This window comes from Eleginops maclovinus, chromosome 15 (genome assembly GCF_036324505.1).
Source record: "Eleginops maclovinus isolate JMC-PN-2008 ecotype Puerto Natales chromosome 15, JC_Emac_rtc_rv5, whole genome shotgun sequence".
NCBI lineage: Eukaryota > Metazoa > Chordata > Actinopteri > Perciformes > Eleginopidae > Eleginops > Eleginops maclovinus.
In genome coordinates, this window is record NC_086363.1 from 6,420,267 (window position 1) to 6,525,347 (window position 105,081).

Sequence of the window (105,081 nt, forward strand, 5' to 3'; positions counted from 1 at the left end):
GAAAAATGTTTGATTTTGAAGCTCAACATGCTTTTGGTGCATTTGGCAATGGATTAGTGACGCACTCATGAAAAGTGTTTCCCAAGAAGACTGTAAGAAGTCAGGAGTACCATGTTCTGAGAACAGTAAGTGCTACATGTGTAAGGTCGCCAATAAAGGTCATATTGTGAAGTCCAGCTTAGTTGGGGACAGCTGTAGGGAGGCACTCTGCTGAGAGATATGCAGTTCACTGAGCAGGACACACACACACAAATACACTCACATACACAAGCACTGTGTCCCGCAGTCACTGCATCCCCAACCAGACACGAAAACACACACACACACACACACACACACACACACACACACACACACACACACACACACACACACACACACACACACACACACATGCGCTAACATCTTTGTAGCTTAAAATGAAAACACGCAACCAGGTTTATTTTCATATCCAGGCACGCACACAAACACATGCAGTATCGTATACAAACACACACACCCTGGGCTGTTTATGAGTGCAGAGCAGAGGTCAGAGGTCAGGAGCTCCAGCCACATGTGATCTCCATTATCACACTACATGACACAACTGGGTCCAAAGGGGACCTGGACCTCACAGAGCTGAAATATGCCTGTGTTGAAGCTGTCAGGGATCAGGAGAAGTGTTAAGTTATATAATTATCCTTACTACAGGGGAGGAATTCTAGTGTTACTTTAAAGGTGTTGCAGCATCACCATCTTGTGGATGCTTTTATACTCTATTATTTGATACTTTATACCAAACTAACTGATCTTAGATGATGTGTGAATATACCGGTAGAATATATTTTACATATTGTACAAATATCTGTCATTAAGAAAGCAATGGATACATTTGTTTTAATATCAAAATGCCAAATATTATTTAAAAATGTAATATTTTTTTTAACTTATGTGCCTGCAAACCAGTGGGGGAAAGTGTTCAGATACAATACTTTAATGCTCTATTACCAGTGAAGGTCCATTACGCAAAAATACATTTGACTTCTAGTCCTATTTAAATGATGGTTGGTTATTTAGGAGAAAACGTATTAACCTTTTGGCACAGAGTTTGATAAGACGATAGATACCATTCTAGTTGAGCTATGCTAACTGGCTTCAACTTTAGCCTTAGCATTTGTTACATTTAACTGTCAATGGGAAACCAGTCAAAAACGCTTTTTACTGTAAACATTGAAGACATGTTGAAGATTTATGTGGTTAATTCTGTAAATTCATACAGTCAAGATGTAAACATCAGAGTTATCTTAGATTGTGGTATTTTCTTGACAAACTCTGAATGTCATGGCAGTGTAATACACGTCTCTACCACTAGAGGATGGCAGCAGCGCTCATTCATTTCACAGTACGTTTTTAAAGGAGTTCCTCAACAGCTGTTTGAGTGTTTGTTCAAGCCAACGCTAAGAAGACGTAACTAACACATTTAAGCAGCGTTTAAACCTATGTATCTTTAATGAGTTTATATATGTTTTTTTCATTTATTAAAGCTCTTTTCTACAAGCAGCCAGTCATCAGCTTTCCCAGTGAACAGAACTCGCTGGAAAATGACACTTGAGCCAAAGCGGCGGTCTGCTGTGCTCGGCCCTGCTTTCTTTGATCACACCCACAGCCTCCAACTCGCTCTTAGATCAATCACATGTTGCTTTGTTAACTTGGAAGACGTCAAGAAACAAGGCGGTGCTCCACTTGAGGAAAGAGGGGTCATATCCTACACAGCAGCATTACCTCCACCAGGGTGAAGCTCTGCCCGCCACACTGCCGTCTCTGCTGCTGGAAATCACTGGCAGGAGTTTGCAGCTCTCAGCAGCATGGAGGTAACCAAAGGAGAGGACCTCTCCGCCGAGCAGGCTGCATCTTTGTTTGGGGCACCAGAGCTGGAGAGTCAAGGGAGCCACAATGAACGGGGAAAGAAGAGGAATTACCACTGTAAAGTTATTACTGGGGTATGTTAAAAATAGTTCATTCCTACCTGCCTACCACCATATCTGACTAACTCTTCTCTTACTCTACACCTACAATTTAGGTCACAAAAATGTATCTACAAAATAGAATTGTGTTCATAGTAACCGTAAAGCTGGATTGATAAACCAAAGTGCCAAGCATTTTTCTTTCCAGCTGAGGATTTGCTGCTTTTGTTGGGATATTCGATTCTAAACTGCATACTTTGGGTTTTGGACTTTTGGTCAGACAAAATAAGACATTTGAACACCTCACTGGTCTTGATTGGAAGCTTTTCCATATATTTTTGACATTTCATAGGGATTGCTCAATGAATGGTTAATGTAAGGAGCAGATTCATTGATAATCAAAGTCAGTTGCAACTGATGTGACTGTATCTGACTTTATCATAAGGTTCAGTCAATAATTGTGAGGAAATTAAAACACACAGACGCCAGGTCTATATTCGCATTGTTTACTCTGTGTCATTAACCCACAGCTGTCAAACATGAAAGACTGTCAGTGCTGCCAGTGCAATGTGCAAACCAAATGTTTACACTCCAGTGCAAAAAGACAGTGGCCAGGAAAATCCCTGCAGGTGCAATCAGTTGGCTATTTAGCAGAACCAGACGTTAAAGTCCACAGGTCTGACTGTGATCCAAAAGAGGAAATCATTTTAGTCAGAGATCGCAATGCAAGGAACTTTTTCAGATATTCGAAATGTTAATTAACTATTTGAATTGTTAACTTATTTATTAATTGCTTTATTGTTTAGTTTATAAAAGGTCACGACAATGAAAAATGGCGTTCTATATTTTAGAGCACAAGGCTTTAGCCTCAAGCAGCTTTTTGTGCAAGCATCAGTTCAAACCCCCCAAATATTCCATTTTATATCATCCAAGACCAATACTATACCACCTTTATTTATCTTCTAGCCAGGAAGGGAATCTGCTTGGACATTAGTCTGGCTATTTTGTTTGTCTTACCCAAAATTGTATTCCTGTCACAGAGGAAAGCCTCAGAAACAACAGCAGCCTATTTTGTCCACAGCTCCTTAAGGCATTGAGACAAACCACATAAACTATACAGAGAAACTAAATCTGGAATACATTTGGGGATTTACTTGAAGACTAAACCATAATTGAAGGAATTGCAGAGAAAAAGTCACTTTATGTTACTGCCTTTTATGTAGCTTTGGACTGGAAAAAAATGCTTTTAGTCTAAAATAATAACATGCATTAATAATATTAATGCATGTTATTATTTTACCCTAAAGGCATTTTTTTCTGGAACTAGGGACAAAGCCCAACGACAGGAAAATCAGCTTGTTATCAGAGAAAGGAGGGTTGAGGTTGGCTGCCAGCCATCTACCAGTGCTGCTAGTAATAGGGCAGAGGTGGTGGAGAACGATAGTGTGGCCCGAAAGAGGCACATTGCCAAGCAGCGAAAACGGGCCCTTGAAAGGCTTGTCCAGGCCAAAAGGATGAAAAAATGAAAATAATATTATGTTGATATGTTGCCAAATTTGGCCAATGGGATTTACTGTTGACCTGTCCTGAATGCTTTTCACATTCAAAATGTTTTTAACTGACCAGTTTATGGGTCAATAAATGTGCCATTGTTACCATAAGAAAATGTTGTCTTTTCCCTTTATTTTCTTATGGGAGTAGATAGAATCGGAGGATGAAACCCTCTTTATTTGTCACATGCATGCACACAGCAGAGCACACACAGTGAAATTAGTCCTCTGCATTTAACCCATCCTAGTACTAGGAGCAGTGGGCAGCTATCGTGCAGCGCCCGGGGAGTACACCAGAATGCTTAATTTACATGTTAAAATAGCAAAATTTGGCTGGGGGGGGAATGCCCCCAGACCCCCCTACAACAGTTTAGTTTGTGACCTTTTTCAGCCCTTCTGAGTTTGCAGGTATGTAATATAAAAGGTCATATTTTAAGTGTATTGCTGTATGCTGCTTTATAATCTACCTCATCACTGAAATATAACCTGTACAGTCAATAATCATATGACAGTAAACACACCTTTCAAGCGTTTTACTAGCAAAGCAGCTAAACCCACAAGCACTAGTTTTTTTTAACTGCAGTCTGCCTGGTTTAACTGAATACACATGTGGTTAAGTCTAGACAATAATACTCCGTCCTGTCATACATGCGCCTCTGTACAGCTGTAGGTAATTGTGATATTGTTACTCTGGAGTGTCATTTAAGGTCTTTTAACAGGATGATTGCTACATCTTGGACTAAAGTTTTCAGACTTATAGTGGCATTTGTTATACTTTTGTCCTCATTTGGACTTGTTTGTGCTGGTGCACTTTCATTATGACTCCCTAAAGATTTTCAGGTCCTTTTCTGTGTCAAGTGAGGGTATTTGAGTGTTTCTGTGTCAGCCAAGTTTGTTTCCACCAGACAGACTGTTTACTTTTACAGCCCACAGAGACCACGTCTTTCCCAAAGTCTAATCCTCTCTTTCGCCCTCTCCGTTCACCTATAGCTGGAGAAAAATAAGTGCACATACCCAGACATGGTAGCATATTTTCATACCCGTCTAGGAATTCTTGAGTTTGTTAATCACACGAAATGGATTACTCGTGGGTGATGATTCCCACAATCCTGCTTTTACTGCGCACCACTACAGCTTTTAGAATGATTTAATAAAAGGGCATGAGTGCAGCATGAAAATATATTATATAGTGTTGATTTAGGTTTTTATTTGTCTCACAAGTACACATATTGGATTTAAATGTAAAACATCCTCTTACAATTGAACTTCTCTTCCATTTATGATTTATATTTAGCTTTATTTTATGTATTTGTTGAAAAACAGAACAGATAAAGTTTGTCTGCTTTGGAAAAACTGTGATTTATATTCCCCACCCTTCACATTTTACAGCCTTTTCAAGTGTAAACAGATCTATTTTGAAACAGGTGATAAGATAAGGAAAAATGCACTTTATTACTGTAAATACACTTAACTTAAGATAAGATTTAAATGTTATTACCCCTGTGAGAAAGAAGGATTATTGCAGCAGAAAAAGATTAATGCAATAGTTTATTTGTTTGCCTGGTAACTTCATAGCTTTGTGAAAAGTCAAATAAGAGAACGGCAATGTCACATGATGCAGCAACATCTAATGTTCAAGCAGTAGCTCCGAACCCAACTCTGGCCCCTAGATAAATCTGAAGGGTCACAAGATGGTTAAAGGGATACAGACTCAAACCAAGTACATGTTGTTAATCTATTGTATTGACATATTTTTCATTTTAAGATATCACTACACAAGCTAACTCGTGTAATGCACTGAGTTTCAGTACAGGATGTTTAAAACAGGCACGATACTTCTGTTAAAAACTTGCTTTTAATTAATTAAACAACTACGACTACAGGCCTGTCGGGGGAGTTGCAAGGGCTCCAAAATAAGCAGCGTTGATAAGACTGGTGTATATCAACCATCTAAATGTACCATCTTAATAAACAGGTTTACACTGCTTTGAAACGCCCCTCTAATTAAAAACCCCTCTCCCCCAGTGAGTTTCCAACCCTGGGCAGATATGATCCGAGCGGCTGATAAAAAAGCAGCTTTGCCTTCTCCCTCCTTTTGACTTTTCAATTACAGACGGCCAAGACCAACATTTGGACAGTTGGAGATGGTGTATGAGGGAGGGCGGAGGTTATTGAGTTACACTGGGCAGGGTTAAATAAATAAATAACAGCCATACCTTCCCTCGGCACTGCAAGACCTTTAACCCATGTTGTATAAAGATTGAAGACCCTCAAAGAAAAACTAATACAGCTATAAATGAATCAAAGAATGGACAAATAAACTAATGATAAGACTAAAAGTTTACAGCTTCAGTGGTGCTTTGAGCTAAATGCTAACGTCAGCAGGCTAAGTTGCTCACAATGCCAATGCTAACATGTGGATGCTTAGCATGCTAGCATTTGCGTATTACAGCCTTCTAAAAAGCAACAAAACAATGATTAGAATCACATTAGTTTTTTGGTATTTTGTCAAAAATCAAATATTAGACTTGATGATTGATTTTGAGGAAAAAATAAATCCAATGAAGATCAAAATCTAGCACAGGGAAACATTAATATCTCACTTAAATCCGATGGCAAGCTGTTCAATAGTTGTTTATACATTTAGCGTGAAGACCAAATTGTCTGGCTTATTGTGTCACGAGAGGGAGACACAGCAGGAGTCATCCTCTAGAGAAAACTAATGTCAGTATACACATTTCACAGCAGCCTGTGCAATAGTGGTGGACCCAACAAGCAACATTCCCATTTGTAGAGCCAACACTGCTCGTGTGGACAACAAATCACTTTCTGTTTTTGTTTATGATTCCTCACAGTGGCTGATTTATGGCTTTCCCCAAGGGGCCAGAAATTGGTTAAAGTGTGTTTATATAATGGTCACAAGGCATGCAGCTGACACTAAAGCGTGTCTACGAGACCTAGGCTTTTAACCAGGGCAATTCTAGCCACAGTATTATTCAAAATATCATGTGTTGTTTTCATTTGCATTGAGTTTAATTTTAACAGGCACCAGGTAAAATGGTGGTCAGTCCTCGCTGTAAAAATAGCAAATTATGTGAAGAACATTGTTGATCACTATACGGACTGTTTGACTGTGTGGTGTTTTACCTCTTTTACCTTCCACTCACCAAAACCAGGAGGAGGTCAATATAAATATCCTCCGCCATGTTTGTTTTCATGTGATTTATGAACTGTAATCTCAAGAATGGTCAACAAAACATGCTGACATTTGTTCTCTGTAATTAAGGTTCTGGCGCTGTGCTTACTGGTGGTCATCCTGGCGGTGGCGTTGTCTCTGAGGAAGAGCAGTGATGCCAAAGGTAGGCGATGATAACCGTTTCTCCATCTAGAGTTAAACACTGGCATGTTTTTGAATGTGGTTTCAGCAGAATCTAAGTTGAGGAACTGAAGCCATTGAGGTTTCAAAAAACATGCAAGGGTTGAGCAAATGTGCTTACAAGTTAGGAAATGCATTCACTACATTTAGACCAAACATGCTTTGGTTATAAATACTAATCATAAAGAGAGCCTTTCTTTATTTTAAAACAAATACAAAAGACATTGCACCTTTTTTAAATGGAAATTAGATAACATTAAGTCACTGAATGTGATGCCTCCTGTATTATTTTAAAGGCATTTTGACCAGTATTATGTCGCATTTTGGTGTGCCTAATCCTCAGTTATCCTCAGATCTGTTGACTTAAAAGTCTGTTGTTGTGGTTGCACAATCTGCCACAGACAGAGAAAGAATTTCCTGAATTACAAACAAAGCGAAATACAACTGGTTCTGATTAGGGGACCACCTAAAACCTAAAAGCTACACAAATGGCTTTTAATTGGAAAAATTTGTGTTCTTTTTCCAGGAAATGGGAAACACACAGTTGAACCAATGCGAATGCAAAAAATGCTCTACAATTTCAGACCAAAATCTCAGATCTGCTATACTTTCTCTCACATGTAAATATCCCTGATGTTGTATTGTATTTTGTGAATGAGCTTACTCTGAACCATGGGCTCTACAACGCAGAGAGCGAATGAACATACGTTGGCTGCAACATGAGAGGCAAACAGACAGAAATAACGTCAAGTGTCAGGTTATATTTTGGAGCACTTCTCCCATTAAGGCTAGTGAAAACACATACCACTCCTCGTCAACAACTGTGTGTACCTAATGTAGAGCCTGCTATCTGTTGGTCCCTCAGAAACTAACCTGGGAGTATTTAGAGCAGCGTTGAATGAGGCTCAGGTTACTCACTAGCCAGAGACAGAGAGGTGAAAGGTAGCTAACTCCTGAGAATGCATGATTTGTTCACAGGATATGTTTCTGTCAGGGTGGTGGGATCCAAGCTTTTTGCCTGCTGTTTCAAAACACGTCGTAAACACACATTTAAGTGAGACAGGAATGTGCACTCGAGGTTGGCATGTTTTCTGCAGCTATAGATTCCCTCTGGTTAGACGTAGGCAGAGGCGTCAGTATGCTCTTTGTAGAAAACCACCGTGCCAAAACACTCCTCTTCCATTTCAGGGCAGCCGTGGTGACTGTGGGTAACTGTCCCAAGCCCTGGGCGGGGTGCTCTTTCTGCTGTGGCATTTTCTTTTAACTTATATTTCCCACCCAGCTTACATGAAAGCCATATGGGAAGAATAAATCTCCACACTCACTTGACTCTTTTATTTTTACATACATGCAGCTTTGTTGGATCCTTTACAACCTCCGTAACTCTGCTTGGCTAAGGCCTTTGGAAACAGATTGAAAGAAATAAAAATAACCCAGGACTCCACTTCTTCTCAGAATTTAACGGGATGTTCTATGAAGTGCTGGGAGCTGGGTTTTCCCGTAGATTACAGACCGCAGCAACTTGTCTTCTGTGACAGAGCATCCACGTTTTCGGGCCAAACCACAGTGCTGGCCTCGAGAGGCGGTGAGGAGGGGCTTTCTCACCGACATGCTAAGACTCCTTTGTCATGTGTCCAGTCAGCAGCAGCACACTTGACAGATTGTTTCGGGAGGACAGTTGCCTGAAAGGTGAATAAGTTGGCCAACAGTTGTTACTGCTTAATGTCTCCTTGTCTGTGGGAATGGCCTTCAGCAAGTTAGATTGTTTCCAAACGCTCTGGAGCAAACAATAGAGGATATATTGCATTTGTCCTAGGTTTGTTTTACAAGGGCTTGACAAATATACTTGAGGATTTACATTACTTAAATCACATTTTATTGCGAAACCAAAATGAGACACACTCTTTCTGGCCTTGTATGTACTGTATGTGACTCTTATTTTGTCCTTACCTAAGGCTCAGGATTTTCCTCTAGAGTCATCACATGTTGTTTACCTAGCTGTAGACTTAACTGTAGCTGTACACAACCCACATCTACCTCATCAAAGTTGTTTGATTATAAAGAGAATTTAGGTAAATATATAATTTAGAAAGGAAGGAAGGAAGGAGGGTCCGGCCGATTGTCGAACCTCAGATTGAAGAGGAACAATGCGGTTTTCGTCCTGGTCGTGGAACGATGGACCAGCTTTTCACTCTCGCAAGGATCCTGGAGGGGGCCTGGGAGTACGCTCATCCGGTCTACATGTGCTTTGTGGATTTGGAGAAGGCGTATCACCGGGTTCCCAGGGAGATACTGTGGGAGGTGCTGCGGGAGTATGGGGTGAGGGGCTCTCTACTCAGGGCCATCCAATCTCTGTACTCTCAAAGCGAGAGCTGTGTCCGGGTCCTCGTTAGCACGTCGGACCGATTTCCGGTGAGGGTTGGCCTCCGCCACGGCTGCGCTTTGTCACCAATCCTGTTTGTGATATTCATGGACAGGATTTCTAGGCGTAGTCGTGGGTGAGGGGGTCTGCAGTTCGTTGGGCTAAGGATTGCACCACTGCTTTTTGCAGATGATGTGGTCCTAATGGCTTCATCGGTCTGTGACCTTCAGCACTCACTGGATCGGTTCGCGGCCGAGCGTGAAGCGGTTGGGATGAGCATCAGCACCTCCGAATCTGAGGCCATGGTTCTCAGCAGGAAACCGATGGACTGTCCACTCCACGTAGGGAATGAAGCCTTACCCCAAGTGAAGGAGTTCAAGTATCTCGGGGTCTTGTTCTCGAGTGAGGGAACAATGGAGCGTGAGATGGGCCGGAGAATCGGAGCAGCGGGAACGGTACTGCAGTCGCTTTACTGCACCGTTGTGACGAAAAGAGAGCTGAGCCAGAAGGCAAAGCTCTCTAGTCTACCGGGCCATCTTCGTTCCTACCCTCACCTATGGTCATGAAGGATGGGTCATGACCGAAAGAACGAGATCGCGGATACAAGCGGCCGAAATGGGATTTCTCCGCAGGGTGGCTGGCATCTCCCTTAGGGATAAGGTGAGAAGTTCAGTCATCCGGGAGGGACTCGGAGTAGAACCGCTGCTCCTTCGCGTTGAAAGGAGCCAGTTGAGGTGGTTCGGGCACCTAGTGAGGATGCCACCTGGGCGCCTCCCTAGGGAGGTGTTCCAGGCACGTCCAGCTGGGAAGAGGCCGAGGGGTAGACCTAGGACCAGGTGGAGGGATTATATCTCTTCGCTGGCCTGGAAGCGTCTTGGAATCCCCCAGTCAGAGCTGGTTGATGTGGCCAGGGAAAGGAAAGTTTGGGGCTCTCTGCTGGAGCTGTTATCTCCGCGACCCTGACGGAAAAAACGGGAGAAGATGGATGGATGGATATAATTTAGACCTCAACCACATCCTTTAGTGCTTTAAACAACGTCTTTGCCGGTTAAAATCCAAACGCCCACCTCTTGCTATTGTATTGATCCGCTAGCTACTTACACTAGCTAATGGTCAGGTGTGGTTTTATATGACGGATGCTTAATCCCATTGAAATGGATGAACACATGTTGAGACACCCAAGAGAGAGATTTTTATCTATACCAATATTAAACTTGTAAAGTTTTCCTTTAAACTTCTTCAGTCTTCTTTGGTGATGCAGATCTCTCATTTTGAGGTCCATACAGAGAATAAATATTTCCCTTCCGAGTTGATGAAGAGGTTATTGAAGAGTACATTGGATTTCTATTTGTCATATGGTTAGAAACAAACTCCAAATACGTTGCTATGTTTGCTTGATGTGTAAATATGCACTATAGTGTGGATCACTTTGTGTCGTTTGTCCCCGAAGTGTGAACTTTTAATTAATGCAGGGTTTTAAACATGTACATTTTGTGGTTGCATGAATTCTCTCAGATTCAGTCAGTCTATGGCTGAGATATCTATTGTATCATGAGCATTGGTTATTTGATTTGGTCAGGAGTTGAATGATCACATCTCTGTCGGAAATAGATTTTCTCTCTGTTTTGTTTCCATGAGAACAGAGTCCAGATGTTTTCTATCGTATGAAAACATTCCCTGTCCAGCACAATATCTGATTCGAAAATGCGATGATGGAGTGTTTGCTTTGTTCAGGGAGTCTGTGATGTTCTCATCAAAGCTTTTACGCAACATTTTCATGTGGTTCGCAAAGTCGTGCTCTCTGCTGGCTCCAAAAAACTTTGGACAGACTTAAAGAAGAACAGGAAGCATTACGATTCTTTCCGCCTTTTGGTCATCTCATGAATATGTGAATGTTACTCACATTGTTTCTTAATCCAATTTAATTTGACATCAAAGATCCTAAAAGCCATTTTCTCAATTAGCTTCTTTTGTTGACTGACGGGATGCTTCACGTAGACAGGATCTCTTGCCATATTTTTATTTCAAAAGGAGATGCTGTGCACAGTATTTGTCACAGTTGTGGTTTTCCCCCTCTGTGCTTCAGTTGCTTTTTATCTATCAACTGACATGTAGGGCTCTGACTTGTACCACACCCACACCATGGTGGATGAAGATGAGATGAAAACGAAACTGATTAAATTATTGAGAACTAAAAAGAAATGGGGCAAAGCCTGCGAGCTAGTTCAGGCAGTCAACCAATGATACATTCGCACATAATGCCCCTCGTCACACTTGCAACCGACCAAAGATAGTCTCCTAATCTGGCGCTCTATTTAAAGTGTTGGATCCGCCAACCTCTGCCTCGCTAATGCAGCTGCTGCTACTACTGCTGTTTCCACGCTGCTAATGTGTTCACCTCGCTGCTTCTGCTGCGTTCACGTTGGCGATGCTCGCCCAACCACCACCACCCCAGCTTCCTCCTGTAGGCTCGTGGGATAGTTATCTAATCATCATTCAATGTTCTGTTAATATGTTGAGTGATGAGGCCCGAGCCTAGACGCCAAACTCAAACTATATACTGTTTCTAATAAACATATTAATAAAACACGTGATTTGTCTGACTGAAATAAGATAAGATTTACGTTTATTAATCGCCGTGGGGAAATTCAAGCGTTTATGCAGCAACAGATAGAGATACGAAAAAAAGCAGAACAGATTCAAACAACGATATGAAATACAAAGTAAAAATATTAAAATGATATACAGAAAACGGTTTTAAAACAAACTGTTAGAGTAGAAAGTAAAATAAATGATGTCAGCATATATACATTTGGAGTCCATTTTGTTAAACAGAAAGGAAGTGCAAGTTATTGTGCAAAAGTGCAGCTTTATGTGCAGTCCGGGTTATTATTCATTGAGTCACATGGTTAACCCCTTTTTGTGCAGCCAGGCACCAAGGACTTTCCCAGGTGCTTAGTGCTGTGCCGAGGTGGATGAGTCTGTGGCTGAACGAAGGAAATAAGGAAGTTATCTTTCTTTAAAGAGGAACAACACACTTATTCTGATTTTGTTTTGACCTGCACACGTCACTATTATTCTTCTTGGCATGTGGAGTTAATGCAGAAGCACATATTATGGATCCTTTACAAGTGATGTTATATTGTCATGAATATTTAATGGTATACATATATATTGAAGATGTCCAACTACTTTCCAGGTGCTTAAAAAAGGGTTTCTTAGCACAGTTTTTGTTCAGTAGTTCATTATTCTTATTAACGGTATCTGTTCTTGTAATAAGTATTTTTGTTTTACTGTGTGTAGGACATTATTTAATGTATGCATCTTAAAACATGTGTTTATTTACTGACATCATTCCTTTTTTCCATCTGAAGGTGAGCTCTGGCTGCAGGCAGGAGATGTGGAAATCCAAGAGCCAAAGTGTCCCCCTGGGTAATACTAAACTCTTGTTCTGCTGCTGTAATGAGAGAACTGACGTGGATTTAAAAACAAAAGCTCAAATCTCAGATGGCCTAGTTTGAGTAACAGCGGCTCTTCCTCTCCTCTCTACAATATCTTTCTGCATGTTTTGGTGCTGAGAATGACGTTTCTCAGCTGTAACTCCAACAGTTTTCCTGAAGGGAGTTTATTGTTCTCTGTTGGCAGTTCTGAAGTGAAAAATTAACTGTTGCCGCAGAAAAATAGACAGGCTTTTCAGTCTCCGTCAGTTGCAGTTCTTTGTGTGCGTGTGTTAATAACCCAAACACACGATTCTTGGTTTTTATCATTGTGCTGAATTTGCGGAAAAGGTATCTGTCTCTATAGGAACTAATGCCTTTGAGTAATCAGGCGTGTGTTGATGAGTGGGGTTAGTGTGCATGCATGACTGTGTGGTCACGTGAGTGTGTTTCTACTTTGGAAAGGGAGTAACCCCAGACAGACAAAACTGTGTCTCCAAATGAAGCTATTTTCGTTTTGGAAATTTCTTTAAACAAATGAATGTTGTCTGTATGTCTGTTTCTGTTGGCAAACCACACTTTTGTTTTAATGAGCGGGTTTCGACTTTACACAGTAGGAGGAAGTGCTTCTGGAAAGTGCTGATTGCAAGGAAACAAATAGTCATTGGTTATGGAAAAGAAAATGGAAAAAGGCATAGCCAATTTCCTGATTAAAACTGAAAACAATGAAATCATCATTTTCAATTAATATTTAAATTCCATTGCTTAAGTTTATAATAATACTTCTTTTTTAAATTGTTTTTAAATGTAATCTTTTGTGGGTTTTTTTGTTCCAACTATTTATTTACTTTTTTTTATTACAACATTTATTCATAAATGCTATTGATAATTCCTTTTCTTTTTTGCTGGAGAGATTTTAGCCCTTGTAGACCATTAACATGCACAAAAGCCTGTATAACCAACTACAGGAAAACCAATGCAGCATAGAAAGGCCCCTTTAACTAAACTTTACTTTACTTTAAACTTTATTTTCCAAAAATACAATAAATGCTGTTTTTCCAGCATCAAGGAACAAAGTAGTACACACACCAACAGAAGTCGCTTAGTCGTTAATGTATCATCTGTTGGGTCACCTTTCTCTTCCTGCCCTGTGGTTTGGTCTTGGATCTTTCTCTTTTTTTCTCCTCTTGCTCAAAAGCTTCATTGTATTCGCTCCACACAGACCTACTGTACAGCAGTACTGCTGCACCGCTGCTGCCAAAAGATTTCCTTGTCTCCTGCTGAGTAATTATTCAATTTGCCCTTCATAAACCCGCTTAGCAATCTCACTTCCTCTCTGTCTTTCCACGCAGTTTCTCAAGGCCTCCTCTCATCCTGGTGTCCTTGGACGGGTTCAGGGCTGAGTACCTGAAAGATCACGGCAGCCACCTTCCTGTCATTAGCAAGTTACGTAAGTCACCATCGTGTTGACCGCACAGCGTTTCATGGTTTACTCTGCATTGTGTGACTGAATCCTTCTGTGCTGCAGGAAACAGCGGGACAACACCTCTCTACATGAGGCCTGTTTATCCCACAAAGACCTTCCCCAACCACTACAGCATTGTGACTGTGAGTCCATCCTGGTCAGCAGGCTGATTTATTGGACAGCTTGTTTTTGCAGTGGTGGAAGAAGAATTCATTAAAGTACTGAATTAAAACAAGTGGTGGATGAAGTATTTAGATCTTGTATTTGGAAAAAAGAATACTACAGTGTAGAAATATGCTGATACAAGTCAGAGCCCTACATGTCATACTCTAAGTAAAAGCACAAAGATATAAGCGTCAAAATATACATTTCATAGGATAAAAATACTCAAGTTAATCACAAGGGCCTTAAAATTGTACTTTAATAGGTACCTATATGTACCTTTATGTAGATTATTCCGTGTCTTTTCTAAACAGAAGCATGTTTAACAAAGAGAGTTATTTATTTTTTAGAAAAATGTCTCTTTTTAACTTATATATTTATATATTCTACATTAGATTGAAAGCTTGTAGTGTATATGGTGCTGCTGATTTAGAAAATGTTATGAATGTTATATCCTTGATTTTGAACCGTTATTTCAACAAAACCATCTAAGAAGTTTAGAGAAGTTTGGTATTCAAACTAACAACTCATAGATAAGAGATCCAGAGTGAACATTGTTTATTTGTGAAGGATCAGGGAACAATTTGGAAATCAATAGTAGATACACATTTAACCTAAAAAAACAAACAAGTGTTCCCGCTGAAAAAATGCATCGAAACGAATGTCCTAACTTACTTTGTTATCCCTGCTGTTGGTGCTCCACAGTTTAACTGAAATGTGGGTCTTCTTCTTGTAATATGAGAGCCAGTGTTTCTTCACAGAAGTATAGAGTTACCAGGGAGGCTTAATGGCTTACGTGCTTGTGGAGAGGAGCAACAGAAGAGCCGGGGGGGCATTCACCCCTTTTATTTACAGACCCTGTGATTAAAATAAACTGCTTTGGTGACCAGTAAATAAAAGTTAGAAAGAAAAAACATAAAACGTAATGAAATGATTATTACACATTATCTAAACAGCTCACTCTGTCTGTATGTTTCTACCTGCAGGGTCTTTACCCCGAGTCCCATGGGTTAGTGGACAACAAGATGTACGATGTGAACCTAAATGCTTCCTTCAGCTTGGGCACTGACGAGAAATTCAACCCAAAATGGTACCAAGGAGAGCCAGTAAGTGAATCTAAGCAACAATGATATTTTAGGACAGGGCAGGACAGCTCTGATCTTTTGTAACATCCTTCACACACCCAGGCACTATTGTTTTGTAACATGTGAAAGTGAACACACCCTAACTTTTGGGAAAGCCAGAAAAGGATCCAGCCCCTGTCATGAGCTTCTTGATATAATTACGTATTCTCCTCGACCTAAATGACTGCTTATTTAAGGATGTGAGTTGTGCTTGTCTGTGGTTCCTATTGAAATGGCAGGTCTCGTAAATCTCATTCCTTGACAGTGTGACAGGCGGCTCCTCGTGAAAATTCACCATGCAGCAGCTATATCACTTTCCAGGAGGGAAGGAGAAATAAATTAACGATGACTCCTGGAACAAATCATATTGTAATGGGCCAATTCATCTTAGTGCATCTGCCAAAAGATGCTTACAAGCCTGCTGCATAACTTACTAACACATTTCTACCAGCACACTGGTTTAAGAGGTATTGATTTTTAACATGAAGAACCTGCAATTAGATGTCCATCAGTCGTCTGGGCTGTGAGGGATAACACTTTCATCCTAATAGACTAAACCCTGCTGCTGTGATATTAATGAATGACGTACTGTTGGGGTCTAACACGGTCAAAATGTACCTAGATGACACTCATTTTGTCTCCTGTCCTTATCTCTCGTCTCCTTTCCTCTCCTTCCTCTTCATCCCTCCATCTCTTCTCATTTCCTTTCTTTAATCTCATCTTCTCTCCAAATGTAATCATTTTTCTGTCCTTTTATCTTCTCTGCTCTCCTTCTGCCTTTCCCTTCCATTCTCATTTCCTCTCTTCTAATTCTTCTTCATCTTTTTTATATCTCTACATTTCTTCTTCTCATCTCCTCCTATTTCATGTCCTGCTCTCCCTTCTTTCAACTCCTCCACCTTTTTTAATTTCCTTCTCTCCTGTGTTTTTTTTTATCTCCTTCCTTCTCTCCTAATTTCTCTCTCCTCTTTTTATGTACTTTCTTTTCTTCTTTTTTATACTTTATTCGTCTCCTTTCCTCTTTACTTTTTTCTTATTTCATTTCCTCGTCCTCCCAACAACTCCCCTTGCCTCCCTTCCCCTACCTCAGGTCTGGATCACTGCCATGCATCATAAATTAAAAGCAGGAACCTTCTTCTGGCCTGGCTCAGATGTAAAAATAAATGGCACCTATCCAAACTTGTTCAAGTCTTATGATAAGTAAGAATTACATCATATTCTTTTGAATTCATGACATTAATGTTATATTATGGGGTGTATAAATGACTCTTTACATTATTGTTCTTCACAGGAGCATTGCATTCGAGCAGAGGGTGTCAACACTTTTTGAATGGCTCAGTTTGCCTGAGGAGGAAAGGTATTAAATGCTATTTTGCATCATTAAAAACACAACGTTGTGGGTCCCACAGAACAACAGACTTACCTGTTGCCTTCATGATCTCAGGCCTGACTTCTACAGTTTGTACCTGGATGAGCCTGACTCGTCTGGACATCGATATGGACCAGGGAGCAGCGAGGTTAGTATGTCACTAAAAAGAAACCTTAAAATATGAGCTGGTTGTTGATTACCTCAAAGAAGAACAGACAGGACAAAACCAGCGCGAATCATGAGGAACTATGTTCTTGATAACAAAACTCTCCTAAATCTTGCAAAAAGGGACACAAACAAGCTCTGTGTGCTTTGCTGACGTCGAAAAGGTGACATTCAATACATGTGAAACCTCATGTGATGGTCTTGTTGCACATGTGAGGGAAGGATGGTGGAAAATCTCCACCAACTGAAGAAGACCACGACATTGGTTAAAACCTCTGAAAAAATGCTTGTTAAAGTATTTTCGCAGCAACAAATTATTGATTAGTCTAAAAGGAATCAGAAACTTGCCTTAAAATAGCTTTTTGAGCAGACAATCAATCAGATCCTATTGAATCATATGTTAAATATTGGGTTAAGAATTATGATTATTATCTAAAATGTAACCTTGTCAGTGGAAAAAACATGGAGCAAATGTTCCATTAGAGATGATTAACCAAACTGCGTTTAGTAAAGTCCATGTTATAAACCATGCCGACGTCACCATTTCCATCCATTATATTTGTTAATCAGTTCTTTGCTGAATCAAGTGGTTCTTGAAGTGTTTACAGTACAAGGTGGATTCACATGTTTCCTGACCATTGTTTTGTGTTACAGTGAAACATTAACTGAAGCTTTTCATGCGTCTTTCTCTCTAGGTTGTTCAGGCTTTGAAAAATGTTGACAGGATTGTGGGCCTGCTGATGGATGGCCTGACACAGAAAAACCTGCACCACTGTGCCAACATTATAATCCTATCAGACCACGGTGAGATAACTACACAGCCAGCGCATGACTGTGGTACAGCACTGTGTCATTTTACATAAACCGTACAATGTGATTCTGCGTTTAAGACAACTCAGAGGAAGTGGAGCGTTTTCGTCCTTTTTTTGGTTGTCTTTTTTTTGTCTTTCATCTGGTAAGTTTATCTGTAAGCGTTTGCTTAGAGATAAACTTGGTGCATCCTTCCTTAATCTGTAACTGTAACATAATTTTAGGGCCTTTGTGCAACTGAGCGGGACTTTAGAGGCTTAATGCCATCTGTTAATGTGTGACTTGGTCAAGGCACTAAAAATCCAGCTCCATTTTAGGAAGAAATCTGAAGAAAAACTAGTCTGTAATCTGGGAGAAAACTGGGAAAAACTCTCAGCAGTATGTTTTATGGCAGGAATGTTCCTTTACATCTGGAGAACATATGTTAGGTCTTGTAATTACGTATATTAAAGATCAATGTGTGGGAGTCAGTGTGGCTGCCCAGCTATCCTGATCAAAGACATTGTTTCAAAGAGGAGATCTTCCTCTCAGCTGAGCTAGTGGTTATTCTGCAGGAGGCCATCAAGGACCAGTAAAAAAAGATTGATTGTTGTTCACATGTCACACAAACATAAATCTTTCAATGTGTTCTGAATTTAAAGGGCTTTTAAACCGTGTAAATTACCAATAAAGTGCATTTCAAACACTATCAACCTCTGTGCCCATACAGGAGAAGAACATTTCAATGTTTTACAAAAACACACAGAGGTGGATTTTTTTTCTAATGGTTCACATATTTGACAAATTTCATGCAATCATATCCACATTCATCAAGTTCTTACAAACTCAAACACACATCTTCACATTTAATAAACAGTAACTGAGGACAGATTGATATTGCCCTCTTCTTTCAGGAATGGAGGAGGCTATGTGTGAAAAGGCAGCCTTTGTGTCGAACTACCAAGACAATGCAGATACATTTTCTGTCATCCAAGGCCCTGCTGCTCGGATCAGACCCACTCGCCTCCCAGAGACTTTCTTTTCCTGTGAGGACCTGCCTGTAACACCCTACTTCCCCTTGTTCCCAGTCGTGCAGCATCACTCAGTGTCACTTTGTTTGTACGTAGCGTTGTTGAGCTTGTCCTGTGTTTCTCTCCTCAGTCGACTATGAGGGCCTGATGAAGAACCTATCGGTATGCCAAGAATTCCAAATGGGACTTTTGTGTTGATAAGAAGAATGAAAGATTATCTGCTTGCTTGGTTTCACGTCAAACAACCCCATTCTCCCTGCGCTGCATGTTGACTCTCCTCTGTCTGTTCTGAAGTGCAGGACCGCTGACCAGCCAATGAGGCCGTTCCTCAAAGAGAACCTCCCCAAGAGGATGCACTTTGCCAACAACCAACGCATCGAGAGAGGACACCTCTATATGAAGCAGGGGTGGCAGGCTGCGCTGTAAGTCTCCCATCATGCCACTGTCTTTATGCTCTCCCTGTTAGAGGTCATTAAACTGTGTCCAGAATGAGAGTAAGATGCTTGAAAAAAGACAACTTATTCAACCAGTAGTGTTGAGGAGCAAACATCGTAAAGGCGTGGATAAACCCAACATTACATTAGCATTTAATCAGTAACTTATGACCACTCTGTCAGTCAAACTCCATAGTTTTTTAACACTTAGTTCAAGCTTCAATATTTAATCTTGAGCCTTATGATCTTTGACGTAAAAACGTGTTATATCATGACTTAAATTTCCCACAATTAGCACGTTGAGATCCATTTAAACCTAAACAGAGAAAGAACATCTGGTCGCAAAATCTCAACAATGTGTCATGCAACCTGAGTGTGTGATCAAACGCCTGGCAGGAGGCCATTTATAAAAGGGAGAGGGGAAAAAAAGCGTTAATATTGTCCAAGTTTTAAATGAAAGAGCAACACAAATCTCTCCAAACAAAACATGTATTTTCACCTACTCTCAAAACGATCTATTTAGTCTTAGATTATTTTGTTGGATGCAGACAGTTTGCCTTCATTACTTTTATACAACTGCATAACCGCAAACTTCACACTGCTGGCAAAAAAATAGCCAAAAGAGCTCAACCTTAAATCGTTAAACTGATCCAGCTTGTAATTTAAACAGTAAACGCACCCAAAAAAAAAAAGGATTGCTGCATGGAAAGAGTAAATCAAAATGACCCACTTTTGGGATTTCTCAAACTGTTGCAAAACGTCCTTATGCATTAAAGTGAGGTACATTCATTGAAATAAAGTAAAGTGAAACGCCATTGTTTATTTGAAACAAGTGATTATTTTGTGTTCAATGATTTGCATTGATTGGAGAATTGGAGCAGCGTTCTGCACTGCACATTTGATCTTGAAATATGATGATAATCACAAAGTTAGAAAACAAATTATAACCTGAAATGTCTTCCTTTCGTTTGATTACAGACTCAAATATTCTCAAATGTTGACCTCATGTGCCAGAGTGCCACATGTTTTCCGGTGATGACAGTTGTAATAGCCTTTCGGATAGAGAATAATTAAGATGCAGCGGAAGATACTAGAGATGTTTCGGTGATTGGTGTGACCCGTCTCACTGTGTGTGAGTTATAGTTAGGTAAAACCAAAGTGGATGTCTGGTGATAAATAAAAATGTTGCTTTTGGCCACACAGAAGTTGAAAAACTTAAAGTAATCTGTGTTAGCAGTCATTTATAATGAATAAGGCTTGATATGCTGGAGAGAAACTGTACTTCTTTGAAGAAAAGCAACCATGTAATCACAGAAAATTGCTTCAGGCTGGAGAATTTGAGCTTTAATGAAGTCGCAGTGGGCTGTAAATCGCTCTTAATGATATCGACTTGCTGTAAACTTGCCTGACCCTGGATTTGAGATTGAATGTTACATGAAAACACACATTGAGGTGTTTTAGCATGACTTCCACACTTTATTCCCCTCATTGTGGTTATTTGTGTCTTGACAGCAATCGCAAGGAGATGAAGTACTGCAGCGGTGGATTCCACGGCTCAGATAACCTTTTCACCAACATGCAGGTCAGAGGAAGGAAATATGTTAACACTAGATAAATCTTTAACATGGTATCCTGTTTAGGTTTCTTTTAAACAGGAAGTGTGGTAACTCATGGACACAATCAGATGAACAATTCAGGGATTTGATGACTGCTGAAAGCTTACGGGAAAAACCTGAAATATCATAATTTTCTCAACAATTAGTTTCTGCTTACTTTTGATTTAGATTAGAGAAAACAAATATCTTTCTTCATTAAATGTCTAATCAAAACTTTCTTCAGAACTGATTTTAATTTGTAATTAATTTATAAATGTGGGTGTGTAATTTTTATAATTTATCTTAAAAAAAAAGATTTAACATTTATTTTTTTATTTATCTATCTGTGAAGTGTCGTGAGTACCTTTTCAAAGCGCTCTATAAATAGATATTATCATCATTATTATTATTATTATTATTATTATTATTATTATTATTATTATTATCATAATTATTATTATTATTACTATTATTATTATTATTATTATCATAATTATTATTATTATCATTATCATTATTACTATCATTATTATCATTATTAATATTATTATCATTATTATTATTATTATTATCATAATTATTATTATTATTATCATAATTATTATTATTATCATTATTATTATTACTATTATTATTATTATTACTATTATTATTATTATTATTTTTATTATTATCATTATTATTATTATCATTATTATCATTATTATTATTATTATTATTATTATTATTATTATTACTATTATTATCATTATTATTATTATCATTATTATTATTATTATTACTATTATTACTATTATTACTATTGTCATAATTATTATTATTATTATTATTACTATTGTCATAATTATTATTATTATTATTATCATAATTATTATTATTATTACTATTATTACTATTGTCATAATTATTATTATTATTATTATTACTATTGTCATAATTATTATTATTATTATTATTACTATTATTATTATTATTATTATTATTACTATTATTATTATTATTATTATTATTACTATTATTATTATTATTATTTAATAAATTACAAAAGCTTTCAAAATAATATGTCTACCTAAAATATCTCATGCTGTACAAGAGGATGCAGCGCAAACATTTTCTGGATGCTTTAAAACTCAATTAGCTGCTGTTAAAACCAAACGAAGCCCTGAATATTTGGGTCTAAATGGAGGTTACAGCTCTGTATGTGATGTTTCATTTCTGCGTATCAAACGCAACAGTACTGAGCTCTAAAACTCTCAAACTTGGAAACGGAACGACACCATGTTGTGAAAAGTGGCTCCCCACCTACACATTCTGTGCCTCGTATTTAATTATGAAATGTTTTTGTGGCTGCCCTCGCCCATGCTAGTCACTACATCACATCTGTGTGTGTTTCCGGACGTGGTTTCAGCTGGACTATGACCTGAAGTAAAACATTAGCTTATAAAGCTGCTGACTTGTCTAAAAGAGATCAGTGATTTGTGAAAAGTCACATATTCCACAAATGTCTGCTGATGTAGCGGAGAATAAGGTCGACACAAAACAATGTCTTACCCAGAATTTAAATCCCTAACATTAATGTTTAAGGTTGTGTAAGGTCCTTTTACAGCCTCAGTCCATTTCAAATATTTACATAACGTTTGACTTATTTACTAAGAGTGCTTAAGTCAAGCTTCCCATTGCACAAAGGATTTTGTTTACTTAGATCCCTCTCTACTCTCATCTGTAACCACAAATAAATGCTTGATGCCATTATATTAATGTGTATCTACTTTATCCAGGCAATCTTCATTGGCTACGGTCCAGGATTCAAAGAACACACTGTTGTGCCCCCCTTTGAAAACATTGAGGTGTATAACCTTATGTGTGGTAAGTGTAGTGTGTTCAGCTCTCTTGTACTGCAGCTTTAGCATTACTTTATGATTTTGTTTTTGAAAGACTACTTTTCATTTCAGGCTCATTGAATTTCTTGACTAAAGTTGGGTAAACGTGACATTTTGAGGGCATGTTGAAATAACCGTAGAAAAAAGGGTCTTTATTTCCATTCTTCTTTTTTAAGAGGTATTATATTTAACTTGTTGGAAGTGCAGAAACCTTGCTCCTGTAGCTTCCATTTCTCTTAGTTTACTCTGCCCAGCAGGTCCATTGTAGAAGATGCAGTAACACAGTAAGACACAGTTCAGAGAGGAAACCAGAGGAAACAGGTGCACCTCTACTACATTTCAGAGAAAGAGGAACAGATAAACTGCACCTGTGTGTGAAAAAGACACTTAGATGTTTAAAACAGAAATGCATTGGGAAGGCCGTTGTATAGCTCAGCGGGTAGAGCAGCGGACCCAGAATCCGACTTGAGTCCCTTTGCCGTGCGTCTTCCCCTCTGTCTCCCCGTTTCTGAACTGCACTATATTAAAGGCACTGGTTGCCCAAATTCTTTAAAAAAAAGAAATGCAATGGCAAAACTATGTCTGCTCTCTACTGTAGTATAGGAACTATGGTACTTTGGGTCAAAAAGATCCGTTTACAAAAAATCCACATCATTTATCCAATCACAGATATATTTAACAGACAGTAAATGTTTAGTATTCACCTCTTTACTTCCAAGTTACGGTTGAAGCAATGTGTGTGGATTTGAAAATGATTCTTATGAGTATTCGTTTGGATAATAATCATAAATGTTTTGTTTATACGTTAGCATTCTTATCTTTCTGCTATTGCATACTCATGCTCATCGGCACTCTAGTTTTTATCTAAAGGGGTATACATAAATAAATACAGTGGTTTAAAATGTGTTACCCCTTATGTTACATCGTAGGGGTGTCCTTCTGTATGTGACCTCATTGTATAAGATGTGTTTACCTGTCAGTAATATTAGCTGAATTAATAAAATAACAGTTGTTAGAAAACATGTATTTTTTTTATAGCAGTACCCGTCTGACCCTGCTGGGTTACCTCCAGTGATACAGAGCTACAGTGTTTCTCTCTTCCTCCTCCAGATCTCCTCGATATTCGTCCCTCTCCAAACAACGGGACCCACGGCAGCCTGAACCACCTTCTGAAGCATCCCGTCTACCAGCCGGTGCACCCAGCGCAGCTCTCACATGATGACACCCCCTGTGAGGCCAGTGACCCCGTCCCCACTGATGACCTCCAGTGCTCCTGTGCATCCCAGAACAAGGTGGCGGTACGTGATAACAATAGAGTAAATATATAAGGTGCTAGGAAGTTAGCCTTGTTCTCTTGGTAATTGTCTTGATTTAATAAACACAAGCATACTAACAAGACTTTATTTTTAGGAGAAGGAGTTTAACAGAAATCTCATGGCAATTAGTTCCAGTGAGTATCATTTTATTTTCCTTTGCATTGTTATGCTCTTGAAGGGAAACATGACGCAACTTGTATACATCTTGGCTTTTAGGTGATAAAGCCAGCTTACGCCGCCTCCACCATCCCTTTGGCGTCCCCAGTGTCATCCAATTAGACGCCAGCTTTTGTGTCCTCCACCAGTCCAGCTACCTCAGCGGATACAGCAAAGACCGCCTCATGCCCCTATGGGTGTCCTACACCCTCAACCCTCTGGTGAGTCGCTGTTCGGAGCCGTCTTTCATCTCCAAACATAGCCCGTGCAGTTGAGTTGGCCCGGCTGTTTTTCCGCTGTGGATAGGGCACAGTAAGAGATCGTAAGAGATTGTTTAGTATCTTGAATCCCTTCTCCAAGCAGCTGTTACTCATCTTATGTGCTCATGTTGGCTCAAACTCTTCTTGTCTTTCTCATTATGTGGTTGAGGTTTAGTGTAAATCATGACTTCAGGCAGAGTGATGCATTCCCGGGAGAGTTTACACTGTTGTACTATTCTGTCTCAATGATGGAGCTGGTGAGGGTTTGTTTTCATCCAGCCGTTATCCAAATACAGTACAAGCTGAATATGGTTGTACTGTATCCTCTGTTCATGTTGCCCCGGAGAATAATGTAAAAGGTTTAGGTTTTCTTTAAAGGATTTGTTATAAGATACACTATTATAATCCACCTACAGAACACTTCCAATTCCACAGCTTGTCAAAGTCAGCAACTCCATATGAAGCTTATATTTAAACACACATGTCCTGTAAATAGCTATAAAAACCGGTACTTACATTATATATAGGAAGTAGGATTGTATTTCAAAGAAAAGAGCTGCATTTGTATGTAAATATTCATTTGTCACTGGATATTGATTAATTTACCATTGATTCATCAACAAGGTCCAGAAACTCCACACAGACACAGACTCTTATCCCCTCTACAGACACCGTGTTTCACATTAATGTACATTATGTGAGAAAGTCTTGCTCCTTTTTTATGAATTTTAGTGAAGCGTGCACATTCCTCTGTATATCTATTACATTTGTGTACAATGCTACCTTTTTTTGCCAAAACGGTTCATCTCTTAATTCAAAATGATTTGCATTGTACTTTTTATTTCAATATTTATGTTTCTTCACATAAATAACTAAAAACCTGTTTCTGATTGATATGCTTGTTTGTTGACCCATTTAAGCCATGCTAGCATTTGTGGCTTAGTGTTTGTTAAATCCGACCAAAAACTCTGCAAAAACTGTGCAATGCCCTCGCTGACACACTAAAACGGGCGGGGCAGAGTCACAGACAATGATCTTACACAACACTCAGAATCACACTGACTGCTCCTCTCCCAGACCACAGTCCGACCCCTGAGCCTGGAGTTCGAGGACTGTGTTCGTGCTGACATACGAATCCCACCGGCCGTCAGCCAGCTGTGTTCGCGCTACAGAAACAACCCCACTCTGTCCTTCGGCCTGCTGCATCCCCCCAGTGAGTGTGTGTGTGTGTGTGGTTTAGGGGGTCATGAACACGGCGTCCCCAGCTAGGTGTTGAATTCAAGGCATGTGTCAGAGGAACCTTCTCATGTAAAAATGCACCCAGGCTTTTGGTTTGAAACAATGAAAAGACTCCCATCCCCCTCTTACTGAAACCCTGGAGATTCAGTGTATTTTAATCAAATCCAGGTTTCAGGTAGACGTACAAAAGGAGAGACAGACTGAAAGAGAGAAGTGAAATCTCCCAAACAGCTGTGCGAAAGTTGTACTCACTCAAATTGGACATATTATTTTCCCCATGACTCGAGTCAAAAGTGGTGCCAGGCTTTGGTGACGTTACAGCCGCAACAATAGGTTTATGTATGTTGCATATTTTAAGCATTTATTTTAACAATTAAGTTCACGCCATTTTTTTTAAAGCAGCCAAATGTTTGCTCCATGCATTTGGCATATTTACTACATAGATTTACAACAGAGAGATTTTGCATATTTGCTTTTAAAAAATGTCTTGAACTTAATTGTTACCATTTTTTTTGTAGATGAAAAAGATAATCCAAAACAATAAGGGCAGAATTATCAGTAATGCAAACAAAAGTTGGTTGCTTCCATAAGTTTAGACTTTACACAATCTTACCTCCTTCTTTAAACAGGATACACATCACACATGTTTTAAACCCAAACCCAATTTGCAAACACGTTCATTTCTCCTCACTTCTCATTTTCTCTATAGATCTGGATACCAACGGAACAGAGACAGACTCTCTGATCACGAGCAACATGGCACCAATGTTCCCTGCATTTAAAGGTGAGTCAGTCCTTAAAACATGTATCGACTCCCGGTTTGCTAGCTGCATGTAATTTCAGAATGTCAGAAAGGGTTCATTTGCACACTGAGTGAGAGCTATTGAGCTGAATGAGAGCTGAACAATTTAATTAAGCAGTGAACTGAAGAGACACTGGATCGCAACAAGTCCTCATATCACGCTCTGTTCTCTGTGTTAAACACTCCAGTTCTCTGAGAGCAGGTATTGTGGTTTGTCTGTTCTCAGAAGCCATTTTAATTGCTCAATATTGTCTCTATATTTTTCTCAAAACGGGCTATACTTTGGGTTCTTAAATACACATAACAGGAGTACAAAGATCTAACCGCTGTGATTATACAGGACTACTGTGCTTTCATTATGTGAAGCTCTTTCTGTAAAGCACAATTAAAGGTTTGGTAAGATTTTCCAGAGTTAATCCTCCTGCCTTACTACTGCAGACCCACAGTTTATCTCACAATAAGTTTCACTTTTGAGGTGGTCTAATTCAACATATTGTGCTCTTTAAAGACAGAAAACATGACTACACAGTCAGTCTTGTAAATGATACAAGAAATAACAGTGTCTTGATTGTTGTTGCTTAATTCTGCCTGACAGTAAGTCTTTGCCTGCCTTCACATTTCCACATTACAAAACTCCCTGTAAAATATGTGAAGCACTGATGGGTTGAAACTTGTTTCATTTTGTTGGGTGATTTAATACAATTAAAATCTCGGCTCTGGTCTGTTTCCACTGGGGCCACCCACACTATAATGGAAACTCTGGCTCACTAAGGTCCCATTGGAAGGAAAACCCCATCCCTGGTCTTTAGTTTGTGCATGCTAGAGGCTTTTATGTTAATCAGCTAGCAGATGCTGCTCCCTGCTGGCACATTGCTGTATATACTGTACACAGTCAAATGGTGAGTTAATTCACTTAAAGCTGAAGTAGAAATAAAAAAACTCACCATGCTTTATCCTGTTGAACGTGTTGTATATGGTTAACAAACACAATCTTATTCATTTGTGAACTTTAGAGGTTATGATTTAAGATTTTACTAATGAAGTTCAGTCAGACCACTCACGTGTTTCTGGATATGTTTATTAGAAGCAGCATATAGTTTGAATAGAGCGGCAAGTTGAGGACAATGTCTTTAGTTGGTTGTAAGAGGGACAAGGCAAGCCACGTGTAAATATATATGATTGGTGCCCCATTTTTCACTTTCTTTTAAAATCATTTACATTTAAAAAGGTTTTGGTGTGTCTTTTCCCTTATTGCAGGTGTGTGGACCCACATACATGAGGTTCTGCTTCGAAAGTATTCACAACAGCTGAACGGAGTCAACGTTATGAGTGGGCCGATATTTGATGCAGACTATGACGGAAACGTTGATCCACTCAAAGCAATCTCAGGGTGAGGATTAATTAAAACAAGCTTTCTATAGAGTGGTGCATCAGTTTCTTAAACCATGTGATCTCGTGTCTCTTCAGGAATGAGGCTCCCGTCCCGACACACTTCTTTGTGATCCTGACGAGCTGCAGGAACTCGACCTTCAGCCCTGGTGGCTGCAAGGGTCCTCTACGTGTCAAGTCTTTCATCCTGCCCCACAGACCTGACCACACGGAGAGCTGTGCTGTGAGTGACACCGCTCACACCTCTCCTACTCCTTTTTACACCTCACCTCTTTGGAAACATACTGAGAGGGTCTACAGTGGAAACAAAATGATCAAACACCTCTTTTCTCTGTTCCTCTCTTCTGCTTTCCCCCTCAGAGCGGGTCGGACTTGTCATGGGTGGAAGATTGGCTGCAGTTTCACACGGCGAGAGTCCGAGATATCGAGATGCTGGCCGGACTCAGCTTCTACCACGACAGGTTATCAGTGGAGGAGACGCTTCAGCTGAAAACATTGCTACAGACTGCTTAAAATCAGAGACTTAAAAGAAAGCTTTAATTTCCAAAGGAAGCCATAACGGTCTGCACAACAGGCCTCCGTCCACATGGACACAGTTAACGGGTGCATTCGTTTTCTGTGTTAAAACCAAATTGATCTGACATTAAGCTCCATCCAGGTTTTTTATGTCTGATTTCAAAAATGTAGCATAACTCCATGTGTGGAAACTGTATGTTTGTTTTTGAATAATGTTTTTATAAAATTGAACCAAAAAGCTCTGATCCAAAGACGCCGCCACATCTGCTGAGTGGCTCCAAAGTATTTCCTCAAATGGGAACAAAATAAAAGGGAAATGTTTATTGATGAAAGAAGAATTTATTTATGGAACACTTGCTTTTATTGGCAGGGGCACTTCAGGAAACACGAGACAATCTGGAAATAATTCTTGTCTGCTGCCACACATCTGGTTATACAGAAAACACCAAGAGAATTTAAGAAAGAAGTTTTAGTGTGTGTGTGTGTGTGTGTGTGTGTGTGTGTGTGTGTGTGTGTGTGTGTGTGTGTGTGTGTGTGTGTGTGTGTGTGTGTGTGTGTGTGTGTGTGTGTGTGTGTGTGTGTGTGTGTGTGTGTGTGTGTGTGTGTGTGTGTGTGTGTGTGTGTGTGTGTGTGTGTGTGTGTGTGTGTGTGTGTGTGTGTGTGTGTGTGTTTCAAGTTCCTCTTCGTGTAGCTTTCTATGTTTTTCTGTTCATGTTATCTCTTTGTTGCAATGATGTGTCTCTTTGAAGCAGTTGTGCATCTCGTCATGGTTGTTTTTGCATCTGTATACTTTACATCTCCCGATCATTTTTACTTTTTTAATCATTTACATTTTCTTTTTTTCCTGTAATTGTGCATCTCTTCATTGCCATTTTGCTTTTATTGACATTCTGCAGGTCAAGCATTACCTTCAGATTTGGCTGTTGGTTGAAAAACTTCAGCTGAACTCAGTATTTAGTAAACGCTGGAAATGAGAAGCTATCTGTCCCCTGTAATCCCAGTCAGTATTTAAATTTGTGTACTCAAAATCAGAATGAGAATTTACAGCAGTGCTTAACTGGCTGTAGCGTGGCCTTAAGAGTAATCGTGTGTGTGTGTGTGTGTGTGTGTGTGTGTGTGTGTGTGTGTGTGTGTGTGTGTGTGTGTGTGTGTGTGTGATATTATTTCCTGGGATCAACACATTTTCTGTTCAGTCTTATTTTTGCTCTTCCCAGTGAAGTTCAAGTCTGCAGGTATTTTGTGAAAAATAAGGAAACTTGAAATAGATTTTTCCCTCATCTGTTGCAGCTTTTCTTACTGTTTTCAGAAATTGCAACTACAGTCAAATACACAGTTTCATATAAAAACTCTTCTACACTGAATTCGTCACTTGTATTGTTTTTTTCTTGACACCTTGAGATCAGGGCCAGAGACATTGCATCACATCGGAAACAAGACCTGAGATACAACCAACCAGCAGTTTCTCAGTTAGCAGTTTACAAATTGCAACTACTGTATACAACTGATTTCACAAAGGAAGGAAACCGAGCCCTGTGTTTAAAACATGTTTTACTTCCTCAGGCTGACCACTATGCAGCAAGCCTGAAGGTAAGATGTTGCCGCTTTTTGCTCTGCAATGCTGTGACCTAGTTATCAGGACACAGACCTGAATGTGCTTTCATTTGAGGTTGTGCGATTTAAAGTCTAAAATGAAAAGTAGTAAAAAAAAAAAGAGCTGGTGTTGAGCAACTGTTTTGTAATCGAAGCTCACAATTGAGTCATCATAAAGCAGAAATGATTGAAAAGAAGTGATTGTATATATTCCTGTGAATCCTCTATACTGTAAGTGGAGGGCTCCTGTTCTCAGTGCAGTGAAGCAGTGTATTGTCTCCTGGCTGCATGCTGTGTATTGATATTATGCCTTCTTGAGTCACATTTGGACAAAGGAAAATATAAAATCTGAAAAGGAAACACAGAAATGTTCTATTTTGGTCACAAGTGCTTTTCCTTTTACCTTGAAACTTTGCTCTGCATATTGTTAGCAACCAGGCAATTTCGTGACTGTGAAGAGCTGCAGAAAAACAGTCGAAACCGCTACATGGTTTTGTAAATACTCATATTTCAACACCATGCAGTTTAATTCCTGTTAGGTATTTTAAAATACTTTAAGCAGGGTTTGTGTGACTTCTTCAGCTTTTGGAAGAAAGGACCTCAGTCTCTGTGTCAGAGCTTGTGGCGTGTGAGCGAGACCATGACAGAAGTTTTTATTTGGTATCTGCTTGTGGTGATGAGTCTTGCTGTGAGGGCTGCCAGCGCTGACTCGAAGTATGCAGCCGCTCACACAGGTCTTCCTGGAAGCTGCGCTCTTGTGGGAAACAGAACTGAGACCTCGTGAACGGTTTAGTCTTTCTCACGCCATTTTTTTTGGGTCCCAGTGTAACCAGTGAGGTGTCCCTTCCTCACCACCAAACCACCAACAGCCTGAATAATTAGGGTCCTTTTTATAGTAAAGGCGAGAGTGAAATGACTTTATAGACATGATGATGATTATCATACCATGAACTAAAAGCCTCCTGTCATAGTGAGAGCACTTGTTTCTTCAAATGAGGAATCAAATTACAGATGAGCATGGAGAAATGTCTGTTGCATCACAAACTTCAACTATCAGCCACAACATGCTTTCCTTTACATTTAAGTTCTTGTAGGGATTTAAAAAATAAGACTTATTGTGTTATTTTGTGAGCATCATAGGTGTTATCTGAGGTTAAGCTAACAAGGGCTGCAACGCTATAGTTTTCATCTCAATATTTCTCTAGATGAATCGTTTCATACTCACAAATACACAGATGAGCATGGAGAAATGTCTGTTGCATCACAAACTTCCTCTAGAAGATATTGCACGGATTTAACAAATAAGACTTAACGTGTTATTTTGATAAGCTTTCAACGTGTTTCTTAATCTTGCTACCTGTTTCCCTCTGCTTCCAGTCTTTATACTAAACTAAGCTAACTAAGGCTGCAACTAATAATACTTTTCATTATCAATTTACCTGTCGATTAGATGAATCCATTAACACTCACAAATTACAGCCATTACAGCAAAGCATGGAGAAATGTTTGCTGCATCACAACCTTCCCCTTGCAGAACATTTCCTATCTTGCCTCATTTATATTTACAACATGAGAGAATCCCTGTGGCCTGTGCACGTCAGCAGAGGACAGATACCAGCTGTGTGTCTGTGTGAGACGTGAGGCCTGATTACAGCCTACGCTGATGTTTTCTCCAGCTTCCTGGCAGCTCTGGACAGTAACAAGCACAGGCTCTTATCTCCCAACACAGGCTGGCATCAAGCTATTACTCTCTACTCACCAAGCTTCACTTGTCTACTATAGAGCAAAGTGGTTATGTTCTAGATTGAGATGTCTTTAAATGAGACCCTCTTAAGAGATGAATAATGAGCTTGAATAAATAATTTGAAATGTTATGTATTCCGTTTATTCATTATTTATAAAGAGCTAGATGATAATTGATACCATTTTTGAATTGAAGCTATCAATTGACATGTCCAAATTGTGGTAGCAAAACACACGAGTGTATTCCAAAAGGAATCAAACTCAACCTCTATTAAGCATTTAAGTCTGAATCAACATTATACAAACAACTTCCTCTAATCTTTATTAACAACAAGCTTTAGGTCAGGATTTATTGAAGTAACATTGTAATAAGTCTACTGGCCTGCAAAAAAAGAAAACTCTACAGACGCACGTCAATCATCAATAATGCAAAGGTTGGCATTTGGTTTGTTTTGCAGCTCTGACATCAGTGAAGCCTCACTGCTCTTCTTGCACTTGAGGGAGCTTTTGGTTTGTCAGTAGACAGGTTTAATAGATACAAGATAGTTCCTTAGATACCTTCTAATTATTATTGCCTCGCAACAGTGTTGGTGGTAAGTGTTTGAGATAGCTTTGTAACTCAGTTCCAGTGTAAAGAAAAAGCAAGTAGACAGCATTAACCACAGACCAAAAGCAAATTCATGGTGGTTTTAATGTGTGTAGGGAAATTACATTTACAGATCACGAGTTCAGATGTTCTCCAGAGTGCAGTGGGGTGATGCTTTTTAATGCTGATAGGAAGGGAAGATGAAGACATGAGCTGTCTAAAACAATGTAGGATTTGATGATTAAAATATTGCCCAGATGTAGTCGGTTGTTACATCAGATCCTGTGTGGTAGAAGTTACACTGGATGAGTAACCCTCTGCATCATCAGGTCGCACGCTTGTGCCCCGTCATGTTTCATGAAAAAGATGATATTAAAATAGGGTTGCCACAGTTAAATCATCCAACTGGAAACAACCCACTTCTTATATAGGAGGTCTATATATATATATATATCTGGCTCTGACGTTAGCACACCGTAGAGGTGACAATCAGGAAGATACTAGAATAACCTTTACTCACTCTCTTGTACTTTTTCAGCTGTGGTGGACTGAAGAGGAGGTCTGCATTCAGTAAAGGGGGAGGGTTCAAGAGACGAAGGGGAGGAGGAGACAGGAACAAAAACAAGCCAGTGAAGCAGAGAGAGACAGAGAGAAGGGGAGTAGTGATACAGATGATCACAGACTGCTGCTGTTTAAACATGGATCTAACTTTTCTTCAAACTCTGGAGAGAGAAAGAGTCCTGGAGGTTCTTCGGAGAGACAAACAGCTGCGTACCATTGAAGAAGACAGGATAAGGTGAGTCATCTTGTTGTGATAAAAGCTTCTTTATTTTATCCTCTAAATATCACATTTTAAACAGAGAAGATTTGTTAACATAAGTATTACATTTCTATGCCGACAAAATTGAAATCTTCTTTGTCAGCAGATTAAAGACATACTGTCCCTTCAAAAGGAACATTTGTATATCAATTACTGAATGAATTTATGAATTTTGCTGGAAAATTTGATTATCTGGATTTTCTGAAAATGTGATGACTCCAAAAATGTAAGTCTTGATGAATTGATCTAAATCATTGACGCGATCAACAGCAAAACTATTTCAACACGTCCGTTTAAAAACTATAACTCCTCCAGTATAATTCAAATATATGCTGACTACCTCATAAACACATGCATTGATATTGAAACCTATTTGAAACAAGAACAGTTGTTAGATTGTGCATTTCCTCCCCTTTTATTTACTGTTGTTGTCTTTAAGAATTCAACCTAACACCAGTTGAGTATAATTGATCATTTTGTGGGTGAAGTATTGATCCAAAGTTTGTGTGTCCCTCCATCTTCATCTCAGGAGGATGAAACATGACCTCCAGGAGCTTCGGAGGAGAGGTGCGAAAAGTTTCTCAAGGCAGTACGGTGAGCGGACCTGCGCTCGCTGCCAGAGGCCTCTGGGAAAGCTCTGGAACTCAGGTGCAGTCTGCCACGGCTGCAGCCACCGCATCTGCAGCAAGTGCCGCGTGGGCGTGGGAACGGCTGACTGGAAGTGCACGGTCTGCCACGCCTACAGGTGCAGTACACATGCTTTCTACAAATATTTGATTCAATGCTGCTCAAATCACAGCTCAAAATTACCTCCAGTTCACTTTGCTGTTTATGTGTTTAAAACTAAAATTAGATAATTGATGTCAACTCTTGGCCCCTTTGAGGTTTAAATTTCCTTTAAGGCATCTATAATCAAAAAGGCATTTTATTAAAATGCATCAAAGCACAATGTAAAAGGGGATTATCCTTAAGGATTTATGAAGCTTCATACTGAGTTTCAGCTTGTTGTTTAGCTTTCTGCCTGGCAACCTAAGTATTTCTTACGGCTCATAGCTTGTTTTTCTCCACACACAGCTGAGATATTTTTAGTTAATACAACTCTTCAATCCCACTGTACACTACCTGCTCATCTCAAAACAAACAGACATGGATAGATAGACTCTAGCTTGAGAACAAAGTGAAGCAAATAGGAGCTAAAGACCAAAAACTGAGCAAAAAGCGGGAATATTTAACTTCAATAGGCTTGACTCTAAACGAATGATGTTTGCAAACATTTCTTTATGTTAAATTAAATGTTATTATATGCCAGTCATGGTTTTACTTCTTCCACTGTGACAATTGGCCAGGTTATTTCAGGTTTATTATTCGTATCCCGCAAATATAACATATTTCTAAAAATAAACTCGTACCACATGTTTTTCTGAATCAATAAATCCAAATGAGGGCTAATAATGTGATTATTTTGTGTTCTTATTCCTCACAGAGATGTGAAGTTCAGGTCTGGAGAGTGGTTCTTAGAAGAGAGGGCAAAGAAATTTCCTTGCACCACAGGTTTGTTAACAATACGTGTTCAGAATGAGTTCCTACATGATTGATAAAATATAGATGATCCAGGTTTTTGAAGCTGTTTTCTTTTTGGGGTTTAAAAGTGACTGAAATATTAAACAACTACATGGTACTTAAATGCTATAAGAAGCAATATCATCATATTTATAACCTGAATAACACGCCCACATTTGTTTTTATGTCACTGTCCTCTTTTGAGAGTGTTTTTTTGATCATTCTTTACAGACAAATATGAGGTGGTTGGAGACAAACTATTAAAGACCTACAACGTGCTCAGGTAAGAGGAGTTTTAACATGTGTTTTCTTGAACATTATAATGAAAAACTTGAAAATAAAACACAGATAAACATGTTTTTTTGTTTTTTTACAGTCATATATCGGTAGTGCCTCCGACTCCTCCGCCCTACTTATTATCGGATTATGCATTTCTGAGCAGACCTGGGGTAAAATGCTGACATATTTCCATCAATATTCTTCATTTATAAAGTGTGTGTATGGACTGAGTGCCAATTAATGATGTGTTTTGATCTGCAGGATTTAAAAAACTCAAAACCTTTTACCAAATCTATGGAGGATCTAATGGTTTCCTTCACCAGTCATATTAAAAGTAAGTTTAAAAATGTCCTCTCATCAGTTTTATTGTCAACATTTATGAGCACTTTCAATTTCAAATATTTGCAGTGCACATGCGAACTTTGCAGAATTGGCAGCATCATTTCCTCTGGATTTTATCACCTATTAATCTGATGAGCTGAATGTACGCAACGATTGCCACAGAGGAAGTGTGCCTTAAATAATATGATGCAAAAACCACCCTGAGTTAATCAACTGCAGCAGAAGTTGCATGAAATAATGGACGACATATTGTGTTGTAAAACTTTTGTAATCTAGCATACAAACACTATTGCTCTACATATTTATTTTGTTGTGTTTCTGTGTAAGTTAACACTTTGTTCTCTCCTGAGATTTGAAGCATCTAACTTTTTGTTTCTCGATGCAGAGATTTCCACTTCTCAGAACGATGTGCGAGGAGACCTGCTGAGTGTTGACAATCGGAAAGGTTCCTGCTCCACATACAGCACCCAGAAGAGTCTCTCTGACACTGACATCAACAAATCTAGCAGGGTATGTCAGCTGCAACACGTCCACACATTCAGCTTTAGGGCCTTAAAGATACCAGTGCACCTTCACTGCCTTTTATAGGGGCTTTTAGGGGTTAGGCTTTTGTCCATGTAAATGTTCACAAATGCTAAAATCCCAAAGTTAAGAAGGAATAACTATATACTATTTTTAAATAAATTACCCTGCATCTCTTTCTAGCTCTTTAAAGGCCCCAGTCTTCCAAACCTGTTCAAGAAAAGCAAAGACAGCGACCAGGAGGGGTCCTCCACCGGGGCGGAGGAAGAAACTTCCTGTGGTTCTGAGTACTCCGGAGGAAAGAGAGTAAGTAGAAACTGATAATCAGAGAAAAAAAATCCCCAGTTACATCCTGTCATGACTGAAATGATTGTGATCATTTCAGCCCTTTAGCCCATATGAAAAATACTCTTATTTGCCTGCTCTCTACTCATGCTAATGGACATCAATAAGTACAACTAGACATATGTTTTAGGCTATATGTTGGTCATTTACATTATCCAAAATGTTTCTTTGAATGTTTATAACCTGAAGAAATTGGTCATTTTAATCAAGGTAACGTTTTATTTTGTACAAAAGCCAATTCCACCCAAACCCCCTCTGGACATTTTCAGTCAAGCTCCAACCAGAAAACACTGATTTGTTAACATACAACTTCTATATTCAGTGTTTCACTGCTTAACATCATGAAGTCCAGAGACCCCCAGTGGCAGAATACTACATGTTTGTATTTAAATGTTTTCAGGGCAGCACCTGCAGCAGCATCAGCACAGACTGCGGCCTCTTCGAGGGCGTCGGAGTTGCAGGAGAGCTGGAGTTGGCTCTGTCCTACAACAGCGACTTCTCCTGTCTGGAGATCACGGTCGGCTCCTGCAGAAATCTCTCCCACGGAGACTCCAAGAAGAAGTGCCACCCGTAAGGATAATAAATATCACTCTCTGAATATTTGTACTGTTCATGCAGAGGTGTTATTTAATGTGTGTTTATTCCTCAAAACCTCAGCATTTTTTAAATTGATTTGTCTAGGTACATCAAACTCTGCATGCTGCCTGGAAAGAGCAGCAAAATGAAGACGACCGTCAAGAAAAACATGACAAATCCGGTTTATAATGAAGTATTCAAGGTACAAACAAGATGTTGCCTCAGTTGTCTTGACAATAGATGTGCCATGTATCTCAAATTAAACAAAATTGGTCTGGTTCTTTGACAGTTTCCCATAGAGCGCCACCTGCTGCGTGGAAAGAGACTGCAGGCCTCTGTGTGGCATTCAGGGACCCTGAGAAGGAAAGTGTTTCTCGGTGAGGCTCTCTTCCCGCTGGATGGCTGGCGATTTGAGGACAAGAACTCCCAGAGCTTCAACTGGTACCCACTTTGTCCCAAGGTAAAACTGAAAGGCTCTGTGTTCAATATTAAAGGAAGAGTAAATCCACACATCTTTTTTATACACTTTTTTAGTTTTGTTTTTAGGATTAACTTCGATTTAGAAGTTTTGGTAGTAGGATTGGACTCATTTAGAGGCTTGCTAGCTGTATCCCTCTGTTTTCTGTTCTGACCTCTTTCCTTCTGACTGTAGCTTTTTATTTCCCATATAGACATCATAGTGAATTCTCATCAAGCTCTACAATAATTTGCACTAAAAATGAAATGTATAGGTATAAACTAATGCAGCAGTGGGGGGAAATATAATTAGAACTGCTTTAATAAAGCACACAATAAAGAAATAAATACATATATAACAATATGGTAACACTGAAGTCTGGTTGCATTATTGTATTTACCTTATCTATCTTTTTTGCACTATGTATGTTGAGTTGTTGGATCTGCTGTGCATATGACCAATAAAACCTTTGAACCTTTGAACAAATTACCGTTGAAAAGTAGCCGGCTAAACTTAATATGTTGGATTACTTTTTTACTTTTTCATTTGTCTGAGAAATTCCTTTTTTTTGAGGCTGCTTGTGGGTTTATTTTCCTTTCCTTGTGTTTCTTTGCATCAGGCTCAGAGTTCAGATGGAGGCGCTGTGGAGCAAGACGGAGGAGAAGCGATGCTCAGGGTCAAATTCACCTCCGCCGAGCAGGGCGACCTCATGCAGCTCAGCTCCTTTAAAAGTCGGCAAGAGAAAGACACACGTCGGCAGATAATATAACATGTGATCATAATTTCATCACAACATATCTGCATATCCACTTGATTTAAGCCTTAAACCTTGAGAAAGGATGATACTGCAGTTGTCGGTTTTGCACAACCTTTTTTTAACTTGTTGATATATTTATTAATTTATTGTTCTTTTTTTATTCCGTCCCTTTTTTTTCAAACCTCAGATTGCATTGTACATATTTTTGTATCGTTTGTGATAATGGTCTTAATAAATTAACTTGATTAAAGCTGAGTTGAGTTGACACCAGCAATGTCATTATTTATTTTATTCTAATGAAGCATTTTATTTTGTGTATTCATATTCTATTAGAATAATTAGTTATCATACACCCATTTATATATTAAAACAAATGAATTTGATCTCACATGAATACTACAGCTCATTATACATAATTGCTAATAAATATAATATGTATGTGCTTTAATTTGTTGAATCCAACAATTCAATACTTTTAACAAAGATAAAATAAGCTTTATAAATATAAGATCACATTTCAAGAATGACTTTACAGTACATTCATTAAAGCTGGTTTTGGAAGAAGTACTTGGGTAAAAGTAAAGCAATACTGCCCTGCAAAAGTACTCTGTTACAAGTAAAAGTACTACATTCAAGATTACATGTAAGTAAAAAAGTACTAACAGCAAAAGAACTTAAAGTATAGAAGTAAAATGTTGAAGTAAAAGTAACTTTTGGGTTTGGAGTTATTGGAGTATCATTATTGATTACCGCACATTTCGAATACTTCATAAACTTTGGAAAGGTTTAATCTAAAGATCGATCCAGCTTCAGATTCATGTAGTGAAGACAAAGGTATAAATTAGGATACAAATTGAACTTGTACTTGAGTAAAGTTTGTGTGTAAAATGATTTAGTTTAAGGCCCCAAGTTCCAGCACTAGAGGTCAGAAGAGCGTCTCTTTGGACTCCATGACGTCTTGCAGACTCAGAGTTTTTAATTCTGCGCCACATGGCAATGATCTAACTGTCCTTATCAAAGGTGCCAAACACCTTCCCTTTTATGCAAACACCGAGCGGAACACATGCGTCAGAGTGTAAATACCTCATTGTGGCCTTCATGTCTCTTTGTGCACGTGCGTGTGTGTGTGTGTGTCAGTGTGTGCAGGCCTGCGAGGTGTGTGGTGTGTGTTCTGGGGTGTGTGTTTATGACTGCTTTAAAGAGTGTAAGTGTTTAATAAGCATGAGGGTGTGTTTATATAGATATGTGTGTTTGTTTGTGTGTGTGTCTGAGGGGTGAGACCAAGAAGTAATAAAACTATTCTTAATTGCCATTAATTTTCCAAGACACTATATGGTGTGATCCCTCCTAAAGATTTGATTTTGTTTGTTTATTGTCTGTCAACATTACTTCAACATTTTGGGAAATACAATTATTCAACCCACCAAGTGAGCATGGATTTTATCATCTGATTATTGTCAAGTGTTTCCCAGAATATAACATATTCATTTATGATTAAAGGCACCACATAAACAAAAGTGTGCTAGAAGCTTCTTTGCTGCATTAAAGGCATCGTTCAAATTCAATTTCCTCAATTTCCTCCCTGGTCAGCTAATCCATGCCAATGAAATCACTGGAAAAGACACTGGGCTGATATTCCTGACTAATAAACTCTCACTTCACAGGAAGTGGTATGACTCTTTCCCTTTGTACAATGAAGCCTTTCTTGTCTGGGTCCATGTGAAAGAAAGTCTCTGGTTTCATTTGAAGAAGAAAAAGAAGAAGAAGAGCAGCGATGATGTCACCGAGCTGGGTTCTCTGTAAACCCGGTCACCATAGCAACAGTTGTCAGGACGCCAAACAGGTTGAGTGATGTCACTGTCCCTGTCACTCGGCAACGTCAGGCAAACAAGTCATTCAAAAACACACTCAGCACTTTAACAGTATCACTGTAAGACAGTCAACGTGTACATAGCTGACTGGAGCTGTGACCTGTGAACAACTCAGCAGTTAATGTGATGGTGAGAAGGATGAGATATAAGTACCTTCCTAAATTCGCATTTATTCCTCATAATTTGGAGGTTTTTTGCTATTGTAGGCCACATTCTTCCCCGGGCGCTGCACAATAGCTGCCCACTGCTCCTAGTACTAGGATGGGTTAAATGCAGAGGACCAATTTCACTGTGTGTGCTCTGCTGTGTGCATGTATGTGACAAATAAAGAGGGTTTCATCCTCCGATTCTATTAGTATTTAGAAAAAGGGCTTAAATAGCATTGCCAAAATGAAATGAGAGAAAATGTCATATTTCAGGTACGTATGTTCTCAAAAAAGTAGTTGAAATACAATTTAATTTATGAAAAGTCATACCATATGTAAAAAGTTATGGTCGGAAATAGCCATATTAGTGTAGTATGTCCCAAAACAAAGTTGGGGAATAGTGTCTAAAATTAGAAGACATAGTATAGTATGTCAAAAAAACATCATAGTAAAATCTGTCAGAATAAAAATGTAGAAAAATCTGTAAAAACCATCATAGTATAGTATCGGCTAGACAGGGATGTTTTGGTCAAACAGAGCACAAAGAAACGCTGATGTGTAATCATAGATTTTTCTTTATTGTCAATATGTTGAACACCTCATTATAAAATCCTGTTCATATACAAAGGCCAGCAGAGCTGAGTGTTTTCTTTACAGTAGAAGCTACTCTGGTTTAGAGAGGAGATGTTTCACTGTCTGCGTCTGTCCATTGTGACCTGCAAACCGAAAACTCTTTGTAACGTTCACCTCAACCCTCATTAGGTTTAACACTAAAATCACTAACGTTTGTGTGACTGAGCACCTTGGCTACAAAGTGAGGACCGAGACAGAAAGGCCACACGGGGGTAAAAGCACATGCTCATCTTTCACTAAACAGCGACATTACGCAGAACAGAGAAATAAAATATATTAAACCTAAAGGGTCCCAGTCCACTCAGCGCTCCGAGGATAGAGATGTTCCTCCGCATGCTGTGAACTGCACGGCTAATCAAAAGTACCTAGATAGATAGCATTCTCCTTTAGTGATTTAATGGCATGCAGATGGATCTTTCCTACAGTAAAAGATAATAATAATTTACAGTTAAATCTCTTTAATTTACTGATCCAAAGGAAAACGTATGGAACATAAGACTATTTTGGTCAATATATAAAACATAATAAATGTTTTCATTGTCATTAGTAGATAGCAAAAATATACAAACCAAGATGAAATACCCTTTTTAATGTCCCATATACAGTATAAATATCAAGCTAGGGATGATTTTAAACTACTGTATAGCAATATTAAACATAAATGGAAGTGTTCAAATATAAAGGAAAAGCCACATTTTCCTGCTTATACTTTCCCCCTTTCTGAGTGGTCGCTATCAACGACAAACTGCCCTTCTCTTCTAACACGACAAACATGAAAAAGAAGCGATTACATATTATATGTGCACATCATGAAATAAAAACAAATTTGGCTAGTCCCACTACTTCATCACACCGCTGGATTAAAACAATAATGATTTGGTCTGAAGTCGACTCAATTACGCACAATCAAAGACACGGATAGGTTCTGAGACTCTAAGAGGAGGAAAGGTTTTGGCACTAAGTTTTCTTCCGAGGATTTGCAAAGCTCTGCACACTCACAACAGGAGTGTGTCTCTCTGTTTATACTGCTCCAGGTTAGTCAATATGTGTTATATATGAGCGTGTTTTTGTGTGTGTCCATGGGCCGAGGCGTAGGGACCAATCAGAAAGGGCGAGGGGGCCGAGGGGATGTTTGTTTATAAGGCTTCGAACTCGTCGATCCTCTGCTTGGTGTTGCCCTGCCGGATCTGTCGCAGGGTCTTGTATTTGTCTCGGCCGGCCCGGACGTTCTCGCTGTGAAGAAGGTCGTTCGTGGTATTCTTGGACTCGTCACGCGCCTGAGCCAGCTCTGAGGTCAGGGCCTGAGGGGAGAGGAGGAGGAGAGGAGGCGTGAGAAAAGATAAAGAGAAAACCAACAACATATAATATTCAACCACATTTATGTGCAGTCTATTTCTGTAAAAAGGATCTGTTAATATACATTTTTACTGCTGTTATCTACCTTCAACCACTATTCTTTTATTTATAAATACTGCTGCTACTTACTTATCTACCTGAATATGTACTTCTGTAAATTGTAATCATTTGTATGCCTTTATCTAAGAGGGTATTATTTTTTTTGCTTTCTATCGAACAAATGAATAAAGGAATTCTGATTTTGATTACTCCGACTTTAAATCGCAGATTATCAGTTATTGAATGTAAAGAGGTACATTTACTCACAGTGTCGTACTTAAGAGCCTTTTGAGGTACTTATACTTCATCGTTTTCATTTTATGCTACTTCAAACTCCTACTCCACTACATTTTGAAAGCCAATGTTGTACTTCTAACTCCACTACATTTGTCTGACAGCTTTAGTTGCTTAAAAAATGTGGATGATTAGCTCAAATTAAATATAAATCAGCTAATAAATAAACATTGATGTATAATTATGGGTTACGATATCCAGCAGCAGCATATAAAGTCATTAAAAGTAGCTCCTCCCTGCGCTTTTACGCCTAACAAGTACTTTTACTCTTACTAACGATATTTTGATGTCGATACTCTTGTACGTTATGAGTAAGATTTGTCAACTCAGTACTTGTTTCAGCACATTTTGACTCCTGTTCATAGAGTTCCCTTTTTGATGGGGATCTACAATTTTACACTGCATTATCTTAATAAGAAATGACTAAAATAAAGAATGAGTTGTTGTCACATTACATGAAATAAATGTAATAAAGCCTCTGCATCTTGCAGGGCATCGACAGCGTTTCTTTACCTTCAGCTGTTTCTGGACGCGCTCGTTCTTCTCGGCCTCCGTCAGGCGGTCCTCCTCGTTGCGGTGGTCGTTGATGCCTTCAGTCTGCAGGTCGGCGCTGTTTGTGCTGGCGTTCTCCTCGCTGTCGCTGTTGTAGTCCATGTCAGTGTACATGGGGGGAGGTGGAGGCGGAGGGGGCGCCGTCATCACCATGTGCAGCTCCTCCCGGGTCTTTATCAGGTCGTCCTGCGCCTCCTGGGCCTGGAGAGGAGAATCAATAACACACAGAGAGAGTCAGTTTAAACTCTTAGTGGGTAGAAAGCTCCTTCGTTTTTAGGTTTAAAATTCAACAAAATTAAAGTCAATAGTCTAATGTAAACTGGATTCCCAGGATACATCCCAGTCCCAGGATTGGGATGTATAATAGCAGAGAATGAGTCTAAACTAATCTCATTGAAGTCCTTGTAGGTTTAACATACTGTATCTGCCTGCTGTACATTACAGGAGCGTCTGAATGAGCCTCAGTGTGCTGCGCTCAGGTAAAGCTCTCACCCTGAGCTGCCAGGAGTTGGCCTCCTCCTCTTTGCGTCTCCTGGCGTCCTCCAGCAGGTTGATCTTAGCTGAGTGCTCTGCCAGCTCCGACGCCTGGGACAAAACAACAGGAGAAACACTTATTAAAGAGTCCAGGTTTATTACATGTAAATGGATCATCAAATAAAATGTTCATTTCATCAGGTGGTCCCATTGAGAGAGACAGCTAAAGGAAAAGCAAAGCTGTACTTATAAATCACAGTTATAAAACGAACAAAACTGACCAGAAAAGACTAAAAGTAGGTCAAGGTTTTAATCATTTTAACATGAGTTTCTGAACACTAGTTAATTCAAAAGCAATAGGAGTTTCAGTCCTATCAAAACGGAGCATGAGCGTCCTGATGAAACGTGACCAGTGTGTGGTACATTCCTCCGGACCTCCGAAACAATGTGAGCAGCTCGTCTTTCACCAGACTGCACTAACCGGAGGCTCAGTATTAAACGGTACATCTGCCTCGGTTGTAAAAGGCACTGAACTGACTCTCCGGCCGTGAAACTGTTATTTTAAAAGGTGTTCGGCCCTCAGGGGGAAAACACCGGGAACACAGTGAACTCATTAATACGTTATGGCTTTGATTCAACAGACTGTGGCATTCAGTGGAAGATGCACGGAGACTAAATCCACTGCAGGAGCTTCTTTATAGGGTTTGAGTATAAAGGCTGTCGCAGCAGCAGGTGTCTGTGATTGTAAATGTGGAGAAAGGAACCACAGCTCTACTGTCCCGACTGTTAAAGTGAGAGAGGGAGCGGCACAGTCCTGTGGGTGGTCTGCAGAGAGCAGCGAGGGGGTGAGGGGGGCTGAGGAGTCTGAAGTAATGGGGTGTGGTCCAGCTGGACGCTACAAAGTGGTTTTGTCTGGAGCTACTGTATCCAGACACTGCTGAACGCTCCACCCTGCAATGTGCCTGGTGCAGAGGTGGACAAAGTCTCAGCTGAATGTGGAGAGAAAAGACTTTGATTTGTCTTATCTCACCAAACATTTTCCAGTACGGCTCACAACACTTTTAATCTTGGTGGCATTTGCCAATTTACTGACACAATAACTTGGTTTTGGAGCATGAATGAGGAAGTTCCTTTTGCAAACATGCATTAGGGGATTGGAAACCTGGTTGAAATTGCACGGTGTGAATGGAGTACTGACCAGCTGCTCCTGACTCTTCAGCTGGTCCTCGGCGTGGCGGGCCAGCTCCTCTTTAGCCAGCAGGGCGGCCTGGCGCTCGGCTTCCAGACGAGCCGCCTCCTCCTCGGCTCTCCTCCGCTCCTGCTCGAGCATCATGGCTCTCTGCATCTGCTCCTGCAGGTCTACCATGCAGAAACACAAAGCAGTTTAGTAAAAAAAAAAAGGGAGGACTTCCTGTACCTCTTATTTATCGTTTCATTTGAAACAGAGACAAAGTGATTTCCTATAGCATGGGGCTTAGAGGATACACACAAAGGTCTAATAAGACGTAGTTATCAGGAAAGCACTGGGCAACCAGACTCTTTCCCATGACTGTGTGCACTTGTGTTTTTCCAGCTGTGAAACCTCAATCAGCTGGAATTTGAAGTATTTAAAAAGCAAACACTGCAAATCATTTGGAACTCATTTATGAGCCGTATAACTGTTAATCATTACTAAAGAGGAAACCCCTGGAGTCACTTAATGATCTTATTATGCTGGAAGTTCACTGTATATTCTATTTGTCAATAATAATAAGCAGTGAAATTATTAAAGAAAGAATGCTGTCCCTGCTTTAGAGACTGTCACAAAAAGACCCAGGTAAAACTAGTAACTGAACATAAATGTGTTTCGCTGGTTTGGACACTAAACAAAGTCAAATCAAAACACCTGATTAAGAAAATGACTAACCATAATGCATCATAGCGTAGACACAGATCACATCAGTGCCTGAGTCAACAACAGATGCTACACCGTTTCTGTTTCCAGTCGTCACAAACGTTGTTTATAAAACAAATAATCTGCTTGCATAACCTCACATTTACCTCCCCCCACGCACACACACATGCTAACTATTTACACACACAAACTCACTGCCTCACACAGGGTTAAGTGATATACGAGTGTGTCCCCCCCTTACCTTTCTCCGCCTTCTTGGTCTTCTCTTCAAACTGGTACAGCCTCATCATCAGGTCCTGCTTCTCTCGCTCCATCTGCTCCTTCTCTTTCTCGATGGCCTCCCTCTTCTTCTTCTCGTTCTCCAGCTGGGCCCTGCAGATAACACACAGCGGCCGTGAGCTGACATGCTGGATGCGTAGTAACGGCTGACAAACGACATAGCGTCAGCCCCCCCCCCCCCCAAGTCCCAGATACACAGCGTGATTGCACAAGCTGCTCTATTGCTGCTGTTACTGCTACATCTGGCATGGTCACATACGGTAAAGGCAACGTGTGAATATTATTCTCTCACTTCACGACCTCTTGAGGCCATTAAAACGCTTAAATACGATCTTGTGAAAGGTGGAATTGAAACAGCTGTTAGAGAGCTGCAGGATGTTGGTGTAGTCATTAGTAACAGGATTGATTTCAAGGTTTTAAACTTAATTTAGGGCTGCGTCTGACAATTCTTTAAAAAAATCGTTAAGTCCATAAAATGTCAGAAAATAGCAAGAAATACCTTTAAAAATGCCCTTAGACTCAAGTTCAAATCTCAAACAGCTTGATTAAAAACAAACAAAAACAAAACAAGGAAGTAAAGCCATTTGAGAAGCAACTTTCAGGGAATCTTTGGCATTTTTGTTTCAATTATTACTACTATTTACTATCAAAATGGTAGCAGATTGATTGTTTTTCCAATTGTGTCAGTCCAACCCATATTCTCGAATGAATTGTATCTATTGCTGCAACGAAGAAGATAAAGGAAAATAATAGTAACTGTTTTAAAATGACTTTAGTGATTAGTTTGGTGATAATAAATAGAGTGTGTCGGTCAAATATTCCACTGACGAGAAAAAGCAGCATAGTCTTACATTTGAGAATTTGGACTTAGCTAATTATGAGCAGTTTTTTTGCCAATAAATGACTTAAATGATTAGTGGATTATCAAACCTTTTAATCAAGCACTGACAATAGGCATCAAAGCCTATTCATAAGTTAAAGTAGAGCTGCGGCAAGGTACCGATTAATCACACGCTCTTTGTCATCTACAGTATATATGCAAATGTTTTTATGTGAAAAACTTCCACGGGTTAATTCTTTTTATAGGAGAGCCGGAATGTCCTTACAGTTCTGTTTCTACTCCAGCTTTATTGTTAATGTATATATATTGTTTCAAACAGTTACTTACCTTTATATAATTTGTATTTTATTTCATTATTTTATTATCCTTCTGTGAATCTGTACTGTTTTTCTTTCTGACCCGCTGCTTAAACTCCTGAATTTCCCCACAGGGTTTAATAAAGGTACCTTTTATCTTTTCTTATCTTAATTATTACAGAACTTTTGCCGCAGCAACAACCTGAGATCTCCCTCAGGGGTTAATTATGTTTAAATTGGACATCTTAAGGGACTTGTGACAAACCATCTAGAAACTGTTTTAGGACACCAACCCAGAGTGTGTGAGCTCCTGTGTGTGTTGATCCTAAGTCTGTCTGCTGTTGATCTCATGGTCCGCTCGCTGATATTTACTGTGTTTTCTGCTCCATGTTACATCACTGTGTTTGAACAGCTGTACGAGCCAGACATCCGCAGGCTGAGCAGAGACTCCCTTCACTTTCACTTCAGCTAATTCAAGCTGATTTCCCAGACTCGCAAAGGAATGCGGCCTTATTGCCCAGTGAATGGAGGTTTCACTTTACAGAAGTGCATGGATTGAAAGTGGCTTGGAGCCTCTCATTGTTTTGCATGTCACAGATACCTTTAAAATGTTTGCACTCGAGTCCCAAGTCCTAAAAATTCCTTGACAAGGCATAATGTGCTCTTATATACAGTAAAATGTAATATATAATTATAGTGGCCTTTTTGACCCTCAGGTTATGCAGATGGCAACATGGCAGTTTGTTTTTTGTGGTGAGCCAGAGGTTAAACTATTTTCAAGTAATTTCTCACGCAAGAACTGTCAAACATGTTTATGTTCCAGCTTCTCACATTTTCTTAATGGACTTTTTTTTACCTTTGACCTAGGTTTTTTAACAAATGTACATATCACATCTACATGTTTGCGTACTTCTCCATTTGTTTCTGCTGCTTCTCCTCTCGGGCCTGGGCCTTCATCTGCTGCACCTCGATTGTGTCGGGCTTGCGGCGCCGCATGTACAGCTCGTGGTTACCCATGCACAGCTGCAGGATGCGCTTGTTGATGCGCAGTCTCGGTGCATAGAACACAAAGTCCTGAAATTTAGAGAAGAAGAAGAAGAGGAAGAAGAAGAAGAAGAAGAAGAAGAAGAAGAAGAAGAAGAAGAAGAAGAAGAAGAAGAAGAAGAAGAAGAAGAAGAAGAAGAAGAGGCAGACAGGAGGAGTAAGAGGGAGAGAGAAAGTTAAACAGCTGCTTGATGAAAGGACAAAGACTGAAGCAGAAACTCTGAGCAGTTTAGGGAAACTTTAAACTGATTCCTGCTACTAACAGTAAAGACTGCTTCACTTATTAAGGAAGCCTGAGCTACACAGATAAGGTATATTACTTTAGTATGTTTGGGTTCCATCACTAATAAGCTTTGCCTGGAAAGTAGCAGTGGCTCTTCCGTATGCTAGATCAGACTGAAGATATGTCTAATGGTTTCTCTTTCTGCCATAGAGGGACACGATGCCACAGGTAAAACATAGGCAGAGAGTTTAAGTAGACACAAGTACTGTTACTAAATAAGATGGGAAAGGAGAAGAGAGAGTTTGAACAGAAGTATTTCAGGGTTAGAGATGTCAGCATGCTTGAAGTCTTAGGTCGGCCGATGCTGTACTCACTGGAGATTTTTTACTCACTGGAGATTTTTTATCGATGGGTTTGATGATGAACTTCTTATCGTTGAAGGAAATGTTTCTGATCTCACTCCAGGGGAAGCCAATCTTTGGGGTCAGTCTGAGGAAGAGAGCACATGAAAACAAACGGTAAACTCTTGTACTAAACTAAGGACAAAACAGGGTTTATTTATTGATTCTGATCCTAAAAAGAGACAAAATATATATACATTCACTTAAAAAGGCTAAAAGCTGTCTCTACACACCTTATTTCTAAAAGTAACCCAGATAATTTATCTGTGTGCTTCATTCTATACTGTTATTTTAAAATAAACCTCCCGCTTGGTTTCTGTATCCACAGATGGAGTAGGAGCGATCAATCTGGGGTGTGGCTCTCCGCTCTATTGTGCCAGGCAAACTGAACGGATGCCAATCTCATTCAGCACAACACAAAGTCGCACTGTAAACATTGTCGAGCCGATAGTGTTGTAATCTAGAAACGCAGCCATCCACCTCGCAGTGAAACTCCGCTCTGAAACCGCACCGCCTGAAAAGGAATTTCTCTCAATTACTGACCTGACACTCAAGGAACAATGTGGAAGTAATCTCAGCGATCAAATATGTCTATAAGAGTTTAGTGTTTATTCAATCTGTGCTGGTTCAATGGATTTGTGTTGTTAGAAATCATGTGGTTTATAAAATCTGAGAAACTTTGGTTGGTGAACAATTCGCTGGAGTTAATTGGGAAGTCTCAGCCTGATGTCTCTATAGATCTATGATTGTTATCTGTATAATAAAGCATTTAATAGGAGAGTGCATTAACAATGTTAATTGATCTACTTATAAATAATCACAGACAATTTTTTAAAGTGATAAATACTTTGAAATGGCAGAAAATATGGATTATATCATATTTAAATGGATATCTTTAGGATTTGGACTTAGAAAACAAGCAATTTGAAGGCATAAACTTGGATTTTGATGGATAATATTAAATATTTCTGATTTTCTATAGTCAAATCACTTGATCAAGACAATAAATATTGAGATTTATCAAAAATGGAGTTGTTTTCTTAAGGAATCCATTGATCTGTTGGTCTATATACTTTAATAAATAGTGGGAAAAATGTCAAAAATCCAAACATATTTAGATAATTATCATAAAAGCAGCGAATCCTAACATTTGAAAATCTGAAACCTATGAGGGTTTGCCTTTTTGGAATTGTAAAAATTACAATTAGTCAAAAATCTTATATCCGACACGTTTGGTATACCAATGGACTTAATGTTTCTGTCATTTCCATTTCAGATAAGAAGAAAAATGTGAATCAACATTAGTGACTCTTCCTCCTAGGCAACAAACAACCAGTCTGCAACTTTTATGTGAAGTATGTTGAATGTTGGAGGAGATTTCCATTGCAAAAACCTATGATTTAGCAATTGTGCATTTAATTAATAAAGGCTTTGAATCCTTTAAAAAGCAGATAAATAAAATAAAGAATAAGTGACTCTGATGTCCGGCTGTGTGTATCGTTGCTAAGAGGAAACCCTGGATCACAGAAACCTCTGAACAATTCTGGAAAAAGCTGTCCTATCTAGTGAGCAGCGCAGGAGAGCCTAAGGAGTTAAAGCCTCGGCTGCACTGCTGCATTGTGGGCCGGCCCTTCTCCGTTGTAGGTTAGCCTCACATTCTTAAGTGCGGCACAGCTTGAAAAACCAGTCGGCGTAGTCATGGTTACTGCAGAGGGCGCCGTGGAGGAGAGGCCTTTCTTTGCTGATCCCAGGGAGCACATAAAGAGACAGACTCACACAGGGACGCAGATCGCGCTGTTAAAATTAGTTTCTGGCTCTTAAAACCGCAGCTAGGATAAAATGAGGCTAAATGAGAGACTGGATGAGCTTTAACACAATAGCAGTAACAGTTATTAAATCATCCAGACTCCTTAAACTCATACTCGGCAGGAATAGAGAGGTTCAAATAAAGGTTCTCCAACCTTCTCTTTCATTTCTCCCACGAGGACGGACAAAGTAGACCACACTGCTTTCAATAGAGCCAGTTCAAGAAGGGAGAAGCTACGATCTGGTAGTGAACCAGAAACGCAGCCAGAGCAGAAACGGCTGGATGGATTTCCAGCACAGGGTCAGTGCACATGGGATGAAGTGCTCCTTTAACACACTTCACTCCAGTGACCCCCTCACACAAGGCCAGGACCCGGGAGTTCTCAGGAATCATTTCCCCACAAAGACGGCGATTACCTCCCGAACTGTCTTGCCCTACATACAAAGTGGCAATCGCAACCAAGGCCAGGCTGGACCCTGGTTACCCCCATTCACATGTCCCAAATAATGGGTTTCCGATCGTCAAAATGAACAAATACCAAAGACAAATTGGGTTTTTTTCTTTCATACAGCCTGTGGATTGAAAGGAGAATAGCACTTAAGTACAGACATGGACAAGTCTGAGGTCAGACCCAGTATTTACTCAGGGGGAAATAAAACAGGACACCCAAGACAAAATAGGAAAAATAAGGTCAGCAAGCGTATAGCGGGGATTTTATGTAAATAATCGTACGTATAAATGGCACACAAACGTATACTCTGTGCTTTAGGGGGGGTTTGAATCATTCAGCGGTTTGTAGAGGAATAAATGTACCTTTATACGTAGAGAAGTGTGAACAAATGACCTATTTATACTATAGGATTACAAGAAACTGAGGCACGTGCACAACGGCAAAAATGGGATATCCCATATAGGAATACGTAACAGGGAAAAACTGCATACAATTACGCCGCTCATACATGTAGGTGGAATAAACTTCAAGATGGCCTTTAGTTAGACATTTTTAGTTATTTCTTAAACAGTTCAAACTTCTACTAAATGTTTTACATACGAATGCTCCTGTTTTACGTAATCTGCTTTGTCCTTTTGAACTGTTTTGCTCTTAAATGGTTTCCCCTGATTAAATAACGGTGATCTTTGTCTCTACTTAGAAACGTTAGATCAAATGAGGTTATTTCAGCTCAAATCTGATAAAAAAAGCAGACAATAGAGAATAGAGACACAAAAGAAAACTGCTGAGATTTTTTTTGGTGTCTTTGGAGAGACTCCTCCCAAAGACTGTATTCATTTGGCCTTCATTGCTATTGGTGTCATACTGTCTGCAGAGGAACAGGAAAAGTGATTACGCTCAGACATGCTCAGCCAGTTTAGCTCTGTGTCACAGCGACTGCAGCAGCAGGTAGGAACAGACACCACCAGCAGGGCCGTTAAGAACAAGGTGCTTACTTGTCGTCCTTCTCGTAGATGTTGAGTCCCAGAGCGTCCACTCCCAGCCACAGCTCGGTTCCCTTCTTGTTCTTGATGTCAAAGTAGTTGACTCCATACATCTCCAGGTCTTGGGCGATCTTCAGGTACTCCATCATAGCGTCCTCCCTGAAAGAGGGGACAGCGTTCAGTTATCATCATTTAAATCCATTCTTTTGGATTCAGTGAGATTATATCAAACACACACTCACTTCAGCATGCCATGGTGCTCCTCGTGCCACACCTGAATCCTCTCCTCCCATTGTTCTCTGGATAGTTTGTGCTGCTCCTGGACTCTGAAGAAAGAGATGGAAGAATACAACAAAGGTCAACATCATCACTAAACAGAGAAGAAAATCTATTATATAATACTTTATGTGGGTTTTCCCTTTCCTGGAGTGTGATATATAGATGTTTGTGCATGTAAATGGTCTGCAAAGGCTCAAATCCCCAAGTTCCACACACCCCACCCTGCCTGAAATGCCTCCATTGGACTCCAGAGTTTACTTCTGGAACATAGTGACATCACTATGGAACACTTGCGCTTCTTTTGGCTAGCGCTCCAACACGTTGTTCTTGATAGACTAAGGGGCGGGACATCTCTAAGCGGTTGACCAATCACAACAGAGCCGGCCAGCTAACCAATCAGAGCAGACTGGCCACACAGTGGAGGCACAATGGGGCCCTTTTAGTAACTAACATAATGCTCTGTTCACATCATGCAAATTCCAACTTGGTGGAGTAGTGTGTTTCTTAGATCTTTCTGCCTCAGGTTGGTGTTGCTTGAGTTTCTTTCACTACGACTTGTTGAGAGGCAGGTTCAGAGAAAAGGTGCGAAAGGGTGTGTGCTGCTGGCATTCCAGCCGTTTGAACTAAAGACTGACACCCGCATAAGCACATGACCCATTTCATTCATCTCGACTCTCTTCTTCATATGTTCGTAAATGAGCATATTTTACTTTGATGATGGAAATAATCCTAGCAATGCAGACCTAATGTTAATATCTGGTAACAAAAAAAAGCTCTTTGTCAACATAACAGCTTCAATCAAACGATCTAAAAGGTGTTCAAAAGTTGCGACAACCCCAGGTCACAACCTGTCAAGTCACAGGAAACAAAAACAGACATCATAACCATAGACAGCATATTTGAGCTGCGGTGCTTTCCCTGAAACTTAATCCTGCTTAATTCCAGTTCGTCACTGTTGAACATTTTTTTTTTCCCCTGTAAACATTTGTATTATATAATGACATAATTAGACAATCGTTATTCCTGCAAGTGCCAAAACTAACAGCATCATTATAATACGCCAAATGTATCACTTCATTACATATTCCTTTGTGATTTGGGTGTTAAGACGCCAGGAGAGCTTCTTTCTGACCTGTGAGGCAGCAGGCGTTCAGACAGCAGGTATCCGGGCTGGTGCACTTCTTTGTTGTAGTCTCCAAACTTGGCCTGAACGGAGTATGAGGCGAGCAGCACAGCCGTCTCTGGTGGACAGTAAACCTCGTCGCTCAGGATGCCCTCCTTCACCTGCAGGAAGAAGAGCTTCTGGGTGATGTCCTGGATCAGCTCCTCGGACACGTCCTCAGGGAAGAATTTGGCCCGAAACTTAAACTGCAGAGGGTTCTCCTTCTTCACGTCCTGTGACGACACCTGGGGAGCAATTACAACATATTTTAGGGACATACAGTGACAAAGTCATACAAAAACACAGGAAATCAAACAATAATTTCCATGTTGCAGGGTTATTTTTGCCAGGGTGTTTATTGGCTAGAAGTAAAGGGCAAAAAGAGTATTTTATTACAGATCACAAGACGCTGATTGTGGTGATTTTCCATTCTCAGGTTAATGTGAATATATCTCTGCACATGAGACTGAAATCTCATCATTATACATTTTGTTTAGAATCCTCTTTTTGTAGCGGGACCGTATGAGTTGCGGTTACTTGATTAAGTACTGTTTGATTTGTGTCCTCTGGTTGCTTTGCAGCTTGTTCTGTTGCACAAACTTCAATAATATAAACATCTTTGTATACATTTCTCTTTTAAACCTGTTTTTTGCTACAAAAGAATACAAACCAAGGAGACACGATGAAGAACTTTGCTGTCTCCCTGTTAATAAATATGGAAACAGTTTCCAGCTCCGCAGTTTAATGGCTGCTCTGCCCTAACCGAAAGGGGATCTACCGCAATCGTTTAGTGGTAACACACTTTAATTGCGCTGTGTTACAGTAAGCGTTCACACAATGTGCCTCTTCCTCTAATTTAAAAACAGGAACCGAGTGGTCATGATGGAGAGAATGGGGCCGGGAATATTCCAGTTTGAGCGAGGCATTGTGCAGCAGCGCACCGTCAGCACTCACCGTACAGTTTACTGCTGCTGACTGAGGCAGGCATCCCCCCCTCTCTCACTGACCCTCGTTTGTGATTATGGAAATAAACAACTTATGAAGTGTCTCCTCATATATGGGTGTTTTCCAAGATTTGTTTAATTCAGGAAATCATTGTCTGATTCGAATTTTTTTAATCTTTTCCCTGTATTTGTTATAGTCTGTAGTCAATGCTGCACTATTATCCATCTGAGCCTGTAGAGTCTGGTTTGTATTTTGTACTCGTATAACATTGTTGAACTCACAATGCAAAGTTTTAAAACAGAGGATCAACATTGATGCATCAGAACCATCTCATGTGACATCACTTGAGGTAGCTTATCAGTTCCCACAACTCCCTATGAAGCCAAATTATTCATTTGTTTTAATTTAACATATGATCTGAAAACAGATCTTGTTTAATCAAAAGCTGCCGGGGTTTGTACATCATAATGAACTGTGATGCAGAAATGTAGCTTATTTGCAGTCCAAACGTCATTGCTCGGGCTCATTTGCTTTTTTGCATGACAGATTAAACAGGTCTGTGATCAGCTTCATGACTCACGGTCCGTGGAGGTACAGTAACCTATGTTTACTCAGAGACAACAGAGAAGAGCCTGTTTCAAAAAGAGTTTCCTCTCTTGTCAAATAATCCACCTCTGGCTCATTAATCGTGCGGCGGCAGAACGCCAGAGGGAATCAGCAGCTATGTTGTAGTTGGACAAATATAAACATATTATAATACTGTGGCTAATGATTGACTGGAAAACAAACAGCAGAGCTCATGGCTTTGTTATTTATACAGGGAGCATTACCATAACCCAGATGGTATCATCATAGGTAACACATTATTCAACCTACATTGTGAAAGATGGCGTGACAGGATGAATAACATTGTGTGGTCAAATTCTTCCCAGTATTTACAATTAGAAAGATTCATGACTGAATGATGAGGTATTGCATCACACTGGACATGTCTTTCCTCCTTCCCTAATGACCTAATATAATAACTTGACCATTCAGAGGACAGACAGATTATTGTGACACTAAATTAAACAAAGGAAATTATTTTTAGAGATGGATCTCACCTTTTTGTCCAGTTTTAGCCAAGTGTAGTAACCTTTGCCATCCATGTACTGAAGTCCGAAGTACCAGACCTCACGCAAGCCGATGGTTTTCACCACCTGCACAGAGGGAAAAGAGGGAAAAGAGGGAAAAGAGGGAAAAGAGGGAAAAGAGGGAAAGATTGCAGATGATTTTTATGTAAAGAAGTGGTTTGGTCTTTAACATGTTTAAAGATAACTGTATTCTAACTGTACTCTGAACTGTGGAAAATAAACTCCAATCAAAACAATATGACGTCTCCAAATGTACTCAACCCGCTGCAACCAGAGATTGAAAAAACACAATTAATTGACTTTCAAAATAGTTGGTGATTTTCTTTTCTGTCACTCCACTAGTCAGCTCTAAAACACACACTGTGAAAAGCTTAGTTTTCCACATCACTAGGATACAAGGGTTGATTTTCATCACCATAATCCGTTTATTATTTTTCATGATCTTTTTCATAGATCGAAGGCATGAAAACCCAACCCATTAAACCCAGCAATACCTGCTATTCAAGGAAAACAGATTATCATATCATGATCATGTGAGTCAACACAGAGATCACACCTCAAAAATCCATCTGGGAGTTACATTTTTCCAATAAATCTAATGCATCACTATCCGTGTTATCGGCAGAGGAGCAGGGAGTTGTGAAACGATCTTCGAAAGATCTGCAAACTTCGGGAAGACCTGAAGGACCTAACCTTAAGGTGACATACTCAGGTACCAGAGTAATCTGCTCACAGCCCTCATAGTGTTACACATTCCCAGGCCTGAGGATGGACTTGGCTACAGTAACGATTCAAACAGTAAACTACTGCCAAAGTAAATAAAATAACACTCTTGAAAAACACCAAACGATTGTTCTCCTCAGCACTTTGGCAAATACTTTTCCAGAAAGCCAGATTGTCACATGGATTATTCACTGTCACTGTGGGTGTTCTCAGAACTCTATGTTGTTTGCTTTATTTGGAATAATTTGATATAATTGTTGCATTTACTCCCTGATTACCGTTTAGGAGCTGTAAACAAATCCAAGTGCAAGCAAACAAGCTGTGCTCTCATTGGTCAGAAATATCACCATAGAACTCATCTCAAAACCTTCCTCCTCTTCCTTCTTTTCATTGCATTTATGTAGTTAATGCATAATCACTTAGTAAATACACTAAATACCCAGCACGCTAGAGACTTTAACCAGAACACAATGTCTTGATGCATCTCATCAAGAGTCCGCGATTGTTCCTCAGAATCAGGCAAATTAGATGAGATTATTCATCGAAGTGAGACGTTTTTTTCCATCATTTCTATTATTATATTCTAATTGCTTGATTCATCCGACCGAAAGCTAAAAACCCAACTATATTTGTTTTTATTCCATGAATGAAAAGGAGTCTAATCTTCAAAACAGAAAAGATGGATCCATACATTAACAATTGTATGTAAAATAGTTGCAGATTCATTTCCAATCAATCGTTTTATAACTCCAGCTCTAACCGGCACACCTACCATTAATGCATCTTGCAGCTAAATAAGACTGGAGGGTTTGATTTAACATGAAAAGCCACATGACATCTTGAAACCCAAACTAACACATCATGAGCACAAATGTAATTTTGGATAAGACCTAGTAATGGTGATATGTTCCCATAAAACGTTAAGAGCGTTTTCTGTACTTGAAGTAACACTTAGCTCACGTCTCTGTTGCAATATGCCTGAGCACACATGCCAACGAGGGCTGCTCTTCAACAAAGTGCTCCTATTGTTTGAGCGGTGAGAGGACTGATGCTGTATGACGAGGGCGTGCTGCATGACCAGCATCCTGTCTCTGAATCAAGGAACAGACCTAGAGGGAGGCGGGGGGGCTAGAACTGCTCATTATTAACGTCTGAAGGACAGATTATGAGCCCGGGTTTAATTTCAACCACACTGGAAACAGTATTTATGATCAACGATTTGAAGACTTTTGCAGCCCTTTTTTCACTTTGCAGCTGAGGCAAAAAGTCAAAAACGTACTTCTGAAATAATCACGTGTGATGCTGTAGGAGTTACAGTTTTCCACTGGGTTTCAGAGGAAAAAACCTCATCGACCAGAGGCTCTTTATGGCCTTCAGAGAGGCTGAGCGATTTTCCAACAGCATCAGGCTCTGGCAACCGATGTTTGTGACTGTGCTGTTAGCGCGGCAATATATTTTTTGAAGGCATCACTGCTAAATTCCCCACCCAGTCACCAGGTGAGGTGCCTGGAAGAAGTATGAATCAACAGGATGGCACTTCAGCCAAGCCAATTCCCTTTTAGTGGCTCATGTAGGGCAGGCTGACCTGTGGGAGTGAAAATGAATGGCTTTGATTTAGGGGACTTTTCTGATGGATTGTTTTTTGTGCGACAACAACAAGTACTGGGAGAGGGGGGGCTGAAACGAGAGAGCATCTCACCTGTAATGAACTCATAGGGCCTCAGAAAACAACCAGCCCTTTCATGGGGGTTTTGCTTCGGGGTCTACAGAGTGAGACGTAGAGAAACAGATTGGGCTTCCATTCAGATAAATGAAGCACTTTCTCAGGGAGTGAGCTGCTGCACAGAGGCTTGGTACAAACTCACAAGGAGGTAACTATTTAACCCTTGTGGTTCATTTGACGAATAGATAAACTAGTTTTAATAACATGCTACACATATTATAAACACCTGCTGGCAAAGGATACTGGAAATAGTATAGTTCATTAGAGGAGGATTAAATCTGAATGTGGGGACGCAGGTTCAGTAAACTATCGCAGCAGGTTGCTTTGGCTCGCTGCCTTGACTTTAATGTGTGGCTATGACGGGGCAATGTACACTGATGCTGAAAGCTACTCACACCTGAGATGTTCCTTTTAAAATAAGATGAATTAAACAGAAAACCCAAATAATGTCATGTCAAAGCTTGTTCCCTGCTTCAGACTTGTTGCAGGTTGAAGTAGCACCAGTTGCAGTGCCACATAGGAAGAGTTTGCCTGACTTCAGTCAGCAGCCTCGTCTGCAGCCTCGTCTCACAGCAATCTGAGAGAGAGAGAGAGAGTTCCACTGCCTGGTTTATGGGCGCTCGGGCTCTGTGGTGAAAGTGAGGAATGCCACTGGGCTGAAACAGCATTATTCACTATATCCTCTGGGCTGAATAACGCGGAGTACTCCAGCGACTCAGGAGGAGTAGGGAGGGGTTCACCCAGTCGGGCCCCAAACAGGAGCCAGCACAAAGATGAAGGAGTGTGTTCTGTGGTTTTGGGCAACTGGCCCAAAGAAAAAGTGAGTATCACTGTCAGACCACACATAATTGTGACTGAACAGTAAAAGTAGATTAAAAAACCGTTCTGCTACAACACTCCAGCACAGAATGATGCAATATGTTCCCTCCCTTTGGCTGAACAGCAGTTTTTGAATGTGGCTTTGACATGTGGGTTGGGTTTATAAGTGAACTAGTTTCATTTTTTGCACCTGGCACCTGTCAACCAGATTATTCAGTTCATGTTTTCAGATGTCAGCCATCAACCTTTTTCCTGCTTTGAACCGATCCAAAGCAGTCCTGAGGCCGACAGCCTTTGGGATTTTTCTAATTGTGTCTGATTTCAAAATGAAAACAGCAGAGTGGAGCGTCCTTTGGAAGTGAAACTGTGCGAGGGTGTGTAGGGGAGTGGCAGGAGTTTGTCTTTAAGAGCAGCATCACAGGGACGAGGGTTATGATCAGCGCAGACCACACCAGGCCTCACACTCAGGCCTGGAAATGAGCTCAGTGCTGTTAGTCAGCATTTCCACTGAGCCTGTCAAAACCGTGTGAGGCTGCCAGCGTCTTTGCAGCTGATGACTGCCAAAGCACTCGTTTAAAACTAAATCAGGATGCTGACAGACTTCAGGGACCGAAAAATGACGACTGAATTAAAAAGCAGACTCTGAACAGCTGCTCCGATTTCAATTTTTCGATCTTTAATTTAACTGGCGAAATCTACACAGGTCGAAAAAAAACTGCAACCAGTCTGAAAAGTGAAGCCGTTGCAAAAGTGCTTTTCACTTCCAAGAGGAGGCGGCGCTAGTGGCAAAAAGTCATGTTGTACAGAAGTCTGTGAAACTACTTCTCACTTGATTTACTACCTCATTAAAAAACAATCCTGACAATTTCTAGTTTAATCTTTTCTTCTTACATAAAACTAGCAATTGTATTTTGTAAAACTTGGTCCCATCTTGAGTAAAATACCCAATTTAGCAGCACACTTGTGATTGACAGGTCAATACCATTGGCGTTATTCGGTCTGTTTGATCTCAGTCAAATGCTCTTTAGCTTTGGTTGTCTAAAAATATCTCCATCAGAGCTTGGATGTACTTTTCTACACCCTTTTAGGATAACTTTAGGTTGAATGACATCCAGATGGCGGCATTCAACATGTCAAAGAGAAGGCTTCAAAACCCTAGTACACAAACGCTGACAATAGCTGGAGACCTTATTTACAATTTAGCTGAGAAGCTTTGTAAACAGTTTCCCATGTTCAAATTAGTAAACTGTATCTTGTTTGAACTGAAATAGAGCACTGAACTGTCTCTGACTCTATCACAGTGAGAGAGGCATTATCCGTGGCACACCCTAACAAGAGCCATTCTAACAAGTAGGCGGGGGAATTCACCATCACCTATAAATAGGGAGGTGTCAAAGGCGAATATCTGGGTCCTCCTCAGCTACTCCTTTTCCAAAACAAAACCAGCAGCTTTTGTGCATTGGTTAGGAGATATTGTTCTTAACTTGGTTATATTTTTACCTGCAATGTTCCCAACACAAAGGCTGAATCCCTTGACATGCAGGCACAATACACATAGTTGGCTACACTTGCTATTGAAAAACGAGTTGTACAGGAAGTGGCTAAAACAATGCGTTTCCTCCCCCGGCGCTGTCATACAGCCTCAGAGGAGCTCACGCTAATGACATGTCATATACATTTGAATTTCAGCGACGGAGCTTCACAATAGGATGTTACAACAAGAGGAAACAAGCAAAGTAAATCCCTATTTAAAAATATTGAAGAGCCGATTGCCAGGAGCCACAAAGGTCATGGAGACTGCTGTGACACATACATAACCCCTTCCTCAACACACACCTAATCAAAGAGCTAATAATCAGTTTGAGGTTAAAAGACAGTGGGATTAATTGTAAAAAAAAACAAAAAAGGAGAGAGTTAAAAAGCTATTCTACAATATGAAGGATTTGAAGTTTTGGTAACCTTATATAATCTGGTATTTGAGTGAGATTGCCTAAAAAAGGTGAAATGATACCATTCATCATTTTTATATTTCCCTTATTGTGGCGACACCTTTTACTATGCACTGCTTTCATTCAATAAGGCCATTAATATTGAGTTTAATAAATGTCTGAAGTTATCTTTGTTAAGCGGAAATTTCTCATTACAGACGGATGCCATTTATAATAACCCCTGAACCTCAGTGTGAAGAAAGAGACTGATAAGGACACTTGAGGCAGAAATCTCCTGTAATCTCTGTCAGTAGGAGATAACTTTTCAGACCTGGATGTAATGAATGGAGAGAGCTTTGGAGGGATGATAACGAGAGCAGACACTTTCTCCTTTCCTTACACAGAATGCTAAACTGTCGAATTTTTAATAAATTGTACAACATTACAACTCTAGAATGTTAAGTCCATTAAAGATGGAAGTTGTGGCAGTTTAGGAAAAAAATGAGTGAACAATCTGTAGCAAAAAATAAAGCAACGGCAGAGCACAGCTTGCCTTAAAACCCAGATGCGAACCAAATCCCAGTTTAATTTAATTTGCAAACCACTAAGAAGAGGAAAATTGTCCAACACAAGAGTTAAGGGGAGTGATGGATACCACTCTCGTGTGTGCTTCAACTACTTAGCTGGTGGCAGAAATTGGTTAGCTTAGCTTAGCATAAGGACTTGGTACAGGGTCTTCTCTATCCACAAGGTGAAAAATCCACTGTCCACCAGCAGCTCCTAATATCACAACGATAGACTTTGTTTATTCAACTTACAGAAAACCGTTCATTTAACTCATTCCACTGGAACGCGATGGGCTTACTTGTATTGATATTCTTTATAAATATGGCTTCATTCCAAAATTGTAGGAAAAAACATTGTTTGTTTGTTCAAACCCCATTGATAACACATTTATAGGTCGGCACTGTTGCTTGAGGTCAATACAGAGCTGATGTTCACTGTACCTGGTCAAACAGCTGCTTGCCGGTGGTGCTGGGCTGGATGGCAAACTCCAGCTCAGCGTCCATGGTGGTGACGCGCACATTGACCTGTGGAAAAACATGAGAAAGAGAGGGTTGAAAAGCTGACCCAGAGTAACAGAGAGGTTCTCACAGGTAAAGGGCCCATACGAGGTAAACCAGATGACAGAACACTGCTGTGGTGTGTGTGGGGGGTGTATTTGCAGAGTAAACACACAGGGCTCTGTGTTTATCTCTGCTTTCTCAGAGTGAGACGGGCCCATTGAAGGGAACTCTGCTGCTAAATCTACAGGTTTTTGGTACGAATATTCAGTGCTAACTAAGTTTAATTTTAAAGAACATACAAGTTCTAAGAAATGGTCACCTCCCATTTTAAGAACTTGACCAAAAACAGGAATTATTGATGTTCTTCTGGATGACTAAACTGAAGGGAGGAGGGATGAAATACTACTTCAGACATTCACTCCCATTCACAGGAAAAATGTCTTTCAGTTCTCTAGTTAATGTTTGATCAGTGGCCTGCGCACACAGAAAGAGGAGGTCCATCCAACTGAAACCTGCTTCAAGAGGAGAGAATTGAATGTCCACTTACTCGGACACACCCCAGTGATTAATGTTCAATTGAAAACCATAACAAAAAGTATTACTGAATAATGCCATCTGACGTCAAGTGTGTGCCATGATGGAGGTTAACAATATTCTGCATTGTAAGTTTGATTAGTAATCAGTAAATGGCATTTGCATTGCACACAAAAGCCATGCAACAATGCACAAATATTTACAATAGCTGCTTTGAGGTAATGAGCATACTGACTCCCTTCTAATAATGTCAAATGTCTCTGGTATTTGCGGGGGTTATGAAAAGAGCCTCAAAGTATTGACTGAACTTATTAATGCTCAGTGAAAATGACACAAAGAGGTTGTTGGACACAGGGTGAAGAGAGAGGAGTCACGCTGACAGAGACCTCCAGTGACATCTTTCATCTCCAGCCCATTGTGAGCGGTGCTGGACAAATTCAATGACGCCTACTGGAAAAGGGATGTCTGGGCGGCAGCGGTGACTGGTCCGGTGATTCAGAGATCCGCTGATTCCTATGAAGCTACACGGGGATGAGAAACTAACTGACAGGCTTAAATCCTGCAGAGCGGGCAAATCCAATCAGCATTGGATGGAAAGAGCGTCAGCACAGTGGTGTCCAGGATACTGTAAGAACACAGTAGTCTAGACAGCGGATTTTCAAGGAAGCCCTATTATTTTCATCCATGTGTCTGCTGCTTTCACAGTTGGCACAATCTCTTAGGATCAAAAACCAAGATTTTTGGCAGAGCTTCATTCACCTAAACTCCACATAAGAGTTTGTAGCTCTGTCCCAAAGTGCCACATATGTGTACAATTTGAAGTCCAAAGAGGGCAGCTTATAACAGCTTCAAGTCACAGCTAAAAAGCAGAGGAAGGAGGGGAAGCACTGCATTTACTTTACACGGCCAAACAAAGATCCCCTTTCAGCTGCAATGCCCCAACAGCCCCACGCTATCATCTTCTACACTCTAGGGGAGCAAGATTACCAGAAACTACCACGTAATTGCAGACGAAGTGATCAGAAACTGCCCTAATAAGCGATATTTTCCCTCTCCCCTGGTTTATAAAGGATTATATGATCTGGCAGCAGCAGCTCTGACACATATGCGACGCTTCTCTAAACATCACAGTCTATGTACAGCCGTTACAGTTGGAAACCTAGAAAAACACACCCTAACCAGCAGAGAGTGGAACATTTGAATATGTGGAGCAGACAGCCCAACAGAAAGCACTGAGTGAGTAACATCTGATCTCAGAGTAAGTCCTTCAACGGTAACTCACAATAAACTGAGGCCCTTCAGAGCGGTAAAGAAAACATGACACATAGGTTAAAAATATACCGGGCAAGGACCCAGAGTTCCACAATTAGCAACTTGGTCAGAGGAAAGTACCGACGCGGATATTAAACGAGTAAGCCCCTGCTCCACGAGTCATAACAGTAACAACTGACTCACTGATTTTAGCCACAGGAGCAGTGGTTCCCAAAACAAAGCAGTACACATGTTCACACTCTTGGTGCCAGGTATCAAGCTGTGGTAACCAAAAAAACAATAACAAGTAACACAAGCTTGATGGTACTTCATTTTGAACTATTTTTGTAGTTTTACTTTAATTTTCTTATTTTCTTATTTCGTCTTATGTCCTATCTATTTTATTTATATATGTTGCTTTGTTGGAAGAGTTCGGGAGCTAAGATTTCCATTGCCATAATTACACTGTTGCACCTGATAATAAAACCTTGAACACAACATTTCTTAATTATTTAATGGAGAACAACTTTTTCTGAAAGTGTTTTTGCCACATTAAAAAACATGAATTTAAACAGAAACGAGTTTATTCCCTTTTTCGCCAATAGTCTGACACGAAGACTGATACTGATCTCAGGTCTATTTGGTAAATACTGAATCTTCAGCCAGAAGCTGTTTTGCTGAGCTTAGAATAAAGGCTAAACAACAGTTAACTTGTCTCTGTAAACCATAAGAACAATCCACCTACAGAGACATATAAAGCTCAATAATTACCATGTTTATTCCTTGTTTCATTTGTGCAAAGACGTGCAAAGATGTAAGGAGGGATTATATGTAATGTGTCAAATGAGAAGCCTTGAGGTTACCTTCGGGCAAAGCTATGGCTGTATCCCAAGGTTTCCAGTTTTTTAGCTAAAGCTAAGCTAAAAGTCTCGTGGCAGTAGCAACATAATTATCATAGAGTCATGTTTGTGAGTGGTGTCAATCTTTATAATGCTAGAAAAACAAGATCACAGTATCCCATTCAAAATATAAAACTATCATGTTAACCCTTAAATATCAAGGTCCGACATAAGTTGATAAATATGAAAAAGATGGACACAGAAAATAAAACCATTCAGACAGAGATCAGTGACGTCTCATAATGGCTTTTACCTTATCCAAGATGTACAGCCCTGAGCTAATCCACAAAACAACTACAGAGGTAGCGTTTAGCTCACAGCTGGAGCCGATACCATAAGTCACTTCCCCCATATGTCAATGCACCGCTAAGGGAACTGTTCCTTAAATGAATCAAGCCATCCCTCAAGAATGTCAAATATTTCTCTAGATCCAGTCCACCCTTCATAATGATTCTAACCTGTAAACCATTCCTTCAGACTTCTCAATGGAGAGGTTAAGGAGCTGCTCTGGGTCGCGTTAAAGAAATGAGGTGGTAAACCTCAGTGGCTAAAGTGTGAATAGGTTGTACTGCATTCTTCAGTAAAGACCATTCAATATTTAACCCCTTTGCATAGCTTGCATGGCTTTACAAGAGCCTCTTGTAATGAGAGTCACCATGGGGATTCGTCAGAGTAATAGAACCATTAACGACGGCTATTAGTGAGAGGGAACTCATTGTGTCCTTTATTTAGGTCTTAGGAAGTGATATCTTGAAAGGGTACCTCCGCAGGCTCGGTTGGCATTACGTATGTGTAATTAAAGAATGAAAGCTCAAGGACTCGTAAGCACTTTTGGATTTGTAAATCAGGTCTCCAGGGCGTTCCAGGAGTTACTAATAATTTAAAAAAGGAAAAGATACTAACAATAGGGAATGGACATGAAATAGGAAACACCCATCTATGTTGATCATGACCACGCCTTGTATGGTTTTTGTCACGGGGCTGTGACCGCGAGGAAACAGGATTCTGGGAGAGCCAGGGAGCGCGATCCTTTACTTCTGACAATGTGTCATTCAGATAAGTGAACCATGAGTCACGCAAGCAGAAATACAGGAGCCTTAACTGCTCCTCAACACTGGTCAAAAGTCTTGCCGCTGGCCCTCTCGGTCATAAATATTTCCCTCATTCAAAAAATGTTGGAATGTTTGAATTCATGCCAAGTATCTGAGCTGTAGCAATCAGACTATGAGAGGTTTCTGTGCCAGTGTGCTTCAAACGTAAGGCACTTTGTTTTGGTTTGATAAAATACCTTCTTTTGTTAATTACTTTTTAGTTGTTTTCAAGACGTCATTTGATGTACGGCAAGCATTTTAACGTCTTATGACCACGCAATGGTTACAGATAGTCTTAGAAACTAAAAATGTTATTGTAATTTGTACTTAATTTCATTGTAATATAAGACCGTAAATTCAACATCTTTGGACAAAACAAGTCAATTCAAGGCATTGCTGTAGGTTTGGAGAAATAGCTAATGCCAAATATATTCAAACAATGGAAAGATTAAACAATTATCGGATTCATCAAGGAAATAATCAGCAGATTAATCAATATTCAAATAGTTTTGAAGTATCTGACTGTAGGGTTTCATTTTACCATCATGGCACCATCCCCTTCCTCCCACACTAATAATCTGGCTACAGCCTGGAACTACTGTGGCTGGTTAGACTGGTACTCCAATTTAACACTTCTCACAGAACTCAAAATATGAACCCGTATGTACATCCAGGCTAAAAGTCAAACTCAGCATTTCCTGGATTACTTTGGGAGGAAGCTTTCGGTCGGAAAGCAAATCAAAAGGAGCAACTTTAATTAAAACAGACTTATTGTCTTATTGATATTATGTTACAAAGGCTGCTTCAGTCATGAGGTCACATATTGAACGCTCAGTAAACCAGAGGGAAAGATTTAAACAAGCAAGGCCTGTAGACTTCTCTTGATCTCATCGAAAGGAAAACAGTCGAACATTATCTTCCAAAAAGACGGATGTTTTGAGGAGGCTGGACCCGGCCACTATCAGACGGTAATGATGTCATTTCCACGGCGACGCTCATGACAACCATGAAGCCTTTTCTAAACAAACCGACAACAGACTTTATGACACTGACCGGGGCTTTAGTTGATGTCACCACAAAGATGCTGCTTCTTTCAGCAGCAACCTGCTTCTCTCATGGTCTGAGAGTGTTTAAGCAGATATTTATGTTTCTGGTTTTGGCTTTTTTTTACTAAAATGTTTCCCATTATAATTCTCTCTGCCATGTTTTACTGAGCAACTGTCTGTTTTAAGCATCATGACTTAAAGGGTCCCTATTATGATCACTTTCAGGTTTCATTTTAAGATTGTGTGGCTCTACTGTGACATGTCTCCATGCTTTAACGTTCAAAAGCTCTTTATTTTTCTCATACTGCCTGTGCTGCTGGACCTCTTTTCACCCTCTGTCTGAAACCAGACGCCAGTCAGCTCTGACTGGTTTGCTGGCCAGCTCTGTTGCGACTGGTCAACAGCTTAGAGATGTCCCGCCCTTTAGCCTAACACATACAATGTGTTGGAGTGCTAGCCAATAGAAGCACAAGTGTTACATAGTTATGTCACTATATTCCGGAAGTAAACAAAGGAGTCCAATCGGGGTGTTTCAGGAGTGTGTGGGAGAGAAACTCCCTCTGGAGGGAATTTGGGGATTTTAGCCTTTGCAGACCATTTACATGCAAAAGCAAAACCCCCATATTCTAGTTTTTAAATTAAGGGAATATTTTTGACTCATATCCATCTATAACACATTTGCATCATATTTTCCTCAATACTGTCGAACACATATGCTGTTATTCTAGAAATGTCCACACAGTGAGCTGACTGACTGACAAACTCCACGAGTGACAGTGAAGTATGTAATCCCAGGGGTGGGGCAATACGTGTCTGGAATAATTGAGGGCCTAAAACCTGTTCATATATATAGGACAGTTTCTTTAATGTCCCCTTTTGTCTTTTCTTTGCTTTTTTAAACACCAAAACTTTAAGTCACTTTTTCTTCCAAGTTTCCAAGATTTCAAGTTGACTATGTCAACCCAACATTTAAGTGAGGAGCAACCTCAAATTTCAGCTTAGAAAATAACTTCAAGAGACGAAGGGAGAACCCGGTATTCATCTCAAACTCCTGAGGATATAAACATGGCATTTTCCACCCCCACTGTTTATCATGTTGTACATCATTACCGAGAATGAGGTCATACATACAGATCCTGTGATTATGATCGCCTACACTGTATAACATGGAAACAGTGCTTAACTGTCCATGTCTCGATTATAAGTTTCACAGTTTCTGTTCCTAGCAGAAGTGGATGATGTTCACTGAAACATATGGGACACCCCCAGGATATAAGAAGCATGTGATTTGAGCTTTCCCCTCAGACACTACTGATAGAAGTTTCTAAGAAAAAGAATGCACATTAAGTCCAGGAAGAAATGACAGTGTTCTGGTTTTCGTTTAGCCCCCAAGAATATTCCAGTTAAATGTTAAAACCTGTATTTTGTTTCAGGCTTAGTTGCTGTGACTTTAAAAGCAGGGACAAGTTAAATACATGTCAAATGCTTCACAGTGATTATTACCAGCTTGAATCTTCTCTGATAGCATCACTGTAACATCTGTCACTCCCAGGAAGTGATTTATTTCTCTTAAATAGGCAACAACCAAACATAAACATTCACCTCCCAGACCTCAACAAATGACTCCTGATTCAAAGACTCACTCAGTATATCACACTAAATGTAATATTCTTCATCAGTATCAATATTCTACCATTGACTGTGTCACATAACATTACCATAACCTAAATTATCTTACAATAATCTAAATTAGGGAGAAATACTTAGAAGTACTAGAGTGTAGGAATACTCTGTTACAAGTAAAAGTACAGAAGTAATAAACGTAAAGTAGCAATAGTACAAGTACTCGTGCAAATTGCTCAATTTCTGATAATATATTATTTGTTAAGATTGTAAATATTGCTGCATTAAAGTGTTTATCACAAGTTGGTAAAGGTGCAGTGAATTGTAATCACTTGTGAATGTTACTCCAGGTGTAACTAAAGTCTTATTTAATTGTTATTATGTTATCATTTCTTAATCTAAATCTGAAAAGTAACTAAAGCTAAATGTAGTGGAGTACACTTTTCAACTTTGAATTGTAGTGGGGTAAAGTATAAAGTAGCTAAAAATGGAAATACTCAAGTGGAGTACAAGTCTCTCAAAATTGTAATGAAATGCAGTGCTTGAGTAAATCTACTTAGTTACTTTACTGAACTACCGAAATAAGCTAGTTTGTGAGATTAATTAGACTAATATGAGAAAAATCCTTCCGGAAACAGAAGATTTAAGGACGCTTATTCACCTGTCAAGTTTTAGTCAAGCTTCACCACATAAAAAGCAGTGATGCTACGAGTGACTGAATACATCAATAATGAAAAGTGTAACTCACCGCTTTAGGCATCTTTTTGTCTTTTTCCTTGCTCTGTTAAATAAAAAAGTGTTTCCAAAGAAGAGACCAGAGCTCCGTGTGCCTTCCTGAAAAGAGAGAAAGAAGAGAAACGAGTTTCAGACTCTTCGGCGTTACTTAAACCCGGCTGAGAGCGGCACTCCTGCAGGCGACAGTCATCAGATGAATCACCGAGAACCACCAAGCTCACAGCAGCTAGCGAGCACAACACCGGAAGCGCACATGACTGAACTTCAAAATAAGAGCTCAAGTCTGGTAACTTCTGATCATCTCTAATTCCCACTCTTTACAAATTCTGAGATTGTAACTCCAATTTTGACTACACCAGAGCTTTATCTAATCCTATTCTTTATATTAACAATAATGTATATGTATGTATACTGAAAAAGGCAAATGTGCCACCTGGATGTCCAATCAGTGTTGATCAGTGCTGCACACTCTGTAAGGACTTTGAAATCACTAAATTTTAAAAACGTAATTTCATTCATTAATCTTTGTGCGTATTTTAATGGGATCTATTCGTATGTGAAAGCACACATACATAACTCTGTTTGAAAGTTACTTTATGAATAAAATGTTGTGAATTTAGTTTAGTAAAGGCCTAATACTGACGTTAACTGTTGATAGAGCTCAATTTGTTCTATTGATCAGTTTGTTTTTCTATTCTCTGCCTCTGGGTAACTATTGGGAGTGCATGATTTAAAACATTGTTCTCTTTGCATGCATTGAAAACAAGCTACATTTCCAACAGTTAAATGGCATACCAAAATAGAAATTGTGTAGGATGTTATGGATGAGGATACATCAACAGTTATGTGGATCAATCGGGGTTTTTTTCAAACCAGAGTAAACGGCTTAAGAAAATCAGCAGAGGATGCAATAGCTGATCCCTTCATTAAATCATTTGAACATGAGCCCGTTGTACAAAAATACACCACAAGAGACGTTTTCAAATTGCTTGTCCAACCAACAGTGCAAAACTAAGATTTCTTTATTATCACATTCAATTAATTATATTTAATATACATTAACGTACACATTTACCAATAATATTTTCTTCTTTTTTCAGTCATTTAGGACTTATTCTATATATCAAACATCATCTAATTCATAGTATTAATGCCAGGCCAACTCTTTCGTAGTTTTAAAACTGAATGGTTTTATTCTGAAATTGAACACCGGAAGTCCCAAAGTTATGTTCTACCTTGACGCTGTTGAATCATCTACAACAGGCAGGTTAAATATGCTACTCAAAGTGCCTCACCCACTAGCTATGATAAAAGTTATTTCCCCACCCTGCCCTTTTTCAATGGTTTAATTTGACGCTTTAGGTTGCTAACAAACCCACAACCCAATTCTCACAATTTTGAACACCTAAACAAATAAACAATATTCCTACACAAAAGATAACATTTACGGTAGGGGCTTCTTTTCCTGTCACAAATATCCCTTTGAGGTGGTAATTATCTCAAGAAATATATTAAAGTGATGATTTTCAGGGCATGTTTTCACAGTATGGTTACGTCTATGTTGTGGGTACACACCCACAGCGACAGGGAAACGAGTAATTCCAGCTCTATGCTTGATCTGCATAGGCGACATATGTTTGACAATAAAAACAAATCGTAAAACGGTTCAAAGATGCTTTGTGTTTAAGCTCAGACTGTAATAAATGTATTATTCTTTGTGAGGGAGCTTCTTCAGCGATGCAGTCATCCTCACTGTAATCCCACAGACACCTGTTGTGAGATTCAGGATCTCCTTTGTGCAGAGCCAGCAGAAAGCGGGGGGAAAGTGTGTCAGGTGTGTTTTTGCACAGCTTTTGCCCCGCTACTCTATCCTGAATGCTGGAGTCAGTAAAAGAGATGGGATGTCCAAAGTCTTACCGGAGCTGATGAGATCTGGAGATGAGATGATTGTCCGAAACTCACAGGCAGATTTCCCCTTCCTCTGTGCAACCCGGCGCAATATGGCGCTCTTCCATCCCCCTGCGGTTCCTGCTGTCACCAGCAGGCTGCAGGAGCTCGGGCGCACAAACCAGGGGACCTGCAGGGGGCTCTGAGGGGCTCCCCCAAAAAACACACAGTTTCATTATTGCTAAGGGGACTTTTTGACAGATGTGGAAGAAGATCTTTCACTTAAAAACCCCAAAATAATACTCAATTACAAAGTAAAGGTCCTGCATCCAAAATGTTACTTAAGTAAAAGTACAAAAGAATTAGGATCAAAACATCTTAAAGTACTAAAACTAAAAGTACTCATTATGTATAATGGCTATTTTATATATATATATATATATATATATATATATATATATTGTATTACTGCAGTCTTAATCCATAAAAATAATTCCATAAATCCATAATTAATGAGTCAATTTCGTTTTTGTACTTATAAGCGTTGTCTCACAAATGTGGTGAGTAAAAAGTAAAACATTTCCCCTCTAAATTGTAGTGGAGTAAAAGTCTGAATGAGCATAAAATAGAAATACTCAAGTACAAGTACCTCCAACATCTATTCAAGTACAGTACTTGAGCACACTTAATTACTTTCCAACCCTGCTTTTTTAACATGGATTTGTTCCCACTCACTGTAGGACATTTTGTAGATTCAAATCTAGATTATACATCAGTCGATTATGTTTGAGGACTGCTGGTATGGAAACTGAAAGTATTGCATCATTAAAATCCCAACGATTGCAACCTAAATTGTGAACCCTGGTATTTGTACTGTGAAAACATAATAAACAATGGCACTACAGTTTTTGGCTCATTTCGGGCCATAAATGTGCACTCTTAATAGTGCAATTGTTAGATTTGTTCACATCAATAATAATTACAACATCCATTTAATTTCTCATTATAAAGTAATGACCAACGTATGTGCCAGCCATATCAATCATGTACTTTTACTGTGTATAAATTCACATTCCATACTAATAATCCCTGATAATGTGATTATAAATCAAAGACATATTTCCAAACTCTTCAGAGACATAATGTAGCTTATGACGTCATTTTTCCTTCTAGTCATGTATAATATGTGTATGAATCACAGTTTTAAACTTGAGTCTTTGACAGGGAGTCTTATCTGTGTAAATCAAGTTACCTGAGATAAATACACTAATAAGAAAACAATTATTTGAGTAATAACTATAAATACCATCTATGACTCTTGATAAATAAATGAAAACGTCATGTGTCTGTTGTGTAAAGACAGTGGTGTCACCTGTCCTCCACGCTGATGCATGACGGCTCCAACTTTTTTTACCTTACCACATGAGGGAAGCGCGACTTCCGCACTGAGAGGGCGGCGTCATGGGTGAGCCGGCCAATCAGGCGACGGGATTAAAATAGAGCCGTATATATTAGAGGTTAGACCCACTTCTCGCCATAACACGAAACCAGCGTGATGTGGCGGTCCTTCCTACCACTTTGTACTACTTAACCGGCCATTGTCAACATAACCCCTCCCTTAGGTACTTTTCTCAGCGTATTCAATAAGTAAACAAGTACCTAACGTCAATGTAAAAATAAAAGAGAGGAAAGGAAACTGATTTGAGTTTAAATGAATGGTTTTTTTTCCTGTTCTTAGATTGCATGTTACAGTGCATTAAAAATAAATTACTGAGTTTTTTTTACTGTAAGGGATGTTATAATGTTTAGTCAAAGTCAACTTTATTGTCTTTTATATTTATTACTGGTAATGTCTAATCATATTGTGTTAATTTAAAGAAGTGTTGTTCTTTTTGTTGTTTTTTCACATAAAATGTCAGCACTGATCCGTAGTACATTTTGAATTACAACCTACTTTTTTACCCAAAATGTAGTTGACAAGAGGTTGTGGTGGGTTTCTCCGGTATTAACTTGTTTTTTTGTCTTGAGAATGTAACACTGCTTAGGACTGGTATTATGTTTAATAAGAACAACACAAAAAATGGTGTTTGTGTCGTTCTTTCACATAACTAAGGCAGAAGTGTGGAAAATAGGCTACATCAAATTATTCCAAGGTATTTTTTAGTTTGTTTGCTTTGTTTGTTTTTGCTGGTAAACTAAATATAGCAGAAATGGCAGTCGGTCAGAGCAATGCAAAACAGTGTTGATTTGCCTGTTACGGCTCCAGAATGAGTTGCTGTTTGTAGACCAATGCCAGATGCAAATATATACAATTCACAGAAATGTACTTTGAATGGTCCGGGCCTTTTTTAAAAACCTGTCTCCCTCCTCTTCTGTGAACTATATATATTCTTCTTTTATTAAGTCTTTAATTGAAAACTAGGACAGTTCAATACCCTGCAACAGGCAGGACATTTCTTCTGATAAGTGGAATGGAAAAATACAAAGCCTGAAAGAAAAGGTTGTTTTTTTCTTCTGCAGCAGAAAACAAGGAAAAGGAACATTGTGGTGTTTATGAACTTCAGATCTTTCATTTGCATTAACATGTAAATGTGTAGGAAATCCCTGCATGCAAGGGTAAGCTAATCTTTTCATACAACTTTGTTTTGAAAACCCCGAAACTCTACACTATTACTACACAAAGTAATACCTAGTAGGTAAACAATGAAAGGGGAGTGTGTTTTCTGTAAGAATGAAAACATTTGTCCACCTGCCTGGCCACAGTATGAACATACTGATAACATTGTTAAGAAAAAAACACATTTATCACATTAGTATTGCTGTCGATATATAACAAACTTTTGGATTCCAAAATATTGAAATCCTAAAACAGTGTTGAAAAAATAACCCAACTTCAAACACTGATGAAGATCAGCGTTCAAAGAAAAGTTTAAAAATCTCTTCTTAATGAACAGAAATCCTCGATTGATACTGTAATATACAACGATAGGTCCAGATGAGTTATAAAAGAGTAAGATTTTCCACAGTTTCACAATGTCCCTACAATCATATTCATATTTTAAGATTGTTAACACATGACTCACGGTAGCTTAGTCAGAGAAAAAACATTTTATTTTTGAGAATGCACTCATGCCCTTGACCTTTCTTAGTGAGATATTATCACTGTGTGTCTCTGAACGCCTCCTGTCTCTTCCAAGCGACATCATCGATGATTGCTGAAAGATAGAGTGAGAGACCAGATGAAGACATTTCTGTGGAAATATATGACACTAATTACCTGTAATGTTTAAAGACAGCCACTAGATGGCACTGCAACAGTGAATATGCCCTGATGACCCCTGGAGGAGAACCTGTAAAATACCTTTCAGCTTTTTATCGTTTTACTTTAATCCATCAGCTGTTTAGTTTGTTGAAAAAAATATCGAAATAGTGAAAAAATGTATTAAGTATTTATCAAAACATTTTCAAAATAATTTCCTGCCAGCCATTGGTTTCAGCTTTTGAAATGTTAATGTGTTTTGCATGAAAACAATATTTTTTATTCATTTCTAATGCTTAAAGATACATGATTGGGGTAAAAGGTACAATGTTTTCCTCTGAGATGCAGTGGAGCAGAGGTATAGGAGTCTGCTGTTTGCTGTGTAAGAATTGTGTACTACTTTGCCAGCAAATGAAACCTGGAAAATACAAACATCCTAAAATAATCATGAAATATTGAGAAAGCAGGTTGGAAAACTAGAGCAGAGGAAAGTTTTCTGCACAACAGGGATAATAGAAAGTGTATTCCCTTACTGTCCAGCAGCGCTCTTGCCGTGTATCTTTTCTTCAAACTGTTGTTAACCTCAGCCATTAGCCAGGGGAAGAAATTAGTTTCAATATCTAGAAATCAAGCAGAAATATGGTAAAGGGTTAAATCATCACAGTGATCTCATCTGCTACTAGTCATAGATCACACTGCAGATTTGATTAGACGCCGCTGTGTGCAGGGCAGCGCAGTGGTGCCCTCATGTGTCAAAAACGTAAAATGGTTGGTTTTAATGGAAGCAGGCGATGGTGAGCAAAGCAGCAAAGACCTTTCTTCACGGGGTCATAGAAGTAGCCGTGGCTTCTCAGGGAGGTGAAGACTGCGGGGAGGAGGTCAGCCAGGTACTGCTGGGTGAACGCCCGCGCAGCAATCTTCTCTGCAACCTCTCGTTCTTTCTTCAGCACCTCCTTCTGCTGGGCAACTCTACGCTCCTGAGGCCAGAGTGAAAACAAGCAAAAATAATATTTCAATGTTCATCCGAGCTGCTCTATCTGCTGTCCCAATCATCTGATGCATGGCAGTTTTTTTTTTTTTAGGTGAACAACCTCAAGCACACATCTCCAGATACTTTCTTGAGCTAAGGAAACGGGATCTTTGCTTGAAATACATAAAATAACTGGGTCGTTCTGGCAATCCATTTCCTCCACAGACAAAGAAGACACCAAAACATACAGAAACTCAAATGAGAAAAACACACTCAGTTATAGTATGGACACACTAATTGATTGACAAGTGGAAATGTTCTGTAGGAAATAAAAATAATAATAACAAAGTGATTAGCGCTTAGCAAAACGGATAGGGACGAGATTTTAAAAACCGATAACTTCATAGATAACTTTGCTCCAAAAGGTTCCACATAAGTTCATAAAGGGCCACTCTAATATTGTTTTACTGAGTAAAAGCACCAAAAATTTGAATTAAGTATTTTCTAAAACATAAAGTAATTGTGTCTAATAATTGGGAGTAAGGAGTAAGTTAGGGATCCATAACAGTTCAACGCGAAAAATGTAGTCATTCGCTTCATCTGGCTATAAGATTATCGTTTGATCAGATTTGACTGACAGCGCTGTCCCGGCAACATTAACAAACAAGAAGTCTGATTCATAAATACTGATTGTTGCAACGGATATAACCTCCTCCAACACCAGCCCCAGAAGAGCATAGAGAACATGATTTAATGTAGAAATCTCTGTTGTGAAAGCTGACACTGGTGATGTACGGCCACATTGACTGTAGTTTAGGTTAAAGGAAATAGCCCGATTCCATCTGAATGTTCAGGACATGAGTCCCTGGTTTCTCCTGATATTCCAACTTTGGGGTATACTTGTTCCTATAAAGAGATTTAAAAAGGGAATTCTCATTTACATACCTTCTCTTTACTGCGGCGCCTCTCCTGCTCCTTAAGCCTCAGTACCTCCTCCAGCTCGTTGTTTCTGAGCTCTCTGAATGCCCTCTGCTGGGCCCGCAGACACGCCAGCTCCTCCTCTTCCATCACTTCCTCCAGGGACTGCTCCACTGTCTTACCCACCAGGACCTCCAGCACCGCCTGCACCTCCCTGTCGAAGTCAAACAACTGGAGAGCATACTCGTAATAAGTGGTTAGATATTTTGAAACATAAGGGTTATTTTTTTCCTGCAAGCATTTCCTTTCAATTTTGGCTAAAATGTGTTTTACTAAAACTATGAAGCATTGAACGGTTTATGGAGTGATTATTTAGATGAAACACCACATTATGTTGACAAGTTTTTTTTAATTCATTCAATTCCCTAACCTTGAACAACTACGGGTTAAGCATTTTCCAAATTGAAGTTTTTTTTTTAATCCTGTGTTAGCTATTTCCTACCTCTCCCTCCTCTATCTGGGTTTCAACATCTTTTCCAGATTTGGCAGGTATGAAGAGCGGGGTTGCTGGTTTGTCCAGGAAAGCATCAGTCTGGCACTCGATATCTGTAGCCACTACAACATCACTTAATTCTTCCAGATAAAGGTCTGAAGTACAAGAGAATGACACCACAACTTTGGTTTCAAACAGTGTGTGATAAATTCACAATGAATCAATTATATTACAGATGTTTTGAAGCCTTGCCTGTTTGAACATCAATGTGTTTTCTGCCCTGCAAGGCTTCAGGGGTCCTGGTTCTGAACTGCTCTCTGGCTCGTTTTGCAGCAGTGGCTCTCCTCCTGATCTCCTGTTGTCTCTGTATTTCTGCAGGGTCTGGCTGAGCTGTCTATCATAAGGGGAAGACAATACACATGTTGTAAATAGAATGGCAAAGAAGCTAGGCTTCTTGACAATGATATGAAACTCATACTTACAGCTGGTATGATTTGTTGGGCGTAAGTGTTTCCTCTGACAACACGGCGGTCATACATAATGTTTCCATAATTACTCTGGGTCCTACATCATCGGGAAAAACACAGTCATTTAGTCAGCTTATTAGTGACTGATCTTTACACCTTTGCTGGTATTTTCATGGTAACACTGTAATTTGTCAAGAATTCTTTGTTTACCATGGATGCGTGTCGGAAAAACAATTTTCCCCTCGAGAATACAAGGTTACATGGGGTGGGTAATGGTTATGCCCTTTTGGGGATTAAATATTCCTTTAAGTAAAGATGTTGATACTATAGTATAAAAAGCAAAATGATGAGTAAAACTCCTGTATTCAAAATGTTAAATGTTTTCAGCAAGATGTATACAGCTACAGAAGTGGTTTTTTGAAGAATGGACGTTTTCATAGAGTTTTCATGGAGTATTACTCAATGTATTTTTGAAACTATGAAAATCCAATTTATTGTAATGGCATAGTCATAATAAACTTAGACCTGTTTGACTATGAGTGTTTTCTTAAGGTTCAACATGACTATGACAAATCTTTCACATGTTTCAAATACAGTTGCTCTGTGATTTCTTGTTATTTCGGTCTATCCACAGAGCAATGTTCAACTCCATTTGAGCAGAGGAAGCATTGCAACACAAACATGAAACTTTATTATAGTACTTTTAATATTGAAGCAATGAAGTGTGAGTAGCATGTTTTGTTCATGTTGTTAAGGTCAAACCTAATGCTTCTGATTTCGCAATGTACTGATTGGTGGTATCTACTCAGTGCATCATATTTTACAAGCTGATGAGTTAGATCATTTTTATTTTATTCAGTTGATAAGACACTTGAAACTATAGCTGTCAAATTAATATAGTGAAATAAAAAGTTCAATGTTTGCCTCTGAACTGTAGTTTGTGAACATGAGTGACTATTATGGTGTGTTAGCTACAGTATGCTAGCTAGGTCCGCCTCCTTCATTAGTAGCACTGAAGCAACGTTAGCACTTAGCTTAGCTTAAATCAATCAACAAACTCACTGTTCGGACGGACTCTCTCTGTACTTGGATCGGTCCTCCACAGGTCTGGGCCGACTGGAGAAGGTGTAACTTCCGTTTTGATCCCTCTTGCTGGGTGACACAAAAGCCATTTTCTGTCAGAAACTAGTAGAAATCATCAGGTAACGTTAGGTTAAAGAGTGACAGTTGGCAACGAACTGTTGTAGCAACCGTCTCCAGGAAGTCCAGTGTAACGGTCCTTACGTCACTTCTTTTATAAATAGGCGGTAAAAAAGTTTGTTATGGTTTTTACCCTCCTTTAAAATTGATTGAATTCAATGTGCAAATACAAAAGCAATGAAAAAGATCATGTTTGGTCTAATATTGCATAATATGTTGTATGTATTGAGCTTTATTACATTTTTGAAAAGCTTTTTACTGACTTTGGAATAGTTTTCTAAAATCAAAGGCAAAGTGGACCTTTTGTCTTTTGTTGGAATAACTTCCAATGTAAAAAACTAAATCAATATCATACAAGCTACCTTTTTCCACCAAATTAGAAAGGTCACCTATGCACCTTAAGTGGCTTTTCTTGTTGTGTTTCAACACTTTTCAGTTCTTAATATAAATCAGTGACGTAAGGACCATTTCCTGTATAGGAGTCAATAGATGACAGACAAAGTGAATTCTTTCCTGCACTTATTTATGAACTTTATAAGAAGAACTTAAACATTATAAACCAATTATATATTTTCTGCTAATATCACAGAGAACGTTTGAAGACAAAATGTAATTTTTAGTTGAAGTGCAGGTTGTTGTTTTTTTGTAAGAAAACAAAGATGTCCCCTTAAAGACTGATTTGTTATGCTCATATACAACACTGTAATGTTGGCATAGGCATTTTAGAGAGGAAAGCAGAAACTTTGCTCCACATGATGTTAACCACAGACAGCTTTTTCAGCTTTACAAAATATCAGAAAGTTTCAGAACAAAATAGGGCACCGCAATAAATGAGTACAAAGTTGAGAGATCTGCGGTCAGAGTGACGACTGAACAGAACATCTGCTTTCCATATCGGAGGTTTCATGATCGTGCCGCAGCTCTTGCAAATATGATTAGTGACATAACACACCACACTGAATCACAAAGAATCATTAACACTTTATTCACAATAAAAACGATCAAACATGATGATTAGTACTAATACTCCTCAAAGAGATAAAACATGTACTTACAGACAACACACGCACAAAATACAATTTTGAAAGGTTGTGACATTGCTTTGAATACAGAAGATTTGTGGAGGCGGCTGTTTTTCTGTGTGTTTTGGAATTTGTGTGTGGGCTTCTTTGAACAGGAGCTACTATATCTTGAGAAAACATTTTGTAAACAACACCCAAAGAAATGATAATTACACAACATTTCCACAAAAATGATACTGTATTCAGAACACAAACAGCCAAATATAGCAGCATCTGTTCAAACAAGTGTGAAGGTTTCTGCATTGTAAGGGCCTGGGATTTGCTCTCCCCTATGTTTATGTTGGGCTGTCACAAATCATTAATTTTCATTAAAGGGTAAACACTCTTCTCATTAGTGTTGACTGTAAGCCATGAGATTACGCAACCAGGGCACACACTCATTTCTATTCAGTGCAGTAATGTATTCATAGCATCTTTCTTTTATGTAAAAAAAAAAAGAAGTTTATTCTAGAATGGATTAAACATTTTAAATCCACAAACGTGATTACTGTATAGAACAAGCACTTCCTCAGTGCGTGCTCCTGCTTGCTCCACCTTTTTGAAACAGTAGGTGATGACACAAGCCCCCGGGAATCTGGATGGTTATTAAAGATAATTGGCATCCAAGTGGAAGAAAGATCTATTAGTGAGTAACAGTACTGCACAGTGAATACAGGAGGAACATTTTAATTTAAGTCTATGATTGTGCAATGTATAGCTAGTGGTGCAGTGAGAGCATGTTCACTCTCGCAGGTTAATTCCAATGTGTGAAGGTTTTTGGGGCTGTATGCAGCCTGAAAGTTATACCATCAGAATCAGAAGTGGCATCAAAGCAGACACATTCTGCTGCCTTGCTGTTCATTCAAGCTCTAAAGTGTTTCACTATCTCACTTATTACATTTTTTTTGTGTTTCCAGATGTGACACCAAAAATGAGACATGATTAAATAAATATGTCAAAGATAACTCAATTGAACACAGCAGTAAAGACCTTTGGCAGTTTTTTAGGCTCTTGGTGTTACCGTGCTACAAGTTCTTCCTGTTTTTTATTCCACACGCACATAAAAATGAGGGTAGAATAACGGAAATGCCTATTTGTTTCTGGTTTAATAACATGTATTTGCTTCACAAATCAAGGTGGATTTCTGGAATATATTTGGATGTTGCATGGACTCGTGTAACTCACTGTTTGAGACAAAGACTATCCAAGATTATTATTCTTTATCTGACATTTAACCATAACACGTAGCTAAATGCATGGTTCTAATCTTGTTGGAACTTTTGTATCAATTGAATCAGCTTGCCGTGGAAGGAAACAGAGCTTTGAAAAAATAAGAAAGGAAGGAAGAGAGGTGGCATCAGATCAAGGGGAGACAAGAACTGCAATTCAGAGAAAAACCAAATCCGCCCATGTGACCATGTCTGGTTTCCTTCTGTGTGAGCGTGTGTAACTGAACATGCCGTTCTCTCAACAAAGCATGTTTGCTACTTTTATGCAACACATCAGACAAATGGGTCACTTTAATCTATTTTATTATAAAATGCTCTATTTCTTTCTGGGCCTCTATTTCTATCATGATCCTTTTACAAGGTCGCACAAAACATAGAAATACATTTTTTTACTTTGTTATTTTCTTTTATTGCGTTATTTTTCTTCCATTTGAGCTCAAACCATCTGGAAGACCCCTTGACAAAGATTACATCTATCTTATTTTATTTACAATTTCACCTAACACAAGAAAAGTGCTTTAATGTAGTGCAAAAAAGACATTATAAGAGGATTTACAAAAAGCAAAAAACAGCAACTTTTTTAGCTGTACTGTACACAAAATACAAATTAGCACATAGAAAATAAACAAATAGCATATTCGATCCACAGGGAACTGTGTTTTCATAGCTTCATCGTGATAGACTACCTATCATATAATAACTACATCTCTTTTAAGTGGTGTACTCTTAATAGTACTACAAAGAAAGTGCAACCACAGAGGCAGCACATGTGACATTCATTTAAAGTGAAACAGTGATAAAATAAAGACTGGAATATATTTACATATACAAGCTATCTCTAACATAGAGCTGCTCAGTGGGCAGAGCCTCAAAACACATTTCCTCTGTCTAAACAACCCAAGAACAGTGAAAAGGGGAGTGATAGCTGCTATTATGAAGCAAAGCACTCACAATATTATGTTTTCTAAAATCAGCCAAAATCACAAATATTTTTTTCTCTGAAAAAGTTACAAATAAAATAAGCTTGCTGGATTGAAGTTTGAATACCAGAACTTCAGCTATGCCCACTGATAAATGTTTGTATATCTAAAATTCCAATCTGTGTTCATCAGTCACTCAAACATAAGATTCCTTGGCGTAACAAAATTCCTCAAACACTGGCTGGCTGCATCTCTGTGACACGGCCTCGCGACGGCCTGCAGACACGGACTCGGACATCGCTCTCTGCCGGAAAGGCTGCCGCTGCTGGACGTTAGCATTGTCCTGTGCCGCCTGAGCGATACGGTCTCTGTACTGACAGACTGAGCTAGTTCCTGGGAAGTCATAATTTACAGAGGACGGACGGGACCTTCTACCCAGCTCTATGGCATTGAGTACAGTCATTGATCCGTACTGTGGAGGAGGACCCGCATTCTGCATCGCCTGTATGTACGACGGAGGTCTGCAGGGGATCTTGCTGTCCACCTGCCTGAACACTTCGATGGCGGACAGGGGGCGAGTTTTGGGCAGAGGCTCAGCCGGTGAATCGGCCTCACTCTGAGAGTCCTCCTGGAGAGTTTCACAAGGGAAGGAGTTTTCCTTCTGAGAGTCTCTCTTCACGCTGCTCCTGCTGAAGGCCCCTAAGCTCCTGGTCCTCATTATGACTTTACTGGAAACTCTCATGGACTGTGAACGTCTTTTCTCATCTGTAATGGGCCTTGGAATGTCCTGCTGAGTGGTTGTGTTTTCTCTCCGGGAGCAGGCTGGCGACCCCAATGGAGAGCTGGTGAAAACAGAGCCTTCTGACTGATTGGAGGTAGCGCTCTCCAGAGAAGAGCAGGAGCAGTTCCCTGCCATGTAGGGCAGGTGATCCGTGTTGGAGCTGCTGCTCAGTTTTGGAAAGGACAACACCTTTTTGGCGCCACCTCGTCCTCTGAGCAAGGAGTCGTCTGAGATCTGCTTTTTTAGCGGCTGCTCCTCAAAGTCCCTCCTCTCCAGCGAGCAGTCGTCGTGGCTCCTGGAGTGGCTGCAGCAGCTCTGCAGATCAGCTGACAGCAGGATGATGGGCTCGGAGCAGCGACGGTTGAATGCTGGTTTTGAGTTGAACTCGACATCAGCGGGCATGGAGGAGATAGGGAAGATGGGACGCCCCTCCTGGGAGGAGGATGAGCCGCTCTCTCCATCTCCATCCAGGTCTGTGCTGTCGTACGCTGAGTCATGGTGCTGAGAGCACTGCAAGTCTGCAGAGCAAGAGGAGGAAGACATGATTAGGATCTCAAAATGTTTTACAAAATGGGTACGCAGTTAAATTTCACTTGAGATATTGACTGTACAGAAATGTTTAGGGTGAAGGTGGAGTCAGTAAAAATATGGATATAATAAGGTATAATAATATTATATGGATAATATGGTTATTCTTTTTAGCTTTTCAACAAAGGGAGAGTTGTCTGACATTTTTGAGAGAGCCAGATTTAAAAAAAAACATTTATATCTTTTTTTTTGGTAAGGTCCCTTTACCAATAATAAATGTACAGTCCCTAAGAGTTAGAAACAAAGCTTTGATTGAGGTGTAACGTACCTTCATCAATATCCAGCAGGTTTGGGATGTTCTCCCCAAGGATCTCACAATGCTCAATCAGGTACTTGGTTAGCTTTGTGACCTGCAACAAATCAGAAAGAATCCACAATAAATTAAATGACCATAAGGAAATCAGATAAAAACAAGCTGTTTGTTTGGGTTAGATAAGCTCTTAACTAAACAAACAGCATACAACTCTAAGCAAATGTCATCTTACTTGCGAAACCTTTTGAGGTTTTCTGCACCAAGAAACCACAAAGCTTCAAAGCACCAGAAGGAGAAAATATAGTCATAACACTTGTCTTTACCTTCTCTGTTTTCTCCTTCTGCTCATCCAGCGGGGTGCCATCCAGCTGCAGCAGCGTCGGGCCGATACACACCGCCAAGTTATGGGCGTCCATCTTGTTGGTGTCAGCGCTCCCCAGAATGTGATGGAGGACGCAAAGCAGATACTGCAGGAGGAGTTTGTTGGGCCCCGGGAGCTCGTCTACCACACTGTTGGCGGGAAGCAGAAAGGGGGAAGTAAGGGGAATAAAAAGAGAAGAGGAAGAAGACATTAGCTTGGCGCTCTTTTTTTTTTTTGAAAAGGTTTCTTCTTTTTTAAATCTAGACAGACTAAAAAAGGAGAAGTGGTTTGTGTTCAGTACAGATGGAGGACATTGGGAATGATCTACAAAATTCCACTCAAAAAAACCCCTTCATTTATAAATGTCATCTATAAATAAACACTGAGGGGTCACAGCTTCAGTTAAATGTTACTGTCTGTCTAGTCTCATTCAAATGTATCTCTTACCTTTTTGTTTCCAGAGCTTTCTGCTGGCTGTCTTCATTGTCCAGAGCCGCCATCCACTTGTCATAAAGTTCAGACACCAGTAGGCTGCCAGGAAGTTCCTTCAGAAAACTCTGCAAGGATGAAGAGAGGGACGAGGATGAGACAGTGCTTATAAATACAAATGATATCTGATGCCTCTAAAAGTTAAATCTCTAGGATTGGGGGAGTGGGAACAAAAAACATGAAAGGTATCTCATATTGTTCTGACTGAAATACATGTTGTTTATCATGTTAATAAAATAAAGATTACTAGTATTAATTGTAGTAGTGTTGGAGAATAACCAAGTGCTGTACTTTTGGGGGAATTACACCTGAGTATTTTCCTCTATGCTAGGCTTTAATCTATGTTTTACTCCACTATGCCTTTGGTATTTCCATTTGCATCTGAGTACTTCTCCCCCCACTTTGGTAGTAGTAGCATGTGTGATCAAATATAGGACTTATAGTCATAGTAGCAGTTGTGGTCATGGTGGTAATTGGTCACATGCAGAAGCATCAGGTGAAGTAATAGTTTGATTGATGCTAAATGTACAGTTAGGCCTTTATGGTAATAGTTATACACAGGTATATAGTAGTGAGACTCACAATGAATTGTAAAGTGGTAGGCTGTCATATTAACCACACGATTATTGTAGCAGAATTAAGTCACAATAATGATGACATCTATAGAAAAGATTAATGCTGTCGGTTGAATTTGTCTTTAACTTTGTTTATTTAGCATTTTGTTTTGGGAAATGATTAGGAGAGTCTTTAATCATGACTGAACAAAACCGTACAACAACAACAAATAAAATGAATAGCGAAAAGGCTACAAAATTAACTGAACCAACATCTGGTGAACAATCATAATTTAAGAGGCGCTAGGTTATGTACACGATATTACATATGTGTATTACTAACATGATATTAATATTTAATATCATGGTCAGTACCCGTAGAGAGTCCTAGTGGAATAATATGAAACAGGATCAGGGCGGGAACGTACTTTGAGAAGCCCGACGAGCAGGACGACCGGCTGGCTCTCCATGTCCACCTCCACGCCGCTGTTGAGCTGCTCTCTGATGTCCAGCATCTTCTTGTTGTTGCACGTTTTCCGAAACACCCCCTCCGTGGACGGCCCTCTCTTCCTCAGCCACACCAGCACCTCCTGGAGAAAGGAAGGGGACAGGAAGAGGTGAGAACAGGGCAAAGCATTGCATTTTTAAATAAGACTATTTAACGTGCATATCATGCATGGTTTGCTGCCCTTACTCAAGAGAATACAAGTTTGCAGGCACACACATTCATACAGAGGCAGAGGATGCTATACACATATGTTGGCCACACCATCCTGCAATTTGAAGTTAACAGTTCACCTACTGACTCTTTGAAATGTTGACTGCAGTGGCTAATATTGAACTTTCAGTGGTCATATTCCTTAAAATAATAGGAAATCCAGCCCGAAGCAGTGACATGAGAAATAGTTTTGGGTCTAAGCAATCAAGATCCCTTTCTTCCGTCTAACAGAAAACTTGACTGGCAAGAGGAAGTGATCAGATCTGACATTTGCGGTGCAAAGTCGACTTACTGTGACTGGTTTAGGAAGTGAGCATTCATCGGGGCATACTTTGCAGAGGGGCCGTCCAAAGAGCTGAGTCTTTCTCTCAGTTTCTGATCGGCTCGCTTTGTTGATGAAACTGGAGCCCAGTCTGAGCCTCCGCACCAGCTTCCACTTGGTTTCTGAGGGGAGCATAAACGTCTTTAATAAATAGGTTGTACTTCCTCCTAACTTAAAATGACTTCAACAAAACAAGATCTGCAATATTCTATGCTAGTGCCAATGTGTTAAACATGTTTCTTCACTTCAGTAGATTTCCCCTTTTCAGTCTCTGTGGTTGTTCTCTGTGCTCAAACCTCTTCACTATTAATGAGCCCCTCCCTCCATCAGAAATGCCACTTTCAAACTTACCAATGGGAGCCTTGTCCTCCTGGTGAAACAATTGTTTTGACACTGCGGAGATCTTTGCATCACCCTGGCAACAAAATAAAGGAAATGTCATGTGGTGAAGTGTGAAACAGGAACAAGGAGCAAGCAAGACGGAAGGGATGTTTTTTTTAATGACCACATACACTTGCCATTCATGACTGACACGTGAATGAGTTGAAATAACCATACGAGTCAATCAGATGCATCGTTATAATCATCTGCAATTAAAAAACCTCTTTGGAATTGTGGCCAGTTTTTTGCAGCTACAGTAAATACATTTCAGAGGCTGTACACATCCTGCAACTTGAAAACCTTTAATATCAAGAAGCCCACGAAATTAGATTTCTACTTACGTCAAGTGGAAACTCAATTAATTGCTCCATGCCACCTCCTGTTAGAGTTTTAGTCTGAAGGGGAAAATAGAGATGGGGATGGTTATTAAATGGAAAAGCTATTTTTAAATATAAATGTTCTGGTTTCTATTGGACAGGCAGACTAACCGTGATGCTGCCACCCAAAACCTTCATGAGGACGTCTGGTGGAGGGGAAGAAGCACAACCAGCTCTCGCGTCGGTAATTTTTCTGGATTGAGGAATAAAAAACATATAATACGTCACTATTTGTTCTTCAACTCTTTGCAAACCCTGCCTGAATATTCATACTTTGTTGGGTCTGCATTTTAGATCGAACTCAACCACACAAAAAGTCTGATATTTGACACTTTTGTCTATCAACTTTACAACAGATCAATATAACACTGAACATACTTATTTATCATTATTGAAAAAATGTACAATATTCTTAATTATCCGAAGATGCCATATTGCTGTTATCGACACCACGTTATCAAAAATGAATATTTGAAATAAAAAGAATTCCGAAAGCAGACTCATAGAGATATTTATTGAGATAGCTTATGATTGTGGTCTCCCTGAAGCAATACTGTCCTGTCAACATTGATCAAAATAGCTTAACAATGCAGCTTAACTACTGTAAATCTCATTAATATAGTACGGTAAGGATATTATGATAACATTTCCATTTAAATAATGAAAATACATGTGTTTCTTACCTGTGAAGAGTATCTAGCCAGCGTTCTTTCACCCCAGGCGAACTATGGGCAAAATAACAGCATGGTTTGAGCTACTAATCCACAGAGAGAATCAAACAGACCTGATACAGTGGGAGGACTGAGACAACGTGCGCACCCACGGCCTCTTTTAACAACTCTGGAAACTATAACTCAGTCATGGGAACAGGAAGCAGCGTCATGGCGCCCCACAACAAACACCTTCCACTTCCTCCTCGCAGGGTTTGCTGCAGCTCGGTGTCCACCGTTGGAAACATGAAGGGTTTCACCTTGTAATAAGTGTTTGTTTTCACCGTGGCGGCAGCACTAATGCCAGGCATATCGCAGTATCAAATACAAGTGTGCACACTGTTTCTCATCTATGTCCATGTAAGTGAGAATGAAACTTTCACACACTGAATCATCACCAACACAAACCATCACAGACAGTGTCTTGTTTTAGAACAAAGCAATTAAAATCCCACCAGGGGAATAATCAACTTCTAGGAAAACACATCGAGTCAAAAGTTAAAACGTTTTCTTGGTTAATGCTTTGTGAGAAATGTGGGAGTCCGTGAATTAGAGAAATGACTCTGGTGCTAGTAGGTGACTGTGATGAGTTGTTGATAAAAATGAAACCTTTGAGTTGATTAAAATGTCTAGACAGAAGACATGAGAGGGAGAAGCTTTTCTCTTGCCCTTCAAAGTTATTTTAAAGGAAAGCATTTCTAGATAAAGTCATGTGGTGTTGATCCCCTTCCTATTGTGTAACCTCTTGTCTTGTGATGCTGCAGTGATGACTTTCTCTTTGTTAGTTCCCTGTTTTCATGAAGGCCACAGATCATATGACCATTTACTACAAGCGACTAATTTACTGTTAAACCAGGACAATAAGAAACAGAAGGGCTGTGTTTGTGACACACATTTAGAAAACAGTTTAACTAAAGGCCCTTTAATAGCAATATCTTATCTAAAGCTACTATTAGCAGCCAGTTAGCTTAGCACAAATCCAGACTATCTGAAGATCCCTTATATGCTGCTATTGTTTCCTCTTTTTTTTTTTCAAAGCTTTGATGGAGCCCCGTTCATATGCCGTGTGTGGACTGACGTTTTTACACGTCCACCTGTCATCGGATCTCAAAAGATGAATCCTAATGTCAATCTGCTGCCCTACTTACAAGCCCATTTTAAAAAATGTGACGCTGGCCTTTTGAGTGAATAATCCTCCTCATCAGCGGTTCATCAGAGCGGTGGTGGCAAAGTCAATAGGGACTTGGCCTGGGAACTGGAAGGTCACCAGTTCAAGTCCACGATGGACCAAGTTCTACCGTGGTGTCCCTGAGCAAGGCACCGTTCCCTACACTGCTCCCCGGGCGCTGTATATATGGCAACCCACTGCTCCTAAAAAACCCACTAGGATGGGTCAAATGCAGAGACAGCATTTTATTGGCTTGTACCGGTACTTGCACAGTGACAATAGGGTTGAATCTAATCTATATTTTGGAGTCAAGAATCCAGTTAAGAACAGGATAAGGGTGTTAGCGGAATGATGACAATCAAGTGACGATCCACACAAATACACACGCATACATTCATGCTTGCACATGTGTATTCAGGCATGGAAGCATATGTGAATTAATCTTAATACGCTACTGTTAGTATGCAAGTGATCTGCTGCTCACCAAAAACACACCACACAAAACGTGAGGTCCCAGGCGAGGACAAGGGTCACTCTGAGGTTAATATCACCCATGTGTCCTTCCTCTTCCTCCGGTTCATCTTCGAATCCATATATCCAGAGGTCCTCCAGGCCAACTCTGTGCTTCAGACGGTAGCTGGCAGGTGACCTGTTCAAACAGAAGCAGAAAGAAAGGAGTTACCATCTAATTGTTTATTTTCTTACAAGATCATTAGCATCTTTTGAAAAGGAGGAAGCTGCATACCCTGAGCCTTATGCTCTTCACGAATATCATGGGTAGCCTACATTTAGGAGGAATCAACCTTGTATATGGCGGCACTCTTTTAGACCTGTGATGAGGGCATGAATAGGCATGAATGCATGAAAGCTTCTGTAAGTGGCTCAAAAACACCTTTCACAAAAGGTCAGAGGGCACTTGACATCACGGCAGCACATCAGGTCTCCACAGTATCTTATGTGAAGTCCGAGGGGGTTGAAGGTTAATGAGGTGAGGCGAAAGACTCCGGAAGCTTTACGGTATAGAAATAGAGAGATATATCTCACATGCCACAGAGGTAATATGGAAAAGATGCAAGAAACGAAAATATGGCTAAACATTATATTTGAGTTGTTTTTGTAAGTAGGCTTCAGGGCCATACTAAGGATGTAATTACCCAAGCTACAGCCTTGGGCTTGTTAAAAAATACACCAACCAAACACCTCATCAATACCCCTGTTAGGAGTTCATGAACTAGAACACAATTTGAGTATTTAGATTTACACCTTACAGGACATGGTCTAAAGCCATGCCCTTAAATGTGCAGTAGATATTTATATTGATATAGATATTGATTTCTTTCTTGAGTTTACTTAAAATTAATATCAAGTGGGCCCGCTGTATTGCTCACCTGGTAGAGCTGGCGGCCAGTTCCCGTGCGGAGGACCTTGCTCAAATCCGGCCTTGAACCATGAACCATTCAAAATCTTTGAAAAAATAAAATAAAATAAAATAATAATAGCAAGTGTTTTGTGTGTAGCCACTGGAAGCCTGGTTGAAAATTCAGCCTTGGGAAAAGTTATATAAAATAATGTAGCTTTAAAAAGCTCCCCCCAGAGCCTGGAAATACATTATTCTTTCAACTGATCTTGATGAGAAAAAAATACATTCAATGACCAGCCATAGAAGTATTTCAAGAATGAATGAGTTGTATATAAATACAGTATATACTGTACGCACATGTAGACTTGAGACTGCAGTTTCTCTTTTCTCATGACACTGTAGCACCAGCTGTGCTTATCTACTGGAACAGTGGGCAGGTTGTGGTACAGAGATGAGAGCGGTTGTCTTCCTACTCAAGACCTATAAAACTTCCACCAGCTTTGACTAACACCTCAGATCTAACTAAGATCAGCAACCCTCTAAAGCCTCTTAATAAAAAGTGTTCTGATTCATTATGTTGTGTAAGAATATGGCTTTTTTCTAAGGCTAATTTAAGATGTTAACTTGTGAGACGAATAAAGCAGCATTTAGAAGTTAAAGTACCCCCTGTTTGGTTTGTTTCACTGTCAACAGAGGGAATAACCGTGCTTTCTTCTGTTATTTATCTACAGTCAGAATGACTGAACTAAAATGCTTTTTGTTTGCTTGGAGATTCCCCAACAGTCCGACACTGCCCTCAAAAAATACACGTTTTGGTTTTACTTCCTCTTTCCGTCTCTCATTCCAACTGTAGAAACGTGTGGTGTTTTTAAGCAGAACAGTGTTCGGACACATCTCAGCTGTATTTCTCTTTTTCCTTTTTCTGTTCTGGCAGTTGCTTCAGAGTTGTCCTTGTGGAGACTTTTAGATTGATTCACATTTTTACTGATGATCACAATCTATGTATGTTAATATCTACGTTTCTTACTTGAGTTTGGCGAAGACAATGACATCGCTGAAGAGGAACAGGTGTCTGTCCTTGGACTTGGAGTCCTCGATGACCTGAACACTCTCGTCCATCAGCAGCTCTCCGTTCTCACTGCTGAGGCCGAGCACAAATGGACTCTGCTCCACAGAGACCCAGCAAGAATCCTCCTCCCTGAATGAAATGAGGCATAAATAGGTTGGGTGGAAGGGACAACCAAAAGTCAGTCAAGGGTAATTGAAGTAATTATGTTATTGGATGTACATGCTGTTTTAATGAGTTTGCAATACGTTCAATCTCTCTGAGCCGTGAACCTCAGGTTAATCATTAAAAGTGTAGGTGCAACAGTTAATGGCTTTTAAAGGAAAGCTATGATACAAAACTAGTGCCTTAACAAAACTTGCAACACTGCTTTGTTGACAGTGGAATTTAAAGAACCAACGTTTTACCAACAGTGTGAATTAAGAGATGTTAAGGAACTGTTCAACACTGCTTTCGGGTCTAGAGTTGGATGTTAAGGTACATTGCACTCTTGTGAATATGAAGCAGGAGCCATGAAACCGTTTGAAGTATTACGTGAATTGGAGTGTGTTTCGACCTAATACTATGTAGGATTTGCAATGACCAGATATATACTAGATAAATATTTCTGAGTTTAATATATGAGCTTACTGTAAATTCTCAACTGTCCCATTAACCATTACAGCTTGTCAGATTGTCCAATGGTGGACTGCGAGGAAGAATGCTGAAATAAGGAACCCTTAAACCCTGTTGGGTGTATTCACTCCTCTTCACTCTTAATTATTGCTTTCCGGTAATCTTAGCTAACATTAACAACCATATTTTGGCTTAAGCTTATTATTGACCATGCCTATTTGCACCAGGGTGAGAAATGTATGCTGAAATGTATCTTTTGCTTGTCCAAGGATTGGAAACACAATGAGGTGCCCTAGAACCATAAATTATAGGTGTACATGACGTATGTGGTTATCAGTTAACAACAGCAGCGTCTCTTTTCCATGTAAAAATGAATATGAACTATTTCCTGAAATGTCTTTGCACATTTCCATAAATATTTAACACATTGCATGAATTTCGTCTGAAAGCCTCATGAAAAAAGAATATAACAACTAAATTGGTATTCATCCAACTGCCTTGAAGCTGGACATAATGTTCTTAACTTCAATTTTAAAAAAGATGGAAAGAAACTCTTCCGGTCAATCTTTCAGAACTGAGTGGCTGCCTCCAACACATATTCCTTTTTATATAAATCGCATGAAAGGTTAAAAATATAATCCCTTTTTCCTTTCAGAATATAAGTCATTTTCTACAGAGAGAGGCAAGAAGACCTCCTCCTGAGCCATTAGCCGAAGCGTGGCCTCCTTACATTTCTCTAAAATCAAAGCTATGAGAGGCTCAGCACGGAGGCAGCTAGGACTATATGGATACACTCTTAATATAAACAACTTGTGTTTTAGGGGTAATTCTATCAATTCATCATTTTACCAATCATTTTGTCTACCTTATAACAAAACACTCCCAAAGATCTCCTTTCCTCACCTGATATTTGGCTATATGCATGTCATTTGAGTGAAGTTACATCTGTACACATATTGTAACACATAAAGCAGAACATTGCTTTCTTTTATTCTTTCCTATTGATCATCAACCCATTAGTGTTGTCCTACTTATATCCTAAATATGACCTGGAAACCAACATTAGGAATAACTTAAATCCGGTCAATGGTTTCCAACCTTTTGCTAATTCAATCTGGACAACCCAGGTTCATGATTGATTAGAATGGAACAAGAAAGAGCCAAATATTTGCACAAAATATGTTCTCTTTAAAGCTTCATAAACATATTAATATTTAAGTAAAGTATCTGAAAAGTACATATCACTTATGGGCTAATCCTGTAATAAGCTTATCAACATCACTGGAACTCCTGCGTTTTAAGAGTCGAAAAAGTATTTTTCCAAAAGTTAAAACAGGTCTATCACTGTTCCTTTAGGTATAGATGAATCATATTTTGGTCCAGGGCTTTTTATCTCACTATTAAGGGTTATTTGTTGTTCTGTTTTCTGTTGAGTTTGTGTTTGTGATCTCCTTTAGAAAAAATTAGGACACATCTCAAGGGGTTCATTTTAAGAGAATATATTTCTGAATTTAAAAGGCTAGTGGAACAGAACGGGCCTCGCATGTGCACCTCCGCCAACACACCTGTTGTTGGTTTCATCCTCCTGCAGATGTGATTTAGGACAGGACCAAACATCAGCAAAGACCCTGTGACGTAGACTGCTGTTGAGTTCCATTGGCCAAAAATAAACCCAGTTTACTAGCTTACTCTGTGATCCTTCCCCAAATACCACGGAGAGCGTCAAATTACGTTTTGTTTGAAGAGAAATGTCAGATTTAGGCATCCCTTAAACAGATCAATATCCTGTTAATAATCTTATTTGCTCCCATTAAAGGTATCCTACAAGAACACACTGGTATTACCTCTCTGACTGGGTTATATTTTTATAAACGTTTAGGTGAAGGAGAAGAGACTCAGAGTGCATCAGATCAACACACATATACTCAATAGGTTAGAGTTGTTTATCCTACATGAACATGAAACCAATTTTGGTCACCGTTCTTCCCACTTACTGAGTTCAGGGCAAACATTCAAATGGTTTGAGCAGGGGTACTTTCCCCGTTACTCTTCTGGCCCACTTAAGATGACACATTAAATACCAAAAACAGAGGGAGAGCTACAAACTCAAACTTCTGGTTATCAGTGAGTGTGAACACAAACAGCATAAAACCACAAAAAGAAGAGTTTTTACAAATGTATAATATACTGCCTCTTGATCCTAATCCAATGAGAAGGCTTTTAAATTGCATTTCATAAACTTTTAATGAGATTAACCAAGTGTTCAAAAGTGCAAATGTCTGTGAGGAGTTGTTAATAAGAAATGTGCATTTGATACACACACACAAAATGTCCTTAAAAATGGTTGTGACATTACTAGAATGTATAATATTCATCTTGACCATGTGGAAAACAATGGTCTAAAGGTGTTTTTGTTACACTTCATCATCGATATGAATACGTCATTATATTTTAGTAGCTGCTGTTGTGGAATAATGATGTTCTTGAAGCTCCTTTGTGGACACAACATGTAATTAAAATGGCATTGCAAACAATTATGCTTAATGTCTGATGTAGCAGCGTATGTTGTGTACGTGATGTTTGATTGAATGTTGCCAGATATGCTTTAATTTTGTAATAAAACACATATAGCTAATTATATTTAGCATGTATGTTTTACGATGAGATACCATCTACGTCAGTGGCAGCCCCCTCTAAGGGAAATTGTCAGCCACAAAGTCCTCCCCGCCTCAAGGAAATGTGCAGTGTGTGTTTGTATGGGTGTACGATTTGAGAGTAGGAAGTGTCTGTCTGACATTTATTTACATTTATTTGCTTTGATCGAGTCGCCCACTGGATGCTCTGGTGGTCTCATTGTGAATAATGCAATAACGTCTCTGAAAAGGTTAAAGAGTTAAACACCAGATATTGAAGAGGAGGTGATGAAGAGCCAACACGGAAAACAGACTGTAGGTGTGTCGTGAGGTTAGGAAGGCCAACGATCAAACCAAAAAAAGCGTGAGGAGGGGGGGATATAAGAAAGTCTGCTCTTCCAAACACTAAAGAAACATTTGAAATTCAATTTAAAGTCCCCTTCACCTTTGGACCATACATATTAATACAGGTTGTTTTTTTACTGGATACTTTAACGTCCAGGCTTCTAAATATCCTTCAAATGACACATTCTGAACATCTGAGTCTGAAATATTTCTCATGTTAGAGGACTAAACATGATAATGTCGTTAGGTGTTGGGAGATAATGATTCAAAGCAAAAGACAGATACATGTCAGCCTGGACCTCAGAGGAGTTGTGACTGAGGTTGAAGAGTTTGAGCTCTGTGCACGTCTGTGTTTCAAAACCCTGCTCTAAAAATCCCCCGCAGTGACAACTGTGTTTGTGGCCTTGAGTGATATAGAAGTGACATCATGACTCTGAGCACGTGGTGGGAGTGTGATGGGGAGGGGAAAATATGTTTCCTTATATCAAGTGCTCCTCTGTGACAACAACGGAGGTGATTGAGTATGAATTCCCATGTGCTGCCATCTGCTGCAGTAAAGCAAAACCATGAAAAAAATCCTGTATGCAAAAAACAACGTCATTTATTTGCATACACCCTTTTTGTTTTTTTAAAAGCAGTGGTAAATAAACGGCATTGCGTGAATATAATGCAGGGTAAAGCAGGGTGAACCTGGGGCTGAAACAAAGCCACGTCTTCTGCTGATTGCAGAATTTAACGTGTTATACACTTATTAACAAATAAAACGCCCATTGTTCTCTAAAGACATTTTAACTTTGAGTGCCAATTATTTAGTTTGAACCTTACAAGCAAACTCATGCCCCTTTTTCAAAGGAACATACATGTATATCTAAGAGCACTTGAGGTGAAGTATGAATTTTCTATTTCTTGGGAAACGATTTATAGTATGTGTGCAGAGACAAAACTGCTCGTAATTACCCTGTACTTAGAAAGGTCAGAAATCAATCAAAAGGTGCAAATTGCATTGCACGTCTTTTAAAGACTGTGATTAGACTCAAAGCTCTCTGTTAGGATTGTGCATTTTGAATAACAGGAATATACAGTATGTTCAGAAAATGTTCAGCAGATGAAAAATAATGATGTTCACACCTAATAGGAGGCCATGGCATCCCCAGCGCCTTCCCAAAGACCAGAGATGGAGCCGAGCGTCGTCTCTGAGCCAAGTGCTTGAGGTGCTGTTAGAAAAAGAGGAATTGTTATAGTGAAACTGTACTTTTCTTTATGTATCTCTGTTTCTATCTATTTATCTTTATATGTATCTTCTTAATGTGATGTGCAAACACTAACACTGCCTACAACAAGTACCATGGTGTCATTTTTACACCCCAAGAACAGTAGCTGCAAATAACAAGCTGCAAGGCTTCTGACACTTTACTTTACCACCCTCTTCTCATCAGAAGTCTCTAAAGCCTACGTGTGAAACATTACTCCCACATAGATTGCAAATGTCTACTTTACTAAATGAAAGAATGTATCTTATCTCAAAGATGAGGACAAATCTGAAAATAAAAGGGACCACAAATGTAGGTAAATATAAAATCCTGCTTGAAAAGGATCAAATTCAAGCGTGGATTCAGACCCTAGTGACCGCCAGCCTGCAAGTCAACACTGGAAACAGTAAGAAGGTCCATCTGAGAACTATTTACCAAGGTCCTCCATCAAACCAAATTGAGTTCAAAACACATCTATCAAGGAAGAATGGAAGAAGGCACCATAATGTTTGACGACAATGCCTTTTTCCACGAGTAATAACTGATTCAAGCTGAGCCCATAGAAACAGCCCTTCTTTCAGCAGGTGAATGTTAAAAAAACTCATCCGGACTCAAACTGCATATGAATCATTGTGCACAGTAAGTGCCCGTGTCCACACAGCATCTTTTTCTTGTGTAAAAGCATTTTTTATTGTGGTAATAACAAGTCAACAATGTATCCCCGCTGTTGCAAGCCTGACTAGTATGGATTTTCTCATCTGTTTTTGCTACTATATCATTTTTTACAATCTCTTATTTACAACGAGCACCAATTTAGCGAGGGAGGTGGTCTATAAAAGTCCCATGCTCACCGGCAGCAGCATCCCGTGTCCAAACGGCCGACCTGCTCCAACCAACAGGCATTTTGGTCTTTGTAATGATAGTTTCCATCTGATAAGACACGGCCAAAGACAAGCGTTTCATCCAATTTCTACGCCTCATTGGAATCAATTTGAACAAGACATTAGCGTTTAAGACAAAAGTTTAGGTGAAGAAGAATCTTGTATCAAGTCAGTTTGGATTGGTTCCCTTTCGTTTTTTTGTAACCAATATGCCAGAAAAGGTTGGTATAGCACCCTCAAACGCAAGATTTTGAAAAAAATCAAGAAGTGGATGTGCACTACAGGTCTACAAATAATAGGAAGTCATGAAGCTGCAAGAAAGAGAGATAACATCCTCGTAAACAGATTGCTTCTTTCTCAGCTGTTTGTGGTCACTCTGTTGAGAGGACTCCATCACAGTAAACATTTTGTTAATCCTACTGAAGCCATCCACCCATGAAAATAACATATGGAGTCCCAGGTGCATGTGATTTTAAATTCGTGTGCTGCACACATGGCACCTAGCAACAGCATGGCCTCCACACCTCAGATCAGAGATTTCAATTAAGCCCTATAGCCAACTTTTCATAAAAAAAGGCTTATTGTGAGGGTTAAGAGCCCTGCTTTTAAGATGTATTACCACATAGAAGTATTGCTCTTTCTACTCCCAGCCTCTGTCATTGAAACCTTCAAAGCACAAAAGCACTTTACGTGTGCATCCAACCCCCTGAACTCATGGTTCACTTCACTCCCTTCCAGAGAAAATCCTCTCATCTGTAAAAAGCACACCACAGAGCCTTTTTCCTGTCATCGTGAGTGGTCCTAAACAAACTAATAATAGCTCTCCATATTATATCTCAATATCTCCTATTGTTGCTGTGGGGGTGTTGTGTTCAAGTGCTTTTTTCTAGCTGCTCCTTAATTGTAATTATGTGTGAAAAGGCTGTAAAAACGGATTAAGTCACACAGAGGTAATTTAATATATCATTAGTAGACCTGTTAAAATATAATAGAAACATGTTGAGAGACGGTCTCCTATTTATGACAAACTGCAGTATATTATATTAATACATTACATACTGACATTAACATATCCCATGCAGTTAGATTTAATAAATATGACTACAAGGTCCAAGTGCCAACATCAGCATGCTAACAAGGACAATGGTATTACGTTGATCTTTAGCAGCTAGGTTTAAGGCAAAAAAAGGAATGAAGAGAATGACGAGAATTATTCATTAATTTAGCATGAGGCTAAAATATAAGTTTACCCGATAATGAAGCTACATGAAAAGAGGTTCGCCAAAGTTATTACAATTTATCACGAGGGGAATCTGTATGCCGTCCAATAGTCTTCAAGACACTCAAAACCACAGACATGGACTTCATGGTGGCGACACAGGAAAATGATTGGATCCTCATATTCAGTGGGATTCATCCTCTGGGGAAAATGAAGGTCTTGAGAAAGATTTGTGACAATCCATCTGATCGTTGTTGAGATATCTCAGTCCGATCAATACAGATTGAAGGGCTAAAATTGAACATTCATACTTATCACTCCTAAACTAATTAATCTTTTCATTTTCCCAGCAGGAAAGTCTGTTAAACAAACATCAACTCCCAACCCAACAGATTTTCATTATTGTTGTGGCCGCTCTAATTGCTTGGCAAACTACAGAATCAGGTCAAGCCGAACTAAAAACAAAACAATCAAAAGCAGGAATACAGGACATGGCACCTCTCTCGGGCGCCTGCAGCATATTTCCATTCTGCCTCAGGACACAGAGGACCAGGGCGACCATTCAGTCCAGTGTGCACGCATGTACTTAAGTGTACTTCAACGTGATGCTCGCTCAACACAGTAATTGCTCTAACCATCTACATTCTTTATGATAGACCAAGAGCCAAGAGAACTCCTTTCATTGCCAGGATAATAACTTGTCTTAACGTCAACTCAATACAGTTTGAAGGTCATCCCTCTGATAGAGCTAAGAGATGCTGAGAGGAAAAGGAGACACTGCCAGACGAAACTGCTGTTCAGTTAGCAGATAGTACTGGAGATCCTTCCCTTTGCCATCTTCTGGAAATCACTGTACTGATAATGTCATTTTTGCTTTGGAGATCTTGATTTTCAACACTAAACTCGTATTGCGACGTATCGTATCTGACCAACTGACTCCTATGGGTTATTGCAGACACCAGAAACAACCGGTAAACAAAACACTGACATTATCACATTTAAAGTTGACACTCATAAGCTTTGGAGCAACTTCCTCCTGGATTGGTGCTTACAATGTGGAGAGTCCAGAAACATCCCAAACACAGCAAAGAAAAAAGGAAAACACAGTAAGAAGGCAGTGTCTCTGCAGATACAGGTAGAGAGGGACCCCTTTTTTATGGGCATAGAGTTTTTAAAGAGAATTGTATTATGTTTTTCTTTAAGGGGACAGGTGAGAACAGACTCTAACGGAAAAACCTGGCCATCACATTTAAAAAAGCTGAATATTCTCAGACTTATTTTTCCAAACTAATAAATGAATACAAACAAACGATAGGTTTTCTGGTCTTAGCATATAGAGAGCAATATGCAAGGTCATCGTAATGTTTTCTATCTGCACACAGAGACAATAACCTCTGCCATAATGATCCTCTCATAACGACACCATCACTTAAAAGGACCTCCATTCAAGAGTTTGATTGTCATCTGCAGATTCAGACCTTCAGCTATCCTTGTCTTTCTGCATTACTGACGTTTTCTAACCCCTCATACGAGAGAGAAACTGATGAAGAACAGTACAGTGATGTTTGTGTCATATTCATGAGGATGGAAAAGGGACACTGAATTTTCACTTTTTCCCCTTTGCCTTTAGATCAGGGCTGTCCAAACTAAGGCACGGAGGCCAAATACGGCCCATTGTCCATTTTGAATCGGCCCTCAGCAATTTCTAAAAGTATAAAGGAATATGGCCCACACCTGAAACTTTGTGCTTTTCTTATATTGTACTTCTAAAATGTATAACACAGTAGTATTCAGGTGTTAATAAACCCACCTTTTCAATAAATTCAGTCAATTTAAAGTTTAAAGTTGAGAACGGTTTCTAACTAATCTTAGTAAATATAGGAAATGTATTTACATAACAAACTTGAAATGTAGCCCTCATAGTTCCCCTTATTTTAAGCAATATGAGACTTCTGTGTTAAGGGATGAGCGGCCAACACTTAAAAAGAAATGTATAATTTATTAAATACATTATTTACCTACATTTAATTGATTTTGCTAACTAACTTATAACTTAACCTATACGCAAAAGACCTCAGCCTGGCCCTTTGTATGCTTTCCTGTATGTGGCCCTCTGTGAAAAAGGTTTGGACATCCCTGCTTTAGATGGTGGATCAATACTCACAGGATGTAGAGAAGCTGCAGCATCATCATAACTTCCTCTCCTCATAGATACAACTCCATAATCAGGAGAGTCCATGGTGGTTTCTCCAAGCAAGACCTCAGCCGCCTGATTTCCTGTGCTGTTTATCCGTCTGCAAGTAGAGGAGAAGCAGTTTGAGGGCTCTGATGTGAATGAAAACCCGGGAGCTGCAGAATGCCGCCTCCTGTCCTGCAGAACAGCTTTTCCTGACGTGCTAATGAGGGTTACAACAATGGAGGCCCGGCTGGCACACAACATAGGAGAGGGGTGTTTTTGTGCCTGACCTAGACCCCACAGTGCCACTCTGATCCGAGCCTCCAAAAACTGTACCCCTCCATCGCCCCTACATCCCAGCCTGTCCTGTCACGCTCCAGTGGGGTGGCTTCCTTCCGTAATGAGATTTTCGTGCGTCCCACCAGGGCCGGCCGCATCGTCCCCATTTCCAGGCTAACGAGGATGAGATGCCGTGACTGCCAGTGGCCCCCGAATAACAACGGCTCAAATATTCTTCCCCTCACTAAATGAGAAGTAGCAGAAACTCAAAAATGTACCTTAAGAGTTCAGTTTTTAAGGCTACCTTCATGTTTACCCAGTCACATTAAGGACAATATTCCAAGGAAGGACACTTTATAAATCTAAATCGGCAGACATGGAGTGGTGCAGAAACAAGTCCTAAAACCCATTAATGAGTGGGCATTGTATAACTTCTGTTTCCCTTTTCTTCAACTTTTTTTTAATGTGTTTTGGTTGAAAAGGCTGAAATAAGGTCTGTGGTTTAAACAAGTTAAAGAGATTTTCACTTTTGGTTCTACGACATAAAATATGCCAGCAAATACCCCACGTGTTAATGTAAGAAGGTTTCTTTGTATTATAAAATTGTTTTTTCCAACAAAAACTTCATATTACTCACCCCATCACACTGAAAATGAGTCCATCTTTAGTTAAGCTGTGGGGACACTCAGCTATGTGACAGTAATGTGGTTTACTTATAGCCCAAAAATATTAGCTTTTTACTTCAGCCAATTTCATTTAGGCTTCAATTATCCTAAAGCGGCATTTTGATTGCAATGCTCACTTTTTGGTTCACCTGGCAACATTTTAAAGACCCCTTTTCTCCATGTCTATGGAGTTGTTTCTGTTCTCTGCAAGGTTTGTCGCAAGAGTTGTTTTACATTCCTCTACTCAGTCTAGTGGAGTGTATACACAGGAATAGGCTGTATCCAACTCCGGTTTGTACATTTAACTCCCGCTGAAATTATGAATGAAAGGTTTATAGTAATCATAGATAACACGGCAGGGTCCGTGACAGTTGGATTTCATCTGATTTCAAATAAACAAAGTCTTGGCTTTGAAAATATTAACAGTAGAACCAACAAAATGGGTAATTTTGACCCCTCATTAGAGAATGGGAGGATGAAACCCTCTTTATTAGTCACATACATGCACACAGCAGAGCACACACAGTGAAATTAGTCCTCTGCATTTAACCCATCCTAGTACTAGGAGCAGTGGGCAGCTATTGTGCAGCGCCCGGGGAGCAATGGGGAGGGGGGGATTGGAGGTGTCTGGTGCCTTGCTCAAGGGCACCACAGCAGGGCCTAGGAGGTGAACTGGGACCTCTCCAAGTAGCAGTCCACCTTCCATTAGTCAATCACATTATGAAAGTTTTGACAGAAAGCATGTTAAGTGTGCCATTTTTGGATTCTAACCTGACCATGGAACTTATTTTCTCTATCTGGTCAAAAATCGCATAATGTTTACTTGTACATTTCATGACCAGTAACGCGTTTTCTGCCACTGCACATTACAAGCTAGCAAGCTTTCAAACAACATAAACAAATAGAATATGCTAACCATGCTTACCATGCTGATATGTCTGCTGGTTGCTGACTTTACAGCTCAACAGACTGCACATATGAGTCAAATATGTATGGCTGTATTTTAATCTGATGTTTCGAGAAAATAGGCCAAACGCCAAAATGATAAAACCGCCATTACTGCGCACGGGCTCACTTGGTGCAAGCAGCGGTGGGCGGGGCGAGGCGAGGCCAGATCCGGATGTGCCTCCAAACATGTTTAGTGTTTTCACTTTTTTGGATGAAAACCTATGTTAAACAAAACATAACAGAGTACTAGAATACAGTTTAGACATGCCTCAACAGTCTCAAGTATCAACATAACAATGTACAAATACTTAATTGCAACAAAAATACCTGCCACTGTTAGCCACCCACCAGGAGAAGTATCGCAATTATAGGGGATCATTTGTAAACATCAGAGATTTGATTAACACATATTTTGCCATTAGCTTTAATCAGGTAATAAAGCAGCATGGATTCTGAAAGAAGAAACGGGGCTGTAAAATGGTATTTAAATGTCCTGGCTGGTAATGCTTCACTAAGTTGATCAAATATATTCATTAGTGGAACATAAAGCTAGCCTGTATTTTTCTTAATTGCATCTTTAATTATAAATGGCCCGGGGAGAAGTTAATTTTCAATTCTCATTTATATTCCCAGAAGAGGCTGCTTACAGCTCCAAACAGAGACATGCAATTATCCGACACACTTGGGAGGAGAGACGTTACTATTACCCCTTGAACGTTCATGTAAATCTTGCACCCACTAATACCCTGACCTAAAGCTGCACTTATCAATATTCTTTCTGAATAATTTGTACCGACGTGCAATTACTTGAATCACAAACAAATTGTGATAACAACATTTGACCAAAACGAAAATAACATTTGCCTAGTTTGCTTGTATTGTCTAAACCAAGTAACAGCCGGATGGATACAGCACATTAATTACAACAATTGTATTTCTCCAATAACTATAATCAAGGCAGCAGTTCATTTTCCTTTAGTTGCATATATGAATGTAATTTGTGGGTGGAGACTAAAAACTGAGCAATTAAGAAAATAAGCACAAAAACATGCTAACAGCTTATGTTCTCGTTTACAAATCAAATAATAGCTACTGATGTTTATGTCACAGACAGACTATCGCTATGAAAATGTAGGGTCTCCATTTCAATACCTCCAGCTGTTTAGATTTACATGCAATACGCAGTGTTACCTTGTCAGCAAAGGGACATTAAAACAAACAAACATGCCTTTTATTAGTGTTTTGAGTGGTTGACTGTCCTGGAGTACTCCATTTAGTCTTGTTTAGAAAAGATGATTGTGTCTACCCAGTTTTTAAAGGTCAGCGTGGAAGCATTTCTGATAGGTAGCTTGTTTTAATGACTGGTTGGATCCTATATTTCTACTAAATGAAAGTTGAGTATTATAAGTTATTGTTACTCCTCCATTATAAGATCACGTTTCATTATTTAATCCACTTCTGACACAGTTTCGAATTTTGTGGCGGAGCGTGTGTGTTTAAATTGGCAGTAAAAAGTGATTAAAATGATACCCCTCTAAAGCTTTCTAATGCACAGATGCAGCTTTTTCTGTCCAAGTTGTATACACACTAACCACAGCACAACAAGGCATGCATGTTTTTGTTGTTACACTTGGTTGAGTGTGCGTCACTACCGTTGTATTTCTGATAAAATTCATGTTACATGTTCATAGTGGGATTCAAAATGAAGTCTTGGTGATGAATTGTACGAGGGAGAAAACCCCTTATCAATGCAGCCTATTGTGAGGAGGTTGTTTAATCTGGAGCAAAGGCCGCGTAAACTTCTCACTGCTCATATTTAGGTACAGACCTCACAAGATCAATCCAACACAATATCACCTGTGCTTTAGTGTCCTGAAATTGATATGTCAGTCTCTTTGTCATGATTCCTTTTGCCTGGATGTGACCTGTTGATCTGTTGATTTTAAACCTGCACACATTAGAAGAAGTCCCCAGAAGAGCGTGACAAACAAACTTTATTACACCTAATTTATGGGTCTTGGGGGTTATAAAATAGTAAAGGCATAAAAAAACATTTTGAACCTGAAGATGTAATCTCATAAAGCTGTGTTCTTTTCCTGAAATTGGTTTTATGAAATGTATCAGCAGACTTATGCCAATACACAACCTTACTAATTAAACTCAGTATTTTTTTCAAAAATTCAGTGTATCCAATAATTTACATGTTTAACTTATGCACTTTTATACACCAAAGCAAATTCCCTGTACCTGTAAATACACCAAATTCAGATTCTAGCAAAAAATTGACAAGATTGTACTTTATTAGCACCTTCAATTTGTGTTTACTGGCTGGCGTTGGTGCTAACCATTACAGTCTATGGGGCCAACTAGGTAGCATGCTGTTTGTTTTAAAATAGCACTAGGAAAGCAGTGAGAGCGAATCAAACCATTTAAGTTGAGGGCAATGAGCTATTAAATAAACTGTTTTATGTTCTAAGATTACTAAGAAGCTTTTGATAGGTATTGCTCTAAATTTGAAACAGGTATTGAAATAGATAATAAATTAAAAATATCATCAAATGGACAATTATTATAATTGAAATAGGTGTTAAAAACTTTCCCTCTACCTTATCTCTGTTGATGACTAATCGATGCCATTACTGACTACAAAGAGCTCTTTAAGCGAGGAGAGTGCCAGATGAATTAATTCATCTTACTGAGTGTTAATATAGGAGACGTTATTCTGTTCTTTGTGAAATGTAATTCCTGTCCATTCAAGTAGCTGCTTAATAAATGAAGTATGCGATCGTGGACAGAATAGAAATGTGAGAATATTTTTCAAAAAGAACCATGAAATATTAACAGTAAAGAGAAAGATTCACAAGTTGTTTGGTTTGAACATTTTATTATACTTAGGAATAAATCACAGATAAAATATCTGATGATATACAAAGTCCTGAAGCAGACGGACAGAGTTATTTGTCAAATACATATAATATACTATGTAGCACAATAAAATGGAGCGCCATACTCCCTCCATCAGGTTGTCCCTTTTCTTTGAGCTTAGTAGTTGAGGTATGATATGTGACGCAGCTGGATTTTCACAGATACATAAAGATAATCATCCATTTAAAATTGTTCTCAAAAGTTCCACATTTATACTTAAATACTTAAATATTTAATGAATTCCCAATAACATACAAAGACATTCTTAAGAACAAAATAAATACTTTAAAACACCTGATGAAAATATTGCAGATTGCAGGTTGGAACCTTGAAAATGAAATAAAACCTTGATATGACATTTACGCAGCAAAAAGCACAGCGCTACTTTCAGCTAAATGCTAACACCAGCACGCAAACAGATCTGACAATAGCAATGCTTAAATGCCGATACAAACTACAGCTAAGGCTGAGGGAAATGTCATTCACTTTGCTGACATTGAACAAATTTAAATGGTGATGTAAAAAGATAGAATATCCCCAAAGTCCCTGATATTAATCCTCTGGTGTCAGTGCCAAATTTTAAGGCAGTTCTTTTTGCACTGGTTCAGAAGTTTAATCAACGTGAGCCTCAAGGTATCATTAAAGGAAATGTCAGAGCATCACCAAATTCACAGTTCACACCATTTTTTGATAATCCATCCAAACATTTTTGACATATTAAAGCCCTGACCAGGGTGCAAGCGAAAAACCACTTTAAAGTTTAGTAACACAGGTTATAGTTGCATGTAACAAGCCGATGTATAAAATGACATATCGCTGAAATGACCAACACGTTTAAGTTCCATAAATAAGGTTGCTGTGAGAACCAAGGACAATCTTTGGTATACAGCTAGAAAATAGGATGGATTATAGGCACATAGAAATTCCTATACATAAGCATTTTCCTTCACACAAAAAATACATCGTATTGACCCTGATTATTATGGAAATGGGATTTCTAAACGATGAATTTAATGAATTTGAGCGAATGCAGTGAATGAAATGGAATGAAGAATTTGGAATGACAGAGCACTTCATCCACCGAGATATAGTCTCTGCATCTAACTCTAGCAACAGGACTAGTTTGAGAGACTT

General features: G+C 39.4%; 6 protein-coding genes across 10 annotated transcripts in view; 2 read left to right on the top strand and 4 right to left on the bottom strand.

Annotated features, from left to right (window-relative positions):
* Positions 1-1,665: 1,665 nt before the first annotated feature.
* Positions 1,666-29,721, top strand: enpp1 (ectonucleotide pyrophosphatase/phosphodiesterase 1). 3 transcript variants are annotated; one of them, XM_063901855.1, is made up of 23 exons: positions 1,669-1,979; positions 6,780-6,852; positions 12,606-12,663; positions 14,021-14,118; positions 14,197-14,276; positions 15,282-15,401; positions 16,510-16,619; positions 16,711-16,776; positions 16,864-16,936; positions 17,649-17,757; positions 18,657-18,788; positions 18,904-18,935; positions 19,068-19,195; positions 20,720-20,789; positions 22,581-22,668; positions 23,793-23,980; positions 24,093-24,132; positions 24,215-24,375; positions 25,492-25,627; positions 26,363-26,437; positions 27,713-27,845; positions 27,923-28,067; positions 28,205-29,721. In XM_063901855.1, the coding sequence occupies exons 1-23, from the start codon at positions 1,845-1,847 to the stop codon at positions 28,355-28,357; spliced, it is 2,403 nt and encodes an 800-aa protein (XP_063757925.1). In that variant the 5' UTR covers positions 1,669-1,844; the 3' UTR covers positions 28,358-29,721. The 3 variants fall into 3 exon arrangements, with proteins under 3 accessions (XP_063757924.1, XP_063757922.1, XP_063757925.1); XM_063901854.1 differs by lacking the exon at positions 18,904-18,935 and having other exon boundaries at positions 1,666-1,979; positions 18,657-18,861; positions 19,073-19,195; positions 23,793-23,974; XM_063901852.1 differs by lacking the exon at positions 18,904-18,935 and having other exon boundaries at positions 1,667-1,979; positions 18,657-18,861; positions 19,073-19,195.
* A 2,850-nt stretch (positions 29,722-32,571) lies between these two features.
* sytl3 (synaptotagmin-like 3) lies at positions 32,572-38,192 on the top strand. The gene is made up of 12 exons (XM_063901856.1): positions 32,572-33,075; positions 33,629-33,844; positions 34,583-34,650; positions 34,891-34,942; positions 35,036-35,108; positions 35,200-35,272; positions 35,666-35,790; positions 35,986-36,108; positions 36,548-36,717; positions 36,829-36,925; positions 37,013-37,183; positions 37,800-38,192. Exons 1-12 carry the CDS (start codon positions 32,951-32,953, stop codon positions 37,947-37,949), a joined length of 1,443 nt encoding a protein of 480 aa, XP_063757926.1. The 5' UTR covers positions 32,572-32,950; the 3' UTR covers positions 37,950-38,192.
* A 2,319-nt stretch (positions 38,193-40,511) lies between these two features.
* Positions 40,512-70,487, bottom strand: ezrb (ezrin b). 3 transcript variants are annotated; one of them, XM_063901916.1, is made up of 14 exons: positions 70,397-70,487; positions 68,493-68,578; positions 61,241-61,324; positions 55,011-55,106; positions 52,933-53,207; positions 51,764-51,847; positions 51,534-51,680; positions 48,254-48,368; positions 47,523-47,686; positions 45,438-45,568; positions 44,501-44,661; positions 43,321-43,413; positions 42,790-43,029; positions 40,512-41,888 (listed from the first exon to the last, which is right to left on the bottom strand). In XM_063901916.1, exons 2-14 carry the CDS (start codon positions 68,502-68,504, stop codon positions 41,724-41,726), a joined length of 1,767 nt encoding a protein of 588 aa, XP_063757986.1. In that variant the 5' UTR covers positions 68,505-68,578; positions 70,397-70,487; the 3' UTR covers positions 40,512-41,723. The 3 variants fall into 3 exon arrangements, with proteins under 3 accessions (XP_063757986.1, XP_063757988.1, XP_063757985.1); XM_063901918.1 differs by lacking the exon at positions 70,397-70,487 and having other exon boundaries at positions 48,272-48,368; positions 68,493-68,679; XM_063901915.1 differs by lacking the exon at positions 70,397-70,487 and having other exon boundaries at positions 68,493-68,679.
* A 2,973-nt stretch (positions 70,488-73,460) lies between these two features.
* rsph3 (radial spoke head 3) lies at positions 73,461-77,727 on the bottom strand. The gene is made up of 8 exons (XM_063902423.1): positions 77,536-77,727; positions 76,489-76,570; positions 76,259-76,400; positions 76,016-76,161; positions 75,541-75,744; positions 74,440-74,602; positions 74,159-74,245; positions 73,461-73,581 (listed from the first exon to the last, which is right to left on the bottom strand). Exons 1-8 carry the CDS (start codon positions 77,643-77,645, stop codon positions 73,526-73,528), a joined length of 990 nt encoding a protein of 329 aa, XP_063758493.1. The 5' UTR covers positions 77,646-77,727; the 3' UTR covers positions 73,461-73,525.
* A 2,610-nt stretch (positions 77,728-80,337) lies between these two features.
* tagapb (T cell activation RhoGTPase activating protein b) lies at positions 80,338-101,120 on the bottom strand. The gene is made up of 15 exons (XM_063902408.1): positions 101,000-101,120; positions 99,119-99,248; positions 94,733-94,818; positions 89,973-90,143; positions 88,070-88,234; positions 86,391-86,432; positions 85,819-85,900; positions 85,672-85,725; positions 85,301-85,364; positions 84,920-85,071; positions 84,338-84,499; positions 83,314-83,423; positions 82,829-83,015; positions 82,521-82,602; positions 80,338-82,182 (listed from the first exon to the last, which is right to left on the bottom strand). The coding sequence occupies exons 2-15, from the start codon at positions 99,191-99,193 to the stop codon at positions 81,080-81,082; spliced, it is 2,535 nt and encodes an 844-aa protein (XP_063758478.1). The 5' UTR covers positions 99,194-99,248; positions 101,000-101,120; the 3' UTR covers positions 80,338-81,079.
* A 3,419-nt stretch (positions 101,121-104,539) lies between these two features.
* Positions 104,540-105,081, bottom strand: part of opn8c (opsin 8, group member c) — a 5,060-nt gene continuing 4,518 nt past the window's right edge. Inside the window, exon 4 of the mRNA XM_063902779.1 lies at positions 104,540-105,081. This exon is cut by the window's right edge and continues 577 nt beyond it. The gene's annotated coding sequence lies outside the window, so the exon portion shown is untranslated.

Excerpts from the sequence above, each read along its gene's own strand:
- enpp1 (XM_063901852.1), top strand. The coding sequence starts at position 1,845 with ATGGAGGTAACCAAAGGAGAGGACCTCTCCGCCGAGCAGGCTGCATCT. Across the intron at positions 23,981-24,092 it reads CATCCCAGAACAAGGTGGCG|GAGAAGGAGTTTAACAGAAA; the intron begins GTACGTGATAAC and ends CTTTATTTTTAG. Across the intron at positions 27,846-27,922 it reads CCACTCAAAGCAATCTCAGG|GAATGAGGCTCCCGTCCCGA; the intron begins GTGAGGATTAAT and ends GTGTCTCTTCAG.
- sytl3 (XM_063901856.1), top strand. The coding sequence starts at position 32,951 with ATGATCACAGACTGCTGCTGTTTAAACATGGATCTAACTTTTCTTCAA. Across the intron at positions 35,273-35,665 it reads CTTCACCAGTCATATTAAAA|AGATTTCCACTTCTCAGAAC; the intron begins GTAAGTTTAAAA and ends TTCTCGATGCAG. Across the intron at positions 36,718-36,828 it reads TCCAAGAAGAAGTGCCACCC|GTACATCAAACTCTGCATGC; the intron begins GTAAGGATAATA and ends TGATTTGTCTAG.
- rsph3 (XM_063902423.1), bottom strand. The coding sequence starts at position 77,645 with ATGGCTTTTGTGTCACCCAGCAAGAGGGATCAAAACGGAAGTTACACC. Across the intron at positions 76,162-76,258 it reads ACACATTGATGTTCAAACAG|ACCTTTATCTGGAAGAATTA; the intron begins GCAAGGCTTCAA and ends CTTGTACTTCAG. Across the intron at positions 74,246-74,439 it reads CTATGACCCCGTGAAGAAAG|ATATTGAAACTAATTTCTTC; the intron begins GTCTTTGCTGCT and ends CTTGATTTCTAG.
- tagapb (XM_063902408.1), bottom strand. The coding sequence starts at position 99,193 with ATGGACTCTCCTGATTATGGAGTTGTATCTATGAGGAGAGGAAGTTAT. Across the intron at positions 94,819-99,118 it reads CTGCAGCTTCTCTACATCCT|CACCTCAAGCACTTGGCTCA; the intron begins GTGAGTATTGAT and ends TTTTTCTAACAG. Across the intron at positions 85,901-86,390 it reads TGGCTAGATACTCTTCACAG|AAAAATTACCGACGCGAGAG; the intron begins GTAAGAAACACA and ends TCCTCAATCCAG.
- ezrb (XM_063901916.1), bottom strand. Across the intron at positions 51,681-51,763 it reads GAGCACCATGGCATGCTGAA|GGAGGACGCTATGATGGAGT; the intron begins GTGAGTGTGTGT and ends CCCCTCTTTCAG. Across the intron at positions 43,030-43,320 it reads CCAACTCCTGGCAGCTCAGG|GCCCAGGAGGCGCAGGACGA; the intron begins GTGAGAGCTTTA and ends TCTCCTCTCCAG.